The following is a 118,133-nucleotide window of genomic DNA, read 5'->3' as shown; positions in this document are numbered from 1 at the left end:
TCACCACTTATAAACATAATAAATAGTTTTGATTGTTCTCTAAAAAAAAAATAGTCATGCATTCTCCTTAGTCCTTACCATTTTCATTTTTTTTTTTAATTTTCACTTTTTCATATTTTTTGGGCTCGAAATGGGCCCTTAGGATCGGATGGAACCGACAAAATCCGAAAGAGTGAGAACGGGAGGGACTTCGTCGGACATGATGAAATACAATAAAATAAAATAACAATAAAATTGATAAGATCGTGTCAATGTTCAAATACCATGATAATTAGAGAATATTATTGAATTTGCGCTTTCTTTTCATTCATTGTATTGGTACCGTATTGATACATGCAAGTGTAACATATGTGTTGATTTAATTTCACACACATAAATGTAGGATTTGAAAACATCAATGAACAATATTTACAGAAAGTAATATCTGAATTAAGATAAAGGAATAATAAATATACATTATTGATTTGTCTCCCGCAATTTTTCTATTGATTTGATGCCATGATATTCTCTATTGATTTGATGCATAATCGTCAAAAGGTCTTCGTTTTCTTATCCACAACTCAACGGTTCATATTCACATTTATCCTTCTGTTAAATCTTTGTCGCTGATTTTTCATGTATATCATAACGATGTTTTTTCTTTCTTTCGGGCTTGAAGTTCAAACAATTCTAATTTTCCCATGCTTGAAGTTTGATCCCAAATCGTATACGCCTTCTTTATGCGTTTCTTTGATCTGGTCTTCGCTGCTTTAATTATCTTAAACATAGTAGCAACATCAGCCAAAACTTTTCCACATCTACCACAATCTCTGCACATGAAATAAGAGGCATGTAAATTTTGAGATATTAACTTGTTAGTACTTTTGTTTAGGAAAATAAAGTTGGAAGATCATATGATATATTTCAAGTAATATATTGATTTTATTGGCGTTGGTATTCACCTCTTTGTTATAATTTTGAGGTGGAGAGATTTCTTAACTTTTTGGGAAATTCAGCTTATTAAAGTTACAATTTTTAGCATTTTCAGTCTCCATATTTCCAACAACAAAAGCTACATATTAAAGTTACAATTTTGAGCATTTTTAGTCTCCATATTTCCAACAACAAAAGGTATATATTTCAAACATATTATTAATTTTTAATGTATGTTTAACAATAATATTAATTATTTCACTGATTATTTGATTACAAACAAAAACAGGTAATAATTTTTAGTAATATATTTTATGAAATTATTAGTGATACTATGATACTATCATAGAAATTGAAAATTATGGTCTAAAATATCATTGAAAATTGTATGATCATTTAAGCCCAAAATCAAAAGTTCAGATGATTGGATGTCACGAAAAAAAAAAGGGAGACTAAAGTGTAATTATGGCAGAAATTCATGATTATCAATGCCAAAAGGCCTAACATATATAGACAATTTTATGTTTTACTTACACAAAATCGCCGGTTAGTCGTATTTCGCAGAGAGCAATGCAGTGAGAGCACCAGGATTCCATTGCTATGAAAGTTCTGTGACTCCTCAGCCAACAAAGCTTAGTCAAACGAAGTTTCTTTTCAACGAGAAAACACCAAAACAAGTTAATTGGGAGTACTAAGCGAACAGCGCATAGGAACGAGTGAGTTTATGGGGCCTCCTAAAAATGTTTATAGAGCTTCTGACCCAAAATAATATATTAAAAAAGTTTCTTGCTTGACAAGGAAAGACCTGAACAAGTTCAAAACTGGAATATAACATATAAAAGAAAAATAAAGCGTATAGTGCAAGGAAAAATACAGAGTTTTATTAGTTTCCTGGAAGGACAACATTGCTTTCTACATTCCCTTTTATAATTTTAGTTACTTAGCTATAAATGCCTCTTAAATAAGTACTATATGCAATTATGGTAACAAATCATATAATCATTATAAATTAATATATAATATCTTTTATTTTTAGAAGAATTAATATAGAATATCTCATTCGAATTTTTAAACTAAACCGCATAACAAAAAAAGGAAAGGACATAAACGGCTTTATATATCACGCCAAAACTCCTTCCACGTCAGCCAAATTACCATTTAGCTAAAGATTGTGAAACATTGGCTAATATAAAATTCTTTCAAGTGCCTTAATTAGTTATGTTTTTCTAAAAATAAACATCAAAACACAATATTATTTTAGCAAGAGGAAATGGCGGCAAAAGTCCCTTAAGTTTTAGGAAACATCTAACAAAATCCCTATTCTTTATTTTGAACGGTAAAAATCCTTAATGTTGAAAATTACAATTTACGTTGGTCCCTACTGCGAAATTACGTTAAATTTTTAACGGCTTTTGTAAAATAAATCAAAAAGAAATTGGGGTATTTCCGGCTAACCTCCGCCACCGCCCTCCACCACCGCCTCGAAGACTCCGGCTCATCTTCAACACCACCTCCGACACCGAGGTCGTCCTCCACCTCATCGCCACCTCAAAGCACCGACCTTTCCTCCTCCGAATCGTCGACGCCTGCGAGCAGCTCCTCGGAGCCTACTCCATGGTCTTCGCCGCCGCCGACAAGATCGTCGTCGTCATGAGGCTTCCGACCCCTGGTCATGGGCCGCCGCCAAAACGGCGTCGTCATCTTCGCCTCCACCTCATCGACGCCGTCTACGAGAGCGAAGTCTTCCCCGGAGAAGTTGTCGTCGCCGACCGCCATGGCGTCCAGTCCCTCTGCCTCATGGCTCACCCGAACCCCAATCCAAATCGTGTTCTTCGGCAATTTGTTTGAGAAGCTCTGCAAAACCTGGCGATTGACACCACAGTCAGGCATGAGCTCAGTTGCGGCTGCTATGAATTCCCTTCCGTATTTACCGGCGAATGACATCTGAACCTGCAACAACTCTGGCAGATCGGCACATCTCGGTGCCGCAAAACACACGTGGTCGTCCCGGTCCCGGAGGCCGACGTGGTGTTGAAGATGGAGCCGGAGACTTCAAGGCGATGGCGGAGGGCGGTGGTGGAGGTTAGCCGGAAATACCCAATTTTTTTTTTTGATTTATTTTACAAAAGCCGTTAAAAATTTAACATAAAATCGCAGTAGGAACCAACGGAAATTGTAATTTTCAACATTAAGGATTTTTACCGTTCAAAATAAAGAATAGGGATTTTGTCAGATGTTTCCTAAAACTTAAGGGACTTTTGCCGCCATTTCCTCTTTTAGCAATCCAAATTATTTAACATTTATTTATTGTTTATAAGATCATACTATAATATAAATAGTTTGATAAATTAACAAGTTACTAGGTTTGTAAATATATTATAAGTTGTTTGAGTTTTGATTTCAAATTTTTTTTTTTTTTTTTTTTGTAAATAAATAAAATGCTTCAAATTCAATAGTTGACAATCTTTTTGCACTAAAGATTAATTTATGCACCAAAATCTCACTCATATCAAAAAGCCAAATACCTAAATTTGGTGTGCATGTCTCGAACTAACGTCTAAGAATTGTCTATTTAAAAAAAAAAAAAAAACTATTGTCTAATTCTTTTTAAAAGAAAAATCTTTACATGACTATCAAAAAATGATATATATACAAATTTTCTTATACTAATTTTTTACGGAACACTTTTTATCTAACTTTAAGGGCAAGATAATTATACATTCTGAATATCAAATCTTAATATTTAAGAAGAAAAAAACCTAATAAACATGTCGAGATTTAAAAAAAAAATTGCACAAGGCTTTCATTAGAAATAGGGTAAAATACCCATCGATACAGAAGAGTAACATCTTAATACGAGTCACACGACATGCTTAGGTCGAAATTAATTTAACACTAAGTACGGATACTTGCTCATTTTGTGCATGTTTTCAACAAAGGAAAAACCTAATAGCACATTAAAAATCGAGCACACATAAGGTTCTTTCGATTTCGAAATACCTATAATGGTTGATGAAAAGATTCAATCAACCGCAGTCCGATAACCATGAAGAAGATGATTATTCAGCTTATATAGATAAACACGTAACAGAAAATCCATAAAGAGATAATGGACGACGACTAGCCCGACTCTAATCCGAACTAAACAAAGGGACACACAACCAAATAAAATGTTAAAAAACTCTAAATAGATAGAAAAATCAAAGATCAAACCGAAATCTGACACAAGATTATGGGGACGAGAGAACTCTATTTTTTATAAGCTCATGTCGTCATTTTTTTTATAGCTAGTTCAGAATAAAATTTGAAACACTGAACAGAGATACTAACTTTAATTAAAATCCGTCTATAGACAATTTTAATTGATAAATAAAAGAGTTATTATTTAAAATTTCTCTATATTTTTATTTATATTAATTGAAGCATAGAAAAGGCATCCAAATCCATTATAATGTAGGAGGTGTGGACATATATCCTTATATATATAGTTAAATTCCTTGGGCGACAAGAAGTTTGAAGTCATGACTCTACTTGGAACCTTAAATTCCTTTTTTTCCCCATTATTGACGAATGCCCAAGTCTTATTTTAATGGTTTCTTTTTTATATACATATTTTTTTTTATCGTGTAACCCAACCCAGAGAAACCAGATGACGTATGACCACAAAGATTGATTAAAATAGTTCATTATGGCTTTACCTAATTTCCTAAAGAATTGAATTTGATGATATCTTGAATCCACCAGCCTCTATGGCTATTAAACTTACTATGACCACCGAGACTAAGGAGGTCAAAGTCTAGGGCGATTAGAAGACGGGGATAAGGGAGAGAGTCCAATTTTTTATTTTTGTCCATCTTCATAGAGGAAATTGGTTAATGACCTACCCAATCCTAGGAGATGACCACCCTCAAGGAGAGTCCTCGGAAGATTTGAGATTCTCTAATGGTCAAAGCGTCGAGTGTATAATCAGAACAAAGACATGATGACTATTAAATGCAAAATGCTAACACCGCGTACAAGCAACAACCGTGGAGAAGGTCTCCCAGAAAATCGAGTTTGTCCTAGGGTCATTATCAAAGGTAGTTAGTTCACTGGAGAGTCATTCTCCGCTTAAACTTTCATCTTAAGTTCACAACTCTCAAGTGAAAGGTCCTTAGCTTTGAGTAGGAGGTCGATGGCGGAGAGATTGATCGGGGACTGCCAGAGAAAGCAGAGATGAGGTAAAAAATATCCCCTTTAGAACGTGCATCGAAATCACAAAACCCGGCACAATGACCAGCCACCTACAACTAGGGCAAGTGATAATAATGAGGGCAACTGTATTTTTCCCAACCAAAAGGCTTAAAGAGTGTCAAGATATCGAAGAGATGTCAAGCACCAATTACAGTCTTTTACTCTTTACATCACGAGTCGGATCTACAACAAGACATGGAATGTTTAACTTGAAGAAAAAACCGTCAAAGAGCTGGGGAAAGTCTAGGAACATGATTTAATGGCTAACTTATGAAATTCCAAAACCACATATTTTTTGGTTCAAATTCAAACATTCTCTCTCTTGATGGTTTCTTTACCTAGAAATCATTGATGATTGTCCGAACTTTGGAACAACTTGTTCGCCACCGAACAAGCGCTATAAACTTACTCCGACGAAGGAGACTTGAAACTCAGCACCGAAGGTTTGGATGAAATGAAAATGTACAACTCACAATACGGGTAATTGATTAAATGAACAATGTAAAAACAGTACACTTGGAATTAAATTGATTAAGATATATTCGTAGAAGTAAAGTTAAGAGAAGTCGGTTCTAAAAGTAACTTCTTCGTAGGAAATAGAGTCCCCTAACAATAACGACTTAACCAAACTAAAAATCATAGACCTAAGAGGACAGTATTTTCATAGATATATTCGATTATGCAAAGGGGTGTTACAATCATAACCTCTCTACTTACTTACAGAAATTACACACTAAATAAAACTAGAAATCATCGATCAGAAAGAACGAGTGGGGAAAAAGAATTCCAAAACAATAAGAGAACCTAACAACGATTCCATATCCTAATATTATCTGGACTAGTCCAACATCACGGACAAATTTCACCTCACAACTTTTTGCCTGACCCGCCGCCGGTTTATCCTATCCTCGCCAACGGAGGTCTGTGCCAACACGCTCTGTGACCCCTCATCACCAATAGCGTGCCCGTCGTAGAATCCCGCGATTGTCTTGAGAAGCTCTGATTGCAGCAAAGGAACATTTTCTTTGAGGTGCACAAAACCCTCCGTTTTCAGTACAGCTGCAAAAAATAAATATATAAATGCTTCTGAAATTTCAAGCACTCTTCCACGAGGGAACATGTAGCTTTGGTTCATGAAGCAAATATAACATGGAAAGAACGTCGTTAGATTATTGAAATCCGGCCACTGCCACTCTAAATTAAGTGCATGCATTCACAAATATACCTGAAACTGCTTCGTTTCTTCGGAAATTGGAATACCACAGACACACAATACACACCCTCCGCCCCAAAAAAACTCAACATCCTCTTAGTATTTGGTTGCTGAGTAGTACAAACAAATTGTAATAATAATATTAGCAAGAGAAGGAACTTTCAAATCTGAATATTGTACCTTTGAGATTCTCCACGGAAAATCTTAGACATGCAGCTTTTAATTCAGAAGCATTGCATCGATTGGCCAACATGAGAATTTCTGCGACCGAATCAACAGATATGTGCTTACAGATGCGAGACTCGCATATCAGTTTGAGCCTGTCAAGGCCATATGTATTTGCCACTGCTAATAATTGAGCTGTGAAGTGGTCTGAGAACAATTCTGATGAACTAGACCGTGGATCTTCTTCCTCTACCAGGTTATCTCGGTAAATGAAATGCAACATGGCCTGTTATAAAGTACAAAGTTAGATCAGGAAATAAAAAAGGGAAAAGCAAAGTTCAAAACCTAAGAATTGAAACTTTGAGTGGCACCTTAAAAATCCTTGGTTCCATATCAGTGATTAGAAACTCTGTACCATATTCCCCAACCTCATCCAAGAATTTGGATTGGAAAATAGGAGACCGAGCAGCCAATACTAGCTTGTGCGCATGAAACTTCTCGCCAGACACATTAAAGGTTATATCTGAGCCTTCCATATTATCTAATAAACTGCCAAACTCCGATCCCGTTCCAGACTCCAAAACTTTAATAGATCTAAGCTCCAGCATATCCACTTTCGACACCACAACCCCGACCGTGCAATTGATTATAAGGATATCGTCCTTGAGATAGCCCAAAGTTTCAAGCAAAGCTCGTTTGAAGAAACGCTTATATCCCCTAGTATACAAACAAACCAAATGCACCGTATCAACATGTTTTTCAATCTCCAATGGCACTTTCAATCCATGTTCTATATCATACACTTTATTTTCAAAAACTTTACAACTTCAAACGCACGAAACCCATGAGAAATATCACAAAGGAACAAGGAAGATAATCACAAAATTCAAGAAAGAAACGCACCACATGCTTCGCCGACATTTGAGGGTGTAAGGACCGCTGTCGAGCGAGCGATCGAAGTGGCTGTGGACCTTGTGGTGGCCATTTCCGCTCTGGTCGACGAGAGTGAGCTCGAACAGAGCTCGGACGTCCGTGCCGTCGCTGGCTAGAGCGATGAAGGCCGAGACGTAGGCTGAGTTGTCATCGGGGTTCTTTCCGTCGGGGTAGAAGTAGATCGCCCATTGATAACCCCCAACGGTAAAGGTTTCGCTGGTTAGGTATTTCCCTGAGCCCATGCCTTTGACCAGAGAGTAGCCCTGTATCACGAACCTGTGCGACCCGTTCACCGTCTCCGTCAACGACCGCGAGCTCGTCGCTGGCGATTCCGTGGAGCGATCGTCATCCACCGCCATGGGACGATCGGTATGTTCGTTGCGTAGGGTTTTTAATGGGATCGGAATTAGGGATTTGGGTTCGTAGACCTGATTTCCTGGTAAGCCTTAATTTCCGGGGGAAGAAGACTACGGTTACGATTATGAATATTCTGTAGAAGCGATTCTGCAAATGTGACGTAAAAATAGGCCAAATTAAGGAATAATTTTATTTTTGCCCCTTGAACTTATTGACGAACCACAGACTTTGTCCCGCTTTTTGTTTCGTAACAACCGGTTACCATCAACTTTTTTACATTTTTCAAAACTCATCCTTCCGTTAATGTTTCTAACAGAATTTGACACGTGTCATTGAATAAATGAGTTTAAACGTAAATTTACCAATATACCCTTAAATTTTGTATTTTTAACATTTAATTTTTTTAATATTTATATATGCGTATATAATATAAATTTTTTTAATATAAATTTATATATGCGTATATAATACCCCGCGCACGTCACCTTGGGCGATGTCGGCTCCGACGCCATCTCGTCGCGGGCCCCACCACCGTCGGCAATGGACTTGATCTTCGTCGGCCACATCAGCAGGCTCTTCCTTTGGTGGTGCAGTCTCTTTCCCGGCTCCAGCGGCCTCGCAGGGCTGCATATCGGCTTCGGCATAAGGTCCACTTGATAGCTCAGAATTAGAATCATGTCTTACTCGTGGCTCAGGTCCACGTCCTCGAAAACATATTTTGCTGGCCTGCGAATCCAAGAACAGAGACCAAATCAAAGAAAAAAAAAAACAGAGCATGGCCTGCGAATCCAGAAAACCCCATCACACCAATATATTATAACCAAAAGCTTTCTTCTTCTTCACCAAAATGGTCTCTGCACAAAACAGAGGACGAACTATCATCGCTCTTGTGCTCGCCGCGTCCATCTCCTTCGCCGGCCTCGCCCACGCGCAGCCCTACGCGTGCGGCGGCGCATCGACGACGGGGATGGGATTCTGCGACGCGTCGCTGGGGATCGACGAGAGGGTGGGGGACCTGGTGAAGAGGCTGAGTCTGCCGGAGAAGATAACGTTCCTGGTGAACTCCGCCGGAAATGTGAGCCGACTGGGGATTCCGAGGTACGAGTGGTGGTCGGAGGCTCTTCACGGCGTCTCCTACGTCGGTCCTGAGACCCACTTCTCAAGCCTTGTCCCCGGAGCCACCAGCTTTCCTCAACCCATTCTCACCGGAGCTTCTTTTAACTCCTCTCTCTTTGAGGTCATTGGGAAGGTAATGATAATAATAATATCACGTCTTTTAAGTTATAACTAAACCAATGCTGTTTATTTTTTATTCTTTTTATGTACGTTGTGTGAATAGAAGCAGAACTGTGTTTTGGTGAGATATAAATCTTAAGTTTGTGTGTATGTTGTTCTCTGTTTTTTTTTTTTTTGGGAGGTTGGTTTTGTTTTGAGTTTTTGATATGTTGTTTAAATTATATTAATTAGTTCTTTAAGTTGATCATGGACGCTTAAATCTGTTGATTTTATTTTGTTAATGCATTTTTTGGGTTGTTTCACGTTAATAAATTCGAGAGCTCTATTTATTATTATTTTATCTGCTTTAAATTGCTTTCTGCTGTCAATGTTACTCAAAGAGAGAGAGAGAGAGAGTAAATGCTAATATTACGATTTTACCCAATATTTTAGTTAGATCTGTTAAATATTTGACGGAAGGATGAGTTTTGAAAAAATTAATAAAGTTGAAGGTAATGATTGTTACAAAACAAAAGGCGGAATAAAGTCTGTGGTTTATCTATAAGTTCAGGGGGCAAAAGTAAAATTAATCCTTAAATTAACTATGAAATGATGGAAAGTTTTCTATTTTTTTCTATTTTTATCGGAGGCAAGTTTCTTTTTATTAAGAAAGAGCTTATATTCGAAAATCATTACAGAGGCATACATAATCAAAATAACTTTTAAAGTAATATTCCCTCCATAACTAGAATAATCTCCCCCGTCTTTTCCATAAATAGTAGGTCCAATGTATAAATACAATTTTGTTCTCCCTTTATTTTTTTTTTCTTCCTCTCATTTCCCTTCTTTTCATTTCTTTGTTTTCATCTTCACTTCTCTCTCTCTCTCTCTCTCTCTCTCTCTCTCTCTCTCTCTCTCTCTCTCCATCTTCGACCTAATCGGTACCAAAACGGAATTGGAGATTCGCGAGGCGGCAGAGACGAAGTCGAAGGAAAACTGTTTGAGGCGGGATTTCAAGTCGGAGATGGTGGATGAGCGATCGGAAATCGTCGACGGTGAAGATGAAGTCTTGGTCGTCGAATCTTTGGAGCGAGTCAAAGTGGTGATGGAGTTTCAGCTCCGGTGAAGCTTCCAGCGAAGAATTCGAAAGTAAAGGCGATAGAGTTTCAGCTCCGGAGAAGACTGAAGAGATCGGCGGCAAGGAGGGCAAAGGTTAGCGAGAAGGGCGATGATTAAGCGACGATTCTACAAGTTCGAACATGGCGACAGCAAAGACGAGCCCTCCGACTCATCATCCTCTTCGGCGTCCTCTGCGTCTTCGGACACCGACTCCGACGGCCGAAGCTTCCTGCAATGAATTCAAAAGTGAAGGCGATGGAGCTTTTTAGCTCCGATGAAGCTTGAAGAGACCGGCGGCAAGGAGGGCGAAGAGCGAAGGTTGGCGCGGAAGGCGATGACAGTTTAATGGTGATTGTTGTTGTGCCGCCGGAGATTGAGCGGCGGAATCGAGATTTTTGCCGCCCCTGCTAATTGTTTTGATCTTCGATATGTACAGACAGGTTTTTGTGGTTGTATTTTGATGACTTCTCATGGATTTCAAAAATAATGTTTAGAAGACGGAGATGAACTTCGTAAAAGCGTAGTTTTTCGGTTTTATCTCTCAAAGAACTAGCTATAGGTTTTAGTTATAATTTTCAATTCATTATTTTCAGGTTTTCTTTTAACCAAAAAGCTCATACGGGGTTTGTTTTGTATAGACATAGGGCGTGAAAAGTTATTTTGTTTCTCTTTGATAAGAAGACCAAATTAAGTGTAATAACAAAAGAGAGAACATTTCTTCATTCCTTCACAAAATCTAGTTTTAAATAATAAGTAAATAAATAAAAATTTAGTTTTTCTGTCACAAAATCTCAAAACAAATAACGATAGATAGTACAAATAATAATCATAGATTTTTTTGCTTTTATTTTTAGTAGAAATAGTGAAAAAAACCGTGTCCTCTATGTCAATAAATCATGCCGATGGTTGACATATATGTCAACAAATTATGCCGATTGTTGATATTTATGTCAACAAATTATGTCATTTGTTGACATAGATATCAACAAATAAACAAACTTTTCAGTGTTGTCATTTGTTGACATATATATGTCAATAAATCATGTCATTTGTTGACATATATATATCAACAAATCAACAAACTTTTCAATGTTGTCATTTGTTGACATATATGTCAACAAAGTGTGTCAATTAATGACATATATATATATATATATATATATATATATTATATCAACAAATCAACAAACTTTTAAGTGTTGTTATTTGTTGACATTTATATGTCAACAAATTATGTCAGTTGTTGACATATATATGTCAACAAATCGTCGATCATTGACAAATTTCTAAAAAAAAAGATTTTTTGAAATATGTGAGACCCGGAGAAAACAAATTAGAAAAAAGAAGTAAAAAAAATGGTAAAAAAGGCTAAAAAATATTCTCTCCAAAATTTACTAAATTATAGTTTTGGTGGAAAATGGGAAATGAGTTATCAAATTGTGGTAGATGTATCAATTTCTCTTTATAAAGTCAAACATTCAATTTTTTTTAAAGATAATATATGTTATAAAAATATTAAACAAGATTAAATAAAACCTATGGTAAAAAAAATCAAATTATTACTTGAAAAAAAAATACACTTTCAATATAAAAGTTGTAACCACTTGGGAGATAAAACTTTCAAACACACTATCATACATAATTTTCACAACACACTAATAAGGTTGAGGATCTAAGTCTCGTCGTATAGAGAGAAAGTATTTATGTTGTTAAAGAAAGTGAAGTGAGAGAGAGAGAGAGAGAGAGAGAGAGAGAGACGATGTTTCTCTAAATCGAGAGAACTTACTCCAAGCGTTGTATGAAATGACGTATTTATACTAGAGCTTGGAGACTTTGAGATGTTTGATGGGTCTTTGAGACATTTAGGCCAAGGAGGCAAAATGAAGGGCGGTCCTCGACAAAATGTGCTGAGGACTTGGGGGTTAGGTGTACTTTTGAGTGGAGTCCACGACGTGTTTCTCCTCTAATATCAGTCTCAAGAACCATTTATATCCGTGAAATAACCACATTGATAAAGCATTGAAAATCTAGACAAACCTTTGATTCACTAAGTGCTTCTAAAATATAAGATACTAGAGATCGATGTTTCTTTTTTTAGTTTTGTTGTCTATCGACAAATTGTTGGCGCATTATTATTTAACAAAATGTATGTGGTTGATAATGTATGGTAAAAAGGTGGCTATGCACTCAAATGATAGCAAACTACATTCAAAATGTAAATATTAGCGAGTGTTAAATTTAAAATGCTAATTAATCATATATATATATATATATATATATATATATATATATATATAAAACTATACTTACAATCAAAAGTAGAATGAACCGAGAGCAAGTCCATGTAGCAAAATCAGCCCCTTTCTCATGTTGAATTGGTTATTTATTTACAATATCAACCTTTCTAACATATATCACGCAATAATCAAATGAATGTCTTCTCAACTTGACATCCTCTACATGACTCTTATTCTTATCCTCATGACATACAAATACAAAAGATAACACCACTATCTTTAATTTATTCGTTTTCACTTTTTCCGTTAGAATAACATCACATGAAAATGGTTATTTACCTAATATTTACCAAACGTTGGCTATTTAGCAATGTCAAACGTTTAAATTGACTATTTTTCCTAATGGACCATTTTTTTTATCCCCCAACGAAATATTCTTTATATTTGGAAAATTAATTTTCCTATAAGTTTTGCTTCCAAATATATTTCAACCACTGGGATAAGCCGAACATTTCAAGCTGGATATTAAAGGTGCCTTTTACGAACAATCAACTTTCATGATATTTTTTGGTTTCCACCTCTCGACGTACTATCATCCACGTCAATGTGAAATTAATCCCTTAGTAATTTGAGACATCGAACAAATTAATCATTGAACCATTGTAATCCTTCATAAAAGTCTTTCAAAATATCCTATGCGATTCAAATCGTCGGATTTTCAAATCCGGTTTAAAACTAGACACCGGCTTGAAAAATCAGATTTACAATTATTGATTTAGACAACCAAATATTAGTTTATGACCAAAATAGCCTTTTATAAGACAAAATAATATAAATTTTAAATTTTAGTTTTGGTAATTGAAGAAAGACAAAATCAAACCAAACCAATCTAATTCCACTAAATCAAATTAACCAAGCTAGATTATTTAAAATTAGAGGATCTTGTAATCCTACTATCACGTATATTACGTTTATGCTCGTTTTCTTTTGTTAGTAACACTACTAGAAAGTATTCCTTTCACGCCACTTCTTTAGACGGCGTTTGATGAAAAACACGCAATTTAATGTATTTTTATAAGCGCCGTGAAAAAGAATAGAATGTGCTTACTTGTAAGCGTGGTCTTTTCTTTCGGGCTAATCAGGCGTCACCACGCCGTGTGTGTAGAACTATAGACGGCGTTTATATAAACGCCATCTATAGTTGAGATTGAATTAGATAATGACACGTGGCGTGTCAGACTTTTAACTTATTCGAATTTCTCTCTTCGTCTTCATTGTTTCATTTTGCGTTCATCTTCTTCGTTCTTTCTCTCTGGCAATATCTCTAACCCTAAAACTCCATTGACATCCTCTGCCTTCTTCATTGACGTCCTTAGCCCTCATCTGTCATCGTCGACCACACGCTGCCTTGCCGACTACCCCTTATTTGCTTCCCTCCTCGTTGTTCTCGCGATTTGTACGCTCGATCGGCCGGTTTCATGCGGTTTTTTTCTCTTTCAAATACTTGAAGATTTCTAATTTTTTTTGTTTGTGTAGGTGATATTGTGGATTCTAAACAGTGTTGAAGTGTTGGATTCTTGTTTTCGGCCTCTAACATGACCTCCAACATCGATTTAGGGTTTGTAACCTTTTCTTACGTTTTACGTACTTATGTGCCGAAAATAATTAGGGGTTTTTGTATTCTAAGTTATGTTGATTGTTTTAGAGTGTTCTTGAACCATTGCGTTGGTGTGATTTGCCTGTGTTCATACTTTCCGACCTCGTTCTTATTCGGCCTACCATTTTGAGGTAAATTTTCTTCAATTTCTAAGGGTTTTTTTTTTTTTAATGTTATTTTTTATTTTTTGATTGTTGCATTGTTATGATTGTTTATTTGGATCTGTATTGATCAATTTGTATTTGAATAGTTGATTTGGATATGTTTTAGCTTGAATTTTTGAAGGTTTCCAACTTATATGGTTTGAAATTGGGTATAAAGTATTGAATGATGATAATGGTAGGTCCAACATGATATGTTAAAAGGCGTTTATATAAAAATGTCCTCTATTAAATTAAAAAGATTTTTTTTGTCATTTTATTGTAAAAGATTAAATTTATAGTAAAGTTCTTTTTTTTTTTTGTGAATTTATGATATGATTATTAAATGTATGATTGTGTTTGTTTGATATATTATTTGAGCGTCATCTAGTACGGCATGGAATCTTTTTTTATTCATTTTCGAGCGGTTTGATGTGATTACGTGAGTCAGTTTTTGTATGATTCTTCTTTTCTTATAAAATCTAGCTAAAATACAAGATTTATACTAATTTCATGTTATGAGAATATAGGTGGATGAAAACGAGGGTAGAGAACCGAATCGAGCTGAAGTTTAGATAGAATTACGCAAAGACACAGAAGGACAACTTATGAATGAAGCAGAAGTGATTCATAAAAATCGTAAGTATATAATATTTAAGTTAATAAAGTGAGTTAATAAATTGATATATATGTTTTGTTGTTAGTTATGTGTAGGAAAATCTATGAGCTAGAAAAAGAGAATGGACATTTTCAAAACATGGATCCGCGAGTATCCTAACGACGACTCTATCGAAGGTTGAGTATAGCGGATGCACTCGGACTGTAGGTGGGTCAACGCCTTGGGAGCGATTTTTGTCGAGATTATTTTCTAGGCAAAAAGCGGACCTTGATGCCCAAAATCAGACCTTGTTGTTGCAAGAACAAAATAAAGAACTCGAAAAGAAGTTGCGAATGTTTGAGTGAGAATGATGGGGGAACACGAGCGGAGGATCAATCGGATCTCAACAACCGTTCATGCCGTTCATGCCTTTCATGCATCATAGTGGTGGTAACTATCGTCCAGAACACGGTATGTTGTATTTTCTGTTCACTCCGCAGGCAATATTCCAATATCGCCCTACCTATGGTAGGCCATGGCCCCGCAAGTCCCACCATTGGATTTTGGTTCACAATATCCGTAATTTCATAGTACTTCTCGCAGTTAATATACGAAAAAAGTGCCGACTCATTTGAATACGATTGTGGAATTGTAAGTATTTGAACTCGCAGTCACCATGCGAAAAGAGTGTCGGCTCATTTAAAACACAGTCGGTAAGTGTTCCTGCTTGCTTCGCCCGATTAAAAGTTTAAAACACTCATTTTTATAGTGTCAGACAATCGAACCCCATGGACGTACAAAAATGGAAGTCCATGAAGACCAGAGTCCCATTGCTCTTGCTCATCTTGGCGTCACATAATTTGATATTGTTGGGATAGATCTAGGATTAAGAATAATTTATCGCTTCTTGTAAGCGGCGGAAAATAAAAAATTCTTTAAAACATGTAAAACAATTTTACTACCTAGACAAAGTGCATGGAAATGTAATCTAAAATAAAACTATAATGAGTTTTCACTCGGTACCTACCTCGCTTGAAGCTTGAGCGTTGAGCAGCTTGTGGTTTGGTTGAATTGCGTCTCCCCACTCAGCTTGCCTCTTTCGTGTCTTCTTGAATCCGAGCAATCACGATAGTTTCTACCACTAGAGTCTTCTAGTTTGGAAAAGATTTAGTGTGTGGGCACTATTAAACACAATGACCTAAGAACTAGTCTTAGAGCCAAAGAGCTAATACAAAATGCTAGGTCTAATGAGGACCTAGGTGCTAAAACAAAAGAGAGAGAAGAAGAGATGGAGATAGGGGCACGGCCAAGTAGAGAGAGAAAGAGTTTTCGTGAGACTATTACATCAAATGCATATAAGCAACAACTACTACTCTTCTTGTGGGCATCAATGCTATCAGATATCCATTGAATAACAGTAGCTGATTATTTTAATTTAATTTTACTTTTGTTAATATATGTTTGGTTGGTCAGACATAGTTATGATATCAGTAGCTAGTGATGATAATTCACCGGTTGTTGTCTTCCCTGATGACGATGCAGGTAATTTCATTTGCAACAATGTCGAATCCTGAGAGACGGCGAGAGGAACTACTTGGTGTTCCGTGTCACCAGAGAAGCATGCAAAGCGCAAGTCTTATCTTGTGAAGGTGGATTATTTGAATACCTCCCGAGGAAAAATGACATGCGTTTGGGAGGAAAAGAATTTGACCGGAGACTCGCACACCACTTATCAGGTCAATCAAGAACAAGTATGACATGAAGAACATGGTGGCTCTCGAGAAGCTCATCGGAGAGTGTGAGAGATTAAAGATAGCGTTGAGCGCACGGGATCAAGTAGGCATGGAGATCGAGGGCGTGACGTTATCGGAGCCGTTGACGAGGAAATGTTCGAGAACATAAACACATGTTCGAGAAGATTAGTGCTTTAGCGTTGTTGGCTTTGGAAGAGACGGGGCTCAAGAAGGATGACGGCATTGTTCTCACCAGAGGAAGTGCAGTGATTCACAAAGGGCAAAAGGACTTCAAAGATTTTTTTGGTATCAAAACTACGGCTCATCTTGATCCGAACGAGGTTCATGTCATGGGTGCATTGGATTTTTATCAGATTATCTTGCGTGACCCAAGTGAGAGATATCAAAATGATTCTAATTTCTTTTTGTTATTAGTTTGGTACTATGATATTAGTTATGTTGAAATGCAGCGAATACCTGGCTTAGTCCTCTACAGTATATGAGTCCTATGAACGCGGGAATCAAAATAGCTGGCGGTGTGGTGACGAAATTTATTCGAAAAAGAACACTGATTGGGTGTACGAAGAAGGATGTTGAAGGAGTCTGTGGAAGAGGGAGATCGAATGTTTTAGCTACTAAACCTAAAAACACACAACAACTTTTCTCTGTCCAACTTAAATTATTCTCTTTAGGCTGATAATTTGAAACTCTGCAATATAAACGACTATTTTGTTCTCAACTGATAATGAATACATATAATGGCTAGAAAAAGGAAAGAAAATAAGAAGGAAAAATGTTGGATATAAACTATTTTGTGAAAGGAGTTAGTAAACAAATATGAGAAAATGTATAAAGGCCTTTACTGGTATACTAAAATAGCTCATTGATTACATAGCAATAACATGTATATATAAATAAACATTAGCAGTGAGAATAACAAGAAAAAAGGCAGACAATGACAAGGTCCCACACTTCGCTCTATCTAATAAACATATTAGTGCCTCGGTCCGAAATTTTTTCCCATTTGGACCCGTAAGTCGGCTCGAGAAATTCTCCTTAAGACCTCCGTAGCTCGAGGCGGTACGACTCCCTTGCTTATCTTTATCTTTTCACTTTTTTTATTTTCGTTACGTGCACGAATGACGTATGACATAAAATATACATGATAACATGACTAGAAATAAGAACATGATATAAGTAGTCTAATTTATAACATATCACCACATAACATAACATACCATATCATATCATCACATAACATACCATAACGTATCATATCATAAACTCAGCATATCATCACATAGCATTCATAATTTATCATACCATAACACACATATGTCAAACAATCACACAAAAATAATTTCAAAAAAATATTATTAACTCATTCAGATCATATACTTATCGTATTTTGTATTTGTGAACTAATCTGTGTTGCAGTGAGATTATTCTCACCTTCGTTTCGGAAGGTACAACCGTTGGTCGTGGACGGCTCAGGAAAACTAGACGGCTCGGAAAAGCTAAGCCGCTCGGAACCTAATCGACGGAAGAGATTTTCGGGGATCAGCTTAGAAACGGATTTCAAGACATACTATAGATTCTGGAAATTTTCAGAAACGACATTCAACGTGAAATTACCAAAATACCCTTGTTATTAGGGTTTCGGTGAAAAACTAAAACTCTAAGAAAACTTCTGTAAAAATTTTAGTACGTATAAAACATAATTTTGATCACTTTTTGTAAACGCACCATGGCCAAAATCTTTTTCCACCTATTTATTAAAAATAAAAGAAGTGCTCAAATCTAACTTTAAATTTTTTGCCAAAAACTGTCTGCGCACCGTTTTTAAAATAATCAGAAAATATTTTTTATTTTATAAAAATATTTTTCGATTAAAGGTTTAGATAGAAGACTTTAAACCTAACTTTTTAAAAAAGAATCAACGCAAAACCAAAATATTTGAATCCACAGTAAGCGTTTAAAGTCTAAAAATCGGAAATAGGTCTCAGGTCTGCGCACTGATTTGAAAATAATCCGAAAATATTATGTATTTCATAAAAATATTTTTCTATTTAAGATTTAGATAGAAGATACTTAAACCTAACTTTTACTAATAGAATCAACACAAAATCATACTCTTTTAAACCAGTGCAAGCGTTTTAAGAAACCGTTTTCAAGGAATCCTATATATGTCTTAATTAAACCCTAAAAGCCCAAACAGTAAACGCCCATACCCTAATCCTATTTTTATTCTTAAAATAATAATAATTAGTATTATTATTATTACTTTTATTATATATATATATATATATATATATAAACGTATGTATAAATGTATGTATAAATCCTATCACGTGATGACTACCATGTATAATATAACATTATCTTATATAATATAATACACTATATTACATAATCATATATATATATATATATATATATATATATATATAATCATACGTACAAAAAAATTCAATTAATATATATAATCATATACTATATATATAACTATATATACATAACTTAGTTATAATATATAATTTGTATACAATATATATAGATATATATATATATATATATATATATATATATATCCATAATTTGTACCTTAAAGTGTATATTAAAATTCAAAAACACACCAAAGCACACATAAAAACTAAAACTTCAAAAACTATCACGTAAATAAATCATTAACTACTTTACTATTAAAAGAAATACTAGCATCACTCAAAACATAAATATTTTAGCCTTTTAATTAAGCTTAAAATTTGGGATTTCACAAAGCGAGTCAAAGTCATTGGCCCCCACAACGACGCGCTTGTCCTGGTCTTAGATGTATCGAACTACACAGTCTCTCAGATTCTCGTCGACAGAAAGTATTGTCGACGTCATCTATCTAAGTACCCTCGGAAAGATGGATATAAATGAATCCGAGGTCGAAAAAGGTTCGGTGGAACTCACCATATTCTATGGGAAGTCAACTTCGGCCATCGGATCCATAAAGCTAGCCATCTACGCAGGCGGCGAGAATAAGCTCATTGAATTCGTCGTGTTGGATTGGTTCTCGGCATTTAACATGATCATGGGAAGGTCCTGGATTCAGTCTATGAGGGCCGTCCCATCAACTTACGATCAATGCATCTGTTTGCCTAGCCCGAATGATATAAAAGAAATAAAAGGGAATCAGTTGGCAGTCCGATCGTGCTATCTAAGCGGATACAAGCTTGGACACCAGCCCGATCAATAGCAATTAATGGTTGTCAACAAACCTAGTTCACCGATTGAACAAGTCGAAGGAATAAAGAGCTTGAAATTCAAGATCACCTACGTCTAGAATTGACCAACTTGCACTACTACAAAAATGGGCTTTGAAGTCACCCCTATAGCGTCACTTGCAAAAATGAGTGACGTTTAATATTTTTTTCGTGTTAAAAAATGACGTGGCATCAGTCTAAATGTGCCATGTGACTTAGCGGGGCGTCGCTTTGTATAAAATTGATGCCCTATTTATTAATCCTGCGAAAAAAAAGATTCAGCGTCGCTTATAAAATGACTGACGCTCTAAAATTGACGCGGTTTATTGTTATGGCAACAAGTGACGGGACGTCGCTGAGTAGACAAGCGATGCCCAATTTTTTTCTTTTTTGACATGGACGTCGCTTGTAGACCATGTGTTGTGATTTTATTTGACCGCTTTATACCCAAAGTTTTCAAAACTTCTCTCCTGAGCGTTTCTTAGTGAATAACATTAATATTTAAAGCTTTATCGGGCTTTTGCCCATTATTATTAGGGCATATACTTGACATTCTTTGCCATATAATTTTTTTGGCCGGTCTCTTCATTTGCTCACAGTCTTCATCATCTCTGTTTCTATCAACTCTTCTGCTTTCTCAATTTTTTTTTATTCTCTCACTCTCGATCTCTCCGGCTCTCTCAAACTTACTGGTTGCTCGATGGGTCTCGCACTCGCCGCCAAATAAGTTCACGTGCGCCGCCGTGATATCGCCGGATCTCTCGCCACGACGGTCTCTTTGCGCCACCACCTCAATGACCCTCGTCTATGCCATCACCGGAGACTTCGTCGCTTTCAAGAAAAAGGTCTTGGAAATCTCTGACGCCTTAACAAGGGACTTTGTCATTTTTGTTTTACTAGATCTAGTATTTTTTTTATGCTTTTCTGGATCTATTTCTTAACCTAAAATTCTGAAGTTTTTTTTTTTTGTTACCATCCTAAATGAAGATATAGTCTGGCGGAGGAACTTGAGAAACGGAACCCCCACGAGAACCGCTACGTCGGCGCTTAAGTTCTCGGCCGAGGGCTGAAAACGGGTCTCGACGACGTCCATGCCGAAGGCTTTATCTTTGTAAAAAGTACTTATGAATCTCAAAAAAAGAATTATTCGTTTTTAATACTAAACAAGCGAATTTTTCGATTATGTTACACAGATGTTATTGTATCATCAAGTTTTGTTACACAGAATGTTAGATTATGTATGTTTACACGGGATGTTCTTCTTTTGTTTATTTCTTCTATGGGAATTTTGTTTTGTTTCGATTATTGAACGCCATTGTTCTGTATCAGTTTCAAGTTTTTTATTGTTTATTTTTTATTTATTTGATAACTGATATTAAAAAAGTGATTATTGAAAAAAAAAATTATAAAAACTATACTGTCACTTACACCTGGGGTGTCGCTCGATTTTTGAGTGACGCAAGCCCCTATACCGTCACTTTTTTCTTGGCGACGCTTTCACTTTCATCTAGCATCAAATCTGACGTGGCGCTAAGTGGAGCGTCACTTTATTAAAAGCGACGGTTTACAGCAACAACGGCGGCCGATATTACGGCACTAGAAAAACGACGCAAATTACCTAATGCATCACTTTTTGAGTGTCGTAAATGATCCTTTTTGTAGTAGTGTTGATCCAGATCGATGGATCAGACCCAAAGCGATTGGTAGGGATGGGTTCCGAACTGAAAGGCGAGTTAAGAAGCTAAATCATTCATTTCCTAAAAATGAATAAGTCGGCCTTCACCTGGACCACCGAAGACATTCCAGGGATTGACGTAAGCATTACGTCCCATCGGCTGAATGTCGATCCAAATTTTAAACCGGTGAAGCAAAAGAGATGTAAGCTTGGCCCAACAAGGTTAATGCAGTCAACGATGAAGTAGAACGGCTCCTGAAGGAGGACCAATCCGAAAAATAAAGTACTCGGACTGGTTATCCAACACAATCGTAGTAAAGAAAAAGAATGAGAAATGGAGGGTATGTGTAAATTTCACGGATCTTAACAAAGCATGTCCAAAAGACAGTTTTTCCCTTCCGCATGTTGATCGGTTGGTCGAAGTAACCGTCGGACATAAGATGTTATCCTTCATGGATGTATTTACTATGTATAACTAGATCTTGATGCATCCCGGTGATCGAGATAAAACTGCCTTCATCATATATAGAGGAATCTATTGTTATAAAGTGATAACATTCGGTCTGAAAAACGCGGGTGCCACTTATCAAAGACTCGTGGACAAAATGTTCGAAGAGAAAACTAGGTAAAACCATGGAAGTCTACATCGACGATATGTTGGTGAAGTCTATCCGTGACATGGACCATGTAGCGCACCCCGAGGAAGGTATTAAGGTATTAAACTAGTACCAGATGAAAGTAAACCCTACGAAGTGTTCATTTGGGGTGTCGTCAGGAAAGTTCTTGGGCTACTTAGTAACCCAGTGCGGCTTTGAAACGAACCCCGACCAGATCTTAGCACCAACATTTCCAGTCTCCGCCGACCCCTTCTCGACACCGTCGTCCTTCTCTTCTTCGGAATCGTTTCCGGGAACACCGTCGTTTCTATCTCCGCTCTCTTCCTCTTCTTCTCGTTCGTCTCCGACAACGACGACGCCACTTCCGCCAGTAGACACAGATTTTCCCAAAGCTTCGACATTGTGAGAAAGAGACGGATATGGAATGTTGAACTGACGACATGCTTTCCGGGAACATCAGTATTTATACAACGCCGATGTGGGTTTCAGAGCCGTTGCTTGGTTTCCATTTCTCTCTCAGTTTCCTCTTTTATTCCTCTCTCTCTCTCTCTCCAAATAAAAAAGGAAACTTTGTTTTTTTTTTTTTTTGAGAAAAAGGAAACCTTGTTTTCAATGTCGATTCAATAGAATCCTCTCCAAGCAACCCAATTTTCGTTTCTCTCGGCCAAATAAAATTGAAAAAACGAAGCTTTATTTCAATTCGCGTTGTTTTTATTCTATTTTTATTTTGGGAAAATAACACATTTATACCCTGTGTTTTAGTGAAATGTCGAGTTTAACCCTCGGTTTTCAAAAATGTCGAGTTCATACCATCTGTTTAACTAAAATGACGAAATTATACTCTATGTTTAACTAAAATGATGAAATTATACCCTGAAATAGACAACAGTGTCACGAATATTTTTTTTATTGACTTTTCATTGACGTTGACTATAATATTTATACATAAACACCAATTATCTTTATTCATTCGCGCCATATATGTAATTTATTTAAAAGCTAAAAAATAAACAATAGTCTCTTAATCGTGAAGAACACAAAAAGAGGCAAAGAGGTAAACATCGATAGTTGATAGTCATCAAAATCGCATATTCGAACAGAGAATCCAAGATTTAGAGTTACAATTCGAAAACAGAATGAAGTCATTTCTTAGAAAGTATGAGTTTTATTATTTAATTTCAATTTAAGGCTATTTTTATTTCAAAATTGAGAATTTGAAAGTTAGGGTACTGATTTAAATTTGATTCGGTTTTTCTTATATAAGAATTAATATAAATGAAATGGAGATTTGTGACGCTGTTATTCATTTGAGGGTATAATTTCGTCATTTTAGTTAAACAGAGGGTATGAACTCGACATTTTTGAAAACCGAGGGTTAAACTCGGCATTTCACTAAAACACAGGGTATAAATGTGTTATTTTCCCTTTTATTTTTATGCTGAAATCCTCATTTTTTTTTACTTCCCTTTACGTTTATATTGTTGGACCTGTTTGTGTTTCTCTATTTTGTTGTTTCATTGAATCACTGTTTTTTTTTTTAATGAACTCATAGGTTGTATGGTTGCGTTTCCGGATTTTTAACATAAATCAAATAGCCTGAAAATGCTAATTATTTTACCCTAATACAAGTAAAATAAAATAATAATCCCCAGCATTTTCTTATTCTTGTTTAGAAATGCTAAAAATGTTAGAAGAACACTAAGAAAATTAGTTTTCTTAGTAAGAGAAATATATCTTTCTTAGAATTTTCTGTTCGAAATTGTAATCTACATTGTATCAATAGTTTTGATGTTGGATTTCGTCCTCCATTTACCGAAAGAGGGATTCGGCTCAGTACAAGTTAATTGGGCCCAAGCTCATATTTTGTCTTTGGCAGGTTCTGTTAATGCGTCAGCTCGTCAACATATTCGAATTCCAGCTCGAGATAACCGACCCTTGAAGGCCCAGATATATAAAGCTCGTCAGCCAGACCAATCCGCAACCGCTTCTCGTACGAATAGGTCTCTAATGACAAGTGTCCTGATTCTTAGTAGTGAGTTCCAACTGACACTTGACGTGTCCTGAACATCCCAAAACTCACAACCATGTCTTCTCAGACTATAAATATATGACAATTAGGCCCATTTTGGGGATGTTACTTTTCACTTATTATCATTATCATTGAAATCCCATCTTTGTACCGCTCTTGAGCGATCTTAATACAAACAACCCGAACTATTCTTACATCATGCTTGTCTTTATTTAATTACGCATTTAATTTTCAATTCTTAGGGAGATCAAATTAGTTTTGTTACGCAGAATTGAGGCCCATCTATAAATTCAAATCAACCCAATTTAACCACAAATTTGCCGTGACTGCTTTGGTGTGATTTATTGCATCAACAGTTTGGTGCCGTCTGTGGGAATCCCATCAATTTTCCTTACACTCCAAGCCTAAATTCCTACAAAACCTTCTTTCCTACCCATGGCATCATCGTCTCCGACAACTCCCCTGGCTGGCTTGGAATTGATCTCCGAGTTGAAATCAATGCTAGAGGCTTTCATCGAGAGAGCCGCATCTCAGGATCGGTCATACCAGACCGTGATGTGAGAAATGTCAACACTTTCATCTAGGCACAAAGAATTGGATCCAATCCAAATGTTGCAGGATCTAGTTGGCTGGGAAGAAATTTCCCACCTGGAATTCAATGTGACTTCTCAGGAATCGAAGTGATTCCCTAGGGTGAATTCCATGCCGAAATTCCACCTCTGCCTCGTAAAATCCCACCGCACATGAGGACCCATTGGAACAGCCCTGCACCAGCTCAATCCCCAATATACCGACCCCGTCGAGAACACGCGAGTTCAGCAGAACCAGCGCCTCGTAGAGCGGAGCGCTCTATGAGTCGACCCAACTCGCCAACGAACGCGGGGCGTCAAGTCCCACCTTATCGAGCTGGGGTAGTTCGAAACCCATTGTGGCCTGACCAACCATATGTCGAGCCCGCAAAAGCCCACGAACTAACCCCACTCGAGGCCCGGTACAATCATGATGAATTAGTATTGTTATGGTGAACCGTGGACGAAACTAACGCAAGACTGTGAGAACGCGAGTTCACAACGCCACGAGTGCAGCCCCCGAAATAGATCGCCCGATCGAGGAGATGCGCCACACCCTATTCACCAAACGGATAACTAGCATTCGAATCAGGGATACGGGAAAGCTCAGACTCCCCTTCTACGAGGGAAAGACTGACCCAAATGCACATATGACCGCATTTAGAAACTCCATCGGACGGGCTTACCTGTATGAAGATGAAAGAGATGTCGGTTACTGCTGCCTCTTCGTGAAACACTTGTGGGGCCTGCCCTAGAATGGTTTTCAAAGTTAGACGAAGATCTATCGATAACTTTGACCAGTTGTCGATGGTATTTTTGAAGTACTATTCCACGTACGTGGAAGTTGACACTTCAGTTTTCGACCTTTGATCGCTCCAACAAGGGGCTCAAGAGTCGCTGAGAACTTTCACGATTCGATTCAAATACGTCATGTCCAAAATCAGCAGCATTAGCAACGGAGGAGTAATTGCGGACCTAAGGAACGCACTCTGTAATCGAGCAACAAAGTGGGCCATCGCCAAGGAGGAAAGGACGGCCCTAGCAAGAAAGTTCGTGGTCGCGAAAATGACCTCAAACACAAAGAATCCTCGAACTTAAAGCGCAACGACAGGTCCGGACAACCACAAGGAAATCACCCTCACAACCAAGGGGGAAGACCCAGGATTCTGCAACAATTGGCATACGCTGTTGAAGGGGGCAACGAAGGAATGAAATCCGCCCTGAGAGCTAACACATGGAAGCGAGACATGTCCGCCTACTGTAATCACCACAAGAATTAGAGCCACAAAACTGAAGATTGCAGAGTAATATGCGACTATGTCGCCGCTAAATTTGCACGTGGCGAGCTAGGATACATAGATCTAGGTGACTTCCCCCTCCTCGAGGCGGGGCATCACCTGGAAAGCGTGAACGCTCTGAGGAAGGAGCATCTCCCTAGGCAGAACCCCTAAAAAGTGAGTCGACTATATCATAAGAGTATCTCGACTCAGCAAAGAGTCATTGAATTCTATAAAGGCTCACCAGCGTCGGGCTTTTACCAGGACCGATGCCAAGTGTCCTACTAACCGACCCAATGACCTGATCGAGTTCAGGGAAAGCGAGTCGTATTCGTTGGACGGCCCCCACAACGACGCGGTTGTCCTCGTCTTAGATGTATCGAACTGCACGATCTCTCGGATTCTCGTCGACAACGAAAGTTCCGTCGACGTCATCTATCTAAGCACCCTCGGAAAGATGGAGATAAATGAATCCGAGGTTGAAAAAGGTTCGGTGGAACTCACCGGATTCTATGGGAAGTCAACTTCAGCCATCGGATCCATAAAGCTAGCCGTCTACGCAGGCATCGAGAATAAGCTCGTTGAATTCGTCATGTTGGATTTCCTCTTGACATTTAACATGATCCTGGGAAGGCCCTGGATTCAGTCTATGAGGGCCATTCCATCAACTTCTCATCAATGCATTTGTTTCCCTAGCCTGGAGGGTATAAAAGAAATCAAAGGGAATCGGTCGGCATCTTGATCGTGCTACCTAAGCGGATACAAGCTTGGACAACAGCCCGATCAATAGCTATTAATGGCTGCCAACGAACCTAGTTCATCGACTGAACAAGACAAAGGGATAACGCGCTTGAAATTCAAGATCACCTACGTTTAGAATTGACCACCCCCATCCTGATCGACGGGTCCGACCCAGAGCGATTGGTAGGGATAGGTTCCGAACTGAAAGGCGAGTTAAGAAGTCAACTCATTCATTTCCTAAAAACGAATAAGTCGGCCTTCACCTAAATCACCGAAGACATACCAGGGATTGACATATGCATTACGTCCCATCAGCTGAATGTCGACCCAAATTTCAAACCGGTGAAGCAAAAGAGATGTAAGCTTGGCCCGGATAGGGGTAAAGCGGTCAACGATGAAGTAGAACGGCTCCTGAAGGAAAGACCAATCCGAGAAATAAAGTACCCTGACTGGTTAACCAACACAATCGTAGTAAAGAAAAATAATGGGAAATGGAAGGTATGCGTAATTTCACGGATCTTAACAAAGCATGCTAAAAAGACAGTTTTCCCCCTTCAGCATATTGATCGGTTGGTCGAAGCAACCGCCGGACATAAGATTTTATCCTTCATGGATGCATTTATTGTGTAGAACTAGAACTTGATGCATCCGGTGATCGTGATAAAATCACATTCATCACAGATAGAGGAATCTATTGTTATAAAATGATAACATTCAGTCTGAAAAACGTGGGTGCCACTTATCAAAGACTTGTGGACAAAATGTTCGAAGGGAAACTAGGTAAGACAATGGAAGTCTACATCAACGATATGTTGGGGAAGTCTATCCGCGACACGGACCACATAGCGCACCCCGAAGAAGGTATTGAGGTATTAAACCAGTACCAGATGAAACTAAACCCTACAAAGTGTTCATTTGGGGTGTCGTCAGGAAAGTTCTTGGGCTACTTAGTAACCCAGCATGGCATCAAAACGAACCCCGACCAGATCTTAGCACCAACAGGAATGCCTTCGCCTAAGTATAAGCGAAAGGTACAACGATTGACCAGAAGGGTAGCAGCGCTAAACCGGTTCATCTTGAAATCAATAGACAAATGTCTCCCGTTTTTCAAATGCATCAAGAAAAACACTAGAAATGACTTCATATGGGACGACGCTTGTGAGAAGGCATTTAAGCACTTAAACGAGTATTTGGCTTCTCGACCCGTGCTGGCCAAATCGTGGAAGGAGAACCCATATACCTCTACGTTGTTGTATCACCCGCCGCAGTCAGTGGTGTACTGGTAAGGGAGGAAGTAGGAAATCAGAACCTATCTTCTACATCAATAAAACATTCGAGGACACAGAGACCCGATATCCCGCTATCGAGAAACTGGCACTGGCCGTGGTGGTATCAATAATGAAGTTACGACCATATTTTCAATCGCAATATCCGATAGTAGTAATGACTTGCGGATTGTCCTCCACAATCCGAACCTGTCCGAAAAATTGACCAAATGGGTGATCGAGCTCTCAGAATACGATATAGAATAAGAGATTTGAAAATAAGACAAACATATAAATGTCACTAACTTGTTGACGTTAGTCTTCTTCTTCTAACTTACATTGATTTGAAATTTTCTCCTTCAAATCCACCGTCGCATATAATTGGTTTTTGTAATATCGAAAACATAATTTTTCAATATATATAATTTTTCCAAGTGCTTCATGAATTATTTGTTTTCCAATTATTCTTGATGCATGTTGTGGATTTTTGGAGAAGACAATAATATCACATTTCATTGCGAAAAAATGGAAGTCCCCGTTGCGCCTCCGAAGCTCAACATAACTATGAAGATCTAAGCGAGGGTGGGGGTCCAAGTCTTATCTTTAGAGTGTAGAGAGAGAGTGTGATTTTTAGTTAGAGAAAGTGAGGTGAGAGCGAGAATAAATTTCTCTAAGCCGATCGAGAGAACCTACTCCAAGCAGTCATATATTTTACAAACAATGGATTGGAGGATCAGGGACGAAGAAATGACATCTCGTTTTTCTGATCGATGGTTATTTTGTTTTACATGTTCACCTGAAAATGTAGATTGTGGTTATTAGTTTCTTTTCATATATGCCCTTGCAAAAAAAAAAATATTTCTGTTTTGCTCCTTCATGGGATAGAAGTAAAAGAGGTACAGTGGGTACAATGGGGGGTTTAGCTCTGCTATTTTAATTAATCAAATAATTTAGTTATGTATGCTGTATTGTATTGTAGGAGTAGATCATTTCTTTTTTATACATTTGCAAAAGAGGATGTGTACTTTTCTGTATAGTTTCTTCAAATACATTTTAATACTTTTGCGTTATTTTTGTACCTTGGTGAAGAAACAAGTTAGCCTCAAAGTTAGTATGTGTATATATGCCAGTTTGAGACAGCAATTGCCGGGACTAGTATCTATACATTTACGATATAACAAGTAAAATAAAAAGAACAATTAATATCAGTATCCATAGATAATTTCAAATAACAAGAAAAAAAGAACTGTATATGTAAATATATACACAGACGCACAAGATGTGCAGGCATGGAATTTAGACATGTATATATGTGTGTGTTGATGATGGAGGTGGGGATGAATGGCAATGGCGGGTGAGGTTGACGAGTGCGAAGCAGAGTTGGGATTTGCGTCGGAAGGACCAGAGCTGAACGACGTCGTTTGGGTGAAGGGTGTTGCGTTGGACGACGGAGTTCCAAGCCTTGGTGAGGTTGAAGATAAGGGTGTTTCCCATCTTCCACTGCTTGAGTCGGAGCGAGTACTCTCTCAGCTCCTCGTCGACCACAAGAACATCGAGCCCCTGATTTCTGACCCGAGAAGCCTCGTCTTTCCTCAGAACCAGCCCCGGCAGCGAGAGTCGCCCGTGGCCTCGGCTCACGTCCGTGTTCTTCAGCGCCTTCTCGATCGCCAGCCTCACCTCGTCTCCCCCGAGCTCCCCAACCACTCTCTTCCTCAGACCCGCCGGCATTTCCAGTCTCCGCCGACCCCTTCTCGACACCGTCGTCCTTCTCTTCTTCGGAATCGTTTCCGGGAACACCGTCGTTTCTATCTCCGCTCTCTTCCTCTTCTTCTCCTTCGTCTCCGTCAACGACGACGCCACTTCCGCCAGTAGACACAGATTTTCCCAAAGCTTCGACATTGTGAGAACGAGAGAGATTTGGAATGTTGAAGTGAAGACATGGTTTCCGGGAACATCAGTATTTATACAACGCCGATGTGGGTTTCAGAACCGTTGCTTGGTTTCCATTTCTCTCTCAGTTTCCTCTTTTATTCCTCTCTCTCTCTCTCTCCAAATAAAAAAGGAAACTTTCTTTTCTTTTTTCTTTTTTGAGAAAAAGGAAACCTTGTTTTCAATGTCGATTCAATACAAGGAACAAAATGCCGGAGAAATTCCCGGAAATTCGCCTGGAAATTCCATTTCCATGGGTCAGCGGCCGACGGAAGTAGAAAATGTCGTTTCCACGTTAGATGTCGTTGGAATTTCCACGAAACGACATTTCGTTTCCGTCGTTTTATGCCGCTCCATGTCGTTCAAAATTGTGTATAAAAGCATCCTCATTTCCAGGAATTTCGAAGAAACTCGAAGGAAAAGAAAAAAAAAAAACGACACGGGGCTGGGAAGGAGGCAACTCGGCTGTCGGAGAAATTCCACGTCCATCGGCGAATTTCCATCATTTCCGTCACGGCGAAGGTATAATTCAACAATATGTCGACGAATTTCCAGGAATTTCCAAGGAATTTCCAAAACCCTAGATTCTGAAACTTGAACCTTCAATTTCTTGAGTAATATGATTTTTTTTCATGTAATCCTCTTCATGAAAGTTGTTTGTAATGTGACGATCTATCATATATATTTTTTCCAGATTTTTTGGTTAAATTCCGGCGAACCTTGAAATTTTCCGGCGAAACACCATTTTTTCCGGCGAACCTTGAGTTTTTCCGGCGACTGAAAAAACCGAATTTGATGTTTTATTTCTGTTTTTAAGTAAGGTTTTGTGTTTACTTTTTATCTTGTATATGCTATAAATGAAATTATTTAAGACTTAAGTGTATGAATTTATTGATATATTGAAATTGTTACGTTTTGAATTGAAATGAAATTAGTTTGAATTTGAATAGAAATTTTTGACATGTTGAAATATATTTGTTGCATGTTTAAATTAGATTATGAATTGAAATTGTTACGTTTTGAATTGAAATTAAATTAGTTTGAACTTTGAATATGAATTTATTGATATATTGAAATTGTTACGTTTTGAATTGAAATGAAATTAGTTTGAATTTGAATAGAAATTTTTGACATGTTGAAATATATTTGTTGCATGTTTAAATTAGATTATGAATTGAAATTTTTACGTTTTGAATTGAAATTAAATTAGTTTGAACTTTGAATAGAATTTATTGATATCTTGAAATAAATTTGTTGACATGTTTAAATTAGATTATGAATTGAAATTGTTACGTTTTGAATTGAATTGAAATGAGTTTGAATATAAGTTGTTGATATGTTGAAATAAATTTGTTGACATGTTTAAAGAAATTTGTTGACATGGTGAAAGAAATTTGTTGACATATTGAAATGAAAGTAGTTTGATACTTTGATTAGAATTTTTTGACAAGTTGAAATTGGATTGAAATGTTGAATTCAATATGCAGGTATATCGAAGATGAGCGAGGAAGGAGTTCGTAAGCATTGCACCCCAGGTGCAACAAACCCGTTCCACTTCACGTGCAATTATTGTGGGCACGTTACCACTTCACGGACATGTTCAAAACTTCCAACAATCGTACCAAGGAAATTTCACTTGGTCTCAGTATTGCGAGCTTCAAGAAAACCAACCGAGTTTTATCCAACCGGGACGTCCATTGGGATTCTATTGATACATTTTTTTTTATATTGTAACTATATGGTTGTGAAACATATTTATTTCATGAACAAATAGAACATTTATGCTAGATATGTATGATTTGAAGTGTTTTAAATTTGAACTACATTTAAAAATATATATATTTATGTGTTTGTTTCGCCACATTATTTCCGTTCGGTTTTCCGTCGGCACGTCGAATTTCCATGGAAATCGGCATTTTAAAACGGCATTTTACTTGCCCATTTCCACACTTTTTCCGTTCGAAATTCCATCGGCATGACGAATTTCCGTAAATCAGGAGGCTCGAAACGGCAACGAAATCGGCATTTTTTTCCTTGATTCAATAGAATCCTCTCCAAGCAACCCAATTTTCGTTTCCCTCTGCCAAATTAAAAAAAAATGAAGCTTTAATTCAGTTCGCATTTTTTTTTTTTTTTTTTTAATGTTGAAAGCCTGAAACCCTCATTTTTTATTTCCCTTTACGTTTATAGTGTTGGACCTGTTGGTGTTTCTCTATTTTGTTGTTTCATTGAATCAGTTTTTTTTTATAAATGAACTCATACGATAGGGATTGAGATTACCATAACACTTTATCTTTTTAAAGCCTTATATAGGTCCGATTTAAACATATTTGTAAGATTTCTTCATTCCATAACCACGAGTTCTTAAACTCTTACTTCACTTAGAAACGTTTGGAACCCTAAAAACAAGAAAAAAGTGAAAATTTGAAGTTGATGAAAATTTGTTATATTGGAAAATGGTGGAAAATAGAAGTAAAATAAAATAATAATCCCCAGCATTTTCTTATTCTTGTTTAGAAATGCTAAAAATGTTAGAAGAACACTAAGAAAATTAGTTTTCTTAGTAAGAGAAATATATCTTTCTTAGAATTTTCTGTTCGACATTGTAATCTACATTGTATCAATAGTTTTGATGTTGGATTTCGTCCTCCATCTAACGAAAGAGGGATTCGGCTCAGTACAAGTTACACTCCGTCTGTGGGAATCCCATCAATTTTCCTTACACTCCAAGCCTAAATTCTTACAAAACCTTCTTTCCTACCCACAGCATCATCGTCCCCAACAACTCCCGTGTCTGGCTTGGAATTGATCACTGAGTTGAAATCAATGCTGGAGGCTCTCATCAAGAGAGCCGCATCTCAGGATCGGTCATACTAGACCGTGATGCGAGAAATGTCAACACTTTCATCTATCGATAACTTTGACCAGTTTTGATGCTATTTTTGAAGTACTATACCATGTACGTGAAAGTTGACACTTCAGATGCCGACCTTTGGTAGCTCCAACAAGGGGCTCAAGAGTCGCTGTGAACTTTCATGACTCGATTCAAATACGTCATGTCCAAAATCAGCAGCATTAGCAACGTAGGAGCAATTGCGAACCTAAGGAACGCGCTCTGGAGTCGTGCAACAAAGTGGGCCGTCGCCAAGGAGGAAAGGATGGCCCTAGCAAGAAAGTTCGCGGTCGCGAAAATGACCTCAAACACAACGAATCCTCGAACTCAAAACCCTCACCTGTTTGCGCTTAAAAATCGAAACTACGGGCCCAAACAACCACAAGGAAATCACCCTTACAATCAAGGGGAAGAAAGAGATTTCCGCAACAGTTCGCATACGCTATTGTAGGGGGCAGCAAAGGAATGAAATCCGCCCCGAGAGCTAACACATGGACGCGAGACATGTCCGCCTACTGTAATCACCACAAGAATTAGGGGCACAAAACTGAAGATTGCAGAGTAATACGTAACTATGTCGCCGCTAAATTTGCACTTGGCGAGCTAGGAGACGTAGATCTATGTGACTTCCCCCTCCTCGAGGCGGGGCATCACCTAGAAAGCGTGAACACCCTGAGGAAAGAGCATCTCCCTCGGGAGTAGCCCCTAAAAAGATAGTCGACTATATCATAAGAGTATCTCGACTCTGCAAAGAGTCATTGAATTCTATAAAGGCTCACCAGTGTCGGGCTTTTACCAGGACCGCTGCCAAGTGTCCCACTAACCGACCCGATGACCTGATTGAGTTTAGGGAAAGCGAGTCGTATTTGTTGGATGACCGCCACAACGACGTGCTAGTCCTGGTCTTAGATGTATCGAACTGCACAGTCTCTCAGATTCTTGTCGACAACGGAAGTTCCATCTACGTCATTTATCTAAGCACCCTCGGAAAGATGGATATAAATGAATTCGAGGTCAAAAAAGGTTCGGTGGAACTCATCAGATTCTATGGGAAGTCAACCTCAGCCATCGGATCCATAAAGCTAGCCGTCTATGCAGGCGGCGAGAATAAGCTCGTTGAATTCGTCGTGTTGGATTGCCTCTCGGCATTTAACATGATCATGGGAAGGCCCTGGATTCAATCTATGAGGGCCATTCCATCAAATTATCATCAATGCATCCATTTCCCTAGCCCGAAGGGTATAAGAGAAATCAAAGGGAATCAGTCGGCAGCTCGATCGTGCTGCCTAAGCGGATACAAGCTTGGACACCAGCCCAATCAATAGCAATTAATGGCTGTCAACGAACCTAGTTCACCGACTGAACAAGACAAAGGGATAACGAGCTTGAAATCCAAGATCACCTACATTTAGAATTGACCACCCCGATCCAGATCGACGGGTCCGACCCAGAGCGATTGGAAGGGACAGGTTCCGAACTGAAAGGCAAGTTAAGAAGCCAACTCATTCATTTCCTAAAAAGGAATAAGTAGGCCTTCACCTGGATCACCGAAGATATTCCATGGATTGACGTAAGCATTACGTCCCATCAGATGAATGTCGACCTAAATTTCAAACCAGTGAAGCAAAAGAAACGTAAGCTTGGGCCGGACAGGGCTAAAGCGGTCAATGATGAAGTAGAACGACTCCTAAAGGAGGACCAATCCGAGAAATAAAGTACCCGGACTAGTTAGCCAACACAATCGTTGTAACTAGATTTTGATGCATCCCGTTGATCGAGATAAAACCGCCTTCATCAAAGATAGAGAAATCTATTGTTATAAAGTGGTAACATTCAATCTGAAAAACATGGGTGCCACTTATCAAAGACTCGTGGACAAAATGTTCGAAGAGAAACTAGGTAAGACAATGGAAGTCTACATCGACGATATGTTGGTGAAGTCTATCCGCGACACGGACCATGTAGCGTACCTCGAGGAAGGTATTAAGGTATTAAACCAGTACCAGATGAAACTAAACCCTACGAAGTGTTCATTTGGGGTGTCGTCAGGAAAGTTCTTGGGCTACTTAGTAACCCAGCATGGAATCAAAACGAACCCTGACCAGATCTTAGCACCAACAGGAATGCCCTTGCCTAAGAATAAGCGAAAGGTACAACGATTGACAGGAATGGTAGCAGCGCTAAACCGGTTCATCTTGAAATCAACAAACAAATGTCTTCCGTTTTTCAAATGCATTAAGAAAAACACTGGAAATGACTTCATATGGGATGACGCTTGTGAGAAGGCATTTAAGCACTTAAAAGAGTATTTGGCTTCTCTACCCGTGCAAGCCAAGTCCGTGGAAGGAGAACCCATATACCTCTACGTTGATGTATCACCCGTCACAGTCAGTGGTGTGCTGCTAAGGAAGGAAGTAGGAAATCAGAAACCTATCTTCTACATCAATAATGAAGTTACGACCATATTTTCAATCGCATCCGATAATAGTATGGGTAATTTAGCAACGTAGCCAACTTCAAATATGGTTTTAAGGATGTAGCCAACGTTTGGTAAATTTTGCAATCTAGCCATTTACAGAAATAAACGGTTAGAAAATATCAAAAATACCCGTATGTAACACAAATCATAGAAACCAACTACTAGCAAACGTTTCAAGCAGTCAACACTTATCGCGTGTAAAATAAACGAAAATTAATTGAAATTAACCCAAGAAAACAACCAACTACTAGCCAAAGTTTCAACTAGACAAAACTTATCGCGTGTAAAATAAACGAAAATTAACTTAAATTAACTGAAATCATGGATTACGCATATTTACAAATCAACTGATTAAACTATAAAAAAGAAAATAAAATATTATGGACTATTAAAAGTTGACGTGCATTCTTTTTTTAAAGTAAAAAAGTTGACGTGTATTAATTGCATTATTTGGACGATCAAAACGTTGGCCACATGTTGATGTTAGTCGATTTTAATAGAGGATAATCTAGTAAATTGCTAAATGAATAATAAAGCCACGTCATCATTTGTGGCTAGATTTGAAACATAGGTGAAACGTTGACTAGATTGCAATAACAACGTTTCAAGTGGCTTAGTCCCACTAAACTAGCAACGTAGCCTTTTTGAAACGTGGTATTTAAGATCTAGCCCACGTTTGGTAAATTTTGTAATCTAGTCATTTACTGAAATTTATTACTATGAAATATCGAATATACCCTTATGTGGTTTAAATGAGTGAAAATAAAACAGTAGCCAACCTTTGAGTTCTACTAATAAGAAAGTCAACAACATCATCAAGCTTAGTACACGCTTGGATTCAAATTTGAATATTTAAAATGAAAATCATTAATGAATATAATATAAGAAACAAATTAACTATTGATTACAATAAGTAGCTTGTGAATCGTCAATAAATTTTCGTTAATTTTTATTTATGCGTGTAGCAAATAAACGAAAATAAACCAAAATAAATAGACGAGATATTCAGCCGACTTTTAAACAAAGGATAAACATGAAAATTGTTAAATGACTAATAAAAGCCACGTCATCAATTTGTGGCTATGTTTGAAACTTAGCTGAAACGTTAGCTAGATTGCAATTTCCACGTTTCAAGTGGCTTAGTCCATATAATTTATGACCACCCAGCCATTGCGGACTGTCCTCCACAATCCGAACCTATCCGAAAAATTGACCAAATGGGTGATCGAGCTCTTATAATACGATATAGAATAAGAGATTTGAAAATAAGAAAAACATATAAATGTCACTAACTTGTTGACGTGTGTCTTCTTCTTCTAACTTACATTGATTTGATATTTTCTCCTTCAAATCCACCGTCGCATATCATTGGTTTTGGTAATATCGAAAATATAATTTTTTCAATATATATATATATAATTTTTCCAAGTGCTTCATGAATTATTTGTTTTCCAATTATTCTCGATGCATGTTGTGGATTTTTGGAGTAGACAATAATATCACATTTCATTGCGAAAAAATGGAAGTCCCCGACGCGCCTCCGAAGCTCAACATAACTATGAAGATCTAATCGAGGTTGGGGGTCCAAGTCTTATTTTAGAGTGTAGAGAGAGAGTGTGATTTTTAGTTAGAGAAAGTGAGGTGAGAGCGAGAATAAATTTCTCTAAGCCGATCGAGAGAACCTACTCCAAGCAGTCATATATTTTACAAACAATGGATTGGAGGATCAGGGACGAAGAAATGACATCTCGTTTTTCTGATCGATGGTTATTTTGTTTTACATGTTCACCTGAAAATGTAGATTGTGGTTATTAGTTTCTTTTCATATATGCCCTTGCAAAAAAAAAAAAGATTTATGTTTTGCTCGTTCATGGGATAGAAGTAAAAGAGGTACAGTGGGTACAATGGGGGGTTTAGCTCTGCTATTTTAATTAATCAAATAATTTAGTTATGTATGCTGTATTGTATTGGAGGAGTAGATCATTTCTTTTTTATACATTTGCAAAAGAGGATGCGTACTTTTCTGTATAGTTTCTTCAAATACATTACTTTAATACTTTTGTGTTATTTTTGTACCTTGGTGAAGAAACAAGTTAGCCTCAAAGTTAGTATGTGTATGCCAGTTTGAGACAGCAATTGCTGGGACTAGTATCTATACATTTAGGATATAACAAGTAAAATAAAAAGAACAATTAATATCAGTATCCATAGATAATTTCAAATAACAAGAAAAAAAGAACTATATATGTAAATATATACACAGACGCACAAGATGTGCAGGCATGGAATTTAGACATGTATATATGTGTGTGTTGATGATGGAGGTGGGGATGAATGGCAATGGCGGGTGAGGTTGACGAGTGCGAAGCAGAGTTGGGATTTGCGTCGGAAGGACCAGAGCTGAACGACGTCGTTTGGGTGAAGGGTGTTGCGTTGGACGACGGAGTTCCAAGCCTTGGTGAGGTTGAAGATAAGGGTGTTTCCCATCTTCCACTGCTTGAGTCGGAGCGAGTACTCCCTCAGCTCCTCGTCGACCACAAGAACATCGAGCCCCTGATTTCTGACCCGAGAAGCCTCGTCTTTCCTTAGAACCAGCCCCGGCAGCGAGAGTCGCCCGTGGCCTCGGCTCACGTCCGTGTTCTTCAGCGCCTTCTCGATCGCCAGCCTCACCTCGTCTCCCCCGAGCTCCCCAACCACTCTCTTCCTCAGACCCGCCGGCATTTCCAGTCTCCGCCGACCCCTTCTCGACGCCGTCGTCCTTCTCTTCTTCGGAATCGCTTCCGGGAACACCGTCGTTTCTATCTCCGCTCTCTTCCTCTTCTTCTCCTTCGTCTCCGACAACGACGACGCCACTTCCGCCAGTAGACACAGATTTTCCCAAAGCTTCGACATTGTGAGAACGAGAGAGATATGGAATGTTGAACTGACGACATGCTTTCCGGGAACATCAGTATTTATACAACGCCGATATGGGTTTCAGAGCCGTTGCTTGGTTTCCATTTCTCTCTCAGTTTCCTCTTTTATTCCTCTCTCTCTCTCTCTCTCCAAATAAAAAAGGAAACTTTGTTTTTTTTTTTTTTTTTTTTTTTTTTTTGAGAAAAAGGAAACCTTGTTTTCAATGTCGATTCAATAGAATCCTCTCCAAGCAACCCAATTTTCGTTTCCCTCGGCCAAATAAAATTAAAAAAAAAAAAACGAAGCTTTATTTCAATTCGCGTTGTTTTTATTCTATTTTTATTTTTATGCTGAAACCCTCATTTTTTTTTATTTCCCTTTACGTTTATAGTGTTGGACCTGTTGGTGTTTCTGTTGCATTGAATCACTGTTTTTTTTTTTTTTTTTTTAATAAACTCATAGGTTGTATGGTTGTGTTTCCGGATTTTTAACATAAATCAATAGCCTGAAAATGCTAATTATTTTGCCCTAATACAATTTGTGTAATTTTATGATAGGGATTGAGATTACCATAACTCTTTATCTTTTTAAAGCCTTATAGGTCCGATTTAGACATATTCGTAAGATTTCTTCATTCCATATCCACGAGTTCTTAAGCTCTTACTTCACTTAGAAACGTTTGGAACCCTAAAATCTAGATAAAAGTGAAAATTTGGAGTTGATGAAAATTTGTTATATTGGAAAATGGTGGAAAATAAAAGTAAAATAAAATAGTAATCCCCAGCATTTTCTCATTCTTGTTTAGAAATGCTAAAAATGTTAGAAGAAAACACTAAGAAAATTATTTTTCTTAGTAAGAGAAATATATCTTTCTTCGAATTTTCTGTTCGACATTGTAATCAAACCATCTTATATAGTACTTTTATGTCCGTTTTTATTCGTTAGTAAGAGAAAATTAACAATATCAATAGTTTTGATGTTGGATTTCGTCCTCCATCTAATGAAAAAGAGATTCGGCTCAGTACAAGTACGCATTTAATTTTCAATTCTTAGAGAGATCAAATTAGTTTTGTTACGAAGAATTGAGGCCAATCTATAAATTCAAATCGACCCAATTTAACCACAAATTTACCGTGACTGCTTTGGTGTGATTTATTGCATCAACAGTTTGGTGTCGTCTGTGGGTATCCCATCAATTTTCCTTACACTCCAAGCCTAAATTCCTACAAAACCTTCTTTCCTACCCATGGCATCATCGTCTCCGACAACTCCCGTGTCTAGCTTGGAATTGATCACCGAGTTGAAATTAATGTTGGAGGCTCTCATCGAGAGAGCCGCATCGATCTCAGGATCGGTCATACCAGACCGTGATGCGGGAAATGTCAACACTTTCATCTAGGCACAAAGAATTGGATCCAATCTGAACGCTGCGGGATCTAGTAGGTCGGGAAGAAATTTCCCACCTGGAATTCAATGTGACTTCTCGGGAATCGAAGTGATTCCCAACCCTAACTAGGGTGAAGTCCATGCCGAACTTCCACCTCCGCCTCGTCAAATCCCGCCCGCACATGAGGACCTCGGGAACGGCCCTGCTCGAGCCCAATCCCCGGTGTTTCGACCCCGTCGAGAACGCGTGAGTTCAGCCGAACTCGCGCCTCGTAGAACGGAGCGGTCTATGAGTCGACCCAACTCGCCTGCGGACGCGGGGCGTCAAGTCCCACCTTATCGAGCTGGGGTACTTCGAAACCCAATCTGGCCTGACCAGCCAGATGTCGAGCACGCAAGAGCCCACGAACTAACCTCACTCGAGGCCCGGCAACCATGATGAATTAGCATTGTTACGGCGAGCCGTGGATGAAACTAACACAAGTCTGTGAGAACGCGAGTTCACAACGCCACGAGCGCAGCCCCCGAAATAGATCGCCCGATCGAGGAGACGTGTCGCACCCTGTTCACCGAACGGATAACTAACTAGCATTCGGATCAGGGATACGGGAAAGCTAAGACTCCCCTTCTACGAGGGAAAGACTGACCCAAATGCACACATGACCGCATTTAGAAACACCGTCGGACGGGCTTACCTGTATGAAGACGAAAGAGATGTCGCTTACTGCTGCCTCTTCGTGAAACACTTGCGGGGCCTGCCCTATAATGGTTTTCAAAGTTAGAAGAAGGATCTATCGATAACTTTGACCAGTTATCGATGATATTTTTGAAGTAATATTCCATATACGTGGAAGCTGACGCTTCAGATGCCGACCTTTAGTCTCTCCAACAAGGGGCTCAAGAGTCGCTACGAACTTTCATGACTCGATTCATATACGTCGTCCAAAATCAGAAGCATTAGCAACGCATGAGCAATTGCAGACCTAAGGAATGCACTCTGGAATCGAGCGACAAAGTGAACCGTCGCCAAGGAGGAAAGGACAACCCTAGCAGGAAAGTTCGCAGTCACGAAAATGACCTCAAACACAACGAATCCTCGAACTCAAAACCCTCGCCCGCTTGCGCTTAAAAAACGCAGCGACAGGTCCGGACAACCACAAGGAAATCACCCTCACAACCAAGGGGGAAGACCTAGATTTCCGCAACACTTCGCATACGTTGTTGTAGGGGGCAGCGAAGGAATGAATTCTGCCCCGAGAGCTAACACATGGACGCGAGACATAGCCACCTACTGTAATCACCACAAGAATTAGGGGCATAAAACTGAAGTTTGCAGAGTAATACGCGACTATGTCGCCGCTAAATTTGCACGTGGCGAGCTAGAAGACGTAGATCTAGGTGACTTCCCCCTCCTCGAGGCGGAGCATCACCTGGAAAGCGTGAACGCCCTGAGGAAGGAGCATATCCCTCGGCAGAAGCCCCTAAAAGAGAGTCGACTATATCATAAGAGTATCTCGACTCTGAAAATAGTCATTGAATTCTATAAAGGCTCACCAGCGTCGGGCTTTTACCGGGACCGCTGCCAAGTGTCCCACTAACCGACCCGACGATCTAATCGAGTTCAGGGAAAATGAGTCGTATTCGTTGGACGGCCCCCACAACGACGCGCTAGTCTTGGTCTTAGATGTATCGAACTGTACAGTCTCTCAGATTCTCGTCGACAACGAAAGTTCCGTCGACGTCATCTATCTAAGCACCCTCGAAAAGATGAATATAAATGAATCCGAGGTTGAAAAAGGTTCGGTGGAACTCACCGTATTCTATGGGAAGTCAACCTCAGCCATCAGATCCATAAAGCTAGCCGTCTACGCAGGTGGCAAGAATAAGCTCGTTAAATTCGTCGTGTTGGATTGCCTCTCGGCATTTAACATGATCCTGGGAAGGCCCTGGATTCAGTCTATGAGGGCCATTCCATCAACTTATCATCAATGCATCTGTTTCCCTAGCCCGAAGGGTATAAAAGAAATCAAAGGGAATCAGTCGGCAGCCCGATCGTGCTACCTAAGCGGATACAAGCTTGGACACCAGCCCGATCAATAGCAATTAATGGCTGTCATCGAACCTAGTTCACCGACTGAACAAGACAAAGGGATAACGAGCTTGAAATTCAAGATCACCTACGTCTAGAATTGACCAACTTGATCCAGATCGATGGATCAGACCCAAAGCGATTGGTAGGGATGGGTTCCGAACTGAAAGGCGAGTTAAGAAGCCAACTCATTCATTTCCTAAAAACAAATAAGTCGGCCTTCACCTGGATCACCGAAGACATGCCAGGGATTGAGGTAAGAATTACGTCCCATCAGCTGAATGTCGACCCAAATTTCAAACCGGTGAAGAAAAAGAGACGTAAACTTGGCCCGGATAGGGCTAAAACGTTAAGGATGAAAGTAGAACGGCTCCTGAAGGAAAGACCAATCAGAGAAATAAAGTATCCGGACTGGTTAGCGAACACAATCGTAGTAAATGAAAAGAATGGAAAATGGAGGGTATGTTGGATAATTCTTCGAAATTGAAGACTTCGAGGCTTGAATCACGCATAGGAACGCTTTCCTTATAGTATTTCGAGTACCCCAAAGTGTCTTAAGGTTTATTGTACAAGAATACCACAGGATACGACAAGCCTAATTCGGACTGCACCAAGACAAAGTGAAATTCGAAAATAAGCAAGAACAGTGTTTCTGGATTAGTGTTTCGGGAATTGAGAAAGTTGGTTCGAAAACCTGTGTTGATTACTGAATCCGAAATCGGATTATATAATCAATCGTACCTGTTCGCGAAGAGGTTCGACGATCAGACGCACTGTTTCGGTCGAACTAACGGTCTTTGCGAACAGATGCACTGTTTCAGTCGAACTACGAACAGACGCACTGTTTCGGTCGAACTACGAACAGACGCACCGTTTCGGTCGAACTACAGTTATAGTCTCAAACGACACGACCGTTGGCCAAACGATAGTTCGTTTTGAAGAGACGTAACCGTTAGTTCGAACGGTAACCACAAATAACTGCTAAATGAGGTGGTTAGACCGTTGGCGAGAATTTCCGCGAAAACGCCAGGAGGTCGACCAGTCGACCTCGCCCTCAGTCGAACTGAAATGACTTCGTCATTTCGTTCAATCGACCTCGCCCCAGTCGAGCTCGTCACTTCCTCATTCACAAACTCACTTTCTCAATCAACAACACACTATTTTGTCTTTTAATGAACAAATTAAATTGAGCTAATTAAAACACCTATTTAATTTTACTCAATTTCCAACAATCCCTCACTTGTTCAGAAAAACAAGATAGAATCCAGTAAAGAGACAAAGAATGTTAGTACAGATAAGTATCTTTCGATTTGAACTTATCTTTAGTACAAGCAACACAAGACTTTATCGGAAATTAGGTAGCCAGGCTTTGAACCTATTTTCCTTATGATAAAATCGGTGTTACTCAACACACACTCTTTAGTGTTCTTCGCATATATCACACGCTTAGCACCGTTAATGGACATGTGCTCATCCTTTCTCGTGAATTTTTCATGAGAGAAAACTCCAACTCTCACTTTGGGACGGCACCATCCCGAAATTCACAGAGGTGAAGTTCTTACAGTATCTCTGTTACGTATAGATACTTGTCCTCAAGACTGAACTTCATTAAGAGTTAAGAAACTCAACCTCCCGATTGTAACAGTCAACATTATTATATAATGTTATGAATATCCAATTCAATGACTTGTTCGTACCCATTAAACCTATAGTTAGTCATTTCCTAACCTTAGGTTGGGTTGCCATCATTGTCAGATCGCTACTCAAGGAGTTTAAGACCCATACCTCTCGAGGTCGATCTCACCAAATCTCTTGCAAGAGGTTTAGTGAACGGATCAACAATATTAAAGCTTGATCTTACATATGTGAGCGAAATGATTCCATCTTTGATCAATTTCCTCACATAGTCATGTCTCAGACTAATATGTCTGGACTTTCCATTATACACTTCACTGTATGCTCTCGCTAAAGTTGATTGACTATCACAATGTATCGACACGGTTGATATATTGTCTTTAGCCAATGGAACTTCTAAAAGAAGATCCCTCAACCATTCAGCCTCTTGACCTGCTGAAGCAAGAGCCACGAACTCTGATTCCATGGTCGAATGAGTGATACATGTTTGTTTCTTTGATTTCCAAGAAACTGCCCCGCCGGCAAGTGTAAACACCCATTCCGTTGTAGATTTGTTATCTCCGACGCTCGATATCCAACTAGCGTCAGTATATCCTTCTAGTACGGCAGGAAACTGTCCGTATTGAAGTCCAAGATTTTTGGTTTTCAAAAGAAATCCAAAAATTCTCCCAATGGCCTTCCAATGCTCGGCACTTGGATTGCTAGTAAATCTACTCATTTTACTAACGGCAAATGCTATGTCTGGTCGAGTATATTGCATCAAGTACATAAGACAACCAACCGCACTAGCATATTCCAATTGAGCCACAGCCCTTCCATCATTCTTTTCAAGTTTTACACTTGGATCAAATGGGGTATTCACTTCTTTGAAATTTAAATGTTTGAACTTATCAAGCACTTTTTCAACATAGTGTGATTGAATAAGTTCATAACCCCCCCCCCCCCCCCCCCCCGGTTCTACGAACCTTAATACCTAAAATAGTATCAACTTGTCCAAGATCTTTCATTTTGAAAGTGGAAGATATAAACTTCTTCGTTTCTAATATTCCTTTCATCTCATTGCTAATGATCAACATATCATCAACATAGAGACATAGGAAGATCACAAGGTTACCATGCACTTTTGAATACAAACACTTGTCACAAACGTTAGGAACAAAACCATTCGAAAGTATGACCGAGTCAAACTTTTGATGTCATTGTTTGGGTGCTTGTTTTAATCCATATAAGGATTTAACAAGTTTGCAAACCTTTTGTTCATTACCCGGAAGCACATAACCTTCCGGCTGCTCCATGTAAATCTCCTCATCGAGATCTCCATTCAAGAATGCCGTCTTGACATCCATTTGATGAACATTGAGGTTATACAAAGAAGCCAAGGCAAACAACACTCTAATTGTTGTTGTCCTCGATACTGGTGCATATGTGTCAAAGTAATCAATTCCTTCCCGTTGTCGAAATCATTTGGCTACTAATCTAGCCTTGTAAGTATTAAGAGTACCATCACTATGATACTTCTTTCGGAACACCCACTTACACCCAATAGGTCTAGACCCTTTGGGTAGATCGACAATTTCCCAAGTGTGGTTTGACATAATAGAATCCATTTCATCTTGGATAGCATCCTTCCAAAAGGCAGAGTCTCGAGAAGCCACCGCTTCATTATAAGTCTTAGGATCGTCTTCAATAAGAAGAATAATAGGAATTTTCCGTACAAAACTCTCTCTATTTCCTTCTACTAGGTAAAAAGAAATGATGCGAGAATCTATTTCCTTAGACTTACGGACTCTTTTGCTTCTCCGAAGTTTGGGTTGTTCTACAACTACCCTAGAAGAACTTTCCTCTCGAGGCATCGAGCCTGCCTGGAGGTCGAGCTCGCCAGGGGTCGAGCTCACCTGGGGTCGAGCTCGCTTGGAGGTCGAGCCTCCCTGCTGGTCGAGCTCGCCAGGGGTTTGAGCTCGCCTTGAGGTCCATCCTCCCTGGAGATCGAGCTCGCCTGGTCGAGGTTCTTCATAAGTGGAATTTTGAGGTTCTTTTCCTGTCGAGTTAAGATTCTCAAAGAATTCCACATCTCGGGATTCTACTATGAGATTAGACTCTAAGTTTAGAAGTCTATATGCCTTGCTATTCATAGCATAGCCAATAAAAACACTTCGCATCCCTCGAGGACCCAACTTGGTCCTTTTAGGATCCATGTTTTTGTAGTAGGCTAGACATTCCCACACTTTGAAATACCCAATATTAGGCTTTCGCTCTTTCCATACCTCGTACAGAGATATTTGGGTTTTCTTTAAAGGAATACGATTTAAAATATGACATGCGGATAGTAAAGCTTCACCCCACAAACTAAAATGTAATCCAGAATGCGTTAACATGACATTTATCATCTCTTGAAGTGTCCTATTTTTACGTTCGGCTAAGCCGTTTTGTTGTGGTGTTCTAGGTGCAGAACATTCATGAACAATACCATTTTCTTCACAAAAAGTATTAAAATCACTAGGAAAATATTCACCACCCCTGTCACTTCTAAGGACTTTAATATTAACTCCTAATTGATTTTCTACTTCAGCCTTATACACCTTAAAAGCATTAAAAGCATCATCTTTATGTTTCAAAAGATACACATATGTAAATCTAGAGCAATCATCAATAAAGGTAATGAAATACCTATTTCCCCCACGGGTTAACATGCCATTAAATTCACATATATCAGAGTGTATAAGATCTAACACCCTAGAATTTCTCTCTACACTATAAAACGGTTTCTTTATCATTTTAGATTTCACACATATTTCACATTTATCTAATTTATCAGATTTGCACGAAATTAATCCACATTTAATTAACCTTTTCATAGTGCTAAAACCAATATGTGCTAATCTACTATGTCATAAAGAAACAGAATCAAGCATATAAGCAGAAGGAGAAATTTCATTGATAACATTGTCAATTATACATAATTTGACCATCCCTTCACTGGAATAGCCTTTGCCAACAAATACACCATTACGGGTCAAGATAAGCTTGCCCGACTCATACACAGATTTGATCCCCGGTTTGCCTAGGAGATCGCCACTAACTAGGTTCCTACACATATCCGGAACATGGAGAACATTGGTCAAAGTGACCGTCTTCCCGGAGGTGAAGTTGAGATCCACGTTCCCGATGCCGACAACTTGAGAGCGATGCTCGTTTCCCATCTGAACCGCTTGTCCATCGTTGACTTCAGAATAGGTTTTGAAGGCAGCCCTATCATAGGCGACGTGAACGGTAGCACAAGTGTCATACCACCACCCTTGAACCTTGCCTTTGACCGCCATGAGTTCGCTCAACGTAGCGACTATGTTAGTATCGGTCATAGTGGCGTCGACCTCTTTCACATCCGTCTTGCGGTGTCGACAATCTCGAGCATAGTGACCGTGTTTGCCACACACATAGCAGCCCCCTTTGGACCCCTTGGATCTGGGCTTGTTGCGGACTTGGATTTGCCGGAATGCTTGAATTTCTTCGAGTCCTTTTTGGAACCCGAAGAACCTTCCTTGTCATTCCACTTCCTTTTGCCTTTAGCGCTCACTGCATTGGCCTTGGAAGTACCGGCATCCGTTGTCTTCTCTCTCATCTTCGATTCCTCCTCGATTCGAAGATGTTTCTGGATTTGCTCCAAAGAGAAGTCCTCAGTATTGTGAAGAAGTTTCTTTCGATAGCCTTTCCACGAATTGGGCAACTTCGCAATAATTGCACCAACTTGGAAAGACTCCGGAATATTTATCTTCACAGCCCTCAATTTGTTGACTATAACTTGCAATTCATGAACTTGAGCAAGTATAGGCTTGTCATCAAACATCTTGAAATCAAAATAACTCGAGACAAGGAACTTTTTGGTACCTTCTTCTTCGGCATTGAACTTGTACTCGAGAGCCTTCCATATCTCGACCGCCGATGGATTGTCGGTGTAGAGATCGTAGAGTCGGTCTGACAACGTGTTCAGAATGTGACCCCGGCACAGCAGCTCATCCTCTTGACGCTTCTTCCGGTCCGCCTTGAGTTCGTCATCATCTTCGTTCGTCGGCTCTGGGATGGGCACCAACGTCGGGTGGAGCACGTAGAAGATCTTCATGGCGGTGAGGAAGAAACGCATCTTGTCTTGCCAGCGGGTGAAGTTGGTGCCGTCGAAGCGATCCAACTTGACGAAGTCCTGGCTCATCACTTTCAAACTCGAAACTGACGCCTCGGTAGCCATAGCACAAGATACTATAAGATTGTTGGATAATTCTTCAAAATTGAAGACTTCGAGGCTTGAATCACGCATAGGAACGCTTTCCTTATAGTATTTCGAGTACCCCAAAGTGTCTTAAGGTTTATTGTACAAGAATACCGCAGGATACGACAAGCCTAATTCGGACTGCACCAAGACAAAGTGAAAATCCGAAAATAAGCAAGAACAGTGTTTCTGGATTAGTGTTTCGGGAATTGAGAAAGTTGGTTCGAAAACCTATGTTGATTACTGAATCCGAAATCGGATTATATAATCAATCGTACCTGTTCGCGAAGAGGTTCGACGAACATACGCACTGTTTCGGTCGAAGTAACGGTCTTCGCGAACAGATGCACTGTTTCAGTCGAACTGCGAACAGACGCACTGTTTCGGTCGAACTACGAACAGACGCACCGTTTCGGTCGAACTACGGTTATAGTCTCAAACGACACGACCGTTGGCCAAACGATAGTTCGTTTTGAAGAGACGTGACCGTTAGTTCGAACGGTAACCACAAATAACTGCTAAATGAGGAGGTTAGACCGTTGGCGAGAATTTCCACGAAAATGCGGCCGAGCTCATCTGGAGGTCGAGCTCGCCAGGAGGTCGACCAGTCGACCTCGCCCCAGTCGAGCTCGTCACTTCCTCATTCAAAAACTCATTTTCTCAATCAACAACACACTATTTTATCTTTTAATGAACAAATTAAACTGAGCTAATTAAAACACCTATTTAATTTTACTCAATTTCCAACAGGGTATGCGTAGATTTCACGGATCTTAACATAGCATGACAGTTTTCCCCTTCCGCATATTGATCGGTTGGTCGAAGCAACCGCTGGACATAAGATGTTATCCTTCATGGATACACTTACTGTGTATAACTAGAACTTGATGCATCCCGGTGATCGAGATAAAACCGCCTTCATCACAGATAGAGGAATCTATTGTTATAAAGTGATAACATTCATTCTGAAAAAACGTGGGTGCCACTTATCAAAGACTCGTGGACAAAATATTCGAAGAGAAACTAGGTAAGACCATGGAAGTCTACATCGACGATATGTTGGTGAAGTCTATCTGCGACATGGACCATGTAGCGCACCCTGAGGAAGGTATTAAGGTATTAAACCAATACCAGATGAAATTAAACCCTACGAAGTGATCATTTGGGGTGTCGTCAAGAAAGTTCTTGGGCTACTTAGTAATCCAGCACGGCATCTAAACGAACCCCGACCAGATCTTAGCACCAACAGGAATGCCCTCGCCTAAGAATAAGCGAAAAGTACAATGATTGACCGAAAGGTTAGTAGCGCTAAACCGGTTCATCTTGAAATCAACAAACAAATGTCTCCCGCTTTTCAAATGCATAAAGAAAAACACTGGAAATGACTTCATATGGGACGACGCTTGTGAGAAGTCATTTAAGCACTTAAAAGAGTATTTGGCTTCTCCACCCGTGCTGGCCAAGCCCGTGGAAGGAGAACCCATATACCTCTACGTTGATGTATCACCCGCCGCAGTGAGTGGTGTACTGTTAAGGGAGGAAGTACGAAATCAAAAACCTATCTTCTACATCCATAAAACATTCGAGGACACGGAGACCCGATATCCTGCTATCGAGAAACTGGCACTGGCCGTGGTGGTATCAATAATGAAGTTACGACCATATTTCAATCGCATCCGATAGTAGTAATGACCACCCAGCCATTGCGGACTTCCTACACAATCCGAACCTATCCGAAAAAATGACCAAATGGGTGATCGAGCTCTCAGAATACAATATAGAATAAGAGATTTGAAAATAAGACAAACATATAAATGTCACTAACTTTTTGACGTTTGTCTTCTTCTTCTAACTTATATTGATTTGATATTTTGTCCTTCAAATCCACCGTCGCATATCATTGGTTTTTGTAATATCGAAAATATAATTTTTTCAAGGGTAATTAAGCTATATAGCCTCCTGAAAATAGGCAATTTATTTTTAGCCCACATTCTGTTAATAAATGGTAAATAGCCCGGATGATTTATTAACAGCCAAAATTTGACTAGACTACCATTTTCTTTTTCCCGCCCAGTTTCTATAGGCTTAGTCCACGTAATCAGCTCAAATATTTCGTTATTAATGCTCGCGAAAATCTAGGAAGTAATTAAAACCGTGCAGATGCGTTCACACACAACCACCCACATTAATTTCCATAAAAAAAAGGAAGAAGAAGAACCCAAAAAAAAAAATGCGCGAACGCAGCTGCCCAAATTTTAACCGAAATTAAAATCCAACCCCTTTATTTACAAACAAAATCGAAACCCAGACAAGAAAGCATCAAAAACAGCGACGAAGAAATTGGACGAACCCAGGTTAGTAAATAAATCGAAAACCTAGAATCGTATTGCTCTTCTTTTTTAATTTTCTTTGCATGGTTAAAAAATCGTCTCCTTCATCTCCTTCTCCTATCTTCTTTTTCATTCCTTGCGCGCCGTCAATGGCCGAGACCGAGCACCACCCGCGCGTGTTCCAGCCGAGAAAACGAGGACAGCCACGAGCCGCCAAGGATGCCGGATCGAGAGGAGACACCGGGAAACAACACAGAGAGCACCGGAGAGTTGATTTCACAGCCATAAATGGTTCTGGCCGTGCGTGCGTGTGAAATGGTTCTCCCTGCCTCCAAGCTCCGCGAGAGGCAGCACCTCCTTCAGGTCGCCGCCACCACTAATAATCACTACCACTACTAATAATCACGACCACCACCACGTCACCACCTCCGTTAAAGCGTCACTTCGTCCTCCTCTCCGCGATCTGCGTTCAAGGTCCCGATCTGCGACACCGCGAAGAACAGTTTTTTTTTTTTTTGTTGTTGTTCATAGAAAACATATTTACAGTATATTCGTGTAAATAAGAAGCATATTTACAGTATATTAATTGTAAATACAAAACATATTTACAGTATATTCATTGTAAATAAGAAGCTTATTTACAGTATATTCGTGTAAATAAAAACTGGGCAAAATTCTGTAAATATTTTGGACAGCCAACTGAGACCATGAATATCGTAATTGTAATATTTGAATTGTTTTCCAGAATAAAGTCAATAAATGAGGAATATTTTGCAGATTGAATATTATATTTTGCCACAAATAGAAATTGATTGCCTAAGGTCAACCGGTACCCATAACTACTTTCCTAATCGGTTTCCTTAAAAAAAAATTAAAAAAAACTGCCTTATTTATTTAATTCGAAATTTGAAAAAAAAACTGCCTAATTAATTCAATTTGCCGAATTAAATAAGGGCAAAAATGTAAACCTAATTTATTTAATAAGCTGCCACGTAAACAATATGGCTATTTACAGGGAATTAGCGAAAGGTTGGCTAAAAATAAATTGCTACACATTCCGTGGCTTAAGCAGACAATTATTTGTTTTTTCAATATATATAATTTTTCCAAGTGCTTCATGAATTATTTGTTTTCGAATTATTCCTGATGCATGTTGTGGATTTTTGGAGAAGACATTAATATCACATATCTTTGCGAAAAAATGGAAGTCCCCGACGCCTCCGAAGCTCAACATAACTATGAAGATCTAAGCGAGGGTGGGGGTCCAAGTCTTATCTTTAGAGTGTAGAGAGAGAGTGTGATTTTTAGTTAGAGAAAGTGAGGTGAGAGCGAGACAAAATTTCTCTAAGCCGATCAAGAGAACCTACTCCAAGCAGTCATATATTTTACAAACAATGGATTGGAGGATCAGGGACGAAGAAATGACATCTCGTTTTCTTATCGATGGTTATTTTGTTTTACATGTTCACCTGAAAATGTAGATTGTGGTTATTAGTTTCTTTTCATATATGCCCTTGTAAAAAAAAAAAAAAAAAGATTTATGTTTTGCTCGTTCACGGGATAGAAGTAGAAGAGGTACACGGGTACAATGGGGGGTTTAGCTCTGCTATTTTAATTAATCAAATAATTTAGTTATGTATGCTGTATTGTATTGAAGGAGTAGATCATCTCTTTTTATACATTTGCAAAAGAGGATGTGTACTTTTCTGTATAGTTTCTTCAAATACATTACTTTAATACTTTTGTGTTATTTTTGTAACTTGGTGAAGAAACAAGTTAGCCTCAAAGTTAGTATGTGTATGCCAGTTTGAGACAGCAATTGCTGGGACTAGTATCTATACATTTACGATATAACAAGTAAAATAAAAAGAACAATATCAGTATCCATAGATAATTTCAAATAACAAGAAAAAAAGAACTATATATGTAAATATATACACAGACGCACAAGATGTGCAGGCATGGAATTTAGATATGTATACATGTGTGTGTTGATGATGGAGGTGGGAATGAATTGCAATGGCGGGTGAGGTTGACGAGTGCGAAGCAGAGTTGGGATTTGCGTCGGAAGGACCAGAGCTGAACGACGTCGTTTGGGTGAAGGGTGTTGAGTTGGACGACGGAGTTCCAAGCCTTGGTGAGGTTGAAGATAAGGGTGTTTCCCATCTTCCACTGCTTGAGTCGGAGCGAGTACTCTCTCAGCTCCTCGTCGACCACAAGAACATCGAGCCCCTGATTTCTGACCCGAGAAGCCTCGTCTTTCCTTAGAACCAGCCCCGGCAGCGAGAGTCGCCCGTGGCCTCGGCTCACGTCCGTGTTCTTCAGCGCCTTCTCGATCGCCAGCCTCACCTCGTCTCCCCCGAGCTCCCCAACCACTCTCTTCCTCAGACCCGCCGGCATTTCCAGTCTCCGCCGACCCTTTCTCGACACCGTCGTCCTTCTCTTCTTCGGAATCGTTTCCGGGAACACCGTCGTTTCTATCTCCGCTCTCTTCCTCTTCTTCTCCTTCGTCTCCGACAACGACGACGCCACTTCCGCCAGTAGACAAAGATTTTCCCAAAGCTTCGACATTGTGAGAAAGAGAGAGATATGGAATGTTGAAGTGAAGACATGCTTTCCGGGAACATGAGTATTTATACAACGCCGATGTGGGTTTCAGAACCGTTGCTCGGTTTCCATTTCTCTCTCAGTTTCCCCTTTTATTCCTCTCTCTCTCTCTCTCCAAATAAAAAAGGAAACTTTCTTTTCTTTTCTTTTTTTTTTTTGAGAAAAAGGAAACCTTGTTTTCAATGTCGATTCAAATTCAATAGAATCCTCTCCAAGCAACCCAATTTTCGTTTCTCTCGGCCAAATAAAATTGAAAAAACGAAGCTTTATTTCAATTCGCGTTGTTTTTATTTTTATGCTGAAACCCTCATTTTTTTTACTTCCCTTTACGTTTATATTGTTGGACCTGTTGGTGTTTCTCTATTTTGTTGTTTCATTGAATCATTGTTTTTTTTTTTTTTTTTTTTTTTTTTTTTTTTTTTTTTTTAAATGAACTCATAGGTCGTATGGCTGTGTTTCCGGATTTTTAACATAAATTAATAGCCTGAAAATGCTAATTATTTTGCCCTAATACAATTTGTGTAATTTTATGATAGGGATTGAGATTACCGTAACTCTTTATCTTTTTAAAGCCTAATATAGGTCCGATTTAGACATATTCGTAAAATTTCTTCATTCCATAACCACGAGTTCTTATTACTTCACTTAGAAACGTTTGGAACCCTAAAAACTAGAAAAAAGTGAAAATTTGAAGTTGATGAAAATTTGTTATATTGGAAAATGGTGGAAAATAGAAGTAAAATAAAATTATAATCCCTAGCATTTTCTTATTCTTGTTTAGAAATGCTAAAAATGTTAGAAGAAAACACTAAGAAAATTATTTTTCTTAGTAAGAGAAATATATCTTTCTTAGAATTTTCTGTTCGACATTGTAATCAAACCATCTTATATAGTACTTTATGTCCGTTTTTATTCGTTAGTAAGAGAAAATTAACAATGTCAATAGTTTTGATGTTTGATTTCGTCCTTCATCTAATGAAAGAGGGATTCGGCTCAATACAAGTTAATTGGCCCCAAGCTCATACTTTTGTCTTTGACAGGTTCTGTTAATGCGCCAGCTCGTCAACAGTTTCAAATTCCAGCTCGAGGTAACCGCCCCCTGAAGAACCGGATATATAAAGCTCATCAGCCAGATTAATCCGCAACCGTTTCTCGTACGAATAGGTCTTTAATGACAAGTGTCTGTCACGAGGCTTAGTAGTGAGTTCCAACTGACACTTGACGTGTCCTAAACATCCCGAAGCTCACAACCACGTCTTCTCAGACTATAAATATATGACAATTAGGCCCATTTTGGGATGTTACTTTTCAGTTATTATCATTATTATTGAAATCCCATCTTTGTACTGCTTTTGAGCGATCTTAATACAAACAGCCTGAGCTATTCTTACATCATGCTTCTTGTCTTTATTTAATTATGCATTTAATTTCCAATTCTTAGATAGATTAAATTAGTGTTGTTACGAAGAATTGAGGCTCATCTATAGATTCAAATCGACCCAATTTAACCACAAATTTGCCGTGACTGCTTTGGTGTGATTTATTGCATCAACAGTTTGGTGCCGTCTGTTGGAATCCCATCAATTTTCCTTACACTCCAAGCCTGAATTCCTACAAAACCTTCTTTCCTACCCATGTCATCATCATCTCCGACAACTCCCGTGTCTGGCTTAGAATTGATCACCGAGTTAAAATTAGTGCTGGAGGCTCTCATTGAGAGAGCCGCATCTTAGGATCAGTCATACCAGACCGTGATGCGAGAAATGTCAACACTTTCATCTAGGCACAAAGAATTGGATCCAATCCGAACGCTGTGGTATCTAGTTGGCCGGGAAGAAATTTCCCACTTGTAATTCAATGTGACTTCTCGGGAATCGAAGTGATTCCCAACCCTAACTAGGGTGAATTCCATGCCGAACTTCCACCTCCGCCTCGTAAAATCCCACCGCATATGAGGACCCCCGGGAACGGCCCTGCCCGAGCCCAATCCCCGGTGTGCTGACCCCATCGAGAACGCGTGAGTTCATCCGAACTCGCGCCTTGTAGAACGGATCGCTCTATGAGTCGACCCAACTCGCATGCGAACGCGGGGCATCAAGTCCCACCTTATCGAGCTGGGGTAATTCGAAACCCATTCTGGCCTGACCAACCAGATGTCGAGCCCGCAAGAGCCCATGAACTAACCCCACTTGATGCTCGGTACAAACATGATGAATTAGCATTGTTACGGCGAACTGTGGACGAAACTAATGCAAGAATGTGAGAACGCGAGTTCACAACGTCACGAGTGTAGCCCTCGAAATAGATCGCCCGATCGAGGAGACGCGCCGCACCCTGTTCACCGAACGGATAACTAGCATTCGAATCAGGGATACGGGAAAGACTGACCTAAATACACACATCACTGCATTTAGAAACGCCGTCGGACGGCTTACCTGTATGAAGACGAAAGAGACGAAAGAGAGGCGAAAATGACCTCAAACACAACTAATCCTCGAACTCAAAACCCTCGCCCGTTTGCGCTTAAAAAGCACAACAACGGGCCCGGAAAACCACAAGGAAATCACCCTCACAACCAAGGGGGAAGACCGAGATTTCCGCAACGGTTTGCATACGCTATTGTAGGGGGCAGCGAAGGAATGAAATCCGCGCCGAGAGCTAACACATGGACCCGAGACATGTCTGCCTACTGTAATCACCACGAGAATTAGGGGCCAAAAAATGAAGATTGCATAGTAATACGCGACTATGTCGCCGCTAAATTTGCACGTGGCGAGCTAGGAGACGTAGATCTAGGTGACTTCCCCCTCCTCGAGGCGGGGAACGTGAACGCCCTGAGAAAGAAGCATCTCCCTCGGCAGAAGCCCCTAAAAAGAGAGTCGACTATATCATAAGAGTATCTCGACTCTGCAAAGAGTCATTGAATACTATTAAGGCTCACCAGCATCGGGCTTTTACCGAGACCGCTGCCAAGTGTCCCACTAACCAACCCGATGACCTGATCGAGTTCAGGGAATGCGAGTCGTATTCGTTGGACGGTCCCCACAACGACGCTTTTGTCCTGGTCTTAGATGTATCGAACTGCACAGTCTCTCAGATTCTCGTCAACAATGGAAGTTCCGTCGACGTCATCTATCTAAGCACCCTAAAAAAATGGATACAAATGAATCTGAGGTCGACAAAGGTTCGGTGGAACTCATCGGATTCTATGGGAAGTCCACCTCTGCCATCGGATCCATAAAGCTAGCCCACTAGTGCAAAAAATAGCGCAGGTGCGACTTTTTTCGCACCTGAAAGTCAATTTTTGCACCCAATGATACATTTGGGTGCGACTTTTTCGCACCCGAAAGTCCGCACCTAAAGGTCTTTGGGTGCGAAAAGTCGCACCCAAAAGTCATGACTTTCGGGTGCGACATTTAGGTGCGAATTTTCGCACCCAAAATCGCACCCAACTTTACACAAAACATAGTTGAAAAGGCGGGGGAAAAACATCGAGTGCGAAAAATCGCACCAAAAAATTTGGCGGTAAAGCTTTGGGTGCGAAAAGTCGCACCCAATAGTTTGGAGGGTAGAGCTTTGGGTGCGAAAAGTCGCACCCAATAGTCATTCCCGCCATAAATTGGTGAGAGTTAATTTACTGTAATTTTAGACGTCGCTCTTTTAAAAAGCGACGTCAAATCTATGAAAAACATAATAAATATCAGTATTTTTTATGTCAGTTTATTTAAAAGTGACTTGAATTCCTATTTCAGGTTTGAAAAAAAATAAGGCAAAGCATCAATTAAAAATATAATTTCTCAATATGAAAATATAAAAACAATAAGGCAAAGCATCAATTAAAAATATAAGTTCTCAATATAAAAAAATACTTAATTCATAATGCTTTAATTAACATGAAATAAATATCTCTTACATAGACGAAATAAAGAAATAAATCCCTGAATATATGCTGTATTCATTTGCAATAACATCACGCTCACATTTGCGCCGATAAACTGTCCACAAAAGCGCAACCAGATATTGAAATTCTCCGGCAATAAAAAGAAATTCATTATAATTAAAAATAAAAAATAAAAAATATCTCACATTGACTAAATTTTTGTGCTGAACTCTTGCCAGCATTGCAACTTCTCTGACGAACCTGTGCCTTCCCTCTTGTTGACCTCCTCAGGAGTTTCTCCTCTGTGAAGTATCTTTATGGCAACAGCCATGTTTTTGTATCTGAATCAGTACACAAGCTTGTAAATCTAGATGAGAAGTGAAACCAGTAACCAGTGATTAAAGAGAAACAAGAAAAAAGGAACTCACTTTCCTTCATAGACTGTGGAGCAGAGAATCTACAATTTAAAAAAATTATTAGAGCACACAGCAAATACTAGGCCTGTGCACGTTCCGGTCCGGTCCAAAACCGGCCAAAAAACCGGACCGGACCGTTCAAAACGGTTCAAAAAAACTCAAACCGGACCGGACCAAAAATCTGTAAAAACCGGACCGGACCGGACCGTTTTAAATCATCTAAACCGGACCGGACCGTTTTGAACCGTTTGGACAATTTTGAACCGTTTAGACCGGACCGAACCGGACCGTTTCGGACCGTTGGACCGTTTTGAACCGTTTTACATAATTTTTTTAAAAAAAAACCATTAATTTTCCACCAAAACACAAACATAGTCATATATGGGAGTTAAATACATGCACAAATACCTAATTTGGCTAATTGGACATTAATTAATTTTTTTTATTTTATTTTTTATTTTTTTTATAAATAAACCGGTCCGGTCAGGTTTAACGGTTTTTTTAAAAAAAAAACCGGACCGGACCGTTTGCATTGAGTAAACCGGACCGGACCGGACCGGGGAAAAAAAACCGTTTTAAACCGGACCGGCGGTTTAAAAATCACCGGTCCGGTCCGGTTTACGGTTTTTACGGTTTTTTTGCGCCGTCTTAGCAAATACACACACACACACATACTCAAAGACATGAAAGAACATGAAAGGAAGTGCGAATCTTGTCGAGCATGTGGTAAACAATTATTATGTGAGATCGAAGTGAGATAATCAGTTACGCGAGATCGATGTAAAAAAAAATAAATACAAAACATCGTGAAGTAGACATTAATTCAGATCTGGTGAAATCAATCCAAAGGCAAAGATAAAATTTACAGGAAGCTATCCGATCTGTCCGATAAACGCTCAGCAAAGAGAACCAGATCTACCATAATTATAAAGATGGTGAGTTGTTAACAACTACAAGAGATCACAAACATAAAAACACATACACATCGAACCAGAGTAACAAAAACTTAAAAAACCAAAATAAAAAATTCGTCCAAAATCGTTTTAATACAAAACGAAGCTTGTCGATCGAAACCCAAACACCAAACTAGCCACAAAACACTCCAGAATCATCAAACTAATCTCAGAAATTAAAAGCCCCAAATCATAATTCCTCAACCCTAATTTTTTTCCAATTTTCGGCCGAAAATTCAAACACGCGCTCAGAATTCACAGCTTTAAAACCCTGTTTTCAAAAATTCATAACTCACTCAAATCTCAACGGATTTACATGTTCTTGGTCATTTTAGAAAGCCCATAACGTCTAATTTCCAGGAAAAATATCAACAAATCCAAATTAAATCGGTAATGATCTGACCACGTCAATTTACAGAGGCTGTTCACAGCGAACTTAAAATTGATTCAAACTCACGTATCCGAGCACAAGCAATACAATCCGAGCACCAAAACGAGCTCAAACTCACTTAAATTCCACAACCCAAGCTCAGAAATCAAAAGCCCCAAATCCAAACTAAGAACCCTAATTTTTTCAAAAATCCATTTCAGGTAAGAACTTTTCTTACCTTGATTTCGTGAAATTTCTTGTTCCCGGTGCTCTCTCGTCCTTTTCCCGGGGGTGACTCATGGTTGGCATGCTCCGGTGACTCGCGGCCATCGTGGCTCGTCTCGGTCGGTGCGCACGCACAAGGAGGCTCGGTCTCTGGCTGGTGGCGTGGTAAGGAGAACAAGGACAAGAAGATGAAGATGAGAGGATGGTGATGATGGTATGGCCAGGTTGTTCTTGTGGCCGAGATATATATAGTGAGCTTGAGAGAGAGAATGTGAGAGAGAGAGAGAGTGAGAGAAGACTTACCGGCCGGAGAGGCTGTCGGACCAGGGTGGAATGACGAGCGAGCTTATTAGGCGGCGAAGAGGACCAGAGAAATCGAGAGTGAGAGCGTGAGAGAGATAGAAAAAAGCTCAGACTGAATTTTTTTTTATAACATGACCTAGAATTTGGGTGCGACTTTGTAACATAGCCTTTTTGGGTGCGAAAAGTCGCACCCAATGGACCTTTTGGGTGCGAAAAGTCGCACCCAATGTTTTGACCGGTCAAAATTTTATAAAAAAGAGGGGAAAAAGACCGCTTAAAACATTTGGACTTTTGGGTGCGACAAAGTCGCACCCAAAAGGTAACCTTGATTTTTAGGTGCGACTTTGTCGCACCCAAAGGTATTAATGAACTTTTGGGTGCGACTTTTCGCACCCAAATTCTAAAACAATAGCGAAATTTTTTAGTTGCTTCAATGTCTTTTGGATGCGATTTTTCGCACCCGAAAGTCTTTTTTGGTGCGACTTTTAGGTACGAAAAGTCGCACCTAAAAGTCATCCGCACCGAAAGACTGTATTTGTAGTAGTGGCCGTCTAAGCAGGCGGCGAGAATAAGCTCGTTGAATTCGTCGTGTTGGATTGCCTCTTGGCATTTAACATGATCCTGGGAAGGCCTTGGATTCAGTCTATCAGGTGTTGTCAATGGTGCCCACAAGAAGAGTTGTAGTCTTTACTTTTGTACATTTGATGTAATAAAATCTTACGAAGACTCTTGCTTGTAATTGCGTATTTATTAATTAAAAGTTGTAACGTTCATTCATTATTACTTGTGTGAAGCTTTATGATAAAACCTTAGTCTTTAGTCCATAAACAAACCTAACAACACATGAAGAGACAAATGTAGATTTGCATGAACAAACTCTTCATGGTTTGCTTAAAACAATATATTCACAATCTAAGGATCAAAAGACTATTGATCTCAGTACGATTGTTAGGAGAATCTATGATGTCTGGTTATGGGACATTGAGAGTTGGAGACTCTATAGTTCTTCTAAGTATCTTCCGAATGTACTGAATTGACCAATGCACTTCTAGAGACAAGATAAGAACAAATCATTTAACCTCTTATGTCTCGAGGTCACTACGTATAAATTGCATCATGCTTACCTCAATCCTGAAATGAGTAAGTCAGAGTTCGAATTCACTATGTGATTCTTAACAAGACCTATTGGTGAAGTACTAAGTTATGAAGATGTCATGAGTAGCTTTGTGAAGTTCTCATAGATATGGAATTCATGTACAAGATTGCTGAAATGCAATGTATATCACCTCATGCTTTGTTCCTTAGAATGTGAATAAATGAACTGGCCAGTGTCCAAATTGAGTCCTGACTCTTTTGGATGAAACAATGTGACTTGTTAGCTCATCGTCAATACATTGTTTCTAACATATTCACAAGCGACAAAGGAGTTGAGAAAATTACAACTAGAAGGGTAAAATGATAATTTTTTAAATCCCGACTAGCTGATGATATTCAAGAAGGGTAAACATAGATAATATTCAGTGGATCCACTAATCACAATTTAGTTGAATTCTTGAGTAGAAAATAAATTCATTTGAACCGAGAGATTTTCAGTGTCAACTCTTTAGTGGAGTCAATTGACATTAAGCTAAACTTGGAAAAGGTTTGTGAACTTTTGAGTCCAAGTATTTTAGCTCAAGCTTTGTTCATTTGGATCCATGAGGTCACTGTCACAAATCATATCGAGAAGGAATAGTTAAACTAGAAGCTTAGTTAAAACAAGAATGAGACAAGTTTTACGAAAATTGTCTAAAGGGTATTATTGTCTTTTTGGATATAGGACGAAATGAATGTCAATAAATTTTTTGACATGGTCATATGATGACATATAATCACTCGGCCATAACAAGTTTATTGGGCCTTGTGGATTAATTTCATTTCATAGAATTTTAATTGAAAATTCTTAATGAGTTTTTCTTATGTTATCATGAACAAGTGAAGATAAATCTAGAAGGCCTTTCTAGAAGGTCTTGGCCACCCAACCTAAGGAGAAAAAGAGAGAGTTTTTGTGCATTAATGTATGAAGATACTTGCCAAAAGAAAAAGAGGAAACAAATTTCCTCTATGAGGAATGTAAGGATTTCGGCTAACATGATTCAAGGGAGAAGCAAAACAAAAGAGGAAACAAATCCAAGGCTTCTAGAAGCCTAGTTGGCCGTGTAACTCAAGAAGGAAATAAGGCAAATTTTGCTCATGAATATGTGATATTCTATAGAAGAGGAAACTACCTTATTGAAGGTAAAACCTCTCCTATAAATAGAGCCTTCATTCCCTTTATTCTATTCATCCCAAGTTTTAGAGATTGAGAGCTTCTCTCTCTAGCTTGGCCGCCCCCTTCCCTCTCTCTCTCTCTAGTTTTCTTTCGTGTTTGTTTTGGCACCTAGGTCCACATTTGACCTAGTGTTTTTAGCTCTTCGACTTTGAGACTTGTTCTCAAGTCGTCGTGTTTAAAAGTGCCCACACACTAATTCCTTTCTTTCTCGAGTGATTTTGAATGATAGAAAGTTTTGTGGTTGCTCGAGTTCCCGAGGAAAGAAGAGAGACGTGCTGCGAGGGGAGACGAACGTTTCAACCTTCCGAAGGCTTCTCAACGTTCAAGCTTCTCAAAGGTTAGTAAACATTTAATGCTCATTAATAGTTTTAATTTATATGTACTTTCTCTTTGTCTAGGTTAGTAAAATCGTTTTACTTGTTTTAAAGAAAATTTTTAAATTCTGTCGCTTGCTCGAAGCGTTAAACTTTTTCTTAACCCTAGATCAATTCCAACATGAGGGCCATTCCATCAACTTATCATCAAGCCCGATCAGTAGAAATTAATGGCTATCAACGAACCCAGTTCACCGACTGAACAAGACAAAGGGATAACAAGCTTGAAATTCAAGATCACCTACGTTTAGAATTGACCACCCCGATCCAGATCGACGGGTCCCACCCAGAGCGATTGGTAGGGATAGGTTCCGAACTGAAAGGCGAGTTAAGAAGCCAACTCATTCATTTCCTAAAAATGAATAATCGGCCTTCACCTGGATCAACGAAGACATGCCAAGGATTGACGTAAGCATTAAGTCCCATCAGCTGAATGTCGACCCAAATTTCAAACCGGTGAAGCAAAAGAGACATAAGCTTGGCCCGGATAGGGCTAAAGTGGTCAACGATGAAGTAGAACGGCTCTTGAAGGAAAGAACAATCCGAGAAATAAAGTACCCGGACTGGTTAGCCAACACAATCGTAGTAAAGAAAAAGAATGGGAAATGAAAGGTATGCGTAGATTTTACGGATCTTAACAAACATGCCCAAAAGACAGTTTTCCCCTTCCGCATATTGATTGGTTGGTCGAAGCAACCGCCGGACATAAGATGTTATTCTTCATGGATGCATTCACTGTGTATAACTAGAACTTGATGCATCCCGGTTATCGAGATAAAACCGCCTTCATCACAGATAGAGGAATCTATTGTTATAAAGTGATAACATTCAGTCTGAAATAACGTGGGTGCCACTTATCAAAGTCTCGTGGACAAAATGTTCGAAGAGAAACTAGGTAAGACCATGGAAGTCTACATCGAGGATATGTTGGTAAAGTCTATCCGCGACACGGACCAGTACCAGATGAAACTACACCCTACGAAGTGTTCATTTGGGGTGTCGTTAGGAAATTTCTTGGACTACTTAGTAACCCAGCACGGCATCGAAACGAACCCCGAACAGATCTTAGCACCAATAGGAATGCCCCCTACCCATCAACCATTGCGGACTGTCCTCCACAATCCGAACAAGTTTGAAAAATTGACCAAATGGGCGATCGAGCTCTCAGAATACGACATAGAATAAGAGATTTGAAAATAAGACAAACATATAAATGTCACTAACTTGTTGACATTTATCTTCTTCTTCAAACTTATATTGATTTCATATTTTCTCCATCAAATCCACCACAGCATATCATTGGTTTTTGTAATATGGAAAATATAATTTTTTCAATTTTTTTATATATAATTTTTCCAAGTGCTTCATGAATTATTTGTTTTCCAATTATTCTCGATGCATGTTGTGGATTTTTGGAGAAGACATTAATATCACATTTCATTGCGAAAAAATGGAAGTCCCCGACGCGCCTCCGAAGCTCAACATAACTATGAAGATTTAAGCGAGGTTGGGGGTCCAAGTCTTATCTTTAGAGTGTAGAGAAAAAGTGTGGTTTTTAGTTAAAGAAAGTAAGGTAAGAGCTAGACAAAACTAAGCTGATCGAGAGAACCTACTCCAAACAGTCATATATTTTACTTTTATGCATATTTTCCCTTGTTAGTATGAAAAAAATAACAATATCACTAGCTTGTTGACATTTTTTTTAACTTATATTCATTCAATAGTTTCTCCTCCAAATCCACCACCACAGATCGTCGATTTTTGTATAATTGAAAATATCATTTTTTTTAGTGTTTTTTCTATATAATTTTCCAAGAATTGATATATATATATATATATATATATATATATATATATATATATTCTTTTTCAATTATTCTCAATGCATGTTACGGATTTTTGGAGAAGACATTAGAAACCACCCACATTTCTGTTGGAATAAAGTTAATAAATTTAATTTATTAACATGTGGATGGTTGATTTTGTGGAAAAATCGGACCTAAGGTGAATGAGAATGTGACGAGCTGGTCTGGACGAAGTGACGAGGTCGAACTGGATCAGCTCGACTGGGCGAGGTCGGACTGGACCAGCTCGACTGGACAAGGTCGAACTGGACCAGCTCGACTGGACGAGGTCGAACTGGACCAGCTCGACCGGACGAGGTCGAACTGGACAAGCTCGACTAGGTAGGCTGGGCGAGGTCGAGCTGGACGAAGTGACTAAGTCATTCCAGCTCGACTAGGTAGGTCGACTGGACGAAGTGACTAAGTCATTCCAGCTCGACTGGGCTAGGTCGACTGGACGAAGTGATGAAGTCATTCCAGCTCGACACAGCGAGGCCAACACGAAGTCATTCAGCTCGACTGGACGAGCTCGACCAGACGAGGTGAAGGACTGTACGTGTGAGGATTAAAGCCAATGGTTTGTGGGCTTTAACTCAATGGTTTTTGAGCTTTAAATGCGCATTATGGCTGTGTAATAATGTCATTAAGGCTGGAAAAACGTTGGACTGTTCGCATGTTTGAATTCATAACGTTGTGTTAAATGGTGTAATAACCTGCGTTAAATGCCTTTAAGGCTGAGCGTTTTGAACTTCAAACTGATATAGCCTAGCCTTGGCCTATATATAGAGGCTTCAGCTCTCATTCAAGAGAATACTGAGAATTCGCAATCCTTTTTCCCACTGTTCCCTCTCTCCCTCTCTCCCAGAAAATATTTCTCTTTCCGTTTGTCGTGGTGGTAGTTTCGCACAGGTTCCAGTTCGCCGAGAGAGTCAAGTGGTTTGGTGCTAAACTTGTCTCTGCAAGTCGTTGTATCCTGGGAGGCTTTCACTCACGTGTTCCAGCATCCGTGGGAGGGCGATAAAAAGCTTCAAGGAAACCGTCCAACAGGCCTCGACTTTTTAGTCCGTTTTGTTTTTCCGGTTCAAAGGTTTAGCTGGTTTTTCATGTAATTATTTTACGTGTATTTTTCTTTGCATGCAATTTGTCTTTTATTTACGTCAATATTAAGTTTAATATTGCTAACAATCTTGAAGCTTTTTACCTAAGACAGGTTGCGTGAAGGAAGGGAAAAATAATTGTTTTTCATTATTTTTTCCGGTTTTGTTCTGGAGCTTACTGACTTGTGGATTTCTTTTGTAGAAAATATGACTAACGTGAACGACAACGACTCGATGAACATGAATGTTGGAGGGAACGTCGGTGACAATCCCTCTTTGGTGAACACCCCGCCAAACCTGATCAACATCGGCCAGATTCCCGTGGCTGTGGGACAAGGCTCGATGGCGGCTACAGCCGGGAACGGACCCGCGGGTCTCGTTCAACCGATGGCAGGTTTGGGCCTAGATGGTCTGAACATGGGTGTGGCTCGAGGACCTCCCACGGTGATGCCGGCCGAGAGGCCTGGGAAGTTTGACGGGCTCAACTTCAAACGGTGGCAACAAAAGATGGTTTTCTTTTTGACAACCATCGGACTTGCTCGGTTTTTTACTGAAGATCCTCCGGCCACTCCGCGTGAGGGTGAAGCCGACCCACAAGTGCTTCAGGCCTATGTGGGGGTGGAACGAATCCGACTACCTGTGTCGTAACTACGTGTTAAATTGTCTTGTCGACTCTTTATACAACGTGTATAGCTCTAAAACCTCATCTAAAGAGCTTTGGGATTCGTTGGATCGCAAGTACAAAACCGAGGATGCGGGCTCTAAGAAGTATATTGTGGGTCGCTTCCTCGAGTACAAAATGGTGGACACGAAGACCGTGGTGAGTCAAGTGCAAGAGCTTCAACTCATTTTCCATGAGGTTCAAGCCGAGGGAATGACTATTAGCGAGTCTTTCCAAGTTGCCTCCGTGATAGAGAAATTGCCACCTGGGTGGAAGGAGTTCAAGAACTACCTCAAGCACAAGCGAAAGGAGATGAGTCTTGAAGACTTGGTTGTGCGCCTCCGTATCGAGGAAGACAACCGTGGCTCGGATAAAAGACTGAGAACTATCTCCGAACGAGCTAATGTCGTCGAACATGGCGAGAGCTCGAAGGGGAAGAAGCACGCCCACAAGCTTGGAGTCAAGGGAGCGACGTTCAAGAAGAAGGGCCAACAAAAGATTGTTGGTAAATGCTTCAATTGCAACAAAGTCGGTCACCGAGCTGCCGATTGTAGAAAGCCAAAGAAGAAGAAGGAGGCCAATGTCGTGGAGGATGATAATGACCTCCTTGTTGGTGTGGTCTCCGAGGTCAACATGATTGACTCGAACCCGAAGGAGTGGTGGCTGGACACTGGAGCTACCCGCCACATTTGCGCTGACAAGAACTCCTTCTCGACCCTTGAGCTGCTAGGAGATGGAGAAAAGTTGTTCATGGGCAACTCTGCCACCTCTGAAGTCAATGGGGAAGGTGAAGTCTTCTTGAAGATGACCTCTGGGCAGGAGTTGAAGCTCACCAAAGTTCTCTACGTGCCTGATATGCGGAAGAATCTTATCTCTGGGACTGTGCTGGATAACCATGGTTTTAGGATGGTTTTAGAGTCTCAAAAACTTGTATTGTCTAAGAATGGCATGTATGTGGGCAAAGGCTATGTCAAGAATGGCATGGTCAGAATGAATGTAATGGCCATCAAGGCAAAAGATATGAATAAAAGTTCTTCTTTCGCTTATATGATTGAGTCGTCTAATTTATGGCATGGTAGACTAGGTCATGTAAATTATGACACACTGAGAAAATTGATTAATTTGGAGTGTATTCCAAAGTTTAATATTGACTCAAATCATAAATGTGAAATTTGTGTTGAAGCAAAACTCACGAGAACATCCTTTCATAGTGTTGAAAGAAGTAATGAATCTCTCGACTTAATCCATATTGATTTATGTGATTTAAAGTTCATGCCCACGAGAGGTGGTAATAAATATTTTGTGACTTTTATAGATGATTGTACAAAATATTGTTACGTATATTTGCTTGAAAGCAAAGATGAAGCAATTAAGAAATTTGCTATATACAAATTGGAAGTTGAGAATCAACTTAATAAGAAGATTAAGAAAGTGCGAAGTGATCGAGGAGGTGAATATGTTGAACCATTTGGTGCTTTTTGTGCACAACATGGAATTATTCACGAAGTCACTCCACCTTATTCTCCTCAATCAAACGGCGTGGCCGAACGTAAGAATCGCACTCTCAATGAAATAATGAATGCGATGTTGTTAAGTTCTGGGTTACTCCAAGAAATGTGGGGGGAAGCGATCTTGTCTGCAAATTATCTTCTGAACAAGATACCCCGAAAGAATGAGGATAAGTCTCCGTCTGAGCTATTTATAGGAAAAAGACCTTCCTATAAATACTTGCGAATGTGGGGGTGCTTGGCCAAAGTAATGGCTCCCGATCCCAAGAAAATGAAGATAGGACCAAAAACTGTAGATTGTATCTTCATTGGGTATGCAAACCATAGTAATGCATATAGGTTCCTTGTGTATGATTCGAAAAACCCCGATATACACAACGATTCGGTTATGGAATCTAAAAATGCTTCGTTCTTTGAACATATATTTCCTTATAAGTCTAAGGAAGATAAACTGAGTTCATCAAACCATTTTCTTGAAGATATTGAGGAAATAACTCAGGATAATGATGAAGAGTCCGAAGAAGAGATAGAGTCTGAGGGACTTAGACGAAGCAAGTGAGCGAGGGTAGAAAAATCATTTGGTTCTGATTTTTTCACCTATATGCTGGAGGCTCCACCTCTAAATTATAAAGAGGCTGTGAACTCTGTTGAGGGTCATTTATGGAAAGAAGCCATAAGAAGTGAAATAGACTCTATCATGCAAAACCACACTTGGGAGTTGGTTGATCTTCCTCCTGGAAGTAAAACGCTTGGATCTAAGTGGATTTTTACGAGGAAGATGAAAGTCGATGGCTCAATTGATAAATATAAAGCACGACTGGTAATCAAAGGGTATAACAACAAGAGGGTGTTGATTACTTTGATACTTATTCTCATGTGACGAGAATAACTTCGATTAGATTGATAATTGCAGTTGCTGCATTACGCAATCTTGAAATTCATCAAATGGATGTAAAAACAGCATTTCTTAATGGAGATCTCGAAGAAGAGACCTATATGAATCAACCTGAGGGTTGTATTGCACCTGGACAAGAAAAGAAAGTCTGTAAACTAGTCAAGTCGCTTTATGTCCTTAAACAAGCCCCAAAGCAATGGCATGAGAAATTTGACAATGTTATGATGTCAACTGGATTTAAGATCAACGAGTGTGACAAATGTGTGTACATTAAAACCACTGAACATGGATATGTGATTCTGTGTTTATATGTAGATGACATGCTCATAGTGGGGAGTAATGATCGTATGGTCCAATCCACAAAAGATATATTGAACTCAAGGTTCTATATGAAAGATCTGGGAATTGCTGATGTAATTCTGGGGATCAAGATTACCCGAACACCCAATGGGATTGTACTGGATCAAACACACTACGTTGATAAAATTCTAGACAAGTTTGGAAAGGACGACTCTCGAGTTTCGAGAACTCCCATAGACATTAGTCAACACTTGTCTAAGAATAAAGGTGAAAGCATCTCTGAAATTGAATATGCTAGAGTGATAGGCAGTCTCATGTACTTGATGAGTTGCACGATACCGGATTTAGCCTACACCGTGAGTAGACTAGCTCGATATACGAGTAATCCAAGTGCTGAACACTGGAAAGCAATCGTAAGAGTATTAAGGTATCTACGATTCACTCGTGATTATGGTCTACACTACACGAGATATCCTGAAGTAATTGAAGGTTACACTGATGCAAGTTGGATATCTGATATTCAAGATTCGAAAGCCACGGGTGGTTATGTATTCACTCTGGGAGGTGCGGCCATATCTTGGAAATCCTCCAAACAAACTGTGATAACTAGATCCACGATGGAATCTGAGTTTGTAGCATTGGATAAATGTGGGGAAGAAGCCGAATGGCTAAGGAACTTTGTGGAGGATATTCCTAATTGGACAAAACCTATGCCTGCAATATGTGTATATTGTGATAACCAATCTGCTATTGGTAGGGCACATAATGTGATGTATAATGGTAAGTCTAGACATATCCATCGAAGACATAATACCATTAGACAACTTCTCTCATCTGGAGTCATTAGTATTGACTATGTTAGGTCCAAAGAGAATATTGCGGATCCGCTAACCAAAGGGTTAAATAAGGACCAAGTAGAGATGACATCCAAAGGAATGGGGCTAAAGCCCATGGCAAATAAAGCCAAGGCAAAGGAAACCCAACCATGATGACTGGAGATCCCAAGATCTTGGTTCAAAGGGGCAACCTAATTGTCAAAGGCTAATGTGAGGTCACTGTGGGGGAAAACCCCGAGTCCTATTCCTATATTAAAACCGTGACTCCCGTACGAGGTTAAGCTTAGAGCTTTTAATGATTCTGTGAAATTGGATTGTTGAGATTACGAATGAGTAATGCGGGATTACTCTTGATAGAAGAATCACCTATGTGAGAGAGAAGTGGGGCCGCTTTGAAGGAGAATTAATTGGGCTTAATTCTTTAGAAACTCTTGCAGAACCAGGCTGATGTTCAGGGCCAAAATGAACATAACCATGAGAACTGAACCTGTGTCAGGGAAATATCAGTGGGGGATATGTTTAGTGTTTATACAAAAACGGCTAACAGTTCAAGGACAACGTGTCTACTGAGTAGTCAGTAAAGGTGGCATATCTTTCCGAGGGAAGGTTCAAAGGCTTTGCCTACCTATCCTATACTGGTATTGACCATAGAATCTATCACCACATCGAGTCATGTCTTTATAATTGTCGTCTCAATTTCATTCATGTGGGGGATTGTTGGAATAAAATTAATAAATTTAATTTATTAACATGTGGATGGTTGATTCTGTGGAAAAATCGGACCTAAGGTGAATGAGAATGTGACGAGCTGGTCTGGACGAAGTGACGAGGTCGAACTGGATCAGCTCGACTAGGCGAGGTCGGACTGGACTAGCTCGACTGGACAAGGTCGAACTGGACCAGCTCGACTGGACGAGGTCGAACTGGACCAGCTGGATTGGACGAGGTCGAACTAGACAAGCTCGACTAGGTAGGCTGGGTGAGGTCGAGCTGGACGAAGTGACTAAGTCATTCCAGCTCGACTAGGTAGGTCGACTGGACGAAGTGACTAAGTCATTCCAGCTCGACTGGGCTAGGTCGACTGGACGAAGTGATGAAGTCATTCCAGCTCGACAGGGCGAGGCCAACACGAAGTCATTCAGCTCGACTGGACGAGCTCGACCAGACGAGGTGAAGGACTGTACGTGTGAGGATTAAAGCCAATGGTTTGTGGGCTTTAACTCAATGGTTTTTGAGCTTTAAATGCGCATTATGGCTGTGTAATAATGTCATTAAGGCTGGAAAAACGTTGGACTGTTCGCATGTTTGAATTCATAACGTTGTGTTAAATGGTGTAATAACATGCGTTAAATGCCTTTAAGGCTGAACGTTTTGAACTTCAAACTGATATAGCCTAGCCTTGGCCTATATATAGAGGCTTCAGCTCTCATTCAAGAGAATATTGAGAATTCGCAATCCTTTTTTCCACTGTTCCCGAGCTCCTTCTCTCCCAGAAAATATTTCTCTTTCCGTTTGTCGTGGCGGTAGTTTCGCACAGGTTCCAGTTCGCCGAGAGAGTCAAGTGGTTTGGTGCTAAACTTGTCTCTGCAAGTCGTTGTATCCTGGGAGGCTTTCGCTCACGTGTTCCAGCATCCGTGGGAGGGCAATAAAAAGCTTCAAGGAAACCGTCCAACGGGCCTCGACTTTTTAGTCCGTTTTGTTTTTCCGGTTCAAAGGTTTAGCTGGTTTTTCATGTAATTATTTTACGTGTATTTTTCTTTGCATGCAATTTGTCTTTTATTTACGTCAATATTAAGTTTAATATTGCTAACAATTTCATCCCGAAAATAATAAAAAAATTAGAGAGTAATTTTCAAAATTGATTGTGATAAAATATGATGGTCTGCAATGTTCTTCCAGCTCACCAGGATTAAAACCTTCTTGCTCGAGGCGGCTAAGATTAGTTATTGAGACAATCCTTCGATGGTAGTCAGTTCGATCATCCATAACATTGGGTAGGGACGATGTGGTTGTGGTACACTGTCTTGGATTGAAGCCGTGGATGTGTTGGAGGGACTAAAATTGCAACTGGGACATGGCTGATAAACACTTGTTTGCGAGTGATTTTGCTCTTCAAAATGGTGGGAGGTTTACGACTAACACAAACAATGGATTGGAGGATCAGGGACGAAGAAATGACATCTAGTTTTTCTCATCGATGGTTATTTTGTTTTACATGTTCACCTGAAAATGTAGATCGTGGTTATTAGTTTCATTTCATATATGCCCTTGTAAAAAAAAAAAAAAAAAGATTTCTTTTTTGCTCGGCCACGGGATAGAAGTAGAAGAGGTACACTAGGTACAATGGGGGGTTTAGCTCTGCTATTTTAATTAATCAAATAATTTAGTTATGTATGTATTGTATTGTAGGAGTAGATCATTTATTTTTATACATTTGCAAAAGAGGATGTGTACTTTTCTGTATAGTTTCTTCAAATACATTACTTTAATACTTTTGTGTTATTTTTGTACCTTGGTGAAGAAACAAGTTGCCTCAAAAATAGTATGTGTGTATGCCAGTTTGAGACAGCAATTGCCGGGACTGGTATCTAAACATTTACGATATAACAAGTAAAATAAAAGATCAATATCAATATCCATAGATAAATTTCAAATAACAAGAAAAAAGAACACTATATATAGATACACAGACGCACAAGATGTGCAGGCATGGAATTTAGATATGTATACATGTGTGTGTTGATGATGGAGGTGGGAATGAATTGCAATGGCGGGTGAGGTTGACGAGTGCGAAGCAGAGTTGGGATTTGCGTCGGAAGGACCAGAGCTGAACGACGTCGTTTGGGTGAAGGGTGTTGCGTTGGACGACGGAGTTCCAAGCCTTGGTGAGGTTGAAGATAAGGGTGTTTCCCATCTTCCACTGCTTGAGTCGGAGCGAGTACTCTCTCAGCTCCTCGTCGACCACAAGAACATCGAGCCCCTGATTTCTGACCCGAGAAGCCTCGTCTTTCCTCAGAACCAGCCCCGGCAGCGAGAGTCGCCCGTGGCCTCGGCTCACGTCCGTGTTCTTCAGCGCCTTCTCGATCGCCAGCCTCACCTCGTCTCCCCCGAGCTCCCCAACCACTCTCTTCCTCAGACCCGCCGGCATTTCCAGTCTCCGCCGACCCCTTCTCGACACCGTCGTCCTTCTCTTCTTCGGAATCGTTTCCGGGAACACCGTCGTTTCTATCTCCGCTCTCTTCCTCTTCTTCTCCTTCGTCTCCGACAACGACGACGCCACTTCCGCCAGTAGACAAAGATTTTCCCAAAGCTTCGACATTGTGAGAAAGAGAGAGATATGGAATGTTGAAGTGAAGACATGCTTTCCGGGAACATGAGTATTTATACAACGCCGATGTGGGTTTCAGAACCGTTGCTCGGTTTCCATTTCTCTCTCAGTTTCCCCTTTTATTCCTCTCTCTCTCTCTCTCTCTCTCCAAATAAAAAAGGAAACTTTCTTTTCTTTTCTTTGTTTTTTTTTGAGAAAAAGGAAACCTTGTTTTCAATGTCGATTCAATAGAATCCTCTGCAAGCAACCCAATTTTTGTTTCTCTCGGCCAAATAAAATTTAAAAAAAAAACGAAGCTTTATTTCAATTCGCGTTGTTTTTTTTTTTTTTTTTTTTTTTATTTCCCTTTACGTTTATAGTGTTGGTGTTTCTCTATTGTGTTGTTTCATTGAATCAGTTTTTTGTATTTTTTTTTTGTAAAATGAACTCATAGGTTGTATGGTTGTGTTTCTGGAATTTTAACATAAATCAATAGCCTGAAAATGTTAATTATTTTGCCCTAACACAATTTGTGTATTTTTATGATAGGGATTGAGATTACCTCAACTCTTTATCTCTTTGAAGCTTTATATAGGTCCGAGCTTAGAAAAATTTGTAAGATTTCTTACTTCCGTAACCACGAGTTCATAAGCTCTTACTTCATTTAGACCCATTTGGAACCCGAAAAACTAGAAAAGAAAAGTGAAAAATTAAAGTTAACGAAAATATATTATATTGGAAAATGGTGGAAAATAGAAGTAAAATAAAATAATAATCCCCAGCATTTTCTTATTCTTGTTTAGAAATGCTAAAAATGTTAGAAGAACACTAAGAAAATTAGTTTTCTTAGTAAGAGAAATATAACTTTCTTAGAATTTTCTATTCGACATTGTAATCTACATTGTATCAATAGTTTTGATGTTGGATTTCGTCCTCCATCTAACGAAAGAGGGATTCGGCTCAGTACAAGTTAATTGGGCCCAAGCTCATATTTTGTCTTTGCCCGGTTCTGTTAATGCGCCAACTCATCAACTGATTCGAATTCCAGCTCGAGATAACCGCCCCTTGAAGACCCGGATATATAAAACTCGTCAGCAAGACCAATCCGCAACCGCTTCTCGTACGAATAGGTCTCTAATGACAAGTGTCTCGATTCTTAGTAGTGAGTTCCAACTGACACTTGACATGTCTTGAACATCGAAGCTCACAACCATGTCTTCTCAGACTATAAATATATGACAATTAGGCCCATTTTGGGGATGTTACTTTCCAGTTATTATCATTATTATTGAAATCCCATCTTTGTACTGCTCTTGAGCGATCTTAATACAAACAGCACGAGCTATTCTTACATCCTGCTTCTTGTCTTTATTTAATCACGCATTTAATTTCCAATTCTTAGAGAGATCAAATTAGTTTTGTTACGAAGAATTGAGGCCCATCTAAAATTCAAATCGACCCAATTTAACCAAAAATTTGCCGTGACTTCTTTGGTGTGATTTATTGCATCAACAGTTTGGTGCCGTCTGTATGAATCCCATCAATTTTCCTTACACTCCAAGCCTAAATTCCTACAAAACCTTCTTTCCTACCCATGGCATCATCGTCTCCGACAACTCCCCTGTCTGGCTTGGAATTGATCACCGAGTTGGAATTGATCTCCGACAAAAGTCGCACCTGATGCCCACAAAGTCGCACCCGATAGTACTATCGGGTGCGACTTTAGGTGCGACTAAGTCGCACCCAAAAGTCCGCAGCTAATACTATTGGGTGCGACATGTCGCACCCAATAGTATATACTATTAGGTGCGACATTATTGGGTGCGACTTATCGCACCTGAAGTCGTACCTATTTTTCCGTGGGAACTTAAAGAATAATGCGGGAATTTGACTTTTGGGTGCGACATGTCGCACCCAATGCTCTCCCGCCAACTTATTGGGTGCGACTAGTCGCACCCAATACCCTTCCCGCCATTGTATTGGGTGCGGCGAGTCGCACCCAATACCCTTCCCGCCATAGTATTGGGTGCGACTAGTCGCACCCGATTCCCAATTTATTTAAATTTTTTTTTCAAATATTAGAATTATAATTAGAATTAGAATATAATATTATTAGAATTAGAAATTAATATTATTAGAATTATAATAGAATTATAATTAGAATTAGAAATTAATATTTCATATTAAAATATTTTTAATATACAAACAACTAATACGAGTTTGTTCGCTAATATAAAAATATACAAGTGCAACTATTTTCGTTGTTGCCTATAAAACTTATCTATAGAGGAATTTCTTCTTCCAAATAAGTTGCCTCCGCGGCCACTGCTGCTTCCTCCTCGGCCACTGCCGCTACCGCTAGGACGATCACGCTGAAACTCCGCAGAACCTGGCGTCACATTATCAGCCATTGCCGCTGATGTCGGCGTAGGGGAAGCCTGAGTATGCATCTGTGTAAACGAGAGCAGCTGTCGCTGCATCTCTTCCATCTGCATTTGTTGTGCCGCCATTTGAGCTTGTTATGCTGCCAAGTGAGCTTGCAACTCGGTATACAGTACTGGATCGGCACGTGACTGAGATGACGAACCAGACGAGCTTCCATCTTGAGCTCGAGCCACACTCAAAGCCCCAACTGGGGTCGTGGGTCCTATCCCGACATCTCAATCACGGCGTGGCCCGAGAACGTCATGCATCGCATACTCCTCTGGGCCTTCGAGGCTCACCTCTTCGCCTTTCTCCTCCGCTTGTCGCAAAATATCTGCCACTTGGGCGTTGATTCGCGCCTTTACAAAAAAACCAAATAAAATTATTATATAATTATTATTAAGTAATTAAATAAAGTAACTTACAAATTGTTGACTCGCGAATGGCGTTGTCCAGTTGCCGTTAATATCTTGATGTTTTTTCTCCCACGTCTCTAATGCGGAGGGCAATGTCCCATCCTCCTTCCTCTGCAAGTTTTAATCATCAAAATAAGACTAATGTGTCTAATGTTAATAAAAAATTAAGCAACTTACGCTCTTCTGTCGATGAGCGAGAAAAGGTATCGACCCTTGTCTGGCCTTTGTCTGCTTCTTCTTCGCATTTTGTCTCTTGCGGTCAGACTTTGCCTGCGAGACATAAATTCATTTAATTCGATTCGATGAGAAAAAAAATCATGTTCAACTCATACCTTATGGGCCGGTGTGTTGAACACCTCTATTGCCTTCAACCAAGCCTCATGCGTATAGCTCTTTGGTGTTTCTTCTCTGGTAAGCTCTATTTTCCCGCAAAACTTGTTGAAGAATCTAGATGATAACTTTGACTTTTGGTTGCGTCGCAACCGCTTCATTTCGCGAATGATAGTAGACTCTATCTCGTTGCGAATGCAATCAGCTGGCACTCTCTCGCCAGTTGCAGGATCCTCGTACACAAAACGGTACTCGTTATGGATTGCAGTCATAACGGCCGTCACATGTTGAGGCTCGACTTCATTCCAGTCATTTGCGTGTGCTTGAAACGTCGCCTTGATCAAGTTTCCAAGACGGTTCGAGAAGGTGCCGATCATGGGATTTAGCTCCCTGATGTCCTGGTAGAACATCATGTGTCGCCGATCGTAACGAACTACATTCGCACCAGGAGTCCTTACCCCTGCTCTCGCTGACACGAGACCCTTCGTTGGTCCACGTGTGTTCTTCGATCCGGAGGATCCCGGCGTCTGTGGTGGATCCTCGCCTCCACCTGCTCCAATCGACATCCTATAAGAAGAAAACAAGATTAGAAAACAAAGAAACGTGGACGACACCACGAATTTTTTATTAAAATGCCCTCACATATGGCGGAGGAAAACCGTGGTTACATATTAGATAAATATTACGCATTCATCATCATCACTGCCTATAATGTTAGTATCTTCTTATATATCTACATCAACATCTTCTCCTTCAAAAACAATGTGTGCCTCATTATCCTCATCAAATTCTTCATCATCGTCAACGATACTGACTAGCTCAATTTCAGCGGTTTCGTGTCGATGATTCAGACCTTCGATGTTTGACAATTCTATTGTCAATGGGACCAAAGCTGATGTGGTAGGGTCAACTTCGGGAATGTCCCAAATCCCTCGATGATTGCATTCCTGAACAATTTCCCAATCGCCACCTTTAACAAGATCTTGGATGTAGAAGACTTGTTTCGCCTGAGTCGCGAGTACGAACGGCTCATCTGTAAACCACTCTTTAGCGGTATAAGAACTCGTCGCTCCAGTAATCTTATCAACATGCACTATTCGCCCTGTATTGTACTTGTCACCATACCAAATGCATTTGAATAGTACGACACGACAGTTATGTCTATAGTTAAGCACGATGACATCTTCCATTCGTCCGTAGAAATTGTACTCATCCACGGGCACACATACACCACTGTTTTGAGTTATTCGTTGATTATCACGACGACGAGTGATGAACTTCACGCCGTTAACAAAACAGCTCGGATATTGATGGGCGATTTCCAATGAACCGACAGACAATGCGTAGAGCTCTTCAGACACGTCAGAGCCACTAACTTTTATGTCATAAATCTGGTTCAAAACAAAGAAATTCTTAGCACTTTTAACTCTTTGAATTATTTGGTTTAAGGTTTAGCGTATACCTTTTTTGCAAATCAATCTTTGAATTCTTTTCTATGCGTTGCTTCGAGTTCAGCATCTTCAATGCCCACTTGAGAATTCCTTCGTATGAGTTCCAAATGCTCACTGTTGTTCGAAACTTTACTCAAATAACAGATTAACAATGGAATAACTTAGAGAAACACATGGATCGATAAACTTACAGCAAATATGGATCTACTTCAGGACAATTGGTATAGATATACCACTCCGCCTTCTCTCACTGTTGTGCACACGTCGATCATCTCGTACCCCATGTCGAAGCGCTTCAGTTTTGCCTTTGCCTCGTAGTGCTTTTCCGGAATTCGGTTACCGGTTGGATGAGACTTCCTCAAGAGCTGCAAGAGTTCTGTGAACGACTTGTTCATCCAATGGTTCGTGACTTTGATGTGCATCAACGAAACCAAGAACGACAAAGACGAAAACTCTTTGCATCCAGGGTACAATTCCGCTTCCAACTCAGCAAATAAGTCTTCCACTTGCTCCTCCGCACGCACCTCGCTCGGGGTCGGATCCGCAAAGTCGTCGAAATCCTCGTGGTCCATGATATCATGCAGGGCGTCGTGCAATCCTCCTACTCCTCGGGGTCTTCACTATGAGTAAGGACAATGCGCTCGCCGTGATGATACCATTCTATGTAGCCTGGGGTAAACCCATTGTCCAGGAGGTGATGCCTTACGACCCCGATGGCGTGCCATCTCACGTTGTTGCAAGACTTGCAAGGACAACGAAATTGGCCATTTTCGTTCGGATGTCTGCTTGCAATGCGAATAACTCGTTAACCCCTGTTTTATACTGCAAGCTCAACCTCTCGTTCTCGGTAACCCAATCTCTACTTGGATTAGACATTGATTTCGCTGAACGAGAAAGACAACGAGAATTATTAATTAGCATTGAAAGTCCGATCTTACTAACGGACCGAGAGCGAATTTAGAAGGAATGAGAGAGAGACTGTGAAAGGTATCTTATTTTTTTTAAATGGATTGTAGAAATTGTGGGAAAGATACTAAAGCGCCTCAAAATCCTGGAAGCAATCCTGGAAAATGGATTGTTTTTTAAAATGGACTGTTTCTAGTGGATTTCGATTCTAATTGGTTCAAAACTCTACCGAAATTTTGGCAGAGTTTCCCCTATAATATTGTTAAACCAAAAACTTGCAAACTACTTTAAAAACATTTAAAATCCATCCAGAAACTATCATATTAATTAACTAAGTCCTAAACCGAGCCTCCGTGGCTCGGTCACAACATTTTATCAATATCTATAAAACAATCACTCAGTAATTAATTAATTACAATATCATAAACAACTAATCTAATAAAATAGTTTAAACAATTAACCAATTTCAATCTTAATTAAACTAACATTTAAAATTTAAAATTAGTTACATAACCAATTTCATTATTAAGTACAAATTGTTAACAATTAAACTACAAATTAATTAGTTAACTAAACTAACAACTTATTAACCAATTTGATTTCCACTACAAATTAATTAGTTAACTAAACTAATTATAAACACTATATATATTAACAATTATAATTACATTAATTAATACATGTACTTATTAAACACAAATATACTTCATTCATTAAATTAACAAATTAATCAACAAGTTAATTAAATTAACTACTTATTAACCTAACATATTAACATACTTATTTTATATTAAAATGTAATAACTAATTAGCATTTTTATAAACATGTGAATTAATTACATAAATAACAACTTAACAAATTTATTTTCCTAATTTATGAACTTAACTAACTAATTACTATAACTAATCAATTAATTTAATTAACATAAATAAGCACTAACCTTCACCGACGGGGCTGCGAGGTACAAGGCGCGGCAACGCGGAGGCGACGCGGCGCTCGACCAGGCTGAGGCGATGCGGAGAGGACGGGGCTGCGAGATGATGGCCGGGGCTGGTGAGGTACGACTAAAGGTCAAGGCAAGGCGTTGGATAAGGCGGAGCTTTCGAGCTCGGAGGCGGGCAGGAGATGAGACTGAGAAACAGAGAAATAGAGTGATTTGGCGGAGCTATTAGACTCGGAAATCATGGCCATAATTTACAAAAATAAAATAAAATAAAAAACATACCGATGCGGGGTTGTCGAGCTCGAGGCAGGGCTAGCCTGAGAAGATAGTGGTCGGAGGTGGTTGTGGCGGAGGGATGGTGGTCAGAGGTGGTGGTGACGGAGAGATTGTGGTCGGAGAAACAAAAAAAAAAGTAAAGATGGTGGTGGTGAGGTGGCGGCGGAGCTTCACAGGGCACGGCTGCGGAGGATCGGCGCGGAGGAGAGGACCGGCGCGGAGGAGTGGCTGCGAAGGAAAGGACCGACGGAGGAGGAGAAGGCCGGTCTGAGGTGGAGCGGCACATGGACTTGGACGTCGGAGAAGGCTCGCAAAACTCCAGGTACGTGATGGCTCGGAGAAGAGAGAGGGCGGAGATGGCGGTGGCTCGGAGAAGAGAGAGGGAGGGAGATGGTGGTGGCTCGCGGTGGTGGCTCGGAAAAGAGAGAGCGAGGGAGATATATGGTGGTGGCTCACGGAGGGAGGGAGGGAGAGTCAGAATTTGAGAAATTTCGGCTGTGAAGAAGACAAACCAGGAAATTGTGTTTTATAAACTAACCCTAGTAATCAGGTGCTACAAGTCGCACCTGATACTCAAATAGGTGCGACTAGTCGCACCTAAAAAACTAATCGGTGCGACTAGTCGCACCTGATAGTAAAAAAAAAACCTAAAAATTAATTCCACGTCAGACAAATGAAAAAAAAATGAGGGGGAGAAGTTGAGCGCCTAATTTTTTTAGACTTTCAGGTGCGACAAGTCACACCTGAAAGTTTTCAAAACTATTGGGTGCGACTAGTCGCACCCAATACCACTTAAAATCAGCGAAATTTTTTCTTTTCTGGAGCCCTTTGGGTGCGACAAGTCGCACCTGAAAGGCTTATTTGTAGTAGTGATAAAGACTACAACTCTTCTTGTGGGCACCATTGACAACAAACTCCCACTTGACTCAAAGAAGATGTGTGTAGTCCTTCATGCCTAATCCCTCTCGATGCTGGTCGAAGACCTTGCTCGCTAGGGCCTTGGTGAATGGATCTGCCAGGTTGTCCACCGTTGAGATCTTCTTCACTTCCACGTCTCCACGCTGCACGATCTCTCGAATCAAATGGTATTTCCTCTCAATATATTTAGAGCGCTTATGGCTTCGAGGTTCCTTTGAGTTAGCGACAGCCCCACTATTATCACAATAAAGGGTCATGGGCTCGTCGACGTTTGAAACAACTTCCGAATACTTAAGGAATTTTTTAAGCCATACAGCCTCTTTGGATGTTTCACAAGCAGCCACATATTCTGCTTCCATTGTGGAATCAGCAATGCAAGATTGCTTCATACTCTTCCACACAACGGCTCCACCATTAAGGATGAACACAGATCCCGAAGTGGATTTCCTGGAATCCTTATCCGCTTGAAAATCGGAGTCGGTATATCCTGTCATAGTCAGGTCAGTACCTGAGTATGTAAGCATCAGGTTCCTAGTTCTTCGAAGATACTTAAGAACATGCTTAACAGCAATCTAGTGCTCGGGTCCAGGGTTGGATTGGAAACGGCTAACTACGCCAACGGCGAAACATATATCAGGTCTAGTGCAAAGCATAGCATACATGAGGCTTCCTACGGCAGATGCGTAAGGAATTTTCCTGATGTCTTCAATCTCTTGTGCAGTCTTGGGAGACTGGTCCTTAGAGAGTGAGACTCCATGCCTAAAGGGTGTTTGGCCCTTCTTGGAGTCTTGCATCGAGAAGCGATCCATCACCTTATCAATATAAGATGCTTGAGAGAGCGACAGGGTCCTGTTTTTCCGATCTCGAAAGATTTGGATCCCCAGAATGTACGCGGCTTCTCCTAGATCCTTCATATCAAATTGCTTTGCTAACCAGATCTTAACCTCGGATAATTTACCCACATCATTACCTATGAGTAATATATCATCGACATATAGTACCAGAAACACAACTTTGTCTTCGTGTATTAACTTGTAAACACAAGGCTCATCTATTGACTGTTCAAAGCCGAAGCTTTTCACAGTTTCATCGAATCTAATATTCCATGACCTAGATGCTTGCTTTAATCCATAAATGGACTTAAGCAACTCACAAACCTTGGTCTCCTAACCTTCTTCCACGAAACCGTCTGGTTGAGCCATGTAAATGCGCTCGTCAAGATTGCCATTCAAGAAGGCCGTCTTGACATCCATTTGCCAGATCTCATAGTCGAGAGCTGCAGCTATGGATAGGAGTATGCAGATGGATTTAAGCATCGCGACTGGCGAGAAGGTTTCTTCATAGTCAATCCCTTCTTGTTGGGTATAACCCTTAGCCACAAGTCGTGCTTTGAACGTCTCGATGTTCCCATCCGGACCCATTTTCTTCTTGTATATCCACTTACACCCTACGGGTTTAATCCCTTCAGGAAGATCTACAAGTTTCCAGATTTGTTGACATACATCGAGTGCATCTCAACTTTCATGGCGTCAAGACAAAGGTTTGATTCAGAATAAGCCATCGCTTGGATATCGGAAACAGGATCATCCATGTCAGAGACGGCTACGAGAGAGTCTCCATAGGACATGTACCTGTCAGACTTTTGAGTAGCCCTCCCACTACGTCGAAGTACTACTTGACGAGATTCTGAAGAGTTAGGTTGTGTTTCAGTTGGGGTAAGAACAGTTCTTACAGATGAGGTAGAAGCTTCCTCACCCAACTTTTCTTCAAGCACAATTTTGCTTCTAGGTTTTGCATCCTTCATAAAGTCCTCCTCAAGGAAACGAGCATTCGTGCTAACGAAAGTCTTATCGTCCTCGGGACTATAGAAAGTAAAACCCTTGGTTTCCCAAACAGACACAATTCTGACCTACTAGCCAACTTGCTAGTCTTTTGCCTTAGCATGTGTGCAGGGAATCACCCTCACAACCAAGGGGGAAGACCGAGATTTCCGCATAAGTTCACATACGCTGTTGTAGGGGGCAGCGAAGGAATGAAATCCGCCCTGAGAGCTAACACATGGAAGCGAGACATGTCCGCCTACTATAATCACCACAAGAATTAGGGGCACAAAACTGAATATTGCAGAGTATACGCGACTATGTCATCGCTAAATTTGCACGTGGTGAGCTAGGAGACGTAGATCTAGCTGACTTATCCCCTCTTCGAGGTGGGGCATCACCTGGAAAGCATGAACGCCCTAAGGAAGGAGCATCTCCCTCGGCAGAAGCCCCTAAAAAGGTAGTCGACTATATCATAAGAGTATCTCGACTACCTTATGATCAACTTATCATCAATGCATCTGTTTCCCTAGCCGAAGGGTATAAAAGAAATCAAAGGGAATCAGTCGGTAGCCCAATCGTGCTACCTAAGCGGATCCAAGCTTGGACACCAGCCCGATCAATAGTAATTAATGGCTATTAACGAACCTAGTTCACCGACTGAACAATACAAAGGGATAACGAGCTTGAAATTCACGATCAACTACGTTTAGAATTGACCACCCCGATCTAGATCGACGGGTCCGACCCAGAGCGATTGGAAGGGATAGGTTACGAGCTGAAAGGCGAGTTAAGAAGCCAACTCATTCATTTCCTAAAAACGAATAAGTCGGCCTTCACCTGGATCACCGAAGACATGCCAGGGATTGACGTAAGCATTATGTCCCATCAGCTGAATGTCGACCCAAATTTCAAACCGATGAGGGTATACGTAGATTTCACGGATCTTAACAAAGCATGCCCAAAAGACAGTTTTCCCCTTCCGCATATTGATCGGTTCGTCGAAGCAACCGCCGGACATAAGATGTTATCCTTCATGGATGCATTTACTGTGTATAACTAAAACTTGATGCATCCCGGTGATCGAGATAAAACCGCCTTCATCACAGATAGAGGAATCTATTTTTTATAAAGTGATAACATTCAGTCTGAAAAACATGGGTGCCACTTATCAAAGACTCGTGGACAAAATGTTCGAAGAGAAATTAGGTAAGACCATGGAAGTCTACATCGACGGTATGTTGGTGAAGTCTATCCGTGACACGGACCACGTAGCGCACCCCGAGGAAGGTATTAAGGTATTAAACCAGTACCCGATGAAACTAAACCCTACGAAGTGTTCATTTGGGGTGTCGTCAAGAAAGTTCTTGGGCTACTTAGTAACCTAGCACGGCATCGAAACGAACCCCGACCAGATCTTAGCACCAACAGGAATGCCCTCGCCTAAGAATAAGCGAAAGGTACAACGATTGACCGGAAGGGTAGCAGCACTAAACCGGTTCATCTTAAAATCAACAGACAAATGTCTCCCGTTTTTCAAATGCATCAAGAAAAACACTGAAAATGTTTTCATATGGGAAGACGCTTGTGAGAAGGCATTTAAGCACTTAAAAGAGTATTTGGCTTATCCACCCATGTTGGCCAAGCCCGTGGAACGAGAACCCATATACCTCTACGTTTGCTGTATCACCCGCCGCAGTCAGTGGTGTACTAGTAATGGAGGAAGTAGGAAATCAGAAACCTATCTTCTACATCAATAAAACATTCGAGGACACGGAGACCCGATATCCCGCTATCGAGAAACTTGCACTGGCCGTGGTGGTATCAATAATGAAGTTACGACCATATTTTCAATATCGCATCCGATAGTAGTAATGATCACCTAGCCAGTGCAGAATGTCCTCCACAATCCGAACTTGTCCGAAAAATTGACCAAATGGGTGATCGAGCTCTCAGAATACGATATAGAATAAGAGATTTGAAAATAAGACAAACATATAAATGTCACTAACTTGTTGACGTTTGTCTTCTTCTTCTAACTTATATTGATTTGATATTTTCTCCTTCAAATCCACCGTCACATATCATTGGTTTTTGTAATATCGAAAATATAATTTTTTCAATATATATAATTTTTCCAAGTGCTTCATGAATTATTTGTTTTCCAATTATTCTCGATGCATGTTGTGGATTTTTGGAGAAGACATTAATATCACATTTCATTGCGAAAAAATGGAAGTCTCCGACGCGCCTTCGAAGCTCAACATAACTATGAAGATCTAAGCGAGGTTGGGGGTCCAAGTCTTATCTTTAGAGTGTAGAGAGAGTGTGACTTTTAGTTAGAGAAAGTGAGGTGAGAGCGAGACAAAATTTCTCAAAGCTGATCGAGAGAACCTACTCCAAACAGTAATATATTTTACATTTATGCCTGTTTTCTTTTGTTAGTAAGACAAAAATAACAATATCACTAGCTTGATGACATTTTTTTTTTCTTTTAACCTATATTCATTCAATATTTTCTCCTCCGAATCCACCGCCACAGATCATCGATTTTTGTATTATTGAAAATATCATTTTTTAGCGTTGTTTCTATATACTTTTCCAAGGCTTGATATATATATATATATATATATATATATATATATATATATATATATATATATATTACAATTATTCTCAATGCATGTTACGGATTTTTGGAGAAGACATTAGAAACCCACTACAACAAAAACTGGCAACAGCCGCGACAAAAGTCGTGACTGTTGCTATGAAAGTCGTGGCTGTTGGTGCTTCAACCGCGACAACAGCCGCGACAAAAGTCGTGGCTGTTGCTCCGTTGCTGTTGACCAACAGCCACGACTTGTCGTGGCTAAAATCAGCCGCGACTAGTCGTGGCTATTGTCGCGGCTGATTTCGACCACATAATTTTGCTGGGAAATTTATTTTCCTGCCAATTTTGCCGGGAAACCAATTTTTCCCGCCAATTTTTTCCAGCCTATTTTTACCGCCATTTTTTTCCGCCAATTTGTAAATGTAAAAATAATTACACGAATAAAATCTTATAAACCAAAATAATATATATTTCATTCATACGATGAATTCATAATTATACTAATAAAATGTCTCATACTAACAAACTAAAATACAATACTACAATAAATAACGCTCGCGGCGCTTATAAACTAAAATATAACATACTATCAAGTAAAGTAAATCACTACTCGTACTGAGTTCCCAAAGCAGACCGACCAGTTCTCTTCTTAGCTCTCTTCCGTGCTACAGTAGGCGCACTCCCAGAGCCAGATCCTCCTTTAGCTCGCAGTGGACGTGAAACCGAGGGTGGGGTCGTCTGTGCCGGAGGGGGTGCCTAAAAAATAAAATATTTAACCACCAAAAGCAAACCTAAAAACTATCCACCAAAGAATTCTAAACACACTTTCAATTTGTAACAAGTTTAAAAATTTCAATTTATATAATTATTAAACACAATTTCATACATCCTTGATCAATTCTATTAGAATGATTAATTTTATTTTGAGAGAGTGCATGTTTTTTGAAGTTGTGATATCTTTTTAATCATAATAATAAACTTATGAAATTGGTCTAGATATACATCCTTCTTGATCAATTTTATTCTCTCTTTTCATAATTTTTTTTTCTTGGGTTTATTGACTGGGTAAGAATATCCAATTAACTTTTCTATTTTTTATTTATTTAATAAATAGAAGTAAAATGTTATAGATTGAGTACTTAGTTATAAGATAGTCTTGATATGCTTTATAGCAATTTTTACAGCACAGCTGATAAACTTGTGATTAAATGAACTTGCTGTTTCTTTGTTGACCTTTCTTCCAAAACCAGCCCTGAAAAAATGAAAATAGAAACAGCCACGACAAGTCGCGGCTGTATCATCAAAAGTCGCGGCTAATTAGCCACAACTTGTCGTGGCTATTCCCGAGAATAAAAATTGTGGCTGTTGCCACTATTTGTTGTGGTACCACCCACATTTCATCCCGAAAATAATAAGAAATTAGAGAAAGTAATTTTCAAAAATTGATTGTGATAAAATATGATGGTCTGCAATGTTCTTCAAGCTCACCAGGATTAAAACCTAATTGCTCGAGGCAGCTAAGATTGATTATTGAGACAATCCTTCGATGGTAGTAAGTTCGATCATCCATAACATTGGATAGGGACGATGTGGTTGTGGTACACTGTCTTGGATTGAAGCCGTGGATGTGTTGGAGGAACTATAATTGCAACTGGGACATGGTGGATAAACACTTGTTTGCTAGTGATTTTGCTCTCCAAAATGGTGAGAGGTTTAGGACTAACACAAACAATGGATTGGAGGATCAGGGACGAAGAAATGACATCTCGTTTTTCTCATCGGTGGTTATTTTATTTTATATGTTCACCTGAAAATGTAGATTGTGGTTATTAGTTTCTTTTCATATATGCCCTTGTAAAAAAAAAAAAAAAAAAAAAAAAAAAAAAAAAAAAAAAAGATTTCTGTTTTGCTCGTTCACGGGATAGAAGTAGAAGAGGTACACTGGGTACAATGGGGGGTTTAGCTCTGCTATTTTAATTAATCAAATAATTTAGTTATGTATGCTGTATTGTATTGAAGGAGTAGATCATCTCTTTTTATACATTTGCAAAAGAGGATGTGTACTTTTCTGTATAGTTTCTTCAAATACATTACTTTAATACTTTTGTGTTATTTTTGTACCTTGGTGAAGAAACAAGTTGCCTCAAAAATAGTATGTGTGTATGCCAGTTTGAGACAGCAATTGCCGGGACTGGTATCTAAACATTTACGATATAACAAGTAAAATAAAAGATCAATATCAATATCCATAGATAAATTTCAAATAACAAGAAAAAAGAACACTATATATAGATACACAGACGCACAAGATGTGCAGGCATGGAATTTAGATATGTATACATGTGTGTGTTGATGATGGAGGTGGGAATGAATTGCAATGGCGGGTGAGGTTGACGAGTGCGAAGCAGAGTTGGGATTTGCGTCGGAAGGACCAGAGCTGAACGACGTCGTTTGGGTGAAGGGTGTTGCGTTGGACGACGGAGTTCCAAGCCTTGGTGAGGTTGAAGATAAGGGTGTTTCCCATCTTCCACTGCTTGAGTCGGAGCGAGTACTCTCTCAGCTCCTCGTCGACCACAAGAACATCGAGCCCCTGATTTCTGACCCGAGAAGCCTCGTCTTTCCTCAGAACCAGCCCCGGCAGCGAGAGTCGCCCGTGGCCTCGGCTCACGTCCGTGTTCTTCAGCGCCTTCTCGATCGCCAGCCTCACCTCGTCTCCCCCGAGCTCCCCAACCACTCTCTTCCTCAGACCCGCCGGCATTTCCAGTCTCCGCCGACCCCTTCTCGACACCGTCGTCCTTCTCTTCTTCGGAATCGTTTCCGGGAACACCGTCGTTTCTATCTCCGCTCTCTTCCTCTTCTTCTCCTTCGTCTCCGACAACGACGACGCCACTTCCGCCAGTAGACACAGATTTTCCCAAAGCTTCGACATTGTGAGAAAGAGAGAGATATGGAATGTTGAACTGAAGACATGGTTTCCGGGAACATCAGTATTTATACAACGCCGATGTGGGTTTCAGAGCCGTTGCTTGGTTTCCATTTCTCTCTCAGTTTCCTCTTTTATTCCTCTCTCACTCTCTCTCCAAATAAAAAAGGAAACTTTGTTTTTTTTTTTTTTTTTCGAGAAAAAGGAAACCTTGTTTTCAATGTCGATTCAATAGAATCCTCTCCAACCAACCCAATTTTCGTTTCCCTCGGCCAAATAAAATTTAAAAAAAAAAACGAAGCTTTATTTCAATTCGCGTTGTTTTTTTTTTTTTTTTTTTTTTTTTTTAATTTCCCTTTACGTTTATAGTGTTGGTGTTTCTCTATTGTGTTGTTTCATTGAATCAGTTTTTTGTATTTTTTTGTAAAATGAACTCATAGGTTGTATGGTTGTGTTTCCGGAATTTTAACATAAATCAATAGCCTGAAAATGTTAATTATTTTGCCCTAACACAATTTGTGTATTTTTATGATAGGGATTGAGATTACCCCAACTTTTTATCTCTTTGAAGCTTTATATAGGTCCGAACTTGGACAAATTCGTAAAATTTCTTCATTCTATAACCACGAGTTCATAAGCTCTTATTTCATTTAGACCCGTTTGGAACTCGAAAAACTAGAAAAAAAAAGTTAAAAATTGAAGTTAACGAAAATATATTATATTGGAAAATGGTGGAAAATAGAAGTAAAATAAAATAATAACCCCCAGCATTTTCTTATTCTTGTTTAAAAATTCTAAAAATGCTAGACGAAAACACTAAGAAAGATATATTTCTTAGTAAGAGAAATACATATTTCTTAGTATTTTCTGTACAACATTGTAATCAAATCCGTTTTCATTCGTTAGTAAGAAAAAATTAACAATATCAATAGCTTGTAGATTTTTTTTTTCTTCTAACCTATATTCATTCGATATTTTCTCCTCCAAATCGACAACCGCACATCATCGGTTTTTGTATTAATGAAAATATCATTTTTTTTAGTATTTTCTATATAGTTCCAGTTATTCTCAATGCATTGCATGCTACAGATTTTTTGAGAAGGCATTCGAAACCATCACATTTCATCTCGAAAATAATAAAAAAAATTAAAAGAAGTAATTTTAAAATTTGATTGCGATAAAATATGATAGTCTACACTGTTCGAGCTCACAAAGATTGAAACTTACTTGCTCAAGGCTGTTAAGATTGACAATTGTGACAATCCTTTGATAGTAGTCACTTCGATCATCAACGATCTTCTCTGCAAGTAGAGCATGGTCGACCACACCATTGGGCGCTTATTAGCTCTTTGGATGTCCTTTTATGACTCGTTGGTGTAGCCGAGTTATTTGTTTGATTTTTTTCAAATTGAATGATTTAGAAGTAGAACTAGGTTTTCCTCTCTTTTTCTAAATTAAGTGGATTAATTTATGTTCTAAATTACCAAGAGAATTTTGATTAAATGAAGTTTAGGTAATGAAATTCCATGTTTTATATGAAAAAACAAATACAATATCTTTTAGAAGAAAACATAAATATTATTGAAAATAAATAGAGTTGGCCGCGAGTGGACTGAACGTTCTTGGCTCAACAGTAAGTGGTACCAAGCAAAGGTCTTTATTCAAAAAAAATAAAAATAAAATAAAATAAAAATAAAACCACGGTTTGTCTTTCTTCTTTCGTTTCTCAGACACACTCGAATTTATTATTATTATTTTTTTTTTTTTGAAGGGGACACAGTCAAAAATCGTTCTTGCTTCACCTTCACCCTATTAAAAGCTTAAAAATACTCATTTATAGTGTCAGGCCATGAACCACATGGACGTACAAACACGGAAGTCCATGAAGACCAGAGTCCCGTTGCTCTTGATCATCTTGGCGTCACGTAAGTTGATATCCATTGAATAACAGTAGCTGATTATTTTAATTTTTATTTCACTTTTGTTGATATATGTTTGTTTTGTCAGACATAGTTACGATATCAGTAGCTGGTGATGATAACTCACCGGTCGCTGTCTTCCCCGACGACGATGACGGCGATTTCATCAGAGATAATCTCGAAAAATACGATCTCTACGGCGCTTCAATCGGAATCGACCTCGGTCACAGCCACACCCGTGTCGGCTTCGAAAGGAATGGCGTTTTGGAGCTCATTCCAAACGAATTTGGTGACTCAAAGACCCCTAATTGGATCTCTTTCTCCCACAACGGAACCATCCTCATAGGAAAGGCTGCCATTAACGCTAATAACTCCATATTCGACATCAAACGCCTCTTAGGAAGAGAGTAGGTTTTCTCTGAGTTAATGCATTGAAACACAAACACTGTGACTGTGAGCGAAGACTCATTCAATTCAGTTGTGATGTGGCAGGTTTGATGATCCAGAGGTGCAAAGAGAGGTTAAGGTGTGGCCTCAAAAGGTCGTGAACAGACAAGGTAAGCCTTATCTGCAAGTCAACGTTTGAGGTGAGATCATGGTGTTGAATCCCGAGGATGTATTCGCCGCCTTCTTGAGCAAAATCAAGGATATGGCCGAGAATCATATCCGCAAGAGAATACGAAAAGCCGCTCTCGTTATCCCAGGTATGGTTTTGTGTGGTGCATATTAATTTAATCATCAATGGTATAGTATTATGGGTTCCGTGTCAAAATAATTAACACCTAAGGCAACGAGTCCTGAAAATCTTGTGCTTGGTTGATTATGAAATGATGTGTGTGATTTCAGATGATTACAAGCCAAACCAGCGGTCCGCTCTGAAGAGGATAGCGCGCCGACTTGGGTTCATCGAGACCGTAGCTGTGGGGCATCAAACTGCTGCTATTATTGCCCACAAGTTGGATCAGACACGCGGCGAGAGGAACCACTTGGTGTTCCATGTCAGCGGAGAAACATGCGAAGCGCACGTGATTTCTTGTGACAATAGAGTCTTTGAAACTCTCGCGAGCAATAACGATACGCGTTTGGGAGGGAATGAGTTTGACCGGAGACTCGCAGAGCACTTTATCAAGTTGATCAAGAACGAGTATGGGAGGAAGAACGTGGTGGCTCTCGAGAAGCTCATCGGAGAGTGCGAGAGAGCAAAGATAGCACTGAGCGGACAGGATCGAGTGGCAGTGGAGATCGAGGGCGTGAAGTTATCTGAGCCGTTGACGAGGAATGTGTTCGAAAGCATAAACGCGGACTTGTTCGAGAAGATGACTGTTTTGGCACTGTCGGCTTTGGAAGAGGCGGGGCTCAAGAAGGATGACATCGACGGCGTTGTTCTCACCGGAGGAAGTACGATGATTCCCAAAGTGCGAAAGCTCTTCGAGGATTTGTTTGGTAACAAAAGCACCGCTCATCTCAATCCCAACGAGGTTCATGTCAAGGGCGTGTTGGATTTATATCAGATTATCTTGGATGGGCCAAGTGAGAGATATCTAAATGATTTTAATTTAGTTTTGTTATAACTTGGGTACTAAGATATTAGTTATGTTGAAATGCAGCGCCAGCGGATATGGGTTTTAGTCCTGAACGGTATTTGACTCGTGTGAGCGCGGGAATCCAAACAGTCGGCGGTGTGATGACAAAATTGATCCGAAGAAGAACAATGCTTGGGGATACGAAGAAGGCGTTATTCACGACCCACAGAGATAATCAATCAACTGTGGAAATCAGAGTTTTGAGTGGAGAGATGCGTTTGGCCAATGATTGCCAAGAGATTGGAAGATTCAATCTATCGGGAATCAGTCCAGCTCCTAGAGGAGTGCCTCGGATCGAGATCAGCTTAAAATTGGATGATAATTTCGTCTTCACGGTGAAAGCTAAAGACAAGGCTTCGAATGTGTCGGTAACAGAAAGATATCGGTACGATCATAGTATAGAGAGGGAGATCGAGCGGATGTTGGAGGAGTCTGTGGAGGAGGAAGATAGGGTGTTTTGGCTAACAAACCCTCAAACACCCCACAACTTTTTTCTGTCCAACTTAAATTAAATTCTTCTCTTTAGGCTGATACTTTGAAGCTCTGCAACATGAAAAACTATTTTGTTCTCAACTAATAATTAATACATATAATGGAAGTGAACTATTTTGTGAAAGGAGTTAGTTCATCCTTAATGCAGTTTCGTGTATTGTAATCTTCAATTTCTTCGTGCCTCGGATCCTCCGATAGAGCCTATGAGAGGTACCATTTGTACGTCATCGATATTTAATGGAAAGAAAGAAAAATAAAAAAGCATAAGAGTTTGGTTGCTATCTCGAGGTTTCCGAGATCTCACGTAGGACGAAGAAAAGAGAGTTTCGATACAGTTGATAACTTATTGGTGGCCTTCCTCATTATAAACAAGTTAATAAGTAAAAGCAAATCCAAAACCAGACAACCAAGTAACAATTAAAAACTTAATTCACTATTGCTCTCACACAAAGCTTTTCTTCCCCTAAAGTTCTAATGAAGAGACGAGCTCGAGTCAAATGGCTTTCTGGTAATTTCGATCAAGCGTTCTATAGGCAATTGATAGCGGCCATCACACATTCAATCGAACTAACTAGAGACTAATAACCCAAAATAAAATCTAATCTAAAGAAAAGAAAGTTAAATGACACATTCATGATTGTGAATGAGGTGAGAACTAATCCACCTCTGGACATTAAATCATCCACGTCACTCAAATTTATCTCTTAATAATTTGGGACATCGAACAAGTGGACGAAGTGAGAACCTCACCATTGCAAACCTTCATAATATATAGTCTTTCAAAATCTTTACACCATTGCCAACCTTCATAATAGTCTTTCAAAATATCATTTAATATCTATATCATCATATTTCAAATCCGGTTTCAAAACTGGACATCGGCTTGAAAATTATGATTTACAACTCCTTACTTGGACAACCAAATATCAGCTTACGACCAAATTTGTCCGTACATTGGCAAACTAAAAGATTTCAAAGTAACTTGTTGACATTTGTCTTTTTCTTCTACTTATTTTGATATTATATTTTCTTCTTTGAATCCACCGCCGCAGATTGGTTTTTGTTTTATCCAAAAAAAATATCATTTTTCAATATTGTTTTTCCAAGCGCTTCATGAATTCTTGAGCTCAATTTAGCTGTTGTATTGAGGTGATGGACTAATACAGCTGAGGTGATTCTGAGTTGATAGCCTTCTAACATTTGCACTATCCAATCACGTGATTCATACAATCTCAGTTTCTGAGGAAATGATGATAGAATGAGGAGAGTGGAAGTTGCTACGTGCGCGACCATTTGAAGGCCTTCCACGAATGCAGCGATGCAACACCAGAGCCGGAATGAGAACTAGAACGAGAACTGGAACGAGAAGTAGAATTAGAACTCGAATGAGAACTGGAACCAGAATCAGAGCGAGATTGAGAAAGAACTATCCGTTTGTCCTCTTTCTCATCACTCACCACTTGCTTCCCTTTGCAGATGATGCTAATCTCACAGCTTGGCGGCGCGTTCTGAAGAATCTGACTCTCCGTGCCTCCTTTCGACTTGAGCTTCGTGAGATTGGATATATTGGACCCCACAACGAGCCTTTTGATGTCGAGTTTACGAATGAGCTCTAAGATGGCCTCTGCTTCACTATCGTTCTCCACCACCACCGTCTCTACTCGAACCTGTCACTCATATTATATTAAAAATAAGAACAGAGAGAGAGAGAGAGAGAGAGAGAGAGATGGTTAGTTAGTCGACCTTGAAACGCGAGCAGGCATTAGTGTAGGCCTGAAGCAACTTCTTTCTCTTTTCGCTCTGTTGCCTCAAATATGCTTCAACCACTTTTGGATTAGCATGCCTCCGCGGAAGCATACCTCCTACTAGTGGTGGAGCCAAAAATGACAGGAGAAAAATAAATTTTAAGGAGGCAAATCTAAAAATAATCATATAATGTTGTGCTAAAATTATAAACAGATCATCAATAAAGCCTCACAAACCAGATGAATGATGAGAAGAACAAGTTACATGGTGAGGGCACGAGGTGGATAAGTGGGAAGACGTGGATGAGGTGGAGAACGGTTGACGAGGGAGCGATCGCCTGCTTGAGGGTCCACGCTAGCGCTTCCTTGCTCGCCACAACGTAAACACTGTCTTCTTTTTCTTCTTTCTCGAGGTCTATCGAAAACAAACTTCCTTCCGACTCTTCGTCTGAATCAGACATTACGATGTCCATCAACAACTCTTCTCTTCCCTCAATTTTCTCTCTTTCGCTTTGCTTCAAAGCTCAGACAATCGTTTTACATTTCACCGACCTTGATTTGCAGCTTTTATCAAACCTCAAAAGGTCAACTCTAAATAATTTATTAAAAAATAAAAGAAAGAGACCACTGTGACTGCGACAGAAAGATGTATAGATACATAGCATCATACATAAGGCCGTTGCACTGCTTGAAATCGTCCACTCTTGACTTAGAAGACAAACAAACTATGGATATCCACCATAGTGGTCGTTAATTATGACCAAGTTTGAGGTTTGGTACGGCTGATATTACATCGAATCTTTTCATTTACAAACGTAATATTCCGGTTCGGGCACAATTGGTTTATATACCTGTCATGCTTTTGATGATTGATATGTGCTGACATATTCAAATTAATTAAATTTTTATTCATTTATAGGATAGAGAATTGGATGATGATGCAAGATATGGCGTGTGTTAAGGCATGCTGAAGATTCTATCCTACTTGCATAACAATTTTGTTTTATTTTATTCGGGATCTCCATTCCACTTTACTTATTTAATTTTAGTTGACAACATTACTATAGCGTCACAAGTGTTCCATCGTAATATTTTCAATTAATGAGCTTTATTATAAAAAGAAAGAAAACTGAGGATATGCTCATTTTGGAATGTGAATTTCTTTTTTTTTTTTCGGAAGTTGGCAAAGCCTGGTCTGAATTAATAAAGAAATGCCTCCAAATCAGATCAGACCATTTTAAATGATTTGGAAAACTTGAGACCAGAACAGATCAAACAGGAAGAAATAAAAAAAAAACCCAACCGGAGTAAACAAACTGTTTTAGATCATTCCAGTTGGATTTGAATATCTGAAGAAATAACATTTTTATTTTAAAATTTAAGTAAAATATCTAAAATAAATAAATTATCATTAGTATTAGTATAAACATGCTAAAAAAACTAATATTTTTAACTCAAGCTTATTATATGGAACTGTTGAAATCCAGCTCGGCAGTTCGACCTTCTCGTGACACTTCGCCACCTCGTCCGAGCTAAGCTTCACCTCGTCCTCGTCACTTCGCCCCCTCTTCCTGACTAGTGTAGAAAATCAGTTCGTCAGCTCGTCTCACATTCAGTTCGTCAGCTCGTCTCACCCAACTCGTCCTCAGTTCGGAATCCACCTCAGCTTACTACGAACTGACCTCACCATCTTGGAACCAGCCGGTTCCTTGGAACTCATCTCACTTTGGGAAAAGTGTTGCATTTACTTTTTCATTCTATTTCCTATGTCTTGTTCTCTGTGTATATTTATTATTATCTATTTCTTAGAAGTAGTTATTACGTACATTTATTACACTGATCATGTATCTAATCTAGTCTAATGTATCAACCATATCTATAAATAGGTGATACAATTTCATATCAATATAAGGAAATATTCAAAGTCTCGGAACACTCTCTCTCTTCTCCGATTCTCTCTTTCTTTATATTTTCAACATGGTATCAGAGCCCAGAAAATCAATCACCATGAACACTACTTCGACCACCTTTCAGACCTCGCCCACTCAGTCTCAATCTGAATCCTTCTCCCAACATATCACGAGCCACAAACTCAATGGTCACAACTTCCTACAGTGGTCTCAATCCGTGCTCATGTTCATATCGGGACGAGGTAAAGAGGACTACCTCACAGGCGTGGCCACATCTCCTGAGATCGAAGATCCGACGTTTAAGAGTTGGAAGGCAGAAAACAACATGGTGATGTCCTGGCTCATAAACTCTATGCATCCCGAAATAGGAGAAACCTTCCTCCTTTACTCAACGGCAGCGGAAATCTGGCAAGCAGCTAGAGAAATCTTCTCCAACTCCGAAGATGTGTCCGAGCTGTTTGAGACTGAGAACACTCTCCACGACCTACGTCAAGGAGAGATGTCTGTTACTCAGTTCTTCAGCTCGCTCACGCATCTATGGCAGAAGATCGACCTCTACGAACATCACCAGTGGACCTGCTCCGAAGACTCAAAACTCTACCGCAGGATAGTGGAGACCAAACGTGTGTTTAAACTATTATCCGGGCTCAACCAAGACCTCGATGAGGTCAGAGGTCGGATACTCAGTACTAAACCACACTACCATCTCTCCGTGAATCCTTCTCCGCGGTCAGACACGAGGAAAGCATGAGGAAACTCATGCTTGGAGTTAACCAATCTAGTTCAATTCCGGGCTCATCCTCAGATTCGTCCGCCCTCACCACGCATGGAGACGAAGCACTTGTAGCTCGTGTCTCAATAGAGAGACCTCGCAAACCTCGCCCCTACTGCGATCATTGCAGACGACCTGGACACCTCCGAGAAACCTGCTGGAAGCTGCATGGGAAACCACCGAGCTCGAAGTCAACCCGAGACACTAAGGATCCAAACTCAGCCGGAAACTTAGTATCCACCTCGTCCGCTGCCTCGACCTCGACCTCGGACTCCTCTCCCTTCAGCAACGACCAGCTCGCTATTCTCCAAAAGCTTATCCAACAAGTCCAACTCAGTGGAGAACACTCGGGCATTGGTTCTCTAGGTAACTCTCCTAGAGCCCTCCATGTAAGCTCAGAGAATCCCACAGCATGGATTGTCGACTCTGGTGCCTCTGATCACATGACTGGTAATCGAAGTCTATTCACAACTTACTCCGCTTGTAATAGAAGCATATCAGTCACCATCGCCAACGGAGCCAAGACTCAAGTCACTGGTATTGGCACCGTGGTCTTGACGAAGTCCATGAGGCTAGACTCGGTGTTCTTTGTTCCTCAACTACAGTGCAATATCTTATCTGTGCATAAGTTCAACCAAAACTCTAAGTGTCGAACTATTTTTGATGAAAGTTCATGTGTGTTTCAGGAACAGGTCACGGGGAGACAGATTGGTAATGCCGAGCTGAGTACCGGACTCTATATCATCAAGCCAGATCAGCCCGCCATGTGTCAGCTCGCCCAACATTCACCCCAGTACAAAGAGATCATGCTCAATCACCTTAGACTATGGCATCCAAATTTCATGTATCTCAAAAGAATGTTTCCTTCTTTGTTTATCAATAAAAATATCAATTCCATTCAGTGTGACATGTGTGAGTTCGCCAAACATTCTCGAAGTTCGTATCACCCCACCTCGTACAAACCATCTCGTCCATTTGCCACAATTCACAGTGATATATGGGGGCCCTCAAAATTTCTCAATATCACTGGAGTTCGATGGTTCCTTCTCTTTGTTGACGACCACACTAGACTCAGTTAGATATACATGATGAAACAAAAATCCGAAACATCCAATCTATTCAAAACCTTTCACAAATGGTCCAAACACAGTTCGACACCTCCATTCAAATTGTCCACACCGACAACGCTCGAGATTACTTTAATTCTGAGCTCGGCGATTTCTTCAAAACACATGGCATAATTCACTCCAGCTCGTGCGTTCATACCCCGCAACAAAATGGGGTAGCCGAGCGAAAAAATCGACACATTCTCGAGGTCGCCCGAGCCATCATGTTCTCCTCAAACGTTCCATCTCATTTTTGGGGAGAAGCAGTCATCACAGCCACTTACCTCATAAACAGAATGCCATCTCGGGTCCTTGGTTACAAAATCCCGGCTCCTTCTAGAGACATACCCTCATTCTCGTCTCATCTCAACTCTACCTGCGAAAGTATTCGGCTGTTCAGTCTTCACCCATTCTTATGACCAAGGTAAACTGAAACCAAAATCGCTCAAGTGCATCTTCATTGGCTATTCAGCAACTCAGAAAGGCTACAAATGCTATGAACCCCGGTCACGAAAATTCATAGTCTCCATGGATGTATCTTTTCATGAGTTCAGCCCTTACTTCGCCAATCCAGTTCGTCAGGGGGAGAATAATGAAAATGACTTCCCAAATTGGCTCATCATAAACCCAGAATTCACCCCACCACTTAGTCCACCTAGTTCGCTCCCAAATCCGACCTCACTTGTTCAAGAAATTCCCAGTTCGCCCCACAGTCCGACCTAACCTGTTCAAGAAATTCCCAGCTCGCCCAGTCCGACTCTGATCCCCAGCTCGCAAGCCTCTGAACCCTCTCCATGCGAACTGGACATCACCCAGAGTCCGGTACAAGCTCGCGAACAAAATGTCTCTCCGAACATTAACCACGACACTATTGAACAAGGTAACATCTCATCTCCAGACTTACCAATTGCATTGAGAAAACCTGCTCGGTCGTGTGGTCAATACAGAATAGAGGATTACGTGTATTATGGGAACCTATCTACGGGCTACCAAGCCTATGTGGCGAAGTTAGATGAAGGTAAAGTGCCACAATCCATCGAGGAAGCCCTTCAAAGTCCCGAGTGGCGAGATGCGAGTCATGCCGAGATCCAAGCCCTCGAACAGAATGATATGTGGGATATCGTCGAGCTACCACCAGGCAAGCGAATTGTTGGATGTAGATGGCTCTTTACCATCAAACACAATCCAGATGGGACAGTGGAGATATACAAAGCCCGCCTTGTCGCGAAAGGGTACACTCAGGCATATGGCATTGACTATCAAGAGACGTTCGCTCCAGTTGCGAAGTTCAATACCATCAGAATCCTCCTTTCACTAGCAGCCAACTTAGATTGGCCTCTCATTCAGCTCGATGTGAAGAATGCTTTTCTAAATGGCGAACTGGAAGAGGAAGTCTACATGCAACTCCCACCGGGATTTGACAATGATCAAGGAGCCAACAAAGTCTGCAAACTCAAGAAGTCTCTATACGGTCTAAAACAGTCCCCTCGAGCATGGTTCGGAAAATTCACCAATGTGCTCAAGCGTTGCTACTACGAGCAGAGTCAAGCAGATCCAACACTCTTCTCAAAAATCTCCACACAAGGCAAGCACACCATCCTTAGTGTGTATGTGGACGACATAGTCATCACCGGAGACGACCTAGAAGAGATCAAGAGATTGAAGTAAACTTTGTCATCAGAGTTCGAAGTTAAGGACCTCGGCAGCCTACGATACTTCCTTGGCATGGAGGTAGCTCGGTCTGAGAAGGGTATCTCGGTTTCACAGCGCAAGTACACTTTGGATCTCCTCAAAGAAACTGGCATGCTTGGTTGCAAACCAGTAGACACTCCGATGGATACTAATGTGAAACTTCTAGCTCGCACCACTGAGGCCGCCACCGACAAAGGAAAATTTCAGCAGCTCGTGGGAAAACTCATCTACCTCACCCACACGAGACCAGATATTGGATTCGCAGTGAGTATGGTAAGTCGATTCATGAGTAACCCTTCGAAAACTCACATGGATGCAGTTATGAGGATCCTCCAATATCTCAAAGCTGCCCCAGGGACTGGCATCTCCTTCAAGAAAAGACGAAGTCGCGGTGTCGAAGTGTTTACAGATGCGGACTGGGCCAGATATGTTCCAGACAGACGATCAACATCAGGCATGTGCACATACGTCTAGGGAAATCTTGTTACCTGGCGAAGCAAGAAGCAGTCTGTTGTCTCAAGAAGTAGTGCTGAAGCCGAACTCAGGTCCTTAGCAAGCGGAGTATGTGAAGGCATCTGGCTGAAGAAAGTTCTCGACGACCTCAAGATCACCATCGAAGGTCCAATCAAACTTTTCTGTGATAATCAAGCCGCTCTCAGCATAGCTAAAAATCCAGTCCACCATGACAGAACGAAACATATCGAGATCGACCGATACTTCATCAGTGAAAAGATTGAAGCAAAAATTATCGATATGGAATACATTCCGTCAGGTCTTCAGCTCGCCGACATCCTCACCAAAGCCCTTCCGCGAACTACATTCTCCTAGCTATGTCGCAAGCTTGATCTCCTCAATATATACAGTCAAGCTTGAGGGAGAGTGTTGAAATCCAGCTCGGCAGTTCGACCTTCTCGTGACACTTCGCCACCTCGTCCGAGCTAAGCTTCACCTCGTCCTCGTCACTTCGTCCCCTCTTCCTGACTAGTGTAGAAAATCAGTTCGTCAGCTCGTCTCACATTCAGTTCGTCAGCTCGTCTCACCCAACTCGTCCTCAGTTCGGAATCCACCTCAGCTTACTACGAACTGACCTCGCCATCTTGGAACCAGCCGGTTCCTTGGAACTCATCTCACTTTGGGAAAAGTGTTGCATTTACTTTTTCATTCTATTTCCTATGTCTTGTTCTCTGTGTATATTTATTATTATCTATTTCCTAGAAGTAGTATTATTACGTACATTTATTACACTGATCATGTATCTAGTCTAGTCTAATGTATCCACCATATCTATAAATAGGTGATACAATTTCATATCAATATAAGGAAATATTCAAAGTCTCGGAATACTCTCTATCTTCTTCGATTCTCTCTTTCTTTATCTTTTCAACAGGAACTATTCAAGGCTTCGAACATGTCGGTGACAATTGATTTCTATTGGGACGAGGAAAGTATAGAGAGGGAGTTCGACAGGATGTTGAAAGATTCTGTGAAGGAGGAACATAGAAGGTTTTGGCTTACAAAATCCAAAACACTACACAACTTTTTTTTATGTCCAATTCACTTTTGTAGTGCTTTCCACTGACATTATTCTGCTTCGCCAGTGACTTTGTAACATAAAACAATTTATTTGTTCTAATTGAATATATAATAAAGTACATATTATGCTTAGAAGTGAAGTATAGAAATCATGTAAATAATTAATTTTTTTTTTAGTGTCTTAAGGATAAGAGAAGGCACGAATACGTTGTTTACATGCTTAAACTACATATTCAATACAATTAAATGTAAGAGGATCATCAATAAGGTAGAGATTGTTGGATCTTTAATCCAACATATTGGTACTCTCAGGATTTTGTAATGCTTTAGATGATTAGTGGCAACACGTATATGAATTATTGAATCGCCTATATGAGAAATAGAAAGAAGTGATCCATTACCTACTGCAAGTTTGCCCTTGCCTTTGTAGTCAGTCTGAAGTGTCAAGTTTTCAAGCTCATCAGTCACATGATTTGTGGCTTCACTGTCGAGTAGCCAAGCAGCATTTGCTGAGTGACCATTTGTTGAGTGACCTGTCTGATGAGCATGGCTTGAGGCATAGTTGACTTGTGGTTGAGGCAGCACATAGTGAGATGAGGCTTGAGCTGAGGATTGATGTTTAGGACTCTGAGGAATGTTCACAAATGCTGACTTATTGTGCATATTCTGACTGAAATTCTGATTGTCAGACTGAGAGCAATATTCATCTTCAAATTGTTGCTGATCAGACTGACTATACCACTCCTGGTCATCATACTGTGCCTCATTGGCTTGAGGCTGAGTCTGAGGCAAGGCCGGATCAACACCTGCAAAGTCTACATCAAAGCGATGGAAACACTTGCTAGCGATGTGACCAGATCTACCACACAATTGACATAAGACTCTTCCACGGCCTTGACCACGACCTCGACTGCCTCGAAAATTTCCTTTATTTCATCTGAAACAACCTCTATTTCCTCTAGATCCACCATGTCCAGGATTAGCTGAGCTTGCTGAAAAATTTGCTGTAAAGCCATAACTCTCAGCAACTTGAACCGAATTTGACGATTCAATGCGCAATTCTTGTGATTGCAGCATGAATTACACTTCCTTTAGATTCAGATCTCCTTGCCTAGACGTGAGATTAATGACTACAGACTCATATTCAATTCTAATATAGGTGTTATTTCAGCTCAGGATATTCAGTTCTAGTGGGAGTTTGTTATTTGCTATTTTTTAATGCTTTTATGTTATAGACATGTTTGGTTTTATTAATGATTATTGAGGCTTTTTTGCAGAAATTAAGTTTTGGTATATTTAGACTCTGTTTTTTCTAGTATATGATTTGATCTCACTAAAGTTTAAGGAGGACTAAATAGAAATAGGCATGTTGAGGTCACATAACATGAAATTTCCATACTACACATCCACTTCATGATCCATGTCGTTCAGTTGTATCGGTGTACGTGACCATTGATGGATATAACTACGATAGATGTAGCGAATGCCGCTTTGATCCTATATTGGTATGGTTGATTGAGCGAATCGGTTATGAGATACATTTTCCTAATGACAGTAAAGTTGAGCTCCTTCGGTTATTTTTGAAATACATAATTATAAGGTTAAACATTTAGCCCAAGTAGGAGATTGTTGGATCTTTAATCCAACATGTTGGATCCTTAATCCAACGTTGGACTATGTTAAATAATTATGTGTTGTGAACTGTCAATAAAGATAGCCTATTAAAAGTGATCTAATTTGGTGTACATGAATTGGACTTTAATGTATCTAATAGGTTGTGGGCCTTTAATGTGTAGACCACTATGACTTCTAGTTCTATGATGGGCTGAAATAGGAAGCCCGTTAGGTTAACCTAATGGTTGCCTATAAATACGGCTGGTCCCTAGGTCACATGTAATGTCTTGTCACTTTCTGATAACTCGTCGTCAGAGTGAAACAAGAGATAAACAAAGGGCTCTCTAGGGTATACGTGTTGATATAGAAGATCAACTGTCATGGATTCATCAGGTACGCTTCCGCTATTGTTTTATGCTTTCTTAATTATTCAACATGATGTCATGGACTTAGATGATGGATTTCACACGTGATATTCTGATCTAATAGAGATCACTGCAGAGGAGTAAAACGTGTGTTGTAGAATCCACGAGAATTGTTGATATTCAAAGTTTCAAACTAGGCATTGACTAGGGCTTGAGAAACTTCGACGCCGAACTGATCTCGATTAATCGATCAATGCATAGCCACTAGGTAAGCTGCCAAGTAGAAGTTTGGATGGCGAGCTTGGAAAGAAAACAATGTGCACTAAGGGCGATGTTCCTCTCGAAGCTTGGGATGAAAGACTCGGGATCCAATGATCAACAGCTCTTTACTTTGGGCTATGCCATTATAAGGACTCTTCCTTGAAGTAATATTTGACCACTTTCGAGCTCTGACAAATTAAGCATTTCGAGCTTGCTTGCCATCGCTCAAAAACTTGTTATCAGTGCCAAGCTGAACCTTTAATCCAACTTCAGTTCAAACTTTATCTATTCACTTTAAATCCTCACTATTTTTATTTTTTATTTTGAACTCTTATAAACTATTTTTTTGTTAAAAAATCACCTATTTAACCTTAAATATTGTGATTCTTACACACAAATATTTTTAATATAACAAAATTTATTATCATATTTTTAACAATCTCTAATCGGAAAATGTTCAAGGTTATTTAGTTTATGGTATTTATTCATAAATAATTTTAAGATTTGTCTAATTTATAATGTTTATTTTGTAAATTTAGAAGTATTCACGAGGAAAAGCTAACAAAATTTTGAATGAGGTTGGTAATTATATGATGTTTATATAGGCTATTTAAATAAATAAAAAACTTGTAAGATTAAATAGTTATTTTTTAAAAAATCACAAAAAAAGCAAATATCAATTTGCTATATAGCCATTTTTTATTAACATGGCTAAATTTACGTAAATATCCAAATTTACATATACACAAAAATGATATACATGAAATTTTTGAATTACTCACATGATGAAATGTGATCATTCGAATGGCTATTTATTAATAATTCAGTAAACATTGACTATTTCACGATTAATAAACTTTTAGTGGATAAGTTACTTGGAAATTTCAATATGTATATATATATATATATATATATATATATATATATATATATATATATCCTTACTATAATATATGTATGGATAGCTAGCTGGTGGCGCTCGACATGCTTGCTTCACATTATTTCTGAAGCATTATTTATGCGCATATGTTAACATTACGCGTGTCCTTAACAAACCGTCATATGAATAATAATAATATTCTAATAGTGATATTTATTGTGCAAGGGGACAATTAAAATATAGTCCAATAAATAAATATGAGGATAATCGTACAAAAATTTGTTTCGCACTGACGCAAGTTTCAAAGAACATCATTGTTATACAAGTTTCAAAGAATCACATTTTCCAAAATAAAATATGCCAAAAGTAAAACAAATTTCTGAGTCCATTAACACATCAATTTTTCATTAATACAAATAATATTAAGATTTTTTCCACTTCTACATAACTCGTTTTTTTTTTGTTAATTATATAAGTTATAACTCATTTGTCTTTTTTAAAACAATATATTACCTTATATTCTACTTGGTAGAGAAAATGCCTCGAGCCAATGTTCGAGTACCAAGGCGCTACGGCGCTGACAGTTAGAACTATCTATGGGGCATTAGGTATAAAGTATATATATATATATATATGCACATAGAGAGAGAGAGAGAGGGAGAGAGAAATCACGAGGGAGAATTGTGCCACTGAGCAAAAAACAAAAAAGGTGTAAAATAATAGTTTGTCATTGAGTTAAAACATGTGGGTTTTCATATAGTTATTAGTTACATTATATTTATAATAAAAAACAAATATTATACCAAACAGTTTTCAAGACTCGTGTGACGATGACAAACAATGCTAAGAAATTATTATAAACAAAATTTTTGACAAAGTGGTCCAAATGAACTTTGTTCGCATAGAAACACCGATTTGGCTTTGTGGGTGTAATCCAATATAGAGTAAGAGAGCAGAGTATTTTCTCCACAGAAAATGAGAAGGAGGGCAAGGGAAAGAAAAACTAAAACGAAGATGTGATTATATGAGAGACGGGATAACATCATACAAGTACAAACTCACGAAATGTGCATTTCTGTAGATATAAACAATTAAGGGTTAGCACTTGAAAGTTCAGCAAACTGATATCTCACCCTATTCCTCAACTATTCTTAAAGCCAAACCCTCTGAGTTCATAAGAAAGAAAGAAAAAAAAAATTGCAAATTGAACATCCTACAGTTTACGAAAGTTTTTTTTTTTTTTTGCCAACTTTTAATATCTGAAGTTGGATAGGAAAAATGTATGTTCTTTTAGCGTTCACTATTACAATTTACAACACAAAACAAACTAGGTCAAGTTTTTTGCTTGACCCGCCTACCATTTGCATCTTCACCATCAGAAAGCTGTCCCCACACGCTGCGGGTTTTTCCTCCACCGCTGCTACAGTCCTCTTCACACCCTGCGATTGTCTTCAGAAGCTCCGATTGCAGTTGCGGACAGTTTTCTTTCAGGTACTCGAAGCCATCGCTTCGCATTACAGCTGTTAAATAGAAAGAAATTCATTTCTTTACATTTTGTTTCCGCTGCTAAATTTATAATTATGTAAAAAAGTGGCTTATGTACATCAAAGGGAAAAAATATGGGGCACCAACTATACAAACTCATACAAGACTCGAGACTATAGAAATCTCATAATTACAGCAAAAGGGAGTAAAATCTTGCAATATAAACCTCTAAATGTCAGCAAAGCACATGTTGAGAATATTATCAACATGAATGACAAAAGAGCATTAAAAAAACATCAGATGAAACGTATGGGTTACTAATGGAAGTAGTTGTTCCTTGCAGATACCACTAATCACCACTAATCACGGAAAACAATCAATCATTTAGCCCACTGTTCGAACGGCTAACTCCTTCACTTACTCTATTTCTAGTTTTTGGCGCTCACCATAAATTTTGAAGAAATGTCTACATCAGATGCCAAACAGAGGTGTATATATATGTAAGGATTTCTGTGGCCTACTAAAGTTACAAGCAACTCTATTATGCTTTCAAATTTGAAAATACAAACATGGTGCTGACATAACTCTGAACAAGACAAAAGAAATAACAACTGAACATAAATGATATTTATGTAAACAACGCTTTCACAATAAAAACATTAACAGAGTCTTGTATACATTATATAGAACGCTTTTACATATTCAAACTCATATATCTAATTAAAATATGTACATTCAATCTCTGATGTCATCGTCAAGATATTATTTTTCTTGCACTTCATCAAAATGATAATTAGTATAAAAACCACAGCTTCATTCAAGAAATTTACCTGCTAGGTTTTCTGCAGCAAATTTTAGGCAATTAGCTTTCAGTTCAGAGGCATTGCACCGGTCAGCCAAAGCAAGAATCTCGGAAACTGATTTGACAGATATATTCTTACACAGATGAGACTCACACATTAGTCTGAGCCTCTCAAGACCGTGCGTATTTGCTGCTACCAATAATTTTGCAGTTAGAGACTCGGACACCAGAGATAAAGGTGATGAACTAGGTGTTTCAAGACCTACATCCTCTATAAGAGAATCTCTGTATATAAAATGCAGCATGGCCTGTTAAGAATTAAAAGTCGAAAGATATCAAAAAACAAATAGAGGCAGTAAAATTAATTGGAATAAAAGTAGAACTACTATCATAGAAATGTTAATTGTCTTAATGCTTCTGGTAAGAAACATAATTATAAGATTAATAGTCGAAGTGAGTTATACCTTGAAAACCTTTGGTTCTATGTCTGTAACAACGACAACATCTACCTCTTGCTCCTCTAAACCCTCCAGAAATTTAGACCGAAATATAGAGGACCGAGCAGCCAATACCAACTTGTGAGCATAAAACTTCTCACCGGAGACATCAAATGTAATATCCGAGCCTTCCTTATTCTCCAGTAACATGCCAAACTGTGATCCCATATCAGATTCTGGGACCTTTATAGAGTGTAATCGCGGGCAATCCACTGCTGACACTACAACTCCAACAGTGCAATTAATTCTCAAGCAATCATCCTTGAGATAATCTGAAGTTTCAAGCAAAGTTCGCCTGAAGAAACGCTTATATCCCCTAAAGAATAAAGCAAATATAGCACATTAATATCCTAAAAAATATCTCAAATACCAGAAGACCATCATGTATGATTCTACAAGTCATTTGAAGTATTAAAATCAACGAACATTCTTTACGAATGCACCTTAAGTTCTTGATAATAACTAGATAAATGCAAATTCAATTTAGAAACATATATGACAGTGAAACCAGACCAGGAGCGAAACATTTTGTGAGTAGCTAAATTTATACAATCACGAGAAGTTACAAGGACAAAGCAGAATAAAATTTATTAATCACTGTACTTAGTTTTAAACTCTGAAAGACATTATTTGTGTTTCAATTTTAAGTTCCTTTAAAAAAAACAAATAGTTCTGAGAAACAGTAAATATGAGTATAATCGATTGCCTCAAATCCCTATACTAGATAATCAACACAAAAGAACTGAAATTTCTTATTGCACAAATTCATGTAAGAGACTTATCTCGTACGTGCCGGGTAATTTCGTGAATCATCCAATGTAGGATATCAGTGCATAGAACTATACTCTTACAGAAGATATAAGTACCTTCTATGTAATGTTCTTTAACTAAAACAAAGTCGAAACATCAATAAAATGTCGGAAATAAAATCGAACACTAGTTATGAAGTAAGCTGTACCCACTCTCGTGATATCTAAGTCAACAGCTTTCTAAGCCCCATGTCTAAGAGTCCTTCATTGAACCTAAACACAGCAACCCTAAATCTTAAACAAAGCTGAGTTCAATGCTCTGTACTCTGGAAAATCATAGACAGAGATCGTGTTTTGCCTATATCCTCATTCTTCATTAAAAAAAAATATATCAAAAAACGAAGCATAACCATCGTCCACAAGCTTTCATAAAAGAACTCGACCAAACCAACCAACAATAAGCCCGCAAATTTTTAAATCAAGCCAAAACACATTGCATAACGATCCCATTTTATCGAACTCTGCTTTAAGACAGATACCCAAAACCCATTTCTTAAGAAACACATCTCAGCCTCAATAGAACTAACAATTCGAAAACTGACCACATGCTTCCGCGGTACTTGAGGGTGTAGGGACCGCCCTCGAGAGAGCGATCGAAGTGGCTGTGGACCTTGTGTTTTGACCTGCCGCTCTGGTCGACGAGGGTGAGCTCGAACAGAGCTCGGACGTCTGTGCCTTCGCTGGCGAGCGCGATGAAGACGGAGACGTAGGCTGAGTTGTCCTCAGGGTTCTTTCCGTCGGGATAGAAGTAGATCGCCCATTGGAAACCCCCGACGGTGAAATTGTCGCTGGCGATGTGTTTCCCTACGCCCATGCCCTTGGCCAGAGAGTAGCCCTGAATCACGAACTTGTGCGACCCGTTCACAGTCTCCGTCACCGACCGAGAGCTCGTCGGCGAAACCAGTGCGCTCTTGTTCGCCGCCATATGATGTTTGTTCCCGCGCTTCTCTTTGTTATCGGAACCGGGGTCTCATGGGACTCGGAATTAGGGTTTCGAAATGTTTGGGGGGAGATTTCGATGGAGAGAGAACCGAATTAGGGCTTTTCGCTTCTCTTCGTTTGGTTCCGTGATTCGATTTCAGACAGTCGCTAATTTTGACTCTCTCTCTCTCTCTCTCTCTGGTTTTACTTTTCCGGGAAAGTGAAGATGAATGGGAAAACGTCACACGCAGTGGATGTACGGACTTTCCAGAGCATTCGCTGCTTGTAATTTGCATAAAACATCCAGATATGTGTATTATCAAAGCCTTGTCGCATCGCATCACACTTAAGTTACGAGTAAATTCGGACGAGAAAATTGAAGTTTCTATAAATCACTCGCAATACATATTAATCTTTTTATTTTCTTTTTACATACCTGTTATTAACATTTATCACACATATTTATTACCCTAAGAAAAAAATTCTTACATATTTATCACTGATGGAAAAAAAATTACCTTAATAGAAAAGAGTCCATTAGGTATATAATATATATATATATATACATTTTTATATTATTCATAAATTTTAATTAAATAGTCACATTTATGTATTTATACGTGTAAATTGATGTTATCAGAAATGTCACGTCATGTTTGTAGCTATTTACTTAAAATTTACAAAACATTTGTTATATAACAATTTCAAACATTTTTTCCTAAAAAAAAAACAATTTCAAACATTTTAATTGGCTAGTTACCTAATTTTTTTAATAAAAAAATAGATTTTGACATCTATATTACTAATGTCAAGTCACTTTCTCAAAATCAACCAACAGCATCAATTTGACACATCTATTAATTGAATTGTACTAAGACTCTTATATCTATTTTTATTGTAACATTTTGTCAGAGTAATGTCGGAAAATAAGAATAATTTAACATCTCTGAGTATCGTCTATAAAGTGAATAATTATATTATGAATGATCGATTGCTGCTAAAAAAAATCGACAGATTAAAGTCTATGAAACTAACTTTAACTAGATAGTATTTATAAAAGTTACAATTCTCTTGGTGACGTTTTAAATTTACTTGTGTATTGTATGAAAGATCTAGAGTTCTCCTATAAAAATTTAAAATTTTAATGACAACTCTCTTAGAGAAACAACATCTACAAATGGACATCACCACATCTACAAATCTCTTGTATTTTCTTCTATCGAATTAATACAAATTTCATTACAACCAAACCACATTTGCTGGAGGTGATTTAAAATTCCAAATATAAATATAATTTCTTGATCATTATAATGTCATCTCAATTACAAAAGTTTTTTTGTACAAAATTGTAACACAGTTAGCGTATTTCGGTATCATATCGATACCTATGTTATTGTGATTTTGTATTCACAATGAGCCAGACAAATGTACGAATGATGGATCATATGGAGGCTGAAGTCATCAAGATCCAAGAGGAGTTTCACCGCATTGTAGATTCTATCAGATCGAAGCTTCAGCAATCGCAGCTAGATCAATTGATGGAGCATCGTGGGCGGATGGACTAGCTAATTAAGATCCATAAAGATCTCGTGAAAATGGACAAAAGGCCAAAAGCTTAGGTCGTCGAAAAGACAAATCGAAGTACGAAGTCACCGGCGTTCACAACAAAAATAACATGAACTACAACGACAACCACACTGGAAAGTACGATGGTAACCATGATGGAGGTGGAAAAACTAAGAAGGCTATGGAAGATTCGTACCTCATAATTGATTTCAGGTACGTGACCGTAATATTTGGTATTCGATGGAGACAGTTAAGACAATATAGTTTTTTGGATTTAACGCTACCTTGAGATTATATGATTTATAAATCTACAAAAAAAAAAACGATGATAAGTGTGTTTTATACTCACTTATCAAATATATTTTTTAGCTTGAATCGAAATTAGGTGTTTATTATTTTAGTTTTTTTTTTCCTATTTTTAGTTATCTTTATAGGTTATTAATGAGATACAAGTGTTTTGAAGGTGATGGAGCCATTTTAAGATAGTTCAAATACATTTTGCACAAATATCTTTTTTTCGCGAGGTGTATTGAACCGTATGCATTAAAAGATGCATGTACGGTTCCGAGGGAATACACTTCAATTGAATGAAGTCCTTCTGAACTGGAATCAATTTTAGCCCACTCAACCGACTTTATCGAGAAAGATTTCTTTTTTTAGGACAAGATGTGGATACCGAGATATCAAATCAACTTATTGGTCTTATAGTATATCTCAGTATAGAGGATGATACCAAAGATCTGTATTTGTTTATAAACTCTCCTGGTGGGTAATACCTGGATTAGATATTTATGATACTATGCAATTTGTGCAAGGGTGAAACAAGAAACATGACGCATTCTTTTGCATGTTTTTTAGATTCTATTTGATTTCTAACACATATTTACGTGCGAGAATCGGACATTTGAGCAAGAACTTACAACCATTCAATTCAATATAGTTGTGTGCGTTGCACAATATATCGCGCAACACATAGTGCCTTGTTTCCATTAATTATTTGGTTTTGAAGCGGTTTTTACCTTTAGATCACATTCAAATGCTCGTATAGCTTCATAAATTACCCTAGAGTAGCCTATAAATCTAATATTAGACCTCATTTATTTTCTTTATTTGTACTTTTGTTTGAATTTTTGGAGAGCGTTGGAGCTTGTTCTTCCTCTTTAACTAGTTTATGCACTGGATTTTTTATTGGCTACAACGTAGCCAGGATTGATGCAAAATATTTGATGATTCTCAACTTTATTTATCTATTGTCTCATTTTTCTACGCATTTAATTGATTTTAGCTGTGTAAATTTTTATGTTCAATTATAAGATACCTTAGAATTGTTATTTAATATTGTTTATAGACGAAGAGGTAATAAATAAGCGTGTTTTTTTCTATAATTAACACGAATGATTTAGGTTAAACCAACACATCCACGGAGTTGACAAAGTGGACGATTTCCACAATTGCCTCTATCATGCCACAACCTCTATTACCGCGACCTAGACCCCGATTGGGAGAATTGTAACCATGGCCACGATAACAAATTGTGGATTACATTGCCAACTATCGTGCTGAGCTACTTAAGACGGATGTCTTGAGATTCAAGCATGTATTATACCTCTTGTAACAACAAAGTCTTATGCCTTGTTGTAAAATTGACAATGAAAGACTCATATTCTTGATCGAGTCCACCAAGCATATAGAGAATCAGTTCAGCCTCACCAATAGATTGTCCCAAGATGTTTAGAGAGTCGATTTAACCACGCATTTTGGCTATATACTATCAACAGACACAGATTATTTACTTCAAAGTTTGAAGCTGTTAACGGTTTTTGTAAAACCCTAGCTTCTTACGTTATGGTGAAAAATCGCTCGATTGTGAGCCTAATATTAAACGGTTGAAAACAATGAGTTAGATGTTCAAGCATTGATTTGAAAACCTAAGAAAGAATCCAAGTGACCACAAACTAATCGAAAATGGAGCCACCACATGGACTTCATAGAGAGGCGATCTATCCGGATCGACATGATCGATGAATTAAGGTGGTCTTGGAAACTTTCCGAGCATAATTACATCTGGGATGTGAGCACGAATAGACAAAAAATTATGTTTTAGCATTATGTTAGAGTTTCCTCGCTCAAGTCGAAGTGAAGTGGGATTAAGATGATTTAACAACATCTAGTTCGTTTGAAGCGCATACGTCGTAAAAAAAGTAAGTGTACTATTTTTGTGATGTATCTTAGTGATGTTTTAGTAAGTTAAGCACAACCAACTAATTTATCATATTTATGCAACAAATTTAATTGTAAATAAAGAGACATGCCCCAATTCGGCCAATCGTGCCTACTTTTGGAGGGATAATACTCGGAAAGAGAACTTCACTAACTGGTAGAATAATTGCAATGGCGGACAACCCTGAATGATCACCTTTCAAGTTTCCTAAACTTCAAAACTACCCATGCGTATTCTAACCTTGGTTCCCCCTGTGTATAAGCTTGTTAGGAATACTGCTCACTGAAGATAATTACCGAATATAATAGAAAATTAAATTTATTAGCAATATTGAATAACGGATTGTTTGCTACTTAGAATCAATAACAACTATCCTTCATAGCCTCTGTATTAAACTGAATTACTTGTTGGGCATCTAAATTCGAGCGCTGAGCTAAATCATGGTTGTTGATTGATCCATATTTGGATAGCTGAATCTAAAATAACATATGTGGAACACAAGTGAAATGTTGATAACTTGGGGGAAGCATTCTACACATTTGGTATGTGTACGACCCAAATAGACTTTGGTTGTTGATGAGTCGTTTAAACACTGTTACGAGACATTAATTGGGACCGCTATGATGGTCACAGTGAGACTTGATCTAAATCTTGAAGTGGTCACGAGCTTCTAGATTGTATTACTGGGTTCTTTGACACATTCGTTAATGGCTACATGCAGATGACTAAATACTTATGTCTTGAGAATTCGAGATATATGATATGAGCGGAAAGTGATTAACAAATATGGAATCCAGCCTTCCTGAAATAAGGTCAAATGTTCACTCACCTAAGGGTTGATTCCAAAACCAATTGATTGCGCGCACTGTCACAGTAAGTATACAAAAGAATATTTCGTTGGGGAAGCAACAATGCTTAGAGCCCATATGTATCAAGAATATTTCAGACTATAATGTGTTTAGGATCAGAGGAAAAGAGTTGTCCATTACCCTAGGTGTCATCAATGCATTCTATGGAACAGATTCATAAGACAACTTTCATAGGAGTCTAATTTTGACAAGATAGCTCATACGATTCACATAACTTGTTGGAATGATCTGAGTTTGCCATCTACAGACTTGTCAACCAAGTTCCCTATGTTGTTTAACATTTTCATTCAGAACTGGTATGCATAGGGAGTTGTGAACAATGGGACATGTCTTTTATGCCAATGGGAACGAGAGAAAATGGATATTGGTCGAATTATCTTTGATTAAATTGCTACTTAAGGTCCATCCGAGAAGACCAATCACCTAACTGTTTATCATTCTCTGATATATGAATTAGTGATCATGCAAGTTCCCATTTTGAAAGTTGATCCCGATGCTCTTTCTAGAAAACCCCAAGCTCTTCATTGAGAAGCACAAGAACGATATTGAATGGGAGAAAATTGCTCAAGGTGATTAAGAAAATGGCCAATCATCTTCTTCTCGTGCAGGTACTTCTTAGAACTTCTCTGATGCCATAAAAGAGAAGATCATCAGACAACTTGATGCTGAGATCAGAGAGAAGACTGCCGAGATCAAGAAGATCACCGCTTCCAGAAGGAACCTATCTCTACTCTTGCATGACATTAAGTACCCAGTTGATGACGACGACCAGAAGTTGAAGAAGAAGGACTTGAAGACCCGTTGCCTGAATAATTCCTTTGCTTTTATTTCCTTTCTGTACTATTCAGCTTTTTTTACTCTCAACCTAGACTTTTATATTCCATTTCTTGTCCTTTTCTGCAAAAAAGGGGGAATATTTTTGGTTGAGTGCTTTTTTTGTTGTCATAATTGCTAGAGTTAAACAATGCTTTAAAACTTTCTGAATGCTTGCACTATTTAGAATGCTAATTGCTTGCTCTTGTTTGCTCGAAGCACTCTGGGTAGTTTCTGTTTGTTTTGCTAAAAATGCCAAGTAGAATTTGTTGGATCCTCTATGGCATGGTTTGGTTTGGCAAAATATTTTGTTTATGTTGTTTAAGACAAGCTGCAAGAAAATTTCAAGACCCAGGTTACTCAAAGTCACTCTTCTCCCGCGCGAAGAAAACTGAAAATATCATGTTTTCATTTTTTCTTAATGGTGAGATATTCTCGGATATTTAGTTAATGAGAAAAAACAAATTCGTGAGAGATTTAGTGGTTGACCTTATAAAGCTCATTGTGAGTCGAATTAGGTCAATCAATTTTTCTGTTAGGTAAATTCATGCCGCCTTGTACCTTGAACTTATCTATTTGCCTAGTAGAACTTCATCGACAACTAGTTCTTGATGCTTGCAATTGTTGTATTTTTATTTATGCAGAGTTTGTAATTGCGTCTTTTTGCATTGACGTTTTTGACAATCTTCAGGATAAGATTGAGCTAAAAGGAGAATGAGTCTCTGATCGTAGGGGAGCTCAAATTGTCATCAATTGGAGAATGAAAAGACGAAGTTGTTTGAGAAGGAGTGCAAACATAAACCATGTACCTTTGGCTAGTGAGATGGTGGATATCTTTTCAGCACCGGACGTATCAGTCCCATTGAGAATGTACTTTATCACCGAATATAGTTATCAAATCTCTTGTGTCATTTATTGCTTTCTTGTTGATTGCTTATTTGATTATTAATTGAATTAATTTTTCTAAAAACAATCAGTTGTTCAATAAGATTTGTTCAATAAGATGTTTCACTCACTGGTTGAACAACCATCTTAATCACACATTAAGTAATTTCAATAAATATATCCAATTAAGTGCGATTAAAAAACAATTATAATAATCCAAATCTGTTTTATTAATTTTAATAAAAACACTAGTTAAAATTAATCAACCGATAAATTTTAACCGACCAAAATTTAAATTAACCCATTGACTATTAACCGTGAAAATACGTTTTTTTTTATCACCCCAAGTATGTATATATATATATATATATATATATATATATATATATATATATATATTGAGGACGACTTTTGTTATTAAATAGGGAAAAAGAATATAAAGATAATCCATGTTATGAAATAAAGATTGTGTAGACGAGGTCCTCGTGGAATTATCGTGTGATCCAGTCCATGAGAAGAAGTGTGCTCCCATCTAATCTGGACCTTTAAAAAAAAACATCGGATAGAGAGATGGTCCCTAATGGTCGTGGCCTCGTGGCACGTCTTTAGCTAAGTGGGTCGGCTCTTGACCAGCGGTTTAATAAAATAAAAAAATAAAATAGAAAAGTAAATATAAATGAAAAAGAAAAAGAAAAACTGAAAATATGGCTCAAGCGAATAATCCTTTTTCGTTTCTTTTCCCTCTTTCCTTTATAAACAGAATACTAATGTTTCAGCGAGTTTCTCAGTACTCTCGTCAGTGAAGACTTGGATTTTAGGGTTTCTTTTATCTTTTTCTTCGAAGACTCACAGTCTCTTTTCTGTTGATGGTCGGAGCTTCGGAAACATGAGGAAGAAGCTCGATACTCGCTTTCCAGCCGTAAGTCAAGTGAATACTCGTTTTCTATTATATATAAATATTATTGATAGGTGTTTTGTTTGCCTTCTTTGGGTGACTCAAAAGACAAAGAGAAAAGAAAAGGAAGAACATATTGCACTTGAAAAAAAATACCTCTTTTTGTGTTTTTTGTGGGGTTTATGCGTTGTTGAGGTTTCATGGTTCTAAACTAAAACTGTCAGTATCTATTTGGCAAACCTATACATGTTCTTTTTCAATATGGTTGTACTTTTTTTTTTTGCTGTTTAATGAAATAGTAATAGTGGCTTCTTTCTAATCATTTATCGAAATCGTCTACTGTGCAACCTAAAAGGTGTTTGGTCCTTTTTATCTGCGTTTTTACGTTTTTCATTTTTATTTCATTACAAATTAGAAAATTTGAATCTGATTATACTGTTTTTTTTTCCATATTAATAAGTCAATAAGACTCTACAGTTCGTGTAGATTGTAATTTGTGTCACACTCGTGTTGTAATTTCTTGGCTTCATGGCTAGAACTATGAAACCTAAATATTAAGTAAAAGAAAAAAAAAATTGGAATGTTATATGACTTATTTTACTGAAAATTAAGTGAAAATTTCTTGCTCCCTGCTGCGGAATTTGTAGGCTTTATCAGCATTTTAAACTTGAATTGACCTCTCTCATTCTGTAATTTCTCGGGTTCTTGGCTATAAGTACGAAACCTGAAAAATAAGTAGAAATACTGTGAGATGATATGTGAATTATAGATAGCTTGTGTTGTGATGAGCTATCTTGCATTTTCTTATCAAAAATTGTTGGTTACTCATATCTGGTGAGTTAGATAGATAGCATTGCTTCCATTTGAAAGAGGGTAATATTAGATAATAAAAAATTATAAAATAAATAATTGAAATGAAAATAACTGATAAATGTCGTGTCAATGGTAGAAATTATTTGTTGCTCGGCACTGGGAGACACGCCATGTATAGATTTTATTTTCCACTCGTCTACTTGGGGAACTGGCTTCAAGAATAGCTCGGGTCATATATTTTTATGGAGTTATTCTTGTTGCCCGTGTCGAGGGACTTTCACCATCGCTGATGTACTCATACTCTGCCAATAAGCATTGTTTGAATAGATCACTCATCCTTTAAAATATTAATTATTTGCTTCAGTATTATGTAAAATGTAGACTTTGTAAATTGTCCTTAATCTCGTGCTGATATTGGCTGATTACTTTACGGCGAAAAAAGTATATGCTGCCTCATGTTAAAGAATATTCAAGTCCACACGCTTATCAATTTTACTCTAGTTTCCGAGAATCATTATATATTCATATATATTATTGTATTTGCATTATGCGATTACTAGTGCATATGACTCCCTTGCATTACTGTCATATTTCAGGCTCGAATCAAGAAGATCATGCAGACAGATGAGGATGTTGGGAAGATCGCTCAGGCTGTGCCGCTTCTAGTTTGTAAGCAAAATTCAAGAATATTCATTCAATTTCGTATGCTATTTCGACAGGTTTGGTAATACGAATTTACTCCTCTCTGAGTCTTCTTTAAATGCATTTTCCAGCCAAAGCTTTGGAACTCTTTCTCCAAGACCTGTGTGACCAGACATACGAGATAACCCTGCAGAGAGGAGCAAAGACAATTAATTCTATGCATCTGTAAGTGAAGTTCAAAATGCTGAGTGACTAGTGACTACTTCCTCAACTGGGATATAAATAATGTGTGTGTGTTTTTTTTTTTTTTTTTTTTTTTTTTTTTTTAATGCCGGTGTCGGCTTTGTATTTGCAGAAAACAGTGTGTAAACAGTTTCAACGTGTTCGATTTCCTTAAGGACACTGTTAGCAAGGTCCCCGAGTTAGGTAGCTCGGAACCCACTAGTGAGGATCGATCTGCTACCAAAAAAAGGTATATACGAAGGCTTAAAATTTTTATTCTCTTAGGCATCTCCAGCCATAAAGCTTTTTTTTTAACACCATTTAAGAGTAAATGTCAAATCAAGTAGGAACTCATCTCTAACCGAACTTCGTTTTAAACTTTATAGGAATATTTTGTATATTTATATATATATATTTTTTTTATCTCATATATATTTTCAAACCCTCATTTGTATGTCTCTCAATTACATAACTCATAGTTATTTTCTCTTATTATTTATTTTAATACGTTGTCTTTTAAATTATTCTGAATAATTTGTGTAAATAAATCAAACACCTAAAACACGTTAACATAAAAAATTTAAGAAATAACCTTTGAAATGGTGAAATAATTTTTAGGGGGCAAATATTAAACTGACTTATTTTTATTTTTATGGCTAATTGTGAAATATAAAACTTTTAAAGGACCGTAAACGTATATTCATAAAATTGAATACAGTAATGAACACTGTTGCGCTACATTTAGCGATACTGTTCATCAATTCCTCGAAACGCTTTTTTGGAGTGGCTTTTTAGGGTTTGAGTGGAGTTAAAACTTTACTCCAAAATGTGTTTTAGAGTTCGGATGGCGATGATCATAGCAATGATGCCGAAATTCGAGTTTCCCACAACGAAAATGATGCGTTAAAATTTTTAACTCAAAAAATATTCCAGGAAAGCTGTTGATGTCGAAGACAATGTTAGCGATGACGACTCGAAGAAGAGCAAAACGGTATGCTTGCGAAAGACATACAATATCAATAGATTTCTGATTTCTCCAACATGTATTAGTCATTTTTACATATTGTTTCATAAAATCTATGTGTAGCACGATGGTGGGCAAAGTGCTGGCGGTGCCAGAGGACGGGGAAGAGGCAGAGGCAGAGGTCGTCCACGAGGGAGCGGTCGAAAAAAGGAGAAAGAAGTGACGAGGCAAGATCTCGGCGATAAGAATGACGAAGACAATTTTGACACACCGTCAAAGCACAGCGAAAATGACGATCACAGCCCCGAGGTTCCGTGTTGGAAGGCAGATCACGAAGGGCCTACAATGAGGATGACGATTAATGTGGCTAGCGATGGAAACGGCGAAGCAACGGTGCGGAACTTTGACTTGAACGCTGACCCGAACGAGAACGTGGAGTCGGAAGCGTCGTCAATCGCTGCCGCGGAATATCCCGGATGGTCGATGGAGGAAATGAAGGACATGGCTATTGACCCGATACATCTTGCCAACTTAAACAGGGTAACGGGTGATGAAGAAGACGAAGATTACGATGAAGAAACTTGATCGATCTTTTTATCATATATAGTGTTTATTTAAGTAGGTAGGTAGTGATTGATGTAGATGACCCTTTTAGGTTTAGCAGTGCTTTCATGTTTTGGTGATATTTAGTGCTAGGAGATAGTAGAGTTGTGACTTGTTTAGGAGTGACAATTATTTTGATAGGCGCTAGAAAAGAAAGAAAAAGAAGATAAGACCCATCTTAGTTAATCATTAGAGGTTAGGAAGAAAAATATGTATTGGAAAAGGTGTCAAGCCTTAACTTAACTCAATTTGTGCACAGCTCTTTTTTCAGAGATATCAAGTACTTGTCACTTTTGGGTGAGCACCGAAGAGAGGTCAAAAGTTTTTAACGTCTCTTTGGTGCTGTGCAATTTGCTTGCTGTGAAATTTTACCATTTTGACCTGTTAATTTGCCGTCAGGGAAACCAGGCTAAAAGCTACCCAATTCCTCACCTTGCCTTTCTAAGTATGCGAGCCTAGAAAATGAATTTCGGATTTGCCAGAAAAATGTCTCCTAGCACAAATCAAAAGGAAGA

At 39.1% G+C, this 118,133-nt stretch overlaps 9 protein-coding genes and 1 long non-coding RNA gene across 15 annotated transcripts; 3 read left to right on the top strand and 7 right to left on the bottom strand.

Annotated features, from left to right (window-relative positions):
* Window positions 1-5,636: 5,636 nt before the first annotated feature.
* LOC149380968 (BTB/POZ and MATH domain-containing protein 4-like) lies at window positions 5,637-7,978 on the bottom strand. 4 transcript variants are annotated; one of them, XR_016293894.1, is made up of 5 exons: window positions 7,427-7,978; window positions 6,895-7,240; window positions 6,539-6,809; window positions 6,371-6,468; window positions 6,080-6,204 (listed from the first exon to the last, which is right to left on the bottom strand). XR_016293894.1 is itself a non-coding variant. In XM_089601926.1 (4 exons), the coding sequence occupies exons 1-4, from the start codon at window positions 7,813-7,815 to the stop codon at window positions 6,008-6,010; spliced, it is 1,203 nt and encodes a 400-aa protein (XP_089458052.1). In that variant the 5' UTR covers window positions 7,816-7,978; the 3' UTR covers window positions 5,637-6,007. The 4 variants fall into 4 exon arrangements, 2 of the variants coding, with proteins under 2 accessions (XP_089458052.1, XP_089458053.1); XR_016293893.1 differs by having other exon boundaries at window positions 6,135-6,269; XM_089601926.1 differs by lacking the exon at window positions 6,371-6,468 and having other exon boundaries at window positions 5,637-6,204.
* An 11,364-nt stretch (window positions 7,979-19,342) lies between these two features.
* Window positions 19,343-19,756, top strand: LOC149380967 (uncharacterized). Its single transcript, XM_089601257.1, has one exon. It carries the CDS (start codon window positions 19,343-19,345, stop codon window positions 19,754-19,756), a length of 414 nt encoding a protein of 137 aa, XP_089457383.1.
* Window positions 19,757-37,526: 17,770 nt separating this feature from the next.
* On the bottom strand, window positions 37,527-38,129 carry LOC149380966 (B3 domain-containing protein At2g24670-like). The gene has a single exon (XM_089601256.1). The coding sequence runs from the start codon at window positions 38,127-38,129 to the stop codon at window positions 37,527-37,529; it is 603 nt and encodes a 200-aa protein (XP_089457382.1).
* A 13,672-nt stretch (window positions 38,130-51,801) lies between these two features.
* Window positions 51,802-52,404, bottom strand: LOC149380965 (B3 domain-containing protein At2g24670-like). Its single transcript, XM_089601255.1, has one exon. It carries the CDS (start codon window positions 52,402-52,404, stop codon window positions 51,802-51,804), a length of 603 nt encoding a protein of 200 aa, XP_089457381.1.
* A 3,895-nt stretch (window positions 52,405-56,299) lies between these two features.
* On the bottom strand, window positions 56,300-56,809 carry LOC149380964 (uncharacterized). Its single transcript, XR_016302001.1, has 3 exons — window positions 56,749-56,809; window positions 56,527-56,661; window positions 56,300-56,435 (listed from the first exon to the last, which is right to left on the bottom strand). It is a non-coding gene; the product is annotated as an uncharacterized LOC149380964 (long non-coding RNA).
* Window positions 56,810-84,422: 27,613 nt separating this feature from the next.
* Window positions 84,423-86,854, bottom strand: LOC149380963 (B3 domain-containing protein At2g31720-like). The gene is made up of 3 exons (XM_089601254.1): window positions 86,157-86,854; window positions 85,938-86,014; window positions 84,423-84,572 (listed from the first exon to the last, which is right to left on the bottom strand). The coding sequence occupies exons 1-3, from the start codon at window positions 86,743-86,745 to the stop codon at window positions 84,423-84,425; spliced, it is 816 nt and encodes a 271-aa protein (XP_089457380.1). The 5' UTR covers window positions 86,746-86,854.
* Window positions 86,855-88,475: 1,621 nt separating this feature from the next.
* On the top strand, window positions 88,476-90,989 carry LOC149380962 (luminal-binding protein-like). Its single transcript, XM_089630044.1, has 5 exons — window positions 88,476-88,664; window positions 88,747-89,065; window positions 89,151-89,362; window positions 89,505-90,188; window positions 90,266-90,989. The coding sequence occupies exons 3-5, from the start codon at window positions 89,254-89,256 to the stop codon at window positions 90,751-90,753; spliced, it is 1,281 nt and encodes a 426-aa protein (XP_089486170.1). The 5' UTR covers window positions 88,476-88,664; window positions 88,747-89,065; window positions 89,151-89,253; the 3' UTR covers window positions 90,754-90,989.
* A 706-nt stretch (window positions 90,990-91,695) lies between these two features.
* On the bottom strand, window positions 91,696-93,011 carry LOC149380961 (U-box domain-containing protein 35-like). Of its 3 annotated transcripts, XM_089601950.1 has the most exons (4): window positions 92,744-93,011; window positions 92,477-92,598; window positions 92,191-92,400; window positions 91,966-92,089 (listed from the first exon to the last, which is right to left on the bottom strand). In XM_089601950.1, exons 1-4 carry the CDS (start codon window positions 92,949-92,951, stop codon window positions 92,078-92,080), a joined length of 552 nt encoding a protein of 183 aa, XP_089458076.1. In that variant the 5' UTR covers window positions 92,952-93,011; the 3' UTR covers window positions 91,966-92,077. The 3 variants fall into 3 exon arrangements, with proteins under 3 accessions (XP_089458075.1, XP_089458077.1, XP_089458076.1); XM_089601949.1 differs by having other exon boundaries at window positions 91,696-92,400; XM_089601951.1 differs by having other exon boundaries at window positions 91,696-92,400; window positions 92,477-92,595; window positions 92,744-92,775.
* Window positions 93,012-103,604: 10,593 nt separating this feature from the next.
* BPM5 (BTB-POZ and MATH domain 5) lies at window positions 103,605-107,447 on the bottom strand. The gene is made up of 4 exons (XM_089601735.1): window positions 106,747-107,447; window positions 105,363-105,711; window positions 104,927-105,206; window positions 103,605-104,131 (listed from the first exon to the last, which is right to left on the bottom strand). Exons 1-4 carry the CDS (start codon window positions 107,127-107,129, stop codon window positions 103,944-103,946), a joined length of 1,200 nt encoding a protein of 399 aa, XP_089457861.1. The 5' UTR covers window positions 107,130-107,447; the 3' UTR covers window positions 103,605-103,943.
* Window positions 107,448-114,191: 6,744 nt separating this feature from the next.
* Window positions 114,192-117,912, top strand: LOC149380959 (uncharacterized). The gene is made up of 6 exons (XM_089601736.1): window positions 114,192-114,398; window positions 115,784-115,856; window positions 115,961-116,054; window positions 116,185-116,301; window positions 116,985-117,042; window positions 117,139-117,912. Exons 1-6 carry the CDS (start codon window positions 114,366-114,368, stop codon window positions 117,598-117,600), a joined length of 837 nt encoding a protein of 278 aa, XP_089457862.1. The 5' UTR covers window positions 114,192-114,365; the 3' UTR covers window positions 117,601-117,912.
* Window positions 117,913-118,133: the final 221 nt, after the last annotated feature.

This window comes from Urtica dioica, chromosome 11, assembly GCF_054948205.1.
Source record: "Urtica dioica subsp. dioica isolate 48M chromosome 11, U.dioica_male_clone48M_v1_H2, whole genome shotgun sequence".
NCBI lineage: Eukaryota > Viridiplantae > Streptophyta > Magnoliopsida > Rosales > Urticaceae > Urtica > Urtica dioica.
This window is presented reverse-complemented; position numbering and strand designations above follow the sequence as displayed.

What these genes read in the sequence shown, in the direction of transcription:
- LOC149380968 (XM_089601926.1), bottom strand. Translation starts at nt 7,815, where the DNA reads ATGGCGGTGGATGACGATCGCTCCACGGAATCGCCAGCGACGAGCTCG. An exon ending in AAATGTCGGCGAAGCATGTG is followed by an intron (nt 7,241 to 7,426) that starts GTGCGTTTCTTT and finishes TTTGTATACTAG; the next exon opens with GGGATATAAGCGTTTCTTCA. An exon ending in TTCCGTGGAGAATCTCAAAG is followed by an intron (nt 6,205 to 6,538) that starts GTACAATATTCA and finishes TATTTTTTGCAG; the next exon opens with CTGTACTGAAAACGGAGGGT.
- LOC149380967 (XM_089601257.1), top strand. Translation starts at nt 19,343, where the DNA reads ATGTATCGAACTACACAGTCTCTCAGATTCTCGTCGACAGAAAGTATT.
- LOC149380966 (XM_089601256.1), bottom strand. Translation starts at nt 38,129, where the DNA reads ATGTCGAAGCTTTGGGAAAATCTGTGTCTACTGGCGGAAGTGGCGTCG.
- LOC149380965 (XM_089601255.1), bottom strand. Translation starts at nt 52,404, where the DNA reads ATGTCGAAGCTTTGGGAAAATCTTTGTCTACTGGCGGAAGTGGCGTCG.
- LOC149380963 (XM_089601254.1), bottom strand. Translation starts at nt 86,745, where the DNA reads ATGTCGAAGCTTTGGGAAAATCTGTGTCTACTGGCGGAAGTGGCGTCG. An exon ending in TCCATCATCAACACACACAT is followed by an intron (nt 86,015 to 86,156) that starts GTATACATATCT and finishes GTAAATGTTTAG; the next exon opens with ATACCAGTCCCGGCAATTGC. An exon ending in CAACTTGTTTCTTCACCAAG is followed by an intron (nt 84,573 to 85,937) that starts GTACAAAAATAA and finishes TTTATTTTTTAG; the next exon opens with GCACCCCCTCCGGCACAGAC.
- LOC149380962 (XM_089630044.1), top strand. Translation starts at nt 89,254, where the DNA reads ATGGTGTTGAATCCCGAGGATGTATTCGCCGCCTTCTTGAGCAAAATC. An exon ending in AGCCGCTCTCGTTATCCCAG is followed by an intron (nt 89,363 to 89,504) that starts GTATGGTTTTGT and finishes GTGTGATTTCAG; the next exon opens with ATGATTACAAGCCAAACCAG. An exon ending in GATTATCTTGGATGGGCCAA is followed by an intron (nt 90,189 to 90,265) that starts GTGAGAGATATC and finishes GTTGAAATGCAG; the next exon opens with CGCCAGCGGATATGGGTTTT.
- LOC149380961 (XM_089601949.1), bottom strand. Translation starts at nt 92,951, where the DNA reads ATGGACATCGTAATGTCTGATTCAGACGAAGAGTCGGAAGGAAGTTTG. An exon ending in CCACCTCGTGCCCTCACCAT is followed by an intron (nt 92,599 to 92,743) that starts GTAACTTGTTCT and finishes CTCCACCACTAG; the next exon opens with TAGGAGGTATGCTTCCGCGG. An exon ending in ATGCCTGCTCGCGTTTCAAG is followed by an intron (nt 92,401 to 92,476) that starts GTCGACTAACTA and finishes TATGAGTGACAG; the next exon opens with GTTCGAGTAGAGACGGTGGT.
- BPM5 (XM_089601735.1), bottom strand. Translation starts at nt 107,129, where the DNA reads ATGGCGGCGAACAAGAGCGCACTGGTTTCGCCGACGAGCTCTCGGTCG. An exon ending in AAGTACCGCGGAAGCATGTG is followed by an intron (nt 105,712 to 106,746) that starts GTCAGTTTTCGA and finishes TTTATTCTTTAG; the next exon opens with GGGATATAAGCGTTTCTTCA. An exon ending in TAGAACCAAAGGTTTTCAAG is followed by an intron (nt 105,207 to 105,362) that starts GTATAACTCACT and finishes AATTCTTAACAG; the next exon opens with GCCATGCTGCATTTTATATA.
- LOC149380959 (XM_089601736.1), top strand. Translation starts at nt 114,366, where the DNA reads ATGAGGAAGAAGCTCGATACTCGCTTTCCAGCC. An exon ending in ACAATTAATTCTATGCATCT is followed by an intron (nt 116,055 to 116,184) that starts GTAAGTGAAGTT and finishes TTGTATTTGCAG; the next exon opens with AAAACAGTGTGTAAACAGTT. An exon ending in CGATCTGCTACCAAAAAAAG is followed by an intron (nt 116,302 to 116,984) that starts GTATATACGAAG and finishes AAAATATTCCAG; the next exon opens with GAAAGCTGTTGATGTCGAAG.